The 132,283-nt window shown below is 55.9% G+C and overlaps 15 protein-coding genes and 1 long non-coding RNA gene across 19 annotated transcripts in view; 11 read left to right on the top strand and 5 right to left on the bottom strand.

The window, feature by feature from the left end:
• FRMPD3 (FERM and PDZ domain containing 3) overlaps positions 1–50 on the top strand; it is a 13,789-nt gene extending 13,739 nt beyond the window's left edge. Inside the window, exon 14 of the mRNA XM_088538426.1 lies at positions 1–50. This exon is cut by the window's left edge and continues 2,903 nt beyond it. The gene's annotated coding sequence lies outside the window, so the exon portion shown is untranslated.
• A 7,249-nt stretch (positions 51–7,299) lies between these two features.
• Positions 7,300–18,067, top strand: LOC104576103 (ribose-phosphate pyrophosphokinase 1). The gene is made up of 7 exons (XM_088538505.1): positions 7,300–7,558; positions 10,237–10,420; positions 10,766–10,864; positions 12,163–12,287; positions 13,902–14,075; positions 14,794–14,953; positions 17,110–18,067. The coding sequence occupies exons 1-7, from the start codon at positions 7,437–7,439 to the stop codon at positions 17,200–17,202; spliced, it is 957 nt and encodes a 318-aa protein (XP_088394631.1). The 5' UTR covers positions 7,300–7,436; the 3' UTR covers positions 17,203–18,067.
• A 2,857-nt stretch (positions 18,068–20,924) lies between these two features.
• Positions 20,925–22,505, top strand: LOC148590822 (thymosin beta-15A homolog). Its single transcript, XM_088538433.1, has 3 exons — positions 20,925–21,035; positions 21,444–21,548; positions 22,073–22,505. Exons 2-3 carry the CDS (start codon positions 21,449–21,451, stop codon positions 22,108–22,110), a joined length of 138 nt encoding a protein of 45 aa, XP_088394559.1. The 5' UTR covers positions 20,925–21,035; positions 21,444–21,448; the 3' UTR covers positions 22,111–22,505.
• Positions 22,506–26,218: 3,713 nt separating this feature from the next.
• On the top strand, positions 26,219–28,579 carry LOC148590821 (uncharacterized). Its single transcript, XR_015914242.1, has 3 exons — positions 26,219–26,296; positions 27,401–27,734; positions 28,487–28,579. It is a non-coding gene; the product is annotated as an uncharacterized LOC148590821 (long non-coding RNA).
• A 32-nt stretch (positions 28,580–28,611) lies between these two features.
• On the top strand, positions 28,612–29,319 carry RAB9B (RAB9B, member RAS oncogene family). Its single transcript, XM_010223466.2, has one exon. The coding sequence runs from the start codon at positions 28,632–28,634 to the stop codon at positions 29,235–29,237; it is 606 nt and encodes a 201-aa protein (XP_010221768.1). The 5' UTR covers positions 28,612–28,631; the 3' UTR covers positions 29,238–29,319.
• A 5,423-nt stretch (positions 29,320–34,742) lies between these two features.
• Positions 34,743–37,467, bottom strand: PLP1 (proteolipid protein 1). Of its 2 annotated transcripts, none has more exons than XM_088538551.1 (7): positions 37,429–37,467; positions 36,778–36,964; positions 36,146–36,302; positions 35,424–35,592; positions 35,217–35,290; positions 35,073–35,138; positions 34,743–34,879 (listed from the first exon to the last, which is right to left on the bottom strand). In XM_088538551.1, exons 1-7 carry the CDS (start codon positions 37,430–37,432, stop codon positions 34,808–34,810), a joined length of 729 nt encoding a protein of 242 aa, XP_088394677.1. In that variant the 5' UTR covers positions 37,433–37,467; the 3' UTR covers positions 34,743–34,807. The 2 variants fall into 2 exon arrangements, with proteins under 2 accessions (XP_088394677.1, XP_088394676.1); XM_088538550.1 differs by having other exon boundaries at positions 36,041–36,302; positions 37,429–37,465.
• A 5,670-nt stretch (positions 37,468–43,137) lies between these two features.
• LOC104576118 (glycine receptor subunit alpha-4) lies at positions 43,138–47,445 on the top strand. Its single transcript, XM_088538529.1, has 9 exons — positions 43,138–43,228; positions 44,532–44,665; positions 44,761–44,828; positions 44,905–45,128; positions 45,221–45,303; positions 45,427–45,567; positions 45,650–45,864; positions 46,076–46,228; positions 47,098–47,445. The coding sequence occupies exons 1-9, from the start codon at positions 43,146–43,148 to the stop codon at positions 47,377–47,379; spliced, it is 1,383 nt and encodes a 460-aa protein (XP_088394655.1). The 5' UTR covers positions 43,138–43,145; the 3' UTR covers positions 47,380–47,445.
• A 1,653-nt stretch (positions 47,446–49,098) lies between these two features.
• Positions 49,099–54,613, top strand: GLA (galactosidase alpha). Its single transcript, XM_088538458.1, has 7 exons — positions 49,099–49,265; positions 49,931–50,105; positions 50,489–50,666; positions 52,214–52,305; positions 53,243–53,404; positions 53,900–54,097; positions 54,324–54,613. Exons 1-7 carry the CDS (start codon positions 49,099–49,101, stop codon positions 54,585–54,587), a joined length of 1,236 nt encoding a protein of 411 aa, XP_088394584.1. The 3' UTR covers positions 54,588–54,613.
• Positions 54,614–55,897: 1,284 nt separating this feature from the next.
• RPL36A (ribosomal protein L36a) lies at positions 55,898–61,432 on the bottom strand. The gene is made up of 6 exons (XM_088538471.1): positions 61,329–61,432; positions 57,240–57,327; positions 56,925–57,030; positions 56,757–56,824; positions 56,241–56,363; positions 55,898–55,971 (listed from the first exon to the last, which is right to left on the bottom strand). The coding sequence occupies exons 1-6, from the start codon at positions 61,430–61,432 to the stop codon at positions 55,951–55,953; spliced, it is 510 nt and encodes a 169-aa protein (XP_088394597.1). The 3' UTR covers positions 55,898–55,950.
• Positions 61,382–67,668, top strand: BTK (Bruton tyrosine kinase). Its single transcript, XM_088538509.1, has 18 exons — positions 61,382–61,571; positions 61,652–61,750; positions 61,838–61,906; positions 62,073–62,154; positions 62,339–62,467; positions 62,548–62,624; positions 63,336–63,496; positions 63,681–63,743; positions 63,827–63,881; positions 64,260–64,345; positions 64,425–64,552; positions 64,894–64,968; positions 65,530–65,701; positions 65,952–66,168; positions 66,411–66,475; positions 66,942–67,060; positions 67,338–67,495; positions 67,591–67,668. Exons 1-18 carry the CDS (start codon positions 61,431–61,433, stop codon positions 67,660–67,662), a joined length of 1,968 nt encoding a protein of 655 aa, XP_088394635.1. The 5' UTR covers positions 61,382–61,430; the 3' UTR covers positions 67,663–67,668.
• A 1,329-nt stretch (positions 67,669–68,997) lies between these two features.
• TIMM8A (translocase of inner mitochondrial membrane 8A) lies at positions 68,998–69,923 on the top strand. The gene is made up of 2 exons (XM_088538432.1): positions 68,998–69,163; positions 69,394–69,923. Exons 1-2 carry the CDS (start codon positions 69,041–69,043, stop codon positions 69,553–69,555), a joined length of 285 nt encoding a protein of 94 aa, XP_088394558.1. The 5' UTR covers positions 68,998–69,040; the 3' UTR covers positions 69,556–69,923.
• Positions 69,924–71,708: 1,785 nt separating this feature from the next.
• Positions 71,709–74,509, bottom strand: LOC104576115 (magnesium transporter NIPA2). Its single transcript, XM_088538452.1, has 5 exons — positions 74,350–74,509; positions 74,194–74,250; positions 73,499–73,589; positions 73,215–73,375; positions 71,709–72,334 (listed from the first exon to the last, which is right to left on the bottom strand). The coding sequence occupies exons 1-5, from the start codon at positions 74,486–74,488 to the stop codon at positions 71,718–71,720; spliced, it is 1,065 nt and encodes a 354-aa protein (XP_088394578.1). The 5' UTR covers positions 74,489–74,509; the 3' UTR covers positions 71,709–71,717.
• Positions 74,510–74,593: 84 nt separating this feature from the next.
• TAF7L (TATA-box binding protein associated factor 7 like) lies at positions 74,594–79,789 on the top strand. 2 transcript variants are annotated; one of them, XM_088538455.1, is made up of 11 exons: positions 74,594–74,713; positions 74,944–75,022; positions 75,874–76,007; positions 76,383–76,509; positions 76,634–76,692; positions 77,711–77,783; positions 78,163–78,279; positions 78,513–78,701; positions 78,777–78,889; positions 79,157–79,216; positions 79,621–79,789. In XM_088538455.1, the coding sequence occupies exons 1-11, from the start codon at positions 74,648–74,650 to the stop codon at positions 79,663–79,665; spliced, it is 1,062 nt and encodes a 353-aa protein (XP_088394581.1). In that variant the 5' UTR covers positions 74,594–74,647; the 3' UTR covers positions 79,666–79,789. The 2 variants fall into 2 exon arrangements, with proteins under 2 accessions (XP_088394581.1, XP_088394580.1); XM_088538454.1 differs by having other exon boundaries at positions 78,513–78,889.
• Positions 79,790–80,642: 853 nt separating this feature from the next.
• Positions 80,643–84,660, top strand: LOC104576113 (aryl-hydrocarbon-interacting protein-like 1). Its single transcript, XM_088538470.1, has 7 exons — positions 80,643–80,738; positions 80,903–81,082; positions 81,164–81,352; positions 81,423–81,599; positions 81,744–81,885; positions 82,373–82,608; positions 84,622–84,660. The coding sequence occupies exons 1-7, from the start codon at positions 80,643–80,645 to the stop codon at positions 84,658–84,660; spliced, it is 1,059 nt and encodes a 352-aa protein (XP_088394596.1).
• A 495-nt stretch (positions 84,661–85,155) lies between these two features.
• DRP2 (dystrophin related protein 2) lies at positions 85,156–100,249 on the bottom strand. Of its 2 annotated transcripts, XM_088538502.1 has the most exons (23): positions 100,108–100,249; positions 96,715–96,848; positions 96,024–96,180; positions 95,491–95,611; positions 94,556–94,824; positions 93,929–94,075; positions 93,613–93,691; positions 92,712–92,772; positions 92,324–92,385; positions 91,967–92,041; positions 90,796–90,997; positions 90,527–90,612; positions 89,711–89,868; positions 89,467–89,633; positions 88,995–89,106; positions 88,513–88,649; positions 88,179–88,244; positions 87,731–87,796; positions 87,326–87,469; positions 86,503–86,740; positions 86,281–86,401; positions 86,077–86,163; positions 85,156–85,511 (listed from the first exon to the last, which is right to left on the bottom strand). In XM_088538502.1, the coding sequence occupies exons 1-23, from the start codon at positions 100,213–100,215 to the stop codon at positions 85,492–85,494; spliced, it is 2,817 nt and encodes a 938-aa protein (XP_088394628.1). In that variant the 5' UTR covers positions 100,216–100,249; the 3' UTR covers positions 85,156–85,491. The 2 variants fall into 2 exon arrangements, with proteins under 2 accessions (XP_088394628.1, XP_088394626.1); XM_088538500.1 differs by lacking the exon at positions 85,156–85,511 and having other exon boundaries at positions 86,027–86,163.
• A 15,222-nt stretch (positions 100,250–115,471) lies between these two features.
• CENPI (centromere protein I) lies at positions 115,472–129,480 on the bottom strand. The gene is made up of 20 exons (XM_088538563.1): positions 129,171–129,480; positions 128,785–128,922; positions 127,543–127,661; positions 127,090–127,197; positions 125,884–125,932; positions 125,525–125,571; positions 124,680–124,769; positions 123,851–123,979; positions 123,435–123,590; positions 123,078–123,198; positions 122,783–122,874; positions 122,322–122,439; positions 122,173–122,237; positions 121,577–121,674; positions 120,968–121,103; positions 119,694–119,818; positions 118,552–118,600; positions 118,153–118,386; positions 116,487–116,528; positions 115,472–115,631 (listed from the first exon to the last, which is right to left on the bottom strand). Exons 1-20 carry the CDS (start codon positions 129,367–129,369, stop codon positions 115,506–115,508), a joined length of 2,241 nt encoding a protein of 746 aa, XP_088394689.1. The 5' UTR covers positions 129,370–129,480; the 3' UTR covers positions 115,472–115,505.
• Between the last annotated feature and the right edge of the window lie 2,803 nt (positions 129,481–132,283).

Genomic DNA, 132,283 nt, shown 5'->3' with positions numbered 1-132,283 from the left:
TAGCACGGAGGTCTGATGAGGACGAGTGTCTGGAAAGCCCAGCTCTTGGCCATTCCAATGGTCAAGACCTTCTGGAAAGCCTTCATCTACTGGGGGGTTCCAATGGCCAAGACCTTCTTTCATCTCTACCGAGTGAATGGCAATGTTGGTGGAGCTTCCGAGGGGTCAATCCAGCCACTCCGCTTGCTCTCCCACGCCAGCTTCTCGGTGACTTTCCCAGGGAGACACAGCCACCCTGTCTCCACGCGGCCTTGGGTTCGTGCGGGGCCTCCCTCGTGCAAAGACCAGACACTGTCTCCCGCGGTCGCGGTGTGCCGGGCCGGTGCGTAGGGACTGAGCTGAGACCTCCCAGCTTCACTTGGGTCTAGTTCGGAGCCCAACCAGCGTCTTGCCACGTAAACAGCTCTTCAGCCTCCCCGGGGCCGACCCACAAACGCAGCGGCCGGAGGGCCCCTCCGAGGTGCTCTCCGGAGGCAGATCCCCAAGCCCTTCCCTCTTCCCTCTCCCTTTGCACTGCTAGAGGGGAAGGCGGCTCCGCGCTGCCCGGGGCCACCCGCCACGTCCCGAGGGAGCCGGGAGCTGCCTCTGCTGCAGTGACTGCCATGAGAAGTGTTATTCAGTCCTGTGTGATGGATGTTTATTTGGATTATTTTTTGTTTGTTTTTTTACTTCCAGATGAATGGTAGACTGATTCCTCATTGTTTTTCTTCATACCCTGAGGTTCCTCTCCTCCTCCTTCTCCTCCTCCCCAGTGTAGTTTCTAGACCTCATGATTCAGACCGCCTTAACTGGTGCTTCAGGGCACTTCCCCACCCTGCAGAATGGAGCGAGGAGCAAACGCAAGGTCACACATGCAGCCCGCGCCCCCGGGGACACCCCGTGGCTCCCAACGTCCCTGTGTCCATATGGGACATCACAGCATCCACCCGCGGGGCCGGATATTGGGAAAGAGAAGGGCTGCCCTGCTCGGCCCCGTGGCCGGCAGGCGCATGGAGCTCATGAGGGATCTCCATGGGTCACCTGCCATCTCCCGTATTTTCTTTTTTTTTTTTTAATAGAAAACGCACATTCGGAATCTCTCTCGTTCTTCCGTAAGAGTTATGGAAATGCACAACGTGCTTTTAACGTGCGCATCCTCTTCCGAGTGCAATAACGTGCCCTGGCCCGCGGCCGCCCCGCGCGGGGGGCAGAGCGGATCCGCTCCGTGCACAGAGCACCCTCTTGCCTCCTGCTTTCAAGAACCATGTAGCAAATATCCAGCGGAATAGCCAGGCCGGATTGCAGTCCATGGTGGGAGAAGCCCGTGATGACGGCGAATGCTGACAGGGAGCTGTGTTCTGCTCCCAGGAATTATCTAATCAGAAACTACGAGTTTCCTTGAGCTCCCCATTACGCCTACATCATTCCTCCAAAAATCTCTCAGTCTAGTACAGAGGAAAATTTTTTTATTGTCTGTATATAGTATATATAAATAAAAAGATATATAAATTATATATATATATATATACACAAATTTATGTCTTGTTTTACAAACAAGAAAGATTAAATATATCAATCTTAATATCCAAACTAGCACTTTGTGTGTGTTTTTTTTAACAACTTTGCAGAGGGAGAAGCACGGCCAGAGACAGCAGGACTCCCGCTTCCCCGGGAAGCCCATACACCAGCAGGGACACGTAGGAACAACACAAATCCATTCCTAGCTACAGGTGATGTTTCCAATATCCCCTTTCCTCCGGGGACATGTTTTGCCTGGCACGATGAATTCCCTGTTTATCAGAAGGAAGAGCACCCGTGTGTGTCCTCATCACACCTCGAAGCCTCCAGGAACATTGATGCAACACCAAAATCTGCGGAACGGGGTTGTTTTCTCCACGGGGTCGGATTGCGTCGGAAGCGGAGGCAGCCGCAGCCGAGACCGGCGCTTTCGCTGGGCCTCCGGGCTGGTTATTTTAATCTGCATCACACCATTTCCCGAGCCGAGATAAGTAACGATGCCTGACATCCGAGGCGACCAAACACCTATTTATAAAGCTGGGTGTGGATCAGAAAAACAGCAAAGCCGAGCGTTTCTCTTCCTGACATACAGATCCTGCAAACACTATTGACAGCAAGCAGTTTTATGAGCAATTTCAGCAGATATTTTTATTTTTTGTGAGTTCTCTTAGTACCATCTAGTGGGCAAGCAGCAGTCTGGCAGAAGGAATTAGTCCGTGGCAATACAGTTATTATTTGTATAGCTCCCAAGCCAGGCGGATGCCCCTGTTTGAAAGGAGCAGCTGCATTAGCACCTATCAAAACGTATTCCCTGCTTTATTTTTATTGCACTCATCTTTTAGGCGTTGCCTCTCCGGGCTAGGCACTTGTAAGGTCTGCAGAAGGAAACAGGCCAAGCAAAATTCCCTAGTTTAAAATTTCTGAATGTCAGATTTAAAAAAAAAAAAAAAAGGTTCGTCACAGTTGCACAGTGTAGATAATTATGAATAAACTGTTTTTTTCCCCAGATCCAGGTCCCTTCTCACTGCCCCTTGGTTTATCTACCCGGGAGCAGCATTGCTCTTAGCTGGCATTCACCCTGCTTCAGTTGTCTCCAGAAGGTTACAGCAAAGTATGTGGTGCCCCAGCACCAAAATGCCCTTGCAATGGCCCTCAGGTGGCCTCCTGCCTTCCCTTAATCTTCTCCAAATTAATGTGCATTCCTGGGGAGTCCCAACTAGAGCTCTGTCCCTGGCCATGGATTAAAAAGGGGCAAAAATTGGGCCACTTTCGCTCCCTCTGATGCACATGCAGAAATCGTCAGACCCAAATTAATCCAGGAGGTGAAAATGAGCAAACCCGACGCTGTATTCCTGCTTGGATAAAGCTGCTCCTGTCGCTCCGGAGCATCGCCGGTTGTTCTCAGCCGGAGGGAACAACCGGGCACCATGTTTTTACAGCGTGTCAGCCAGGCGGCCCTAATCCCTGCAGCGGTGGCCGGTGTCCTGCCACCCGGCCGGGGCCAGCCGAATAGCTGGGAGCCACTGATGCTTGCAGCGAGCCCCGGCGAGGTGACATCAAATATAAATGAGTAATGTCTCAGTTTTAGCACACAAAGGGCGCCCGAGTGAAACATCCCGGCAAATCCCCGGCGCGGGCAGCGGCGGCGGAGCTGGCAGCGGCGCCCGGGGCTTTCGGATGCAAAGGCGGCCAGGATAGACGGGCACGCCGGCTTAGTTAGATTTCCTCCCCGCATTCAGCCTGCCCAAAAGCAGACGGGGCGCGTGATGGGGAAGTGATTTCCGAAGGGCGCCTCGTTCCAAAGGCTCATCCCCGTGAAGCCGGACACGCGGCGGAGCAGCCGAGCGGAGCCGTTGCCATCAGCCAGAGCAAGTGTGAACAGAGAGGGGGTTTTGTCCTGCAGCTGGACTATCTCGCTTTATAACCTCATTAAAAAGGGAAAAAAAACTGTTAAAAGTGGTGGAAACCCCAGCAGCACCTTTCTGCTCCACGCGCCAAGCACCTGCACGTGCTAAAGATGGAGGGGGCAAAGATTAACACTGTGCAGAGTGCCGAAAGGCTCTGCAAGACCCCACTTCCCAAAAGCACCTTGGAAATGCTCGGGAATCTGGTGTGATTAAGGAAAAGCCACTAGCGAACAACATTCCCTCCTGCCGGAGGGCCTGAGCAACATGTGCATGGACTGGGCTCTGCAGAAAGGCATGGATGAGCTTCGCTCCTAAATTCAACTCATCTGAAACAAATGGGAGACCTAAAATCAAGCAATTTTTCTCTGCAAAGGAAACAGCAGGTCTCAGTACAGACCTGGAAGCAAGACATTCCTTATTCGATCCTAGCGGCTTTGATAGGAGCAGCGAGCGGGATTTATCTAAAAATAATCCCCATGCAAAACGAGAGCGGCAGAGGGGCTGGCAGGAAAACAGGCGGCCGCCAGAAACGCTCCCGGGCTCCGGGCAAGCGTTTCCCCTGCGGCCACGGGGAATTCTGCAGCTTCCAAAACTGTCGAGCAAGCCCTGGCAAGGGGGTGAGATCCAGAAATGTCACAAGCCCGAGCGGAGCCAGGCCCCGAGCGAGCCGCAACGGCAACGCGTTCGCGCGGTGAATTCGTGCGGCTAAAGGGCAAAAGCGGCAGTTGTGCTACTCACACCCAGCGCCGCTCACCAACAGCTAAGCACAAGGCAAGGAGAAAGGAAAAAATGCTGCACAAGGCAAGGAGAAAGGAAAAAACCCTCTCCGCAACACACTCTCTGCATTAAAACAGGTCCTTGATTAAGCAACTGGCGGTAATGGAGTGGCAACTGTACGGAGGAATGTGCCCGGAGACCAAAAAAGCGCCAGTCTTGACATTACTCTGCAATTTGATAGAGTTAATGTGCTACCTAAACCTTCCTGGAAAATACCTGCTGAGGCCAGGAAACACAAAGGCGGTTCTGATTAAATGAACCCCGTAAATAAAAAGGGAGCTTTGCCGTTCATGTGCTTTCAGGACGTGAATGTCCTTGGGTGGACATTAATTTATTTCTTAATTCCCCAAATGTGTGAGAGCAGCGCTAACTATGGGCTAATTCTGACCAAAATTAACCTGTGCTTGCCCTCGGGCTAATGAAACTGAATTTCTTTATTGCGGGATGTGATTTATCCTGCTTGGCCCACAAGCCAAAGTGAGCAAGGCCCTTTCCTTGTCACCATCCACGCAGGAGAAATGATGTTTGGATCCAGCTTAATATTAACCCTTTAGTTAACCCGCATTCGCTCTCCTGAGCATCCTTGGACAGACAACCCGCATGACAGATGGATGGTTGGAGGAGCCCAGATAAACATCTCCCCGGCCAAAGGTGATTCTCCTTGTCCCCAGTGACACGGTAAATGGAAATACGGGTTGTCAATAGTGACCAAATTGCTGGGGAAGGCGATGGGGAAGCTTTAGGGACATGTTTAACCGAGCCCATGTTGCAAGTTGATTAAAGGCTTTTTCCTCAATAAAACCTGTGCTTATCCCACCGTAAGAGGCTCTCTAACGACAGCAATAAATCATCCGGGTCCACGGACTTTTGTCCCTACACCCGAAGCGTGACCCTGCGAAGACGGTGACAAGCACTGAGGCTGCAAATGGTTCAGAGACAGAAACCAACCTTTCCGGGACCTGCAATGAGACATTTCTCCCCAAATTCTTCCGACTGCTCTCAGCAAGCTGCTGCAAGCCTGTGTTTTGGAGGCAGGAAAAGCCATGAGGTTATTTTTAGTGTATATAGCTTTAATCGGTGAAAAACATAAAGAGAGCAAACAGTCAAAGATCCAAGACATCCACATTTGCAATTTGCAAATTAACACAAACTATCGCTTGAAAAACGTTGCCCACAAATCCCTTCCCTTCGGGAAGCCACCCAGCAAGAGGCGTTTTCCCTGTATTATTGAAATGAGCCATATGTAGAAAGGAAACAGAAATATAGGGATACATCCGTGTTTTCCCAGTCTTTGGATTCACTGTATGTCAGAGCATTTTACAAGGCACTGTGCTAATACCCAAGTGTCGGGAATTACCACTATATGATACTATATTCCATTTCCGTCTCAATTCCAAGTATGGGAATTTGAATCTCTTCTAATCCGCAAGGATCCCGAGTTTAATGAAACCTCCCCAAAGGGTAACCCTGTATCTGTAAGCAGTTTATTAGCCCTTTGGGACAGGAACAGCAGCCTTTGGGGCCCAAATATTTGCAATAAAAGAGAAGGAGAATGTGCGAATCCCGAATGAATCCGACGGACCATTTCTGCTGCTAAAATCCCACAACCTCAAAGTAAAGACTCGTCAATGCCCAATAAGTTGCTAAATTTTGCTATCTAACAGCTAAAAAAAACTTGTACAAATTACAGGATCGCATGCACCTTGTGAGGAAGCTCTTTGTGGCTTTGTTTACTTTGTATAATTAAAAGCCTTTAACCGCAATGTTTATTTTAGCAAAGGCTAAATTAATATACAGAATTTAATCACATACGGACCGAAAGCTCACAGGAAATTACCGAATTAGGTGCAAAAATATCTGATTATACACACAAACAAAACCTTTAGAAATCACATTAAACAGCCTGTTAAAATAATGCCCAAGGTAGATTTTTGACATTGATCCAAAAGACAGGGAAAAAAAAAAAAAAGGAAAAAAGAAAAAAAGTATTTGCAGTGCAGAAGATGCACCACGACTGTAACTGTTCTAACCGCCAGATGCGGCCAACAGGTATTTGCACAAGGAAAATAAACACATTGGCACGGCAAGGTGTTGCTGGTACAGTGTTGCACAGGGGTACAATAGCCCAGTGAGGTGACACTGGTACAGCATTAGAGTGGGGCACTGCGGCCTGGCGAGGTGTTGGTGGTAGAGTGTTATACGGGCACAACCACCCAGCAAGGTGATGCCACTACTGTGTTACATTGACATGGCAAGGTGACACCAGTACAGCATTACACAGGGGTACAACAGCCTGGAGGTGACGCTGGTACAGTGTAACAGAAAGGTCTTGCGAGGTGACACAGGCAGCGTTACACAGGGGTACAGCATTACAGAACAGCTTGGCAAGGTGATGCGGGCGGTGTTATACGGGGGTACAGCGTAACATAACGCCCTGGCGAGGTGACGGGGACACAGTGTTACACAAGGGTACAGCGTAACAGATGGTCTGGCGAGGTGACGCGGGCACAGTGCTACACAGGGCTACAGCATGACAAATGGCACAGCACTACGCAAGCGAGGTGATGTGGGTACAGCATTACACAGGGGTACAGCAGCCCGGTGAGGTGACACCAGCACACGGGGGGAAGCTCCCGGGGGTTCCCCCGGGCATCAGGGGCCATTTTCTGCGCAGGGCCCCGCTCGCCGCCTCGAGCCCCGCGAGCAGGGCAGCCATCATGGCCGCCGTGGGGTGGGGGGGCGCTCAAGCACCCCCACCTCCCCCCCGCGGCCACGTGGGGCAGCTCCGGCTGCGGCCGCTCTAGCCAATAGCGACCCGCCGTCCAGGCGATGGCCAATCGCCACGCTGATGCTGCGTCTCGTCCCGCCCCCTGCAGCGGGTAAGCGGCGCCCCCTGAGCGGCGGGTGTCACGTCCCTGTCCCCTCCCACCAGGGGCTGTTGAGGGCGGGGCAACGGGAGGACCCTTCACGCCATTGGCTAGTCTGTCTGAGCCACGCCCCCTAGGCCCCTCGGAGCCAATGGGGAGCGCGGCCGGGGATGGCCGTGGGGGCGGGGAGTCTATAAAAGGGCCGCGCGGCTGGCGGGAAGGGGTAAGATGGCGGTGTAGGCGTGAGCCGGCGTGTCCTGCGCTCTGCCCTCGCCCCAGGCGCCCGAGTGTCACCTTCCTGCGGAGGCGGCTGGATCCCGACTCTCAAGGCGGCCGCGGTGTGAGGCGGGAGGAGGAGGACAAAGCCTCCGCTGCCGCCCTCGCCGTCATGCCTAACATCAAGATCTTCAGCGGCAGCTCGCACCAGGACCTGTCGCAGAAGATCGCCGACCGCCTCGGCCTGGAGCTGGGCAAGGTGGTGACCAAGAAGTTCAGCAACCAGGAGACGTGGTGAGGCAGCGCGGGGGCGGGGGGGGGGGGGGGCGGAGCCGCGCACTACAACTCCCAGCGGGCAGCGCGGCGCGGCCTCGCTGCTCGCCACGCCAGCACCGCGCGGGGGCTGCTGGGAGTTGTAGTGCGGGGGGGGGGAAGAGCTCGCCGCGGGAGCGGGGCCTCCCTCCCCGCCGCGGCGCGAGGAGCCCCGGGAGGCGGCGGCGGCGGTTGCGCCGGGGGAGCCCCCGGGGAGCGGCCGCCATGTGCGGGGCCCTCCTGCCGCTCCCCTCCCTCTAGCGGCGCGGCCCCGCGGCGCCGCCCGTGCCATATGGCCCCCTCCGGCGGCGGCCCACGGGCTCTCCGTGTTTATGCTGCGTTTGAGGGGGAAAAATCCACACTGGTTCAACGGGATCCCGGAGGGAAGCGGCTGCCACGGCTGCGTGAGCAGAAGCCCCAGCCGGGCCCGGCGCGCATCGCTTGGGTGCGAGGCTGGGGTGCAGCCCCCGTGGGGGCTCCGTGGCCCTCGCCACGTCCCTGCCTTCCCTTCCACGCCGAGCTCCGTGGCCTGAGGCCTCCCGCGTGCCCGGAGCGTGGCCGCCGCCTTCCCATTGCACTGGGTTTTCAAGCGCTTCCTAACGTGGTGCAGGGAAGATCGCCCAGGGCACGGCCAAGCAGCCATGTGTGACCTCAAATGATGGTGCTCTTCTGGAAACAGATTTATTTTCATTAAAATCTAGGCTAGAAACAGGAGCTAGAACACCCCAGATGCTTCCATTGCATGGGAATACATTGAAATTGAAAACCCTAGAGTTACTTCAAAAACATGTGAAGGAAACCAGTCAAAAGACTGTTCACGACTTAGTTGCTGCCATTGCACTGTTCTCATTGCTATTTGTCAATTACTTTTACCTGTTGAATTGGTTTGTCAGGGTCTTAATGTCACCAGATAGTGCAGCTCTTTAAGATCTGTTGCCTCCTGTGTACCCCGATAAGCTGACAGCCAATACCTGCCTGAAAAAGCAAGATTGATCAAAGTCAGTGCTTAAAGCTGGCACATATCTTGTGTAGCAAATACCAGAGAGTGCCCTGGCTGTTAGTAGGTCCAGTTGGTGACCACTGCACGCTGACATATGTTAAGCCTGACTCTTTCATGGTGAAAAGTCCTTATGTTGGTTGCAGTTCTGCTCAAGGGATTGGTTTGTGCTGTTAAGTCCGGGTATAAGATAGCCAAAAGACTGAATCAGCAGCTTGCTGGTGCAGCTTGAGCAGAAAGACTGTAAATGTGTAGAGGTCATCACAAACATGTTGAAGGGAAGTGGGATGAGAGAATGAACTCTTAATATCAAAAATCCACCCTAGGACTCTGTAAAAATGGGGCCATTCGGGTGATGTGTCCCCTTGCTCGGAGATGACTCAGTGACCTGGCAGCAGTCAGTGGGATGGATGGACATCTCCAGGGCAAGAGGAAAGAATCTGTGGGGGAACATCGTGCTCTGGCTTCTGGTTATTTCGAAATCTGGCATGCTCCTCGAGCTCGAAGCGTTGGAAGCAGGAGCAGTTAATTTGTTCCCACAAGAGGCCTTTTGCAGCGCCCGTCTGTGTGGAACCCGGCGCGGCGCCCGCCGCTCGCTCCGCAGCGCTGCTTTGGGTGCAGGTGCCTCGGCACAAGCTCCGAAGCTTTCTGGCCGTTTGCCGCTGGCAAACAGGACCTTTGGCTTGTATTCAGCCTCTTCATCAGCAGGGATTAGTGTGCATTACATCCAGGAGGAAATTAACCCCCAAAGCCTTTCCAAAGTGAAATGCTCGAGGGCCTCTCTGTCCAAGCCACTGAATAGCTGTTATGGTTCTAAATCTAATAATCTGCTGCATGTAGCTTCTGTTAGAAGTTTGGCTCAGCTTTCTCTGCTGACTGGCCATCGTGCCTGCTTCCTTTATGGAAGGGACCTCTAGAGATCACCTAGTCCAACCTCCTGCTCCAGCAGGGACACCCAGAGCACAGGGTGGCATCCAGGCAGGTTGAAGATCTCCACAGAAGGAGCCTCCACAGCCTCTCTGGGCAGCCTGTGCCAGGGCTCTGGCAGCCTCACAGCAAAGAAGTTCTTCCTCACATGGAGGTGGAACTGCCTGGGGTTCAATTTGTACCCATTAGCCCTTGTCCCATCACTGGCCAGCACTGAGAAGAGTTTGTCCCCATCCTCCCTGCATTCTCCCCTCAGCTATTTGTACATGTTGATCAGATCCTCTCAGCCTTCTCTTCTCCAGACCAACCAGGCCCAGCTCACTTAGTCTGTCCTCATACGATAGATGCTCCAGTCCCTTCATCATCATTGTCACCCTATGCTGGACCCTCTCTAGAAGCTCCACGTTCCTCTTGTACTTTTAACTTAGATGGGCATAAATCTCTGGTTTGAGGCAAACAAGGGCTCTCGTGGGGTGTGGACGCGCTCGGGTTGTGCTGAGATGGAAGTGCAGGCTGAGTGCTTTTAGCCTGACTGACCAGACCATTAAGTGAGCTCAAGGAGCACCATAAAATAGTTATGAGCAAATAGGCTCTGCTCAGCACCTGCGGCTCCGTTGTCACCCACAGCCCCTCAGGGCTGCAGTCCCCCGAGCCGTGGCCCCGCTTGCTCTCTGTAATGGTCAGGTTTTAAAGAGTTGTATCCAAATTCAAATTAATTTCCCCCATATCTTCCCAGTGTGGAGATAGGTGAGAGCGTGCGTGGGGAGGATGTCTACATCGTGCAGAGCGGCTGTGGCGAGATCAACGACAATCTCATGGAGCTCCTCATCATGATCAACGCCTGTAAGATCGCCTCAGCCAGCAGGGTCACAGCCGTCATCCCCTGCTTCCCCTACGCTCGCCAGGACAAGAAGGACAAGGTGAGGCTTTGAGAAGGCTTCTGGGGAGAGGAATGCGTGTCCCAAAAGTGCTGGCTGCTGGCTGGCATTTAGATGATGTTGAATATGTAGAAGAAGAGATGATAGGACTTATGTTAACTTTTTAAACCTAGGGGCATTGGACTATAAAATCATCTTTTCATAAAAATCCAGTTGTTCTTGAAAATGGACCAAACTAATCAGCATTGATGAAAAGATGCAATGTTAATGAGTACCCCTTTTAGTAACTCCCTGTGAATCATTGCCTGGAAGCAGAAGGCTGGCATCTTGATGAGGGAGTTGAACTTGTCTCGAATACTCTTTTTTCTTTTTTTTCTTTTGTTCTAGAGTCGAGCCCCAATCTCTGCCAAGCTGGTGGCAAACATGCTGTCTGTGGCAGGTGCAGATCACATCATCACCATGGACCTGCATGCCTCTCAGATTCAGGTAGGAGCCAAAATCAGGAAAGTGAGTATTTATTTACCTGCTCACCTCTGAGCCCGTTCACTGCCTGACAGGTTTGCCAAGGACCTGCAGCAGTCAGGACTTGGGAGCGCAGGACTAGAAGGGACTTATAGGGTCATCAGCAAAGGATTGGGGGATGGATAGTGGTTTCATCCCTAAATGATAGGGGCAGCAAGCTGTTAAACTGCTAATCTTGTCTAGCTGCACCTTGAGTGAGCTCTCAGACCAGGAAAACAACTCAGTGCAACCAGGAGGGGTGGCAGAGGTGGGGATATCTGTTGTATTACTATAAAAATTTATCTAGGGTAGTTGCATATCTATGTCTGAGTGAAGTAGATGGACTCGCTGTCATTTTACAAGTTGAAAATGCAGCCATTCCTCCTTCAGTATAATTTGTTCCAGTATAATTTGTCCAGAAGTACTGTCTCAGATGGAAAATCTCTGGAGGCACAGCAGGGAAGACTTGCAGGAAGCTCATGAAATAGAGAAGAGCCCAAGGGGTACTCGTCTTCCTTAAAATGCTTTTGAAGTTGTGTGTGCCATAGGATCTAGCTTTTTAGCAGCAACACGGGTGAAATTTCAGTTGAATAATTGGTTTTGTGCAGATCTTCTCCAGCATCTGGCTGGTTTCAGCCAGCTGCTTGTACATGCTGGGTTACATGAGCCCAGAAGGAATAATGCTAGGGGAGATCAGTGTTGCCCCTACACCCTGAATGTAAGGCATGACTGGGTTTTTCCAACAACTCCTGTGTACCACCCCTCCTGTTCCTTACTCCCTGTCCAGGGTTAAATTCTGGCTTTTAGTGACCTTTGAGGTTTACCTGCAGGAGCCTGCTGTGTCAGAGTAAAGCTGGAACCAGCTGCTGCATTAGTTTAAAAGCAAATATTGCTGAAGCTTTTTTCATAGGTTTCCAGCTTCCTGTAGGTGCAAACAGTGTAGGTAATGAGCATTAGGGATCAGACTGACTCTGTAAACAAGCAGTTAGCTGCTCAGGAACCAAGCGCAATAGATATTTTCTGCACCTGTTAGGACAGAGCTAGTTTCATGTTGAAAGTGTCAGATATAAAACGTGTTACTTAGGTTACAATGCTCAGATTTTTTTATATTGCAATTCTGTGTACCCCAAAGATTACTGCTGTTCTAAGGAGGGGAAATAAACAAGGAAAACTGAGAATGGTTTAGGAAGGCAGTGGCTTCATGTCTGTCTGGAAGGTTTCTTTCAGTTTCTTGGAATGTGACCTTCAGCTATGTTGATCTCCTAATGTCTGTCTCCTTGCAGGGCTTTTTTGATATCCCTGTTGATAACTTGTATGCTGAGCCTGCTGTCCTGAAGTGGATCAAGGAGAATATTCCTGAGTGGAAGAACTGTACCATTGTTTCACCTGATGCTGGTGGAGCTAAGAGGTAAGTTGTGAGGCAACAGGCAGAGATGGGTCCTCATCTGCTCCGGTTGTTAACACAGTGTAAATGCAGTTGTGATGCCGCTATCAAGATGCGTATTCCTGCTCTGCCAGCCTGCCTTCTGCAAAACAGCTAATGGCAGATAGATGAGAATTGTCAGATATTCTTTCTAGGGAATGTATAGAATATTTCTGGAGCTTAAATGGCTCCTGGATTCACAACTGCGTAGGTAGAATGGAGCAGTCTCCACATCCTTTGCACTAAAGCTATTTTGGGAGAAGCAGAATTATTGGGTTGATGAGGAAGGGTATCATGGTTTGTAACCTTTGCAAAAACAAGGTTAGCCTTGCTGGTTCATGATCATTTTTATCCAAGCTCTTTGTTATATTAAACGGGCTAGCAAGGCTTTCTTTTTGCTTTACTACTCCTACTTGAAATGTTGTGCTGTGACTTAAGCCCACTGCTACTTACTCTTCTCTGTGAGCAAGGAAGTTAGATAGTTCCTTTCTTAGCAGCAACATATGTAAGCACCTTTCTATCTTGTCTGACACAGCAAATACGCTCCTGTCTTTCTGCAGATAAACACATCAGCTTGTGAACAATTCAAAGAGCTTCCGGGTGCTCACAAGGCAGATCTAGGCTTGCTCTTGAGGGCTCTGTAATGGCTACAAATGATAAGCTAAGAGAAACAGATGTATTTTGTAGTGCAAGAGCCTCGCATAAAAATGTTGGTGCGTGCTGCATCTTCTTGCAGTTCTTTTCTTAGTCTGCAGCTTATTATGGCTATAATGAACAAATTTCCAGCTGGCACTTTCTCCTGGAAACCACTCGTCTTTCACATAGGAGTTCAAAATCTAAAAGTAGTGATGAGATGAGGAAATACGCTTGAAGTCAGAGCCAGCACATTGCCTTATGTGATCCAGACAATGTGCCTGTGCAGAACCACAGGTGACCTGTGCTGCAGAACTGTAGAACTGTATTGGTTCCACTCATAGCTGAATGGCAGAAAAAAGGGAAAGTCCTAGAATGTTCCATGGGGTAATAGTGAAATGGCATTTCCAGTAAGCAGCTGCATGGTGGGGAAGAACTGTATCGTTGTTTTGGATTTAGAAATATACAGTTCATTGCTCCTTTTCATTTGATTTTGTTCCTCTTGGTAGTCTGTTTTTAACAACGAAGAATCGGGGAAGTCCAGGGTGGCTGTACCATTCGTACTGCCAGACTAACTCCTCCATGGCACGGTGTAGTTTAAACATTTTCTGTGTCTCTTTACAAAGTTGACAACTTCCCAAGCATTCTGGTCGCTTGAGGTTTGCTGAGCTTGCTAGGTAAGGTTTGTTTTGAGCTTTAAATGCAAATTAATTTGCACCAGTCAGGATGAAAGACTTTCTAATCTAGGAGCTGTCATCAAGAGAGTGGATCGGAGATTTCATGTTAATTGCTTGAAAGGAAATTACACAAAGGTGGCAAAGTCTTCTGTGAATTGCTTGGGAGCGGTTAACAGGAGCGGTGACAGCTTCTCTTGCTCCAGTCTGTGCTTATGGTTTTGGAAGAGGTTGTTCTTCAGCTGAAGTCGCTCTGGAGTTAAGTGTGGTTTGGAAACTGTTCTCTCTTCAGAGTGACCTCCATTGCAGATCGGTTGAACGTAGACTTTGCCCTCATTCACAAGGAGCGCAAGAAGGCCAACGAGGTGGACCGCATGGTGCTGGTGGGTGACGTCAAGGACAGAGTGGCCATTCTGGTAGATGATATGGCAGACACGTGTGGTACCATCTGTCATGCAGCAGACAAGTGAGTACATTGACCCTTTCCTGAATTAGACCAAACATTATGTACTAAATTGATTATTTGCATGTGAATTTTCAAAGTAACCTACAGTTTCTTGATTTTTCTATTTCACACCTCACAAAACAGGCCTAGTTAGACTTCTTTCTGGTAGAAATAACTAGAACACGTTTTTTCTCCTTTGAAGAGTTTGTTGAAAGTATGTGTATTGGATATTATGTATTTGATGGGTGGCCTTAGTGATGCTTGATTGTTCATTTAGTGATAGGTAATAGTGAGACTCAACTGTCCTTCAGATGCTTTCTACTGGTCTGTCACTGACTTAGCCCAGGTAGTGTTAAATGTGGTCTGGTCCAACAAAACATAAGGTCGTGGATCTGAGTTTCTTTGAGAAATAAGCTTTTCAAGGCAGCCTTCTACCCTAGAGAAGGCAGCATATATGTCTTTGTGCATCAAATACCTGTTGCCTTAAGTTGGCAAAAGCACTGGAAGTGGATTTGTATGATCTAGTCCAAATGCCCAAGGAGTGAGAACAGTGCTCTTGGAGTGTGTAGCTTGGATTTTATGATACTGTTTCCTTCTCTGAAATCAGAGATCATCAAAGGTAGTCTGTACCCTAAACATGTGATATCTTCTCTTTTCCTGTCTATCCCTTACCCCATGCCCATGTCACTTAAATACTTACTAAGAGTTTCTTGCCTGTCTCGCTTCTCCTCCCTCCCAGGCTAGTGTCAGCTGGAGCCACCAAAGTTTATGCTATCTTAACTCATGGGATCTTTTCTGGGCCAGCAATTTCCCGAATCAACAATGCCTGCTTTGAAGCAGTTGTTGTCACAAACACAATACCCCAGGAGGACAAGATGAAACATTGCCCTAAAATCCAGGTGAGCATCTCTTTTCCCTACTCTCAACTCCCAGGGCTTATCTGTCTCCCTGTTGCTGAGAATCTATAACGCTGTCCAGTGCTTACTATGGAATTACTGGACATAATGTCACTGATACTGGATTCAGCAGCAGGGCTGACAAGAAGTTCCCTTATTCCTGTTGCAGGGGATAACAGTTTTACTGATAAAATGGAGCTCTTAACCAAGATCATCTCAAACAGTGCATTTAGTCTTTTTTTTTTTTTTTTTTTTTTTTGCAGGGCTTGTCATAAGCTAAATCAAATCACTGATCTAATGGGGCTGTGCTGTAAGCAAGCAGCCCTGTCAGTCCCCTTTGGAGGGTGACATGCTGATGTGTAGCACTGAAGCAGAAATGGGTAGGAACTTCTCAAGCCAGTGTGGAACTATCACCTGGGTGTGCTATGGCCACAGTAGATCGTCTTCCTGCAAAACCCAAAGGCCAAAAAAGCTATCTGGAAGGATTTCTACTTTCTGTTCTAGAAATCTGGCTCTTGCCATTCCTTTTCCTCTTGGAAGATGGGAGATGCTACTGGATCTTGTAACAGCAGATGCCAAGAAATATTATTTGAAAGGATATAACTCCTTGAAACACTGGGATGACTTGTTCTTTCTCCCAAGCTGTCCCTAACCCTTTAACTGGATTTCTTTATCCACATGTCCCTTCTGAAGACCTTTTGTGAAATAAAGCAGCCCTGGTTTGGGAAAAGCAAAGGTTTAATGTCTGATCATAATACCATGAAAATGACCTGGAAGGGGAGCATAGTTCCTTTTCACATGTGTGTCTTGCTGGCTTGACTAAGCAGGTGACACAGCTCCGTAATGCAGTGTTTGGATACTTGCCAGCACTTTAAAAAAAGCTCTGCTCTCTAAATCAAAGCTAAAAACTGGCCTTTTGACCCTCATTCTTTATGGTGGCTTTCCATTTAGGGAAATTGGGCAGGCATTTTGTTCCCTGTGCTGAGGCTAATTTTCCCAGAAGAAAAAAATGCCTGCAGAACTTGAGAAATCTTGAAGTTCTGCCTAGTTCTTGTTAACAGATGTGGAAATAGTAGCTTTGCCTGGGAGTGCAGGCCTAGTAGCTTGTTGAGAAGCTTCAGGTACTGTTAAGGGTAACAGGGCCTGCAGAAGAGGAAGCTCAGCTCGTTGAAGCCAGGGTGGGTTTTCAGCTGCTTTTGGAGGTAAAAATGAGCTGATTACAAAAGGTTACGGGATTGCATTTTGCAGCTTCTGGATGATGCTCCTGTAACTCAGCACATGTAAATGTCTGCTTGTACCATCTGCACACTCCACCCTGCCCTTAACACAGGCAAAAAGGTAAAATGGTAACTAGGACATAAATAGTTGTAGCCAGGGAGTGCAGTGAAAGTTTTTTAGGCTCTCAGTTATACCTCACTCTTACACTAACATCTCATGTTCTGTGTTGGGAAATGCAGAGCTAAAGGATTTGTCATAAGAGTCCAGTGTTGTGTTTTTTGCCTTCCTTAAGGTTTTTCTTTCTGAGGAGGTAAACTACACAGAAGGAAGAAAGGTTAAACATCAGTTTCACTTAATTCACAAGGAGTGAACACGCAGGGCTTTTTTTTTTCCTGAGACTACATTAAATATAAATGCTTCAGCTGCTGGGATTCAAAGCTAGAGTTTTATTGGGACTTTATGTTTTCTTTTGGTCAACTGGATTATACCACCAGGTGGAGCCAGCACAAAAACTGAAAACTAGCACAATAACTTAATCTCAATGCTGGTAGCAGTGAGTGAAGTCCTGTGAATTAAGGGAAGCAACCTGATCTTGACACAGACTTCTTGACTTCTGCATAACCCAGACAGAGCAAACAAAGTAGTTTTAATGAAGAATGTACAGTCGTTAGGGAGTGTCAGGAAAGCAGGATGAGAGCAGATTGTGATCCTTACAAAGATCAGCAGGGAAATATTTCTTGCAGTGCTATGCACAGAACTAAGTATCTGCAGAAGGGTGTGGAATGATCTTTCTGACCCAGAACTCTTTTCTGCATTTAGCATCTTACAAATTTAGGGTGCAGCGTTTGCTCCTGGAAGTCCTTCTGCCGCTTGCCAGCTGTTTTTCCAGGGTTGATGCTTTGTCTTGGTCATGCTGATATATCTTTTTTTCCCCCCTCCAGGTGATTGACATCTCAATGATCCTCGCAGAGGCCATCAGGAGGACTCATAATGGGGAATCTGTCTCCTACCTATTCAGTCATGTCCCTTTATAACAACAGATGCCAGCTGCTGCTTGTATGGCTTTTTTTTTAAAACCAAAAGTTGTTCAGCTTGTTATAAAGTTCAGTAGAAGACTCTGCTTGTTCCAGTGCAGTTCTCCACAGCTGCTCCTGCGTAAGTCAGGCTCACTGACTCCGATCCCAGCACGGGGAGGTTGGCGGGAGGCTCATCTCTGTAACACTCCAACCCCACCAGCAGCCCCGTGCCCTGGGGCTCGTCAGTAGCCTTGACTCAACCGTGCAGATCTGTGGAGAGCAGGACTGACCCATGGCCAATTGCCACGACTATTTTTGGAGGGGGGTAGAGGGAGGGAAGGGGTTTGTGGGCAGGGTTAGGTGACCTGGCATGTGCACCCCGAATTGCTTGGGAAGTAGAGCGCCCTAGGACACGCTGGTCTGGATCTACAGCAAGAGCCCGAGAGACTGCTGACTGTCTTACCACTGCAGGCCTGGCAGAAGCCCTCCGAGAGGGACGGGGAGCCCTGCACCTCGGCCAAGCTTAGCCCTAGGGGACCCCTCAGGATGGGAAGTGGCTCTGCTACAGCCTCTTCCCATGAAAGGAGGGCAGCGTAGCTCGCAAACTTGAGTTAATCTGATTCTTTGAAGAAGTGCTATGCCCTTCAACATGCTACACAGCAATATTAAGGTGAGAGCGTGTAGCATGTTCAGTACCGCTTTGCTGTGTTTCCTTAGTGATGAAAGGTGCATCCTGGACAAGCACTCTTCTTCCTGGCTTGTACATAGAGGCCTCTAGTTCCCAGCATAAGCTAAAACAAACGCCTCATCTTTGCAGTTACTGTTAGCCTTGCTAGAGACTAGAGGTCTGCTGTCATGTACTGTAGCTGCACCTTGATTTGCTGTGCAAAAGTACCCTGATCCTTTTCTTTAACCAGTACATTAGTAAACGAAGCCTCTGGCCTTCATAGCACAGTTGTTGCATCTAGCAAGTGCCTGCTCACTAGGTTGGTGTGGGGTGACCCAATGTGCAGCACCTCTGTCTGCTTCTGAAGGCTGTCTGCAATCCTGTTGTCCTGTAAGCTACAGACACAGCCTCATTGCTTGTCCTGCCCTGCCTTGAACGTGTTGCTCATTCCAATAACAACTTGAAAACTGCTGGAGGATGAGAGGCTGCAGGACTGCACAGCCTGAGGAAGCCTCTGCAGTGAATCTGGTGCAGCAAATAAGAGCTTGTGGCAATGGGTTGAGCAGGCTTGTGGCACATAGTACTGGGAAAGCGTAGATCTAACTCCAACCTGACAGGCAGCAAAGTGCCTGGAAGAGAAATACCAAAACTAGAGCTGGCTGAGGCTCCTGGATATGAAATAAATATCATCCAAAACTTGAACGCATGATACCTGTACCAGACAATCTTAAGGTAAACTGTTAAGTCTCTCATGAACTCTTACAGGGGTTATAGACCAAGCTGTTTTATGCAGTCTGGTTTTTATAAGCACTCCTCTTTGATTTGTTTTTGATACAAGGGAAGGGAAAGAGGGTAGAGAAGGAACTCGAAACTGCTTGCGAGGGTAGTCAGCACAGCTTGGAGAAGCGTGGGGCTGCGGAGTAACTGGAACTGAAAAACCTCGGGTGAGAGCTAGGGAAGTGCTTCTTCAGTTGTGCCTTTCAATGGAGACTTCTCCCCTCTCCCTTCCTAAAACTCCTGTCCTGTGGCAACTTTAACACTTGTATTTTACAGTGTAGGGTTTTTTCTTTTGTATAAGACTCGGTGTTTGTCTGGAACGTGTGTGTGTGCGCGTGTGTCTGTGCTTCCTTGCTTCGCATCCTGCACTGAGCTCCCCTGAGAGTCCGATTCCTGCCTCCTCCGTGGGAGCCCCTGCTGCGCTGCCCATGCCCCGAGAGCCAGGACATCAGCAGCGCTGTGAGGATTTTCAGCAGCCTTTGTGTTAAACTTAAGACCTTGATGAAGGAATTAAACTTTTATTTAAAAACCGCGGCCTCTGTTTATAAATGCTTCCAAAACTCTACCAAGGCGATGGGCGTCCTCTGAGCTGGGCCCCTTGTAAGGTAGGTCAGAGTGGTCTAGTTGGGAGGGAGCCTTGGGAGGGTCTAATCTTAAAGCAGTTGGTTTCACTTGGTGGTTTCACTTTGCTCTGCCCCCTTTGAATGGAAGAAAATGCTCAGGACCAAGCTCTTTTCCTAGGGGCTTTTGTCTCTATCTGATTTCCTGGACCTAATTCTGTTAGGGCTGGTAGTGCAATTCTTCTTGTACGGTTCAGTTACGTGACTGAGCTGATCTATTCAAATAATGTCTGGGTAGAGGAAAACAGTAATAGTTTAGCAAATTTGAATGAAGTGCTGTCAAGAGTCTTGTACAAGACTAGTGATTGGAAGCAGCAGGTTGAGAAGTGCTTGTTTTAACTAAACCAGTGTCTTTTTGCACTGCTGGTGTTGCTTTTTCATTGCAGTGAGGTCTTTAGACTGCAAATATAAATGAGGCCAAGGGGATGAGGTGGACTCTTAGGTCTTTTGTCTTGCAGTTGATTCTGGCATAGTTCAGTCCTTGTTTTGGGAAAAGAGAGTCATGGGCTTAGTTGAGACCTCTTCTTGGGACCATGCGGTTTTCAGAACTGCACCATAAATGCCTCAACTGTGCATCTTTTGTCTCAAACAGCTGGAAAACAGCTGGAGGGGTAGGGAGAAGGGTTGATGTGGGTCTTGGCAGGGCTGTGGAGCAGTCTTGGTCAGTCAGTAGGGCAAAGGGGGAGCACTCGATGCCTGTATGGTAGCACCACGGCTGCTTTAGCAGTGACTGATGCAGAGGGTGGGAGAGTGTTTCTAGGAGGTGAAGCTTCCATGCACCCCTGGCCCCATTCAAAGGGCTGCACTGTTGCTTTCTGCAGAAGTTCATTGGTTAAAGTCAAGTGTCTTTATTCTCCAATTACTGCTTAACCCCTTTGCAGGAAAATTGCAGCCAGCTGCCTACATGTGGCCAGTGTGCAGCTGAAGGGGGATGATTAATGCAGACAGGGAGTGTGCAGCACCAATGCTCTGGTTCTAGCTTCAGCAGCCCCTCTAGTGCTTGGCATCCTCGCAAAGGGGCTTGGTGCCATCGCTGCCCTGGCCATGGTTCGGGCCTGCAGCTCAGCCCCTCTCCCGCCAGCTCCGGTGCCAGCCCGCGTGGGAACGCCGGGAGCCGCGGGGATGTTTGTGCTCCCGGCTGCCTCCGACCTTGCAGGTGGCACGAGCTACCGCTGTGTTTGGCAGTGCCGGAGCAGATAGGGATCACGCTCACGCAGCCTGGCCTGTGAGTGTGCAAGGGGTGTGCAGGGAGCGGGTGTGCAAGGGGGCGTGGGTAGGAGAGGTGTGCAGGCTGGGGGTATCCTTGCGCAGGCTGGATATAGAGGCATGGGCTGTGCGTGTGCCTGTGTGCACAGGGGGTGTGCCGCTGTGTGTATGTGTGTGCGCAGGCAGGCTGTGCGTGCACAGGGAGGGGCGGCTGTGCAGGCTGTGCCTGTAGGGGTGTGCACACCCGCGCCTACAACACACACGCGGTTGTGCACACCCGCGCCTACAGCACACACGCACACGGCTGTGCACACCCGCTCCAGGGCGCGCGCACACACACTCACACCCGCGCCCCCCTCGCTGCTGCCGCGGGGCATGTCGGGAGCGGTAGTTCCCCGAAGGACTCGCGCGGGCGCATTGAGGGGGCGTTAGAACTACAACTCCCAGCAGGCACCGCGCGCAGCCAATGGGAGCTCGCGGGCTGGGCGGCGGCCGGGGTATAAAAGACGCCGCCCCACGCGGCGCGCGCCAGACTCACCTGGGCGAGCAGCGAGAGCGGAGCAGGGCGCGGCGACACCAAGGTGCAGCCCCGGGCTTCCCCCTCCGTAGCCCGACGGGGTCGGACCGGCTCGCGGGCTGCTCGGTGCCGGGCGGGGGCTGTCCCGCTTGCATGCGGTGTGGGGAGCCCCTCGGGTGCGGCGCTGGGAGGTGGCGGGTCCGCGGTGCGCGCGGCGGGTGCGGTGTTGGTGCAAGGCGGCTGCACGGAGGGGAGGGTGGTGCATGCATTCATGCAGCATGCATCCCCCCACACGCCCTGCATGCATGCACTGGGGGTCCCGGGGGTGCCCGCCGCGCCGGTAGCGGCGCCCGGGGCGGCGGCGCGCCCCGCCCTGCGCTATTGTCCGCGGCCGGGGGGTTGCGGGGGGGGGGCGCCTTTGTCTGCGCCGCCGCCGCGGTCCCCCTCATCCCCCGTCCCCCGTTTCCCCCAGGCAAGATGTGCGACAAGCCAGACCTCTCGGAGGTGGAGAAATTCGACAAGAAGAAGCTGAAGAAAACCAACACGGAGGAGAAGAACACGCTGCCCTCCAAGGAGAGTGAGTGCAGCCTGCCCCGGCCCGCGGCGGCCTCCCGGCTCGGGGACCGCAGAGCCAGCGTGTCCATAGTGCAGCCCCCAGCACGCAGGAGAGCAGGGCATGGAGCGCCCGGGAGCTGGCAAGACCCCCGGAGCATCCCCTTCCCATGGGAGGCAGCCATGTGCAGAGCGAGGAATCCAGTGCGGAGGGGCGTTTGGGGACGGTTTTAGCCTGGAGAGGCAGCACTGGTGTCCACATAGAGCATAGATGCTCAGGAGGGCTCTGCTACCCTCTGGGGCACTACCTGGGGTACCTCCTGCCCCAAACCTGTGCTGGGGCTTGGCCGCTGTGAGGAGAGCAGAGTGGGTGTCCATCCCGCTGTCACCCACATCTCTGTCCCCATTGCCCGCTCCCGGGTTATCTACAAGCTTGGGGCCAAATTGAGCCGGGTGCTGAAGCCTGACGTTGCTCTGCAGCCTTCTCCCTTGGGTGTTTCTTTGGAAAATAAAACCCAAAGACTAATGGAGCTGTCTCTTCTCTTTCAGCTATCGAGCAGGAGAAGCAGTGTGTGAAGTCTTCCTAGAGTGAGATGGCCTGGCAGGAAGAGCCACCACTTTTTCTTTTTTTTTTTGGGCTTTGAATTAAATCATCTGTTTTTTTTTAAATTTACATCATGTATGTGTATCGAAAACAGCTGCATCTAACCCACTGTCCCACCGTGCTGGCCGCTTTGGCAGGCAAAGGGCGGCAAAACGTGGTCCCCTCCGGATCCATCGATGGTCTGACAAGAGCTGGCCCCGTCCTTGCTGCCCGGAGGCCCCCGTTTTCAGCACTGATTTCACTCAAGTGCGGTGGGGATCCAAGCAAGGGCTGTGAAGCTCCTGGGGATGGACCCCCCCTGGCATGGGGGAGTGGGGATCCTTTCTGATCCGGCCTGTGGCCTGGGTCTGTCTTGATCACTCTTCACTCATGGTGTCCTGTAGCCCCACTCACAAGTTTTGTCTTCCTCGGGGGAAAAATGAGAAGTTTATTATAAAATAATAAAAAAAATCTAATGACATCACTAAGGCTTGTGGTTTCTTTCTGGGGGAGGTGTGGGCTGGCAGCCTGGCTCGCCCGGTGGGGTGGGAAGGTCCCCTGGTGCTGTGATGATTCCCTGCTTGGTGGCACCCAGCTCCAGCTGGGCTGGGGGTGGCACTGGGGAGCTCGGGGGTTCCTGTGCTCAGAGTGGGAATGGGCTGGTCAGGATTTAGATCTTGGGAGGAAGGATGTGGCCCTGGGGATGCCCAGCATGGCATGGGGTGCAGCCTGCAGGAGAGGCCACCCTGCCCTGTGCTTGGGTGTCCAGTTGTCCTTGATGTCCCTCCTGCTCCCTACTGCTCCAGCGGAGCAGTATCTGTCCCTAACGCACCGTGTGTGGCCCAGGGCTGGATGAGCCCGGAGTTTGGCTGCTGACCAGCCCCTGCTGGTGCTCCGGGCAGAGCCATCTCTTTGCCTGGAGCTACCCTCAGCCGTTGGCTTTTCCGGACCTGCAGGGCTCTGTTTATCACCTTGATCATTTGGAATCTCTCTTGCGGGAGAGCTGGGCTGCAGGAACACCATGGGGAGGTGCTGATGGTGCTGCCTGGACCCAGTGTCCCAGAGAACCCTGCACCCATGGGTGTCAGCACCGCATGGAGATTTCCGCACCCGTCCCAGCCATTCCTGCCACGTCGACGCTGGAAAAATTCAGGGAGGCAAGGGAGGAATTCTCGTCTTCTCCAGGCGCTGTGCAGGCAAACACACCCGGCACAGCGGGTTTATCACCTGAGCCAGGGAGATAAGGAAAGACGCTGCCGCCAGCCTTCCCAGCGGGGCGAACACGGTGGCTCTTGGGATCTTGGAGGATCCTTGGGGAAAAGCGGCAGTGGGAAACGCCGGCGCAGAGGCCCCAGGGTACATGGGCTCCGGCAGCCCCAGCGCCTTCGCCCGAGGTGCGGGAGCAAAGGCTGCTCCCAAAGCAATGCCTGGGAGGCCGGATAAACCGGAGCTCGCTCGTGCGGCGTCTGCAAGGGCTTAGTGTGGGCGATGTCAGGAATTCGCCCGTGTCGAGTTCCCTCCCGTGGCTCCCTCACTGCATCTCCCAGAGGGTTCCTTGCTCTAGGCTCCCCATGCCAGCTCACAGCCGGAGCCTCCAGAGCCCCTCACCACATTCCGGAGATTCCCTGGGGATAGGGAAACCCGCTGGAAATCCTGCAACGAATTCCCAAGCTGAGGTGTGAGCAGCAGGTGCCCATGCCGGCAGACCCGGCACTTGCGGCGGGCCGGGAGCAGCTGCCGTCCAAGGGGGACCGGGTATTTTTGGGAGCAGCTGCCTGACACAGGGGACATTGTCCCCAGCCTGCGGCTGCCCCAGGACTTGGTAACCAGGGATTAGGGCATGAAAAGCGGTTTTGTTGCTTTGCTCGCAGCCCCGATTCCCTCCTCCGGCAGCTGCGGCCCGGCGCTTGCCTGCTCCAGGGAAAAGCGTGCGGGGCAAAGGGCTCCCAAGGCCTCTCCGGGCGGCTTTCCCGGAGGGAAAATCCCTGTTTGCACCCGCTGAGCCCCGAGGTGATTAGGGGAAGGAGCAGGGGCTGCCGGAGGCGCCGGGATGCGGCCTGCGCTTCCCGCTGCTCCACCCCGGCGCCCGCGGCCGGGGCGGCTTGGCTGTTGCTCAGGTGTTTGACAAGGGTGTTGCTCGGGTGTTGTCCGGGTGTTGCTCAGTCGCCGGCTGATAACGGGTCCAGGCAGGACCAGGAGGGTGGTGCGGGGGCAGCGTGCCCAGGGCTTTTTGCCCTTGCCCAAACGCTGTTCATTTTACCTTAAAAATAACACGGATTTGAGCACGGTAATGGAAAGAGGTGCCCTCAGCAACTTGCCCCCTGCTGGGGCAGCTTTCCGTCGTCCTGCCTGGAAAAGCGGCAAAAATCCCTCATTTGGGCTCCTTGCATGGAGGGGGCCACCACAAGGACAAGGAGGGCCACCATGAGGAAGGACATCATGAGGATGAAGGCCAACAAGGGTGAGGGCCACCATGAGGGCAAGCAGGGCCACCATGAGGCGGGGCCACCACAGGAAGGCCCACCAGAAGGGCTAAGGAGGGCCGCCATGAGGAGGCCATCATGAGGAGGGCCACCACAAGGGCAAGGAGGGCCAGCACGGGGAAGGGTACCATGAGGATGAAGGTCAACAAGGGTGAGAGCCACCATGAGGGCGAGGAGAGCCACCATGAGGCAGGCCAGCACAAGAAGAGGCACCACAAGGGTGAGGAGGGCCACCACAAGGGATAAGGAGGGTAACTATGAGGAAGGCCACCATGAGAAGGGCCACCACGAGGTCAAGAAGAGCAATAGGGGCACCTCTCCTGGGACAGCGTGGAGGCAGAAAGGACATTTGTGTGACAGGGAGGCGAAAGGAGTGTAACAGCTGGGCACGGGGGAGGGGGGCATGGGGTGATACGGAGGGCGATGGGGTGACAATAAGGCCCGTGAGGTGACAATAGGGCCCATGAGGCGACAGGGGGCGCCACGGGGGTGACGGGCGGGGGCGCGGCGGGGCGGGGCGCGCCGCAGGGGCGGGGCTGGCGCTGGCCCCGCCCCGCGGGGGGGCGCGCGCGCGCGGCGCATGCGCGGGGCGGCGCTGCCGCCGGCGGTTGAGGCGGGCGCGAGCGGCGGCGCCGCGGGCAGGTAAGGGCGGGAGGCGCCGCCGCCGCCGCCGCCATCGCCGCCGTTTCCCGGTGCACCCCCCTCCGCGCCGCGCTCCGAGCCCCGGCCGTGATCGGGAACCTGCCCTGCTCCAAGCTCCTCGCGGCATCTGGAGGGGGGCCCTCCGTATTCCGCCCCCCCCCCGCCCCGGGCAGCGCCGAGGCGTTTTAGGGCTTCCCTCATCCCCCTGGACTGTTCTGTGGGTGCCCCCCATCCCTCCCTGAAGCCTGGAGGGGCTGTGGGCTGCCCCCCATCGCCCCTGGCAGTCCTGAGGGGATGACGGTGACACCTCCCCCTGCCCCATCCCCATTTCCTTGGATAGGGCTGTGGGGTGTCCCCCATCCCTCCCTGAGGGCTGTGGGCTGCCCCCATCCCAGCCTCCCCCCGAAGCCTTGAGGATTCCCTGCCCACCTCCCATTCCCATCTTCCCTGGGCATCCCTATGGCACCAAGGGCTGCCCCTCCATCCCCATTCCCCTCAGGCAGCCTGGGGGGGGGGTGTCTCCTTGCCCTGCCCCCAGCACCCTCTCTTGCAGGGCATCTCGGTGCTCCTCCACCTCATTCCTCCTTCCTTCTCCTCCTGGAAACATCCCAGGGGCCCCATCCTCCCTGCTCTCCTCTGCTTCCACGGCATGGGGCTACATGGGGGGAGCTGGTCCTGCTGTGGGGTTGGCTGAGCGCCTGGCAGCCCGGGCAGGCTCCTGGGGAAGCTGTTGCAAACAAGGAGCCGAAACCTGGAACCGGGGAGAGCCAGGGCCCTCCGTGCTGCTCCTTGGCACCCGCACTCATCCTCCTTCTGTTTTTATCTCCAAACAGGTGCCGGCGTCCTGCGCGAAGGATGCTCTCGCTTGCCTCTCCTGTGCCCTGCTGGCAGCTGAGGTTGTCCTTATAAACAGCCTGAAAACAGCACAGGCTGCAGAAGGTGTGGTGCCTGGCCCCGTGCCCGTCGGTGTCGCGGCTGTGTCACGGCTCTCGGCGCTCTGCTGACCCGCCAGGCTGTGGAGTAGTCTACAATAACCTATCAGACATTTGGAAAACATCCGTGACTGTTAGTCATTTCTCATCTGCCGTAAACCTTTTCTAGATGGAAACTCTTGTCGGGCTGATGACTTATTTCCCAAGGGACTTTGGCATGGGCGGGGGGGGACAGGGCAAGGACCAGCTTATATTCCCTTCAGCAAGGGTTTGGGAGAGGGAGAGCAATGGATTTGGAAGAGCTTGCCTATGGAGGGGCGAGTTTTCCAATATCATCAGCCCAGAGGGAGAGATGCTGCAGTTCCTGTTTGTCTCTTTTGACATTTGTCATTTTGTTCTTTGCCTTAGAGCTACTTGGTTACACAGATGCTTCTAAAATGTCCCCAGACCCATCAAGGCAGTTCAGTTGCACGATGTGGCTCTGGCTTGGGGTATTTTTGTGCAGGAGAAGTGAAATCAGCAAGCCTTTAGTTAGTTTCTTTGCTGCCCACAGAGCTAAACAGAAGTTACTGATTTTAGCTTTGTGGCAAGTGCTATCTGAAAGAGCTCTGAACAGAGAAAAGAAACCAAGAAGAACAGGACCCACTGGGCTAATGCCAAAAGTGTTTTTTTTTCCCTGAACGGGAAAGGTTCGGATCCCAGCAGAGGCAAAAGGGCTCGTGTTTTTCTCGGAGGTCGGGGTGTTGGCAGCGCCACGTGTCCGCACCCCTGCTAGGAATGCTGCTGGCAGGTGTGAGCAGCAAAATCCCTTGGTCTTCCCGAGCAGGCTCGTGCCAGCTGCCTCGTTCTTCTGGTGAGCAGCTCTGGGGACAAGCTCGGTCCTCCGCTCCGATTCCGGAGCGTGCGGGTAGGCAGGCCGAGCAGCTCCAAGCAGACCACTTCCCGCAGAACCGACTTCCTCAGGGCTGAGGTGAGAAACAGGTTTTGTGGCCTGTGCCTTCAGTTTGTTCCCTTCTTATTCAGGTTCAGCATCCACTGTCTCTGTACTGGTAAGAAATGAGAAGTGTTTTGTCTTACTCAAGGCAAGAGGAACCGTGTCCTCAGCACTTTGTTCTTGGCTGATTTACTCCTGTCATCAGTAGCTGCACTCAGCTTCCCTGCTGCTTAATATTACACATTCAAAGGCGGTGCGTGCAGCCGGCTCTGGCAACCTCACTGACTGGTGTTTGTTTTTTAGAGACTGACATGCCGGAAGAGGGTGTTCCCTGGACAGCTCTGGAGACAGAAGGGCTGTTTTTCTAGAGCAGGTGCTGAGAGACAACAGCAAAACAGATCTCTCCTTCCTTGCAAGGCATCTACCCTGACCTGCACAGCACCCCTGGGAGCCCTTTGTTTGTGACTGCTGACTAAGGAACCTGGGGTTCATGCATCTGAGCCTGCATCTGTTTCCTAGCAGACTGGACTGCAAAAAGCACGGCCAGAAAGAGGAGCAGAGAAGCTGTCTCTGTGCCTGGGAAACCCTTCAGAAGTGTAGGGATCGCACAGGAAACGAGCACAGCTCCACTTGAAAGGTGAGTCAGCGTTTCGGGGCGATTTAAATGGTTTGCTGGATGGCTTAGGTTGGTATTAGGCCTGTACATCTTCTCTATCCCTGCAGTATAGCAAGTCAGACAGAACAAATTAAATAGCTAGTGTCTGTATGATGACAGAGAAGGCCTGGTGGTGGAGATCCCCAGGGATATTTTGCTGTTTCTGAGGGCATAGGCAAGGTAAAATTTTTAACTAATGCTTGTATGCTTGTGAAAACTAGATAAGCTTTCAGGAGCACCAAAATTTCTCTTAGATATTAATCATTTATATGACATTTAACTAAACTTCTCAACTTGCACTTAGGTTGGAGACCTGCTGCTTCCATTTAGTCTTGTGTGCCCGAAAGCTTCTCTAGCTCCTAACTCTACTGGTTGCTCTAGTAAGAGATTTCCTCCTATTTGCAAAACTTTTTGATAAATGCCCTTATTCTGATCAGAGTCTTTCCTGTTCATCCCCAGCAAAATCCCAAGGTTGGAGTTTTGCCCTCCATTTCCCAAAATAATGTAAAGACAGCATAATAGTAGAAAGATCCTGGTAAGACTTGTCTTGAAATCCAGAGTAAACTTCCAGTTATTTCCGGAAACTCCAGGGAATAGCGCTGTAACTGCGAGGAGCACAAAACGTGTGCTCTTTGTTCCAGCTTGCTGTACATCTCGGTGTTGTGAGGCTTCATCTCTGAAGGGGAACTGAAAAATTGAGGGGGTTTCAGGGACTCAGTGTTTCTTTCCATGAGCTGTAATAAGTACATGGGGAGACATCAGTCTGTCAGCACTGAAGCCGGAGCTGAGTGACTCTCTGTGGAATCCATGATCCAGACAGCTGTTTTGTCCCGTTTTCAAACGCTGTAGGTTGCCTCCGTGCCGCTCCGACCTGCTGCAATGAGTGGGAAGTCCCTGCTCCTAAAGGTCATTCTCCTTGGGGATGGTGGAGTCGGGAAGAGCTCCCTCATGAACCGCTACGTCACCAACAAGTTCGACTCGCAGGCTTTCCACACCATCGGGGTGGAGTTCTTGAACCGGGACCTGGAGGTGGACGGGCGCTTCGTGACGCTCCAGATTTGGGACACTGCAGGGCAGGAGAGATTCAAGAGCCTGCGGACCCCCTTTTACCGGGGGGCAGACTGCTGCCTGCTGACCTTCAGCGTGGACGACCGGCAGAGCTTCGAGAACCTCAGCACTTGGCAGCAGGAGTTTGTCTATTACGCCGATGTGAAGGACCCCGAGCACTTCCCGTTTGTGGTTCTTGGCAACAAGATAGACAAACTCGAAAGGCAGGTGAGCACAGAGGAGGCGCAGATCTGGTGCCTGGAAAACGGGAACTATCCGTACCTGGAGACCAGCGCCAAGGATGACACCAATGTGGCCGTGGCCTTCGAGGAAGCCGTGAGGCAAGTGCTGGCAGTAGAGGAGCAGCTGGAGCACTGTATGCTGGGCCATACTGTTGACCTGCACTCCAGCTCCAAATCCGGGTCCTCCTGTTGTTAAGAGCAGCTGCTGCTTGGAGAAATTCCCTCGAACCAGCGGCTGGAGCGGGAAAAGCGCGAGCAGCTCTGGGCACTCTGAGGAGGGCCCCGAGGACAGTCCTGGGTAGCTCCCGGAGGAGCTACAGCTTTTCCAGCCAAATTCCAGCTGGAGTTTTCAGGCACAGGGATATAGCTGCCAGAGGGAGCTGTCAAAGAACACGTCTTGCTTCCATCTCCACCCATTTTGAGCAGGCCTGGGTTGTGCTGAAGAGAGCGAATCTCATCTTTACCAAGACCTGCGTGCAGAACAGAGAGGGCTCGAGACTCCCCTGGCCGTATTCTAATCCCAAAGTGAAAACAGTAGCCCCACTAAACTCATGACCTTCCTGCCAAAGGAGAGTGTGCTCAGCACGCTGAACAAACCCTGCTGCAAGACCTCAGCCCATGCGACTGTGAGAATGCGAACGCTGGAGTGCCTGGGGTGCGTGTATCCTGCTCTGGGTAAGAGCAGCCCGTCCTGAGACCCAACTGTGTCACGAGTTGTTAGTACTGTGGTTTGAAATGGTGTATGAAGGAGAAGGACCCATGTCTGAGCGCTGCAGCAGCAGCTCTTTGTGGCTGCCTATTTCTGGTCTGTTTTTCCCCACTTCTAACTTGGTCTTGTTGTGTGTGTTACTTGGTGGAGAGCCCGGCTGCTTCCTGTTTCATGTCCGTGTGTTTTAGCTGCTCCGGAGGCTCAGCATCACACGTTGCTTCTCCCTGGAAGGAAAGCACCTGTGTGGACACCCTCCTGGTCACGTCAGAGGGTTTAGAGCCACTCAGGAGCTCAGTAGATTGAGAGCATGAGCCCTGACGGGCTGGTGGCTTCTGTCACTAGTGATTTCAGTGCTGCGCAATGAGCTCCAGCCCAGGAGGTGGTGGGATGTGTCCCGGGTGGCCGGGGGAGCTGCTGGAGCCCTCGCTCTGCACGTGGGGCCTGTGACCCCTTCGGTGACCGACGGACGGGCCGGTGCCTGTGGTGGCCTTGGGCTGTTCCTCTGCATGTGGCGCTCGAGGCTGTTCCCGGTCACTGCCCGCAGCGGCCGCCTGGCTCTCCTGGAGCGCAGCCTCCTCTCCAGCTGCTCTGACACTCATTATCCACACGGTTAATTGGCCTTCGTTAACGTCTGCTTTTTCCTGTCTGTTGTGAGGAGCTCTGCGCTCATTCCACCTCTGGCCATGATACGTGAGGGGCAGGAAACCTTGGAGAAAGGAGCCTGGGCTTTGCTCGTCCCGGCTCCTGCCCCTGTGGGTTTCATCCCAAGCTGTCCACGTGCAGCAGAGCTCGGTGCTCGCGGGCTGCCGTTTTCCCATTGTAACCTCATGTCCCGCAACTTCCCGTGCGTGAGTTTGCCCAAGGCTCTGACGCCCTTTTCCGTGAGCGCAGAGGAACCTGTGCTGCCCCGGTGACAAACTGCTGCACGGTGCATCCTGCAGCTCCAACAGCAGCTTCCTTTGCGCTGTGCTTTAGGGCAGGGCCACCTCTGCCTTCACTGCCACCGCGTAGCAGTTCCTGGGACAGCTCAGAGTGATCCTGCCCTTTCCTGCAAAGTAGATGTTGGAGGCATCTAATGTTCCATAGCAGGGCAGGGAGCCTCTGGAAAACTGGGTCCCTTGTGGTGTGAGAGTAGACTCTGCCTCCATAGGTGCAACAGAGTTTTGCAAGTTGTAATTCTGTTTATTTAATATTGTTTATTTAATAATCCCTGACCTCTGCAGGCCTCAGTAGATTATTTTCTTCAGTTCTGATGTTTCCTTCGAGATCCGGAGCACTGTGAGCGGTGGTTCCGGGTGACAGCCCCGAGGCCGCACGTTCCCTGCGCCGCCCTCCAGCCTTGGGAGAGACCCCGGAGGAGAGAGGGCAGAAACTGGAGGAGCGGCGGTGCCGGGGGACACGGGTGCCCCGTGCAGGACCTCGGTGCGTGTCGAGTTGAAGAGCAGACACGTGCCCGGGGGTGGTACCACGTACCTGTTCTTTCCAACCACCGTTGGCTAGTTGATGTCATTTTAAAAACCTATTTTATTAGGCCTGTGTATTTTTAAGCTGTATTAAAAAGAGCATAGTGTTTTGTATTGCATTAAAATTGTTTAATTTATTTTAAACTGCTACACGCACAATTTCCCAAGGAGCCCGGAACCTGGAGACTTCAGCGCCAACAGCCTTCCCTCCTCGTGTCCACTCGTGCTGCTGGAGTCGTTGCTGCTGTTACAGAACTGGAATTGTAAAACTGAGATTCTACCTTTATTTAAGCAAATAAAACGTGGATGTATTCAAGTGAGTTCAAGAAGTGGCTTTTGGGTTTTCACTCAAAGTTCGAGCCAGCTCCTGCTTTCCGGAGGGCTGTGGAGCCCTGTTGGTTTTACCAGCTGGCAGCGGAAAGCAGCCAGGGAATCCAAGCATTTTGTTTCAAACGAAGCGGTTGGTCGTTCCGGATTTCAGCTCCAACAGGAGCTGAGAAAACACAGCTCGTTTACAAGCCGAATGCAGGGAGCAGATTTGTCTCTCCAGGCGTTTATCAGAAAACACTTTCATAACAAATATTTCACATTGCTTCCCTCTGTCACTGCAGTTTAATTTTTAGCCCGGGCTCGCAGCACCAAACCGCTCACACCACCAAATTCCCTCCTGTGATCTTGGAATCGCTTCCTCCATCCCCAGGGGGTCGTAATCGGAGCTGATTTCCGTGGGCTGCTGAGACAGACCCGGGCATATGGGCACTGTTCTGTTCCCTCCCCTGGCTGTGGCCGTGTCGACACTTGTCCCTTGCAGATGGTCACCTATTTTGGGTGGCTTTCCCCGCATTTGCACAGTCCCAGCCGGCTCGTGGCCTTGGCTGAACCTGCTGCTCGTCCTCAGCTTGCCCGTGGGCTCACGCTACCCGAGGGGGGCGCCATGGGCTCTGCATCCTTGGAAAAGTTTGGGAATGCTGCTCGTTAAACGCGCTGCTGCGGGGTGAGCGAGGGCCTCCGGCCTCTGATTTTGGCCGTCCCAAAATGCAGGTGGAAACAGGAGGCCGGAGTCACCCGCAGGGAGACGCTCCAGGCCGGGGGGCAGTGCAGGATGGAGCGGTGCCGGGGCCAGCGAGGACCCGATCTGGGGCCATCGTAACCACAAACACCCTGGATTTGAGACGGACGTGGGAAAGCAGGGGGCAGAAAGTGGGCAAACATCTGGGACGAGGCGCTGGAGGGACGTGGGTTTTATTTTTCCGACGTCTGGCAGCTAGGGTTGTGTCGCTCAGAAGCTCCCGGAGCATCTATGGGAAGAGGTGGGACTTGGGGGTCAGCACGTTGGTGCCGATGGGACCGGCTGGGTTTGTCCTGCTGCCCCTCCTGCCCCAGACCCGTTTCCCCCCGCGCCGCCGCTCCGAGCGGCAGCCGCCCCGCACGGTGCTGCGGGCAGCGGCCACGGGGAGGAGACGGAGGACGGGAAATGCGGCTCCCGCTCCCTCCCCGCCGCAGGGGAGGCCAGGAAGAGCATCAGCCTTGGTGGCCTTCGTCCTTGGAGGCCACCTTGGTGCCATCATCCCTGGAGACCAGGGCTGCGGAGACCTGGGGACCATCCCGTGGTCACCCCTCACACCCGTGTCCTCCCCATGGAGTGCGATCTCCCTCCTCCTCTTCCTCTCCCTCCTTGATTTGAACGGGGTGTCCCTGCTCGCTAGCCCAACGCAGAGGGCTTGGTAGCCCACGGGCCTTGCTGGGACACGGGCCGGGGATGCAGGCTGAGGGGTGGCCAGCGGGGGTCCCCCGCAGCCTCCAAGGGAGGCAGGACCAGCCCCGCAGCATCCTGCATCCCTCGCCGGGATACGGGCGCAGGGGACACTGCGGGTGTCCCCAAGGCCGCGGCAGCGCCGGCCGCCTCCGCGCTGCCTCGCGCGGCCGTCCCCAGCCCTCCCCGCCGCTGCCGCCAGAAGAGACGGCGTTTTGTTCACCGCTGGGACACACAGGGCCCCTTTCAGCGCGGCCAGAGGCGGCCGATGGCATCTGGCGACACGGGGGGGACAAAGCGGCCCATTGAGGGTGGCCGGAGCGCGCGGGGCCACGCGCGGGGTCGGGCCGCGCGGGAGCTGCCCCGGGGGCCGCGAGGCTGGGACCCACCTGGGAGCTGCAGCGGGAGCCGGAACGGGGCCGGGATGCGCCTGGGGGAGGCGGGATCCAGAGCGGGATCCGGACTGGGAGCATCCCCGGCACCCCCCAGTGCCAATGCCCCAAGCGGGAGGCTCCGTCCGCTCCCGGTGGCACCGGGCACCCGAACGGGAGCGTCGGGGCCGCCCGGGATGCTCTCGGCATCGCCCCGGGGCTCCCGGCCCCGCGCGGCCTCGTGCAGGGTCATTGCAGGGGCCCTGTCAGCAGCCACAGTGCAATGGGCTGCCTCGAACCCACCCGTCCTTGGGCAAAAATGGGGATTTTTTTTTTTTTTTTTTTTTTTTTTTAAGGGGTCCCCAGCAGGGAGGAACATTTGGGCACTGGGGTGGGGGGTGCAGACCCCTGTGGGGACATGGACAAGGGTTGGGGGGATCCCACGGGGGGTCCCCCGGCACCTGGAGTGGGCGAGAGGCAGCACGAGGGGCCGGGCGCACAGAAGGATGGACGCGCGTCTGCTTCACAGTGGTCTTAATTTTAATTTATTTTCCTTAACTCTTATAAAATACACCCGGTAAGGTAAAGGCTCTAAAAACGCGCTCCTTGTTTTTGTTTGTTTTTCTCTTTATTGCTTGTTAACGAGGTCTGGAGGAGAGAGGCGGGAAACACTTTCAGTCGATTAACTCTCGTGTGCGTGTGTGCGCGCAGGGCGCAGGGGGGAGGTTATTTGCTGTTAAATTGACACCAGAAAAGAACCAAAAAAAAGGAAATAACCCCCCAGGCAGCCCCGTGGGAGCGGACGAGAGTCCACGCGGCTCCCGGCCCCGTCCTGCTCCAATCTCTGTGCGTCGGAGCCGGCCGCTTGCCCAAACACGAATTTCCCCCATAAAACAATACACTGCAAAGAGGCAAATGGAAGCGGGACGGAGCGCGACGCTGCTCCGGGAATTCCAAGGCAGGCAATGCCAGGAGGTGAAAGCCCTGAGGGTCCCGGAGAGCCCCAGGCTGCGCCCTCCCGGGATCCATGGACATGGGGGTCAGTGCTCTCTTCGCCACGGGAAGATCCTTGCCCTGACACCCCTTTGCTTTGGCTGCAGCGGCCGGAATCCACCTTTCTCGGCATGAGGAAGGGGGAAAATCCTTCTTTCCCTCCTGGTGCGGCAGGAGCTCCCGGAGAGTGTCCGGCAGCGGCACCGGCTCGAGGCCGCCTTCCTGTTCCCTCCTGCGGAGCCTCCGGCCCCACGCGCATCCTCCTGGCTCATCCCGCTGCCGCGGCGGCTCCCGGCCCTTCTCCGGCCACTCGGGAGCCCCCGGAGCAGCGGCGGGAGGAGAGCGCGCGGGGAGGAGGAAGAGGAGGGCGGGCGGCGGCGAAGGCAGCGTTAGGGGGGGACCCGCTGGCCGGCGGCAGTGTTAAAGCCTCGGGGTTAGCAGAGGACGGAGGAGACGGTGACGGGCGCTGGCCGCTCGCTAGAACTTGGTGCCTCGGCCCATGAGCTTGAGGACGGCGAAGTTGTAGGTGGTGGCGATGATGAAGGTGAGCTGGGGTCGGGCACAGAGTGAGCAGGGGGGACGGCACCGGGCACCTCGCCAAGGAGGGGCCCATGGGACCCACGCTGGGAGGTGCCTCCTGAAGCCTCCCCAGATGTGTCCCAGCCTCCACCACCCCCTGCTGGCCCAAAACGACTGTTCTGCCCCAAAATGACCCTCCCAGCCCATCCTCGCGCCCCCTCACCAGCGAGACCAGCGTGGCGGCGGCGCCCACGAAGGCAGCGATGAAGAGGTGGAAAGTCATCTGGAACTGCAAGGAGAGCGCGCGCTGAGCGCCCGGCGCCGCCGCGGGCACCGAGGGGACCCGGGGGGACTGGGGGACACTCACCTCGCTGGTCTTGCACACGGAGAGCAGGTTGGTGCCGCACACCTTGCCGGGGAAGGCGTTCCAGGGCAGGACGCCTGGCGAGACGCGGGGCACCCGTGAGCCGGGGATGCATCCGGGTGCGATGCACATCGAGGGGAAGGGAGGTTTCCCGGTGGGAATTCCCCTCTCATCCCCTCCCCGCTGCGGAGCAGGGCCCGGGGCGCTCACCGTACATCCGCGCGTCGGCGCAGAGCGAGCCGATGGTGGCCGAGGTCTTGCTGGGATTGGCGATGGACTGGCAGGTGGTCCAGGTGCTGAAGTAGATGTAGACGGGCACGGCGGAGCAGGCGAACACCAGCAGCCACAGCACCGTCAGCACGTACGTGATGCCCACGAACTGCAACGGCGGCGCCCGGCGCCCGGCGTCAGCACCGCGGCGGGGACACCGGCGCGGGGACGGGGACGCGGGGACGCCCGGAGCGTCGCGGCACGCGGAGCGGGGCGGGAGGGCTGCGGGGATGGGGATGGAGCCGGGGAGGGATCGTGGAAACGCGGATCGTCTGCCCTCCCTCCCTGCCGGGCCCCGAGGGACGCGCAGCCCCGGGGACGCCGCTCCCGGGGACACCGGGAGGGCGTTTGGGGGGACAGAGCTGCTAATGCAAAACAGGGGCAGCAGCACGGAGCCAGACTGGGGGTGAATTTGCAGTAAAAAACGCCTCATTTGGGGTTTCCTTTCGGCGGGGGGGACCGGGGGGGTGCGCGTCCCTTTGGGCCGTGGCGCTGGGCGGGCGGCCGCGGCGCTCCGGGGGGCGCGCGCAGGGGTGCCGAACCCCGGTTAAGATCACCTTGTCAGGATGTCCCAGCCACTTTCCCAAACACTGGCACACTCGCTGCAGCGAGTGAGCGCGCGGGGGGCCTCGCGCCCCCCTCCCCTTCGGGCCCCCGGTTACCGTTGCGCTGAGCCCCCTGCCGCACAGCGTGGTCTTGTAGTCGCCCAAGATTTGCCGCACGGCGCCCGTGGTGTAGAAGCCTTCGGCCAGCAGCAGGGCTCCATAGAGGAAGAAGAAGGAGGCCGTGCCGTAGATGAAGTACTGAAAGGCGTGGATGCTGCCGGGGGGGACAGGAGGGCGCAAGGGTGATGCACAGGCAACGTGAGGGTGCAAGGGTGATACATGGGTGCAAGGTGATACATGGGGGTGCAAGGGCAATGCATGGGTGCCAGGGCAATGTGTGGGTACAAGGGTGATGTGTGGGTGCAAATACAATGCACAGGGTGCAAGGGCAATTCATGGGTGCAAGGGCAATGCATGGGTGCAAGGGCAATGCATGAGGTGCACGGGTTATGTGTGTTGCAAGGACGATGCACAGGGTGCAAGGGCAATGCATGGCTGCAACGTTGATGCCTGGGTGCAAAGACGATGCACAGGGTGCAAGGGCAATGCACGGGTGCAAGGTTGCTGCATGGAGGGGCAGAGGGGCAATGCACTAGAACCAGGGCAATGCAAGGGTGCTGCGTGGGTGCCATGGTTCCGTGTGGGTGCATGGGTGCTGCCCGGGCGCCGTGTGAGAGCGGGGTACTCACACGTCGATGAGATACTCATAGTCCTGGTAGTTCTTGGAGAAGTAGGTCTCAATGAGCTGCTCAGTGCCCGTGAGGGCCTCGTGGCCACAGCCGCAGAAGAGGGCGACGCCGAAGAAGCAGAGGCCGGTGGCCACGAGCGAGGCGAAGGGCGCCCCGATGAGGCAGCGGGCGCAGCACTCCAGCAAGCCTGGGGGGGCAGAGGACCCGCGCGCTCGTCACACCAGTGGGGCACCCTGCGCTCGTGTCTGGGGAGGGCAGGGGGCTCGTGCAGGGCCCGGGGCTGCGTGTGGGGCAGTGGCTCCTGCACCCCCCCCCTTCAGCCCTGCTGCGGCCTGGGGGTGCCGGCTGGCGATGTCCCCCCCCACTCCACGGGGGCCTGGGGACAATAGCGCATTGTGCGCCCCAGGCAGCGCAAACAGGGGACAAAGGCGGCGCTGTGCCCAGCGGGGACGGGGGGGGGGATGAAGCTCCCCGCAGCTGGCACCGACCCCCCGGAGCTGCAGCATGGCCAGGGCTGGGGTCCCTGCATGAAGCCCCCCCAGTGCCACCAGCAAGACCCCCCCCCCCATCCCCATGGCCCATCGGGGGACACCCGAGGCCCGGCTGCCCCGCCAGCGTCACGAGCTGCGCGCGGTCTCAGCCCGTACTCACCCATGGCGAGCGCGGTGCGCGGCGGCGGCGTGCGGCTGCGACGTGGGCGCCTCGCGCTCCCCTCTGCGCCGCTGCCCGGCGCCCGCCGCAGAAAAGGGCCGCCCGGGTGACAACCGCCCCCCTTAAAGGGAGCGGCCCCCCCCCCGGCCTCCTCCCCCGTCCCGGCCCCCCCGCGCACCCCTTGGCTGCTGGATCCTTCTCCCATGGGAACGCAGCGGGGGGGGGTGGATGTGGGTGCTGCCCCCATCCGTGTCTGCAGCCCCCGATGCGTTTGGCCCATTGGGGTGTAAATGCTCCCCCCAGGGTGGGGGTCCTGGGTGACCGCTCTTCCCACACCCATGGGTGCCCCCATGGGGGTCCCGGCTACCCTGGGTGCTCCCAGACCCGCCGGGTGCATCCAGCTCCTTGGGATGTGCCCAGATCCCATGGGTGCCCCAGCTCCCTTAGGTGCCCCAGATCCCCACGGCCGTCCCCAGCTCCCAGGGACGTTCCCATTGCTTGTGGGTGTCCCTGACCCCCGCCAGAACCAGGGAGTGCCCCCTGTTCTCTGGGTGCTCCCACATCCCTTGGGTGCTCCCAGCTCCTGTGGGTGCTCCCAGCTCTCCAGGATGCCCTGAGCTCCCCGGGATGCTCCAGGTTCTTTGGACGCTCCCAGCTCCCACAGATGCCCCCATCACCAATGGGTGCCCCTGGCTTTTCTGGGGGCTCTCACATCCCTTGGCTGCTCCCGGCTCTTTTAAGCTCCCCCAGCTGCTCCCGTGGGTGCCCCAGCTCCTCTGGAAGCTCCCGGGCTCCCTTGGAAGCCCCAATTCCCCAGGGTGCTCCCAGCTCCTTTGGATGCTCCCAGCTGCTCCCAGCTCCCATGGATGCCCCAACCCCTCAGGACCCCCGGTGCCAGCGCAGGTCCGGGGAAGCCTGCAGAGAGCCCCAGGCCACGGTGGCAGCGCGGGGACAAAGCGCCGCTGTGAGGCCTCAATGCCCCGCGCGGTGCCAGGCGCCGGCAGCCCCGCGGCTGGCACCCCCCGCCGGCCCTGGCACCGGCACCGGCCCATGCGGGGGGGAAAGGAGAGCGACTCCGGAACCGCCGCGGCCTCGGATGCCTCCTGCAGCCCTCGGGGGCCTCGCGGGGGTCCCGGCCCCGAGGGTCCCCATGGAACAATAAACGCTGGCAGCTCGGGATGTGCGGGCACAGGGATGCTCGGCTGCAGGGATGCTCAGTAACAGGGATGCACGGCCATGGGAATGCTTGGCTGCAGGGATGCTCAGTCACAGGGATGCTTGGCTGTAGGGATCCTTGGCCACAGGGATGCTTGGCTGTAGGGATGCGTGGCCGTGGGCATGCTTGGCTACAGGGATGCTCAGCTTTGGGGATGCTCAGGCGCAGGGATGCTCAGCCATAGGGATGTGTGGGCCCAGGGATACACAGCTGCAGGGATGCTGGGCCACGGGAATGCTCGGCTGTAGGGATGTTCAGCTGCAGGGGTGCTTGGCCACAGGGATACACAGCCGTAAGGGTGCTCGGCCATAGGGATGCACAGCTGTAGGGATGCTCAGCCTCAGGAATGCTCAGCCGCAGGGATGCTCAGCCGCAGGGATGCTTGTCTGTAGGGATGCTCTGCCATAGGGATGCCCGGCTGTAGCGCTGCTCCATGCCACTGGCCACAAAGGCATCGCTGCAGCAGGATGGAAAACCCAGACCCACTTTACCACCTCCTGCTGCTCTCGGAGCCTCCCAGACCTGGAAAAGCTTTTAAAAACCATCCCACTAAAGTGCAGCAGGGGCTGCGGCCTCACACACCCTTCAGAAAGTCCTGCTGCTTCCCTCTATTTTTCCCACCCCGCAGTGCATTCTCATTTTGCATTGCAAAGGAGCGACTCCAGGGCCCAGCCATGTTGCAATCCCTGCAAAAACGGGGCATTTTCCCCATTGCCCCCAGGGCTCTGCGGTGGCTCCTTCGCAGCGTGTCGGGCAGCGCCGTCACGCAGCGCCGCTCGCCTCTATTTTTAGGTGGCCGCTTTGCAGCATCAGGCTCCAGTTTGGCTGGTTTTGGCAGTCCTCACTGCCCCTGTCCCGGTGGTAAAAATACCCCAAGGAGGCAGCCCACAGGCACCAAGGACACGCGGGAGCGCCCGGCTCCCCTCGTCACTGCCGGTGCTATTTGTGTGTCCCGATTGCTGCAAGGCTGCAAAAGCTGCTAATAAAAATTGAATTAAAAAAAAAAAAAAAAAAAAAAAAAAAAAAAGAGGGAGAAGAAAGAAAGTTGGCAGAGCATGACGAAGGCCCAGGAGGAGAGCTGAAGGACGGACAGAGGGATGGAAGGACAGGCAGATGTCAAGGGAGGGCAGAGGAAGGGCTGGATGCGCCCAAGCGGAGCTGGCGGTACCGAGCGGGGCGGGGAGGACGGTTTGGAGGCCAAGAAGTGCTTTAGTTTGTCCCCTGTGCCGGGCTGTTTTGCAGCACATTTGCCTTTCACGTGCCCTGACTTTCTCCTTGCTTCTGCTCCGTAGAGCGGGGCAAGACGGCACCCGCTCTCCTGCATGAGCCAGCACCTTCCCATTCCCATGACCATGGGAAAACACTGCTCTGCCCTTTGACTTTTGGGCCACTGCTCACTGGCTGTCCCCTCCCTGGGGCCAAAGGGCTGCAGCCATCACCCTGCATGGAGCATGTGGGCTGCATGGGGCTGCAAGGGTTGTATGTGGGCTGCAGGAGCTGCACATGACCTACAAGGGCTGCATGTGGGCTGCACACGATCGACAAGGCTCTGCATGTGCTCTGCAAGGGTTGCACGTGGGCTGCAAGGGTTGCACGTGGGCTGCGTTTGGTTTACGATGGTCTGCACGTGGTCTACAAGGGTTGCATTTTATCTGCAAGGGCTGTGTGTGGGTGGCAAGGGTTGCACGTGGTCTACAAGGGTTGCGTGTGGGCTGCGAGGGTCTGCACGTGGGCACATGAGCTTGGGGGCCACTGCCCCACGGGCACACGGTGCCGGGCCGGCTGTTGTTATCCGGGTGCGTCGCACTTCCCTGCTGCTGCTTCCCAGGGAGCAGCCCCAGCTGGGATGAGGGCTCTCGAGCTGGGCGAGCAGCACTGGCTGAAGCCCAGGGCCACAATGCTGGGGCAGGTCCTGCAGCCCTGGCCACCGAATGTCGCTGTGGCTGAGAGGTGTCCCTGGTGCAGAAGGGGGTTTCTCTGTGTCCTCAATGATGGCTCAGCCTGATTCCTCCATCTCCATGAGGACACGGATTTGGGGGAGAGGGAGGAGTGGAGAGGAGAAGGAGAAGGAGAAGGAGAAGGAGAAGGAGAAGGAGAAGGAGAAGGGGAGAGGGAAGAAGGGAAGGAGAAAGGGAAGGGAAAGGAGAAGGGCAACGGGAAGAAGGAGAAGGGAGGGGAAGGAGAAGCAGGGGGGACCTGACCTCTCCTGCGAAGCCGCCAGCGTTCAGCTCAGCGCAGCCTGGCAGGGATCACCCGTCCCCGGGGCCCGCGTCTATTTTCGGTCAGGCTGCGAGAAAAAAAGCACCGGCGGCTGCTTCCCCCGAGGGGGGAACTTGCTGCAGGGGGAGATGCCCCGAGCCGGGCGCCCCCGTCCCGCGGTGCCGCTGCCGGCCGGGCAGCCCCGGTGCCCGCGCTCGGAGGCAGCAGCTCGGGGGCTGGAGCGGCCCCCGCTCCGCTCGCTGCGCCGTGACGGGGCCAGCGCCGCGGGGGACGCGCGGCTGGCGGTCCCTGTCAGCCTCGCGCGCGGATCACGGCGCAAAAAACAGCGATGGAGCCTGCGCCGGTGCCCGAGCCCGTCTGGCGCGGGGGGAACCCCGAAACGGGGCCGCGGCTCCCGGGTTTTTCCCCGCTTCCAGGGAGAAGCGGTTTGGGTGGGTGGGAAGCAGGACGGAGAGGCGAACTGGGGCAGGTGGGTTGCAAGGCCAGGAGGCTGGAAAGCGCCCGCTGCTCTCCCGGTTATTTGGATAAGCAGCATCTCCCATGTGAGAGCCAAAGGCTGTGGCCGGCGCAGGGGGCTTCAACGCAGCGTCCAGCTGGGCCAAACCGCCCCCGGACGGGCGAGCGGGAGCCCTTCTATGTGCAAGGCACCCGCAGGGCCGCGGCCACCTCCCGCCCGCTTCGCCCCGTCCCCAAACCTCCCGCCCGTCCCCGGGGCTCAGCCGCGCTCCGGCGCCTTGCGGCGGGCAGGAATGAAAGCACCGCACCAAGGCCGGGCACGGCGCGGAGGAGGCTGCCCCGACCCCCGCGCAGGGCGCTCGGGGTTCCCGCACGGCTCGGCCGTGCCCCGCTCGGGCCGTGCCTCGGTTTCCCCGGGGGCGCCGCTCGCCTCGCGTCACCTCTGCTTAAGCTGCAACGTGTCGGGGCCGGGTGCCGGGGGGCCCCGCGGACACTAATGGCAACGGTAATCGGAGGAGACTTCGCGGAGCTGCCGGTGCCGGGAAGCGGAGCAGCGGCGCGGGGGCCCCCCCGCGCAGGCCGAGGCGCCCGCGGCGCGGGGCCGCAGCCGTCACGTTTCCCGGTGCAGCAGCCTCCGCAGCCAGCGCTCCAAATCCGGCTTTTCCTTTTTTTTTTTTTTTTTTTTTTTTTTTTCCCTTGCGAAGGAGAAGCCAATGCCGAGGCGCCCGCAGCGCCCGGCTCCGCACGACCCGGCCTGCCCGCACCTGAGCCCGCGCGGCCCCCGCGCTCGCCCGTGTGCGTAGCCAAGATGCGAGCGAGGAGCAGGAGGTCTCCGCTCCGAGCTGCTCATTCCGCTCTTCCCTTTTTTTTCCTGCTGATTTTTGTATCTTCATGCGTGAAGCTCAGAGGGGTCGGGGTGTCTCGTGTGCGGAGCCCTCGGGTCATGCAGGCACCCGAGTGACCCAGCCCAGCCGCGCACCCCATGGCCAGCACCCCAGGACAATCCCTTGAGCTGAGGCAGGGCCCCCTGGGCAGGACCCCCAGCCCTGCAGCCCTCGGGCAGGCAGAGGGAGCCAGGAGCCCGGCTGCTCCCCCTGCTCAGCCTGGCAGCACCTTCGGGGGCTTCCAGCCCATCCGTCTGCCTCCCTGCACCCCTCAGCTCTGGTGTCTCCCTGGACCCCCGAGCATCCCTCCTGCTCGGACCAATCCTGGACCCAAACACATCCCTGGATCCCAGAGCACCTCTGGACTCCGGAGCATCCCTTCTCCTCGAACCATCACCGGACCCCCGAATACCCCTGGGTTCCAAAGCATCTCTGCCCCCCAGAGCACCCCTCAAACGTGGAACATCCCTCGATCCCAGAGCATCTCTGGACCGCCGAGCACCCTTTCCCTCCGGAGCCTCCCTCTCCCCCCAGTCCCGCCGCGGAGCCGACCTTCCCCGCAGCCCCGGCCCCGGCATCGAGGCGTCCCGGGGGAGCGGGCAGCCCGGCCGGGGCCTCGGGCCCGCAGCCCCGTCGGGGAGCGGTTCCCCGGGTAGGTGCGGGGGGGAAACTGAGGCAGCCTCGTCGGGGAGGGGGGGCGGCTCTGCGGGCGGCTCCCCGCGCCGTGCCCGCCTCCCGCCGCCGCGGCGGGCGCAGGCTCCTCCCGGCTCCCGGTGGCCGCAGCCGGCGCCCACCCCGCGGCGGGCTCCGCTCGCCCGGACTATGAGGAGAGGGGCCGGGCTGGGGGCTCCGGCACCGGCCCCGGCAGCCGCGCCGGTGCTGCGGGAGCGGGGGCGCCGCCGCCGCCGGCCGGGACATGCCCGTGCGCCCGGGGCGGCGGGATGGGCGCGCTCCGGCCCGCCGCCCTCGCCTTCCTCCTCCTCCTCCTCCTCGGCTGCCTGCTGCCCCGGCGCGGCCCGCCCAGGTGAGCGCTGCGCGCGGAGCGGCCGGGAACGGGAGAGACCACCAGGGACCCGGACCCGGACCCATCCTCGGGACTCTGGTCCTGCTTTGGCATCCCCCGAACCGGACCCTGCCCGGGGGATCTGGACCCTCTCCAGGACACAAATCCTCCTGCTGGACGCTGACCCCCCTGGGGCACCTCCACTCGCACCCCCCGAACACCCCCACCTCACCTCGATCTGCTCCCCCCCAGTCAGATCCTCTTCAGCATCCCGAGCCAGACCTTCCCCCAGGAAGCCAGACCCTGCTCCGGTATCCTGACCATCCGCAGGGACTCGGACCTGCTCCAGCATCCTGATCCAGCCCAGTCCCAGACACCCTCCAGTACCCCGACCCAGACCCTTATCCAGGGATCCAGATCCCCTGATGTCCCCTTTGATCCATCCGCCCCCCCCGCCACTCCCGCATCCTGAGCTGCATCCTCCCTCCGAGACACGGACCCCGCTGGGACTCAGATCCTCACTCAGGACTCGGATCCCGCTCCAGGCTCCCATCTCACCCCAGATCTTGACCCTTCTGGCATCCTGAGCCAGATCCTCCCCTTGGAGACCTGGACCCCCCTCCAACCTCCCTTCCCAGCCTCCCAGGACTTGAGCCCCATCGCCCCAAACAGACTCCCAACCTTCCCTTCCACACACAACCCACCCCCCTTCTCCTGGGGGGCTGCAGCCCCCAGTCTCCCCTCACCCTCCCCATCATCTCCGGCCATGCAGAGCCCAGCTCTGCCACTGCCTGGGGGTCCTGGGGCCCCCGTCCCCAGCTGCCCCGGCCGGGGCGATGAGCCGGGGCTGCCTCCTGCCCTGCACAGAGATGCCCAGAGGTGCCCAGACCCCTTTGTGCTGTGGGGAGCCGGCGAGGACGAGCCCGAGCGCTGAGCAGAGCCAGAGCCAGCGGCTGCATCCGGGGCTGCCTGGCCGAGCCGCAGGCACCTTCGGCTGCAAGGAGCCGGCCCTGGAGCCGTCCTCCCCCGCGCCCCCCGGGAGCATCCTCCTCCTCCTCCTCCTCCTCCTCCTCCCTGCAGCGGGGACGTGCGGCAGGCAGAGTCCTCCTTAACTCCTCACTCCCCCAGCTCCTTCCCTGGGCTCCTGGTTGGAGCAGAGAGCAGCAGCATCCCAGGGCAGCAGCATCCCAGGGACCCGGCCTCGCACTCCTTCCTGCTCCATGGCCAAAGACACAGGGCGTTTGCCCAAACGTCCCCTCTGGGGTCAGCTGGAAGATGCCCCGGTGGCATCGCGGTGGCCGCTGAGCTGTCCCCTCTCCCGCAGGCTGGCAGCGGGGCGGGAGGGGACGGTGCCAGCCGCGCCACGCGCACCCCAGCCCATGTCGCCCTCTGACTTCCTCGACAAGCTCATGGGACGCACGTCGGGCTACGACGCCCGCATCCGGCCCAATTTCAAAGGTGAGAGCCGGGGGCACGCGGGGCTCCCGTGGGCGGCCGTGCCGGGGTCCCCGCGGGCACCCGCTCGGCTTTCACGCCGCCCGCCCGCTCCGCAGGGCCTCCCGTCAACGTGACCTGCAACATCTTCATCAACAGCTTCGGCTCCGTCACCGAGACCACCATGGTGAGGGCGGCGGGCGCGCGGGCGGGCGGCGGGCGCGCGCGGTGCCCCGTGCGACGCGTGGGCTCCTCTCCCGCAGGACTATCGCGTGAACGTCTTCCTGCGGCAGCAGTGGAACGACCCGCGCCTGGCTTACCGCGAGTACCCCGACGACTCCCTCGACCTCGACCCCTCCATGCTCGACTCCATCTGGAAGCCCGACCTGTTCTTCGCCAACGAGAAAGGCGCCAACTTCCACGAGGTCACCACTGACAACAAGCTGCTGCGCATCTTCAAGAACGGCAACGTGCTCTACAGCATCAGGTGGGGCCACCGGGGACCTGCGGGGGGACGGGATGGGCTCTGTCCTCCCTGTGTCCCTCCACAACTCCCTGCTCTCCCGTTGCTCCATCCAGGCTGACGCTGATCCTTTCCTGCCCCATGGACCTCAAGAACTTCCCCATGGATATCCAGACGTGCACCATGCAGCTGGAGAGCTGTGAGTGCCTGGGTGGCTCTGGAGCTGTCCCCACTGCAGGGGGGAGTGGAATGGAGCCAGATTTGGGGTTGGGGGGTGAAAGGGGCCCCCCTTTCCCAGCGTTGCCCCCTCCCTCGCATGCAGTTGGCTACACCATGAACGACCTCATCTTCGAGTGGCTGGAGGAGCAGGAGGCCGTGCAGGTGGCCGAGGGTTTGACGCTGCCGCAGTTCATCCTGCGCGAGGAGAAGGACCTGGGCTACTGCACCAAGCACTACAACACAGGTGAGCCCTTGTGGGGACACGGGGACACCGGGTGCCTCCCGGCCCGGCCAGAGCTCCCCCAGCACCCGCTCCATCCCCGCAGGCCAGTTCACCTGCATCGAAGTGAGGTTCCACCTGGAGCGGCAGATGGGCTACTACCTGATCCAGATGTACATCCCGAGCCTGCTCATCGTCATCCTCTCCTGGGTCTCCTTCTGGATCAACATGGAGGCGGCGCCGGCGCGCGTGGGGCTGGGCATCACCACCGTGCTCACCATGACCACGCAGAGCGCCGGCTCGCGCGCCTCGCTGCCCAAGGTGAGCGCCCGGCGCGTGCACCCACGTACGTGTGCACCCGCCCGCGCCGTGCACAGCGCTGGGACCCGCGCGCTGGGGAAGCCACCGCGCCAGAGCGGCGGCAGCTGCGGCCACCGCGCGGAGCCAGCGCCCCGGGTGGCCACGGCTGCGCTGCCAACCCGGCCTCCCCCTCCTCCGGGAACCCTGCCGAGCTCTGGTGTCCCCCCCGCAGGTCTCCTACGTGAAGGCCATCGACATCTGGATGGCCGTGTGCCTGCTCTTCGTCTTCGCCGCGCTGCTGGAATACGCCGCCGTCAACTTCGTCTCGCGGCAGCACAAGGAGCTCGTGCGGCTGCGGCGGCGGCGGCAGCGGCGGCAGCGCATGGTGAGTGACACCCGCCACTGCTGTCACGATGCACGCCCGGGCTCACGCACCCCGCTCCTCATCCTCTGCTTCCTCCCGGGTGTCTCGCTCTGCTGTAAGGCTCTTTGTGCCGCTGTATCCCTCAGGTTGTCCTCCTGCCAAAAGTGTGTCCTGCACCCCGTGCCTGTAAGGGCCCTGAGCATGCTGAGCTCTGCACTCTCACACATGTGCTCTGCACCCCAGTGCTTCCTGCACCCCTCACTGCCCATGCACCCCAAAGCTCCCTGCACCTCCACGCACCTCACAGCCAACGCATCCTGTATCCCAATGGTCCTTGCACCCCCATGCACCCTGCACCCCCATGGACCCCACAGCCAATGCACCTTGCACCCCAATGCTCCTTGTACCCCCTCATGCATCCTGCACCCCCATGGACCCTGCAGCCAACACATCCTGCACCCCATGCACCCTGCACCCCCATGGACCCCACAGCCAATGCACCTTGCACCCCAATGCTCCTTGCACCCCCCCCAAGCATCCTACACCCCCATGGACTGCACAGCCAACGCGTCCTGCACCCCAATGCTCCTTGCACCCCCATGCACCCTGCACCCCAATGCTCCTTGCACCCCTAAGCATCCTGCACCCCCATGCACCCTGCACACCCATGCATCCTGCACCCCAATGCTCCTTGCACCCCAAGCCGCAGCATCACCCGACCCTGCTCACCCCCTGCGCACACCTAAGCTCACCCTTGGCGCTTCCACACCTATATGTGCCCGCCCCTATAGGCAGACTGTGCATGCACCCGTGGGCACAGACATGCGCGAGCCCTGCGCGACCACCCCGGCTCACGGCCCTGTCCCCGCTGTCCCCACCGTCCCCATCAGGAGGAAGAGCTGGTCCGCGAGAGCCGCTTCTACTTCCGAGGCTACGGGCTGGGCCACTGCCTGCAAGGAGGGCCCAAGGAGGGGACGGCCGGCGAGGCCACCGGCATCTACGGGCCGGCGGCGGGCGGCGGGGACGCGCTGCGGCGGCGCTATGCGGACCGCGCGCGCCGCATCGACACCGTCTCCCGCGCCGTCTTCCCCTTCGCCTTCCTCGTCTTCAACGTGCTCTACTGGCTGGTCTACAAGGTGCTGCGCTCCCAGGACGTGCGCCCGGCGCCCTGAGGAGCCCACGGCCCTCAGAAGGGACCCCCTGGCCTCCCCTGCGGGGCGTTTTGGAGCCCTGTTGTCCCGCTTGCCCCCCGCGCCCCAAGGAGAGCATCTTCCACCGTCGGCACAAACTCGGCAAGTGCTCGGATGTCCCTGGCGCTCAGCAGGGAACAGGAGCGGGCGCCGTTTCCGTAGCTCCTGCGAGATCCGTGTCGACCCCGCCGCTATCCCGCAGCCAACCCCGGTCCGGCCGCTTTGCCAGCCCCGCGGAGCGCCCAGCGGGAGCACGGAGGAGGAGCAGCCCCAGAGGTGCCCTCGTGGCACCAGCGTCTGGAGCGTCCCCATCTGGGTCCCGGCCGGCCAGAGGGGCTCCTGCATGGTCCCCGCAGGTGCTGGGAGCTCTGTCCGCCGCCGCACGCTGGGTTTTTAAAGAGCGTCCGTCTTCTGAGGCGAATAAAGTCTTTCTGGGATTTTCAGGGGCCGGGTGGTGTCTGCAGGATGGGCTCTGCTTGGGGTTTCAGGTAGGATACTCATGGGATGCTCATAGGACCCTCGGGGGATGCTCACGGGATGCTCGTGGGACGCTCACGGGATGCTCGTGGGATGCAGGGAGCGGGCACTGGAGCCCCTGCGCGCTGCTCTGCGCTGCTCCCGCTCGCTACCTCCGCAGTGATTTTTCTGACATAATTGGCGGCGACTGTCACGTTTCATTAGCAGCCGGGCCGTGGAGCCCCTCGTCCCAGCGCGGGAGCTGCCAGCACCGCTCAGAGCCGGCAGCAGCGCAGGAAGGAGGGAGGGTCCCCGCGGATACTCCCCGCGCTCCCTTGCACGGACCCCTCGGTGGGGACACAGCCCCCGAGGGTCCCCAGCCACGGCGGTGGCAGCTGCGCGCGGTGACGCCAGCGAGGCCGTGCCGCCCGGGGCCGGCGCCTCCGCGCACCAACCCTGCTCCGTGCCGCCCGCCTGGGCCTCCTGTCACCGTCACGGAGCCTCGGCCGCGCGGCCGGCGCTCACGTCAGGCCTCCTCTGGCTTTGGGTCCCATGCCAGAGTGGCACCCGGCCCCCAGTTTGCACTGGGAGACATTTGGCTTCAGCCTGTCCCTGCTCCAGTTTGGATGGGAGCAGTTGAAGGGGTGATGCTTGGCCTAAGCTACAGCCTCCTCCTCTCACGCTCTGGACTGGCAGCCCTCAGAGACACCTGGACCCTGGTCACAGCCTCCGCCTCTCCCACTCCAGACTGGGAGCACCGAGTGACACTTGGCTCCAGCCTGCCCCAGTTTGCACGGGGAGACACTTGGTTCTGGCCTCTCTCTGTTCCAGTTTGGATGGGAGCGCTGGGTGGAGGGTGTGTGTGGGGAGGTGATGCTTGTTCTGAGCTACAACCTCCGCCTCTCCCGGTCTGGACTGGGAACACTGGGAGAAGGCCGAACCCTGGTCACAGGCTGGACCCTGATCACAGGCTGGACCCTGGTCTGCCCCGGTCCGGACTGGGAGCCCTGGCACAGGCTCAGGCCAGCCGGAACCTCCCGCTCCTGCAGCCGGGCTCGGAGCGCAGGCGGAGGCCGGGCCCGCCCGCAGCCCCCGCGCGGCCCGAGCCGGGAGCTCCGCTGCGGCCGGAGGGGCACGGAGGGGGCGGGCCGCCGCCCGTCCCGCGGCGCCCATTGGCCGAGAGCGGCGGAGGCCGCGCCGCCATTGGTGGGTCCGTCTGCCCGTCGCGCGCCTGTGCCGGCGGCCATGTCGGCGATGCGGGCGCTGGGGCACTGGGCGCTGGCGGCCATGGCGGCCGCCATGGCGGCGGCGCTGGACAACGGCGCGGCGCGCACGCCGCCCATGGGCTGGCTGCACTGGGAGCGCTTCCTGTGCGCCACCGACTGCGCCGCCGAGCCGCGCCGCTGCGTCAGGTACCGCCGGGCGCCGTGGAGACCCGCACCGGCGGGGGTGTTACCATGGAGACCGGCGGCGGGGGGGAGGTGTTACCATGGAGACCGGGACCGCTGGGGGAGTGCGTGTTACCGGGGACTGGCAACGGGGAGGGGGGTGTTGCCATGGAGACCGCCCGGGGAGACCCCGGACCAGCACCGGCGGGGAGTGTTACCATGGAAACCGGTTACGGTGGGGGGAGTGTTACCGTGGAGACTGGCAACAGGGGGTGGGTGTTACCATGGAGATCTGGGGGGGAGTGCTACCATAGAAACTGGCAACACGGGGAGTGTTACCACGGAGACCCGACAGGGGTAACCCGGGAACAGCCCAGCGGGGCTGGGTAGGGGTTGCGGTATTTCCAGAGACTGACTCGACACTGGTGGGGACTGTTACCATAGAGACCGGGGGGTTACCATGGAAACTGGTACCAGGGGAAGGGGTGGTGTTACCACGGAGACTAGCTGGGGGTACCTGAGACCAGCACCATTGGGTGAGGGGGGTGTTATCGTGGAGACCCATATGGAGAAGGGGACGGTGTTGTTACCCTCGGGGTCCGGCACCGGTACCAGCAGGCGGCCAGGCACGTGTCCCCCGTTACGGCATCGTCCATGGCCCCTTGTTTCGCTCCCCGCATGGTGCCCAGCGAGCGGCTGTTCATGGAGATGGCTGACGCGATGGCTGCGGACGGCTGGCGGGATGTGGGCTACGAGTACGTCTGCATCGACGACTGCTGGATGGCGCCGACGCGGGACGCCTGCGGCCGGCTCCAGCCCGACCCCGAGCGCTTCCCCGGCGGCATCCGCAAGCTCGCGGACTACGTGAGTGCCGCTCCGCGACCCCGGCTCCCGCACACGGCTCCCACCGAGCTCGGGCTGCACGCGGGACCGGGAATCTCCTGTCTGACCTTGGTCCATAAGGATTTTCTAAATTGGCGCACAAGGGGTAACATGACCACCCTTGTGGAAGGAAAGTTTGGTCCTGGTTTTCACATGGCTTTGAGCTGTGAATTTTGTCAGGGTGATGGCAGCGCGTGGGGATGGCTGAGCAGCCGCGCGCTCTCACCCCAGGGAGCAGGGGAGGAGAGGGAACGCTGTGTGGGAGGCTGCTACGTGTTACACCCTGCTTCCCAAATTGTCCCAATCGTCGTCTTCCTGCCCCATGGCTGCTCACTGCCCACTTCTCTTTCTACCCGCAAGCTCAGGTCCATTCCAAGGGGCTGAAGCTGGGAATCTACAGCGATGTCGGGAACAGGACGTGTGCCGGCTTCCCCGGCAGCTACAACCACTACGAGCTGGATGCCCAGACCTTCGCGTCCTGGGGCGTGGACCTGCTCAAGTTTGACGGCTGCAACTCTGGCACGCCGGAGCTGCTGGCAGAAGGTATGTCCTGACTGCAGAGCGTGCCGTGTCGCAAGCTGGGAACATTCCGCAGTCAGCAGGAACTCCAGCGAGGGGCAGGTTCCAGAAAGCTGCTTTTCCCTGACTATGCCATTCAGATATTTGCTTATAAAAGCAGTTACAAGGTTGTGTTCGCGAACCCAAGGCAGTTCTCTCCAAGGTAGCAACTATTCCTAGCCCAAGTGACTTCTATCTACGCACTCAGCTTTCCCCCGCCTGCCTCCCGGAGCTTTCCCCTTGCACGTTCGGCTTCAAAAAGCAGCCTTCTCCCCCCAGAGGCTGCAGCACGCTGAGCAAAGGAACACGGCCGCATACTCCGGGGGATCTCCGTGCGCACTGCTGCATCAGCTCTTAGAACAGCAAAGGCTTTGCCCTTCGAGAGTGCCTTTACTGGAGAGCTCAAAGCACTTCACACAGTTAACCCTTAATCCCTTTGGTAAAGCAGTGTCACAGCGGATCAGCTTTCAGCCAAAGCAGCTTGAATCAGCCACAAAAAGGGCAGTTATCAGGGCTCATAACAGACAGAAGTCAAGAGAATTCTGGCATGAAAAACCTACTGGGATTTTCACTTTAAAGCATGCCAGTGCAAATGCCAATTTGAAACTTATCTATATGCAGGCTGGCAAATCAGGAGCTGAAAGCTCAGTAACTTGCTGTTCTGAGGGGCTACAGCTACAGATCCTCCCTGTAAGCGCCAGCAAACCCCAGTGCGATGTGAGCAGAGTTGTGGGAGGAATCTTGCACCCGGGATAAGGTTTCCTCTTCACTGGGCTTCCCTGCTGGCACAGGCCACACCGCAGGGCTTGGCAGCAGGGAACCTGCACACACAGTCCTGCCTCTGGCAGAGGGAACCTGCCCAAGTGGCAGCGCCATCCAAGTCGGCTGGCCTGGCATACGCTGGCTGCTGTGGCCAGGAGCACAGCTCAGACAGCACCCGAAGCGACAGCTGAGCTGGAGGCTCTTGGTTGAGCGTAGCTGTGAGCTAGATAAAGTCCAGTTGTATCAAAGCAGTTTGAGGAGAGAGAGCAGAGTCTTCATTCTCTCTGTGCTGATTAAAAGGGACTTAACAGGGCTCTCTGGGGACAAGGACAGGATAAAGCCATCGCTTTTGCATTCCTGCCCAGTCCATATGGCACAAATGTCTCACGCATAAGGACATATGTCTGCAACGTTAACCACCAAAGCCATACCCAGCAGCTTAATAAATACCAACTTGTATTTGACAGGTATCTAGAGGGGAAAAAACACCAGACAGCCGATCTGCAGCCTCAACCCGCAGCGGCGTGTGCGGGGAGATCAGCAGTCTCAGAGCAGCAGCGCTGCCCGTGACCTGCAGCGAGGCCGCAGAGGAGCTCGCTTTGATGATAGGCAGGAGCTGGCTGCAGATCACGGGCTCCCCTGTCTTCTCTTTGCTTTTTCGGCTTCAATTTTGCAAAAGCAGAACTCAAACCCAAACCTGCGATATTGGATCAGTTCCCCTCTCTCTGCCCAGGCAGGCTGTGTGACCTCCACCTGTCCTGTTCCTTTAGGTTACCGAAACATGTCCCTGGCCCTGAACAGGACTGGAAGAAGAATCGTGTACTCCTGTGAGTGGCCCTTCTACCTGAGGCCCGTGCAGCAGGTAAGGAAGGCTCTGCAGGGCTCATCCTGGCACTAGCAATGCTCCAAGCGGGAAGAACGCTTCAAAGCAAAGCACTAAAATTGCAAAATAGCCTCTTTGGAATTGTTTTGCTGCTCTCCCATCTGCCCACGGAGGTGAGTGCAAGGTGAAGGGAATCCGCACTTTTCCTCGGGAGTCCTGAGGCAGCCTCGAGGCTGAGCTAGTGCTGTGCTGGAAAGGAAGGAGCTCCCCAGGGATTTAGCAGGAGCCTCCAGCCCAGCTGGAGCTGCTGGAGAGCACAGCAGCATCCATCTGCTCTGCTCTCCCAGGACCTGAGCAACAACACACACCAGCTCGCTGGTAACTCGGGGTCATTCCTGCAGGGCGCTCCGTTGTGCAGAGTGCTGCAGACCCAGGGGCTCAAATACAGCCTTTTAAACACACGGAACAGGCTGTATAGAGGAGTTCTCCCTATTATTTACTGACAAACGCCTGTCAGAAGGGGCCACGATTGACATGTTGCTCCCCACTCACGGCTGGCGTCGCCGTGCCGTCACGTGAGACCCAGCCACCCCCTCCCACAGACATTAATCAGGGCAGGGTGTCCACCCAAGAAATGACAGTAATTACTAGGATGTCTCAGCTTCAGCCCACTCATCCCATTAGACATTCAGTTAAATAGGGTCCAGGAGGATTTTCTGGCAGGTAGGTGCTCACAGCTGTTCTCCCAAGGGAGAGATTGCTCCATTGTCTGGAACGTGACAAGACCAGAGTCATTCGGTGCAAAATTCGTTTTAGGGAAGCAAGATGCACCAGATCATCCAGAGAGCTGCTGGCAGAATGGACTGCCCCTGTTCTCCCCAAAATATCCCTCATCTGGCCTAACTTTGCATGTAGTGTTCTAGCACAGCCAGGCTCTCTGGCTAAGGACACTAATTGTTTTGGCCCAATTACACAGCCCAATTACACAGAGATCAAGCAGTACTGCAACCACTGGAGGAACTTTTTTGATGTCTCCGATTCTTGGAGCAGCATCAAGAGCATCTTGGACTGGACAGCAATCCACCAGGACAGCATTGTGAAGATAGCAGGGCCAGGGGGCTGGAACGACCCTGACATGGCAAGTACTGCAGCACTCAGCTTCATCCAGCTGGGATGGGGAGAAGGAGCCTCAGGGGAGGGACACGGAGGACAAAGGCTCCGATGGGGTCCTGGGACCAAGGACTTTGTAAAGTGAACACAGAGCTGTAGCATCCCCTAAGCACTCGGCACTGGGATGCGGTTCCCGTGGCACCGAGGAAGCCCCCTGGGTAAACGCAGCCTGTGGTGGCAGCGCCAGCCCCAAACATGCCTGGCACCGGGAGCCACCTTCCCATCTACCATCAGATTAGAATCCTTCTCCGCTGCCACCATGGGCTCGTCCTAAATTGTCCCTTTAGTCATCTGCCCCACCCCTCCCCACCAGCTGGTCTCGGTGACAGAGCACGGCCTCTCTAAGGAGGTCCCAGAGGAACTGGGGTGCCACCCTCATCCCGTCCATTCCCGGTGCTCACGTGGGTGGCTCAGTTCCTCCGGGGCAAGCGGTGTCACCCGTGTTCTCCTCGTGTCCCTACAGCTGGTGATTGGAAACTTTGGGCTGAGCTGGGAGCAGGCGGTGACGCAGATGGCCATGTGGGCCATCATGGCAGCTCCCCTCTTCATGTCCAACGACCTGCGGGACATCAGCGCCGAGGCCAAGGGCCTTCTCCAGAACAAGGAGGTCATTGCCATCAACCAGGACCCGCTGGGCAAGCAGGGGTACCGCATCACCAAGGTATGGCGGGGCATGGCACTACGGGCGCTGTGTGGGCCACGGAGGCGGCACCTCCTCAGGGAGGGGACACTGGGGACAAACGGGGTACTCAGAGACCCCAGGATTTGGAAGCACAGTGAGCCCATTTGTTCCCAGAGGCTGCTTAAGCAGAGGGGCATAAAGAGCATTGATTCTATCTCGCCCATCGCAAACCCTGAGTTTTTCTTCTTCTTCTTCTTCTTGGCAGGACAACAACTTTGAGCTGTGGGAGCGGCCGCTGTCGGGCAGAGCGCACGCAGTGGCCGTGCTGAACCGCCAGGAAATCGGGGGCCCCCGGAACTTCACGTTCCCCCTCGCCTTCCTGGGCGACGGGCTGGCCTGCAACCCCACGTGCTCCGTCCAGCAGGTGCTGCCGGCCAGCAGGGACTGGGGACTTCACAACTGGGTGTCCTCCCTGAGTGTGGAGGTGAACCCCATGGGCACCGTGCTGCTCAAAGTGGTGGCCTTATAGGGGGCACGAAGCCCATCGCCCTGGATGGCGTCTCTACAGCGCCTGTCCCAGGACAAGCGTCCCCGAGCGCAGTGGCTTTGTCCTTCCCAGCGCTTCTGTGCACACCCCAAAGCGGGTGCCTTGCACGCCAAAGACCCATCTCTCCTCAGAAGGGATAACAGAGAAAGGGTTGTTGCTTCTCTGCCCTTTACCTTTCCTCTAGCATCACTCCTACCCCCCTTTCCTAAGTTAATAACCAGTTCCCTTAGTTAATAATCAGTGCCACTAAGAAGCAGGGAGGGGCAAAGGGCAGCCCCCTGCAGCTCTTCCCGAGCCTTGCAGGGACACTTCAGGAAACACCCCACTGCCCTGCTCTGGCTTCCCCAGGCTGGGTGACAGTTCTGCTCCCGGCAAAAAAAGACAAGTTTCCCTCTTGGAGAAACCCGGCCCCTCTCAGTGTGGTCACCCCCTTCTGCCTTGTGACAACTCAGGGACAGGACCAGGTCACAGCACAACTACCTTCTTGCCAGCTCTCTACTGAGCATGAACGCGGCCAAAGCACCATGCCGGAAAACCAAGCTTCAAGGATTTCTCCTCCTCACAGGATTCCTGCCCTCAGGAATGAGTTGTCGCTTGCTTTTGGGCAATAATTCCTCTCCCTACCCTTCCTGCAGTCATGGAGGGCACCTCCCTTAGCGAACTCCCTTCCAAGAATGTCTCTGTGCCTTCCAGGGCTGGCAGGAATCTCTGGCTAAAGTTACACGGGTCCTTCTGGCCTAGGAAATGGCTATTTAATCACTTACGCAAACAGCAGGTGCAAAGGGCTTCTCTTCTGGCTACGACACAATCAGGGTATGTTGGTTTGTCCTCACTTTGATTTAAATACTTGAATTAAAATGCCCGGGAAAGGGCTAAGCTTTCTTCACCGTGCTATAGGAGTACAGCTTGGTATTTAAAACAAAGTCTGGTTTTAGAAACAAGACCACTTGTTTGCGACGATGCTGTGCAGGTTTAGAGGGGCCTCCTTTGAGGACAGCCTGCAGCCACCAACATCCCCAACTCACCCGAGAACTGCGACACGGAACCTTGCCCGGAGAAACTACTGCACCAGAGAGCTGTCACAGAGCCTCACAGCCCACGTTTACTGTACGAGACCTCCTGGAAACGCAGCAGGGAGCTTGGTCGCAGTGGTGGGATTTCTCTAAACCTCCCCCAAAAGCAGTCAAGAGCACAAATTATTCATCTATTAAGTAGCTTTACAAAAACTCTCCCTGTCCAGTTGACACACTTGCAAGTCCCAGCCCCCACAAGAGGAGATGCACACAAAAAAATTACTTTACCAAATACTTTAATATGGAGTCCATAGCAGCGAGCAGGATGGAGCCTAGAACTGGATCACCTGGCCCTGTAGGGAGGAAGGCGGAGTGAGTAAATTCACCACTGAACCTCACCTCTCCCGAACCATCGGAGTCTTGTTGTGTCAACCACACTTCGCTACAGCCATCGCAACAACTGCCAGACTGATGCCCCTAGCTCCACACAGCCTCTTTCACCCACAATTTTGGGGTGCTCAACAGCTGCCTGTGTGGGTGGCAGCACCTCTGCCCCACACGCAGCTGCTCTTGTCACCATCCAAACACCCCCTCTGCGAAGGGCTTCGGCACGCAGACCTACCTTCCTCTTCTTGTCCCCTCCCAGCTCGAAGTGCTTGCACCTCTTGATGGCCAGCATGCGCTTGGACCTGCAGTTGGGCTCCACGCACTCCAGCCGCAGCACGATCTTCTTGGTGGTCTTAGCCTGGTGGGGGGAGCGGAGGAGGATCAGGGAGACCAACGCGCTGGGATGGGCAGACAGAGCAGCAGCCCAGAGCACCGGTAGATAAACCTCCCTCCAAACTGCGCTCTCTTGGCTTCCTCTGCAGCCCTGTCATGGCCTCACTACATCAAAAGCCTCGGTGGCTCCATAAGTGTCAAGGATAAACAACTAATGCCTCAAAATTATAATTAAATATTGGGCTTTTCCCCCCTTCAGAGTGTTGCTCCCCTATGACAAGCAGCAAGGACGACACCGCTTGCTCATAAAGTGCTTTTTCCCAATCCCGCCTGCCCCTGAGCCGCCCTGCAGCACCCACGAACCCCCAGGAACGGGCACCAACGCGGGGTAGCCCCGGGGTGCAGGGGCTCCACTCACCTTCTTGCGGAAGATGGGCTTGGTCTGCCCGCCGTAGCCGCTCTGCTTCCTGTCGTAGCGCCTCTTCCCTGCGGGGGGAAGCGGCTCTGGGTGCCCGCGCCGAGCGCCACCCGCCCCCGGCAGCGGCGGCTGCCCCGACCCGCTCCCGCCCGCTGCCCCCGCGCCTACCCTGCGCGTAGAGCGAGTCCTTGCCCTTCTTGTACTGCGTCACCTTGTGCGGCTGGTGCTTGCCGCACTTCTTGCAGTACGTCCGCCGCGTCTTCGGCACGTTCACCTGCAACGGCGGCACCGCTCAGCGCCGGGGCGGCCCGCGCTGCCATTCCCCGCCCGCCCCGGCCCATCGGGGCTCCCTCCCGCCGCCATCCGCGGCCCATCTAGCGGCGCCGCGGCCCCCTGTGGCGGACGGGCCCGCGGGAGGGCGCAGGGCGCCGCAGCCGGGGCGGATGGAGACGGATGGAGACGAAGCCGCACGGCCCCACTCACCATCTTGGCGGCGGCGGCCAGAGAAGGAGCGAGCCGGAAGCGGAAGCGAATGGGAGAGGCGGAACCATAGAGAGGAGGGGGGAACTGTCTGCGTGGCGCAGCGCCGCCCTCCGGCGGCCCCTAGCGGCGGGCGGGGGCGCAGCGCAGGGCTGGGGACCGGTGGGGGGCGTATGGGGGCTATAGGGGATGGGGGCTTGTGGAGGGTATAGGGGTGCAGACCTAGGGGGGGTATAGGGGTATGGGGGGGAGATTTGGAGGTATAGGGGATGGGGGCTTGTGGAGGGTATAGGGGTAGAGGGGTGCAGACCTAGGGGGGGTATAGGGGTATGGGGGGGAGGTTTGGAGGTATAGGGGATGGGGGCTTGTAGAGGGTATAGGGATATAGGGGTGCAGACCTGGAGCGGGGTATAGGCCTATGGGGGGGGAGGTTTGGAGGTATAGGGGATGGGGGCTTGTGGAGGTATGGGGGTGCGGACCTGGGGAAGTTTGGGGGTATAGGGGCTGAGGGCTTGGTGGGAAGTATGGGAATATAGGATGTGGAGACCTGGGGACGGGTATATAGGGGCTGGGGGGTTAGGCGGGGATATGGAGGTATAGGACCTGGGGAGGGGATAGGGGCTTTATAGGGAGCTGGGGGCTTGTAGGGGGCATAGGGGTGGGGAGCTGGGTGGGGGGATAGGGGGTAGAGTGGTCCGGGGGGCTATGGACAGGGGTATGGAGGGAATGGGCCTGGGGCGTGGGGTGTGAGTGAGTGTGTCGGGATGCGGGTGTGCAGGGCTGCAATTGTGCAGGGACACATGCAGGTGTACAGGGCTGCGGGTGTGCAGAGATGCAGATGTGAAGGATGTGTGTGGGTGTGCAGGGACATGTGCAGATGTGCCGGGATGTGGGTGTGCAGGGACTCGTGCGGGTGTGCAGGGATGCGGGTGTGCAGGGATGAGGGTGTGTGAGGATGCGGGTGTGCAGGAATGAGGATGTGCAGAGACATGTGCGGAGGTGCAGGGATGTGAGTGTGCAGGGACACATGTGGGTGTGCAGGGATGTGGGTGTGCTGGATGCGAGTGTGCAGGGATGCAAGTGGGCTGGATCCAGGTGTGCCGGTTCGCGGGTGTGCTGGATGCAAGCGTGCAGGTTGTGTGTGTGTTGGGTGCGGGTGTGCCGGTTCGCGGGTGTGCCGGTTCGCGGCTGTGCAGGCTGCAGGTGTGCTGGGTGCGGGTGTGCTGGGTGCGGGTGTGCCGGTTCGCAGGTGTGCGGGCTGGGCAGGGCTGGATGCGGGTGTGCTGGGTGCAGGTGTGCTGGGTGCGGGTGTGCCAGCTCGTGGGTGTGTGGGTGTGCTGGGTGTGGGTGTGCAGGGCTGTAATTGTGCAGGGACACATGCAGGTGTACAGGGCTGCGGGTGTGCAGAGATGCAGATGTGAAGGATGTGTGTGGGTGTGCAGGGACATGTGCAGATGTGCCGGGATGTGGGTGTGCAGGGACTCGTGCGGGTGTACAGGGATGCGGGTGTGCAGGGATGAGGGTGTGTGAGGATGCAGGTGTGCAGGAATGAGGATGTGCAGAGACATGTGCGGAGGTGCACGGATGTGGGTGTGCAGGGACACATGTGGGTGTGCAGGGATGTGGGTGTGCAGGGACACATGTGGGTGTGCAGGGATGTGGGTGTGCAGGGATGCAAGTGGGCTGGATCCAGGTGTGCCGGTTCACGGGTGTGCAGGCTGCAGGTGTGCTGGGTGCAGGTGTGCTGGGTGTGGGTGTGCTGGGTGCGGGTGTGCCGGTTCGCAGGTGTGCGGGCTGGGCAGGGCTGGATGCGGGTGTGCTGGGTGCAGGTGTGCTGGGTGCGGGTGTGCCAGCTCGAGGGTGTGTGGGTGTGCTGGGTGTGGGTGTGCTGGGCTGTAAGTGTGCAGGGACACATGCAGGTGTACAGGGATGCGGGTGTGCAGAGATGCAGATGTGAAGGATGTGTGTGGGTGTGCAGGGACATGTGCAGATGTGCCGGGATGTGGGTGTGCGGGGACACATGTGGGTGTACAGGGATGCGGGTGTGCAGGGATGAGGGTGTGTGGGCTGTGCAGGGCTGGATGCAGGTGTGCTGGGTGCGGGTGAGCCAGCTCGCGAGTGTGCATGCTGTGGGTGTGCTGGGTGCGGGTGTGCTGGGTCCGGGTGTACCGGCTCGCGGGTGTGCATGCTGTGGGTGTACTGGGTGCAGGTGTGCTGGGTGCGGGTGTGCTGGGTCCAGGTGTGCTGGGTCCGGGTGTGCCAGCTCACGAGTGTGCAAGCTGTGGGTGTGCTGGGTGCAGGTGTGCTGGGTATGGGTGTGCCGACTTGCGGGTGTGTGGGCTGTGCAGGACTGGGTGCGGGTGTGCTGGGTGTGAGTGTGCCGGCTCACGCGTGTGCTGTGTCCGGGTGTGCCGGCTCGCGGGTGTGCAGGCTGTGCAGGGCTGGATGCGGGTGTGCTGGGTGCGGGTGTGCCAGCTCGCGGGTGTGCTGAGTCCGGGTGTGCTGGGTCCGGGTGTGCTGGGTCCGGGTGTACCAGCTCGCGGGTGTGCGGGCTGTGCAGGGCCGGGGTCGCAGCTCTGCGCCCCGCGCCCACCCCGTGCCCAGCTCCGTCCGCCCGGGTGGCCGCGGGCCGGGCCGGGACAGCGGGGGGCACTGTGGAGGTGGCCCGGGAGCCTCCGGGAGGAAACGCGGCCGCTGCTTTGAGTCAGAAGCAGAAAAAGGGGAACCGAAAGGGTGGGCTGGGCCGGGCCGTCCTTCCTGGGGCGCGGGCGGCGCGGGCTGCGCGGCGCGGGGGGCGCCCGGCACCGGTGAGCGGGGCGCGGCGCGGGGGGGACCGCGTGGCACCGCGTGGCGGCGGCGGCGCGCGAGGACACCCCGACGGGGCGGCGTCCCCGCGGGGACGGGACCTGCCGGGCCCTGGGCGAGGTGGGGAGGGAGGGAAGGGGGACGTGGGGCTGTGGGCGGCAGCGGGGCCCGGGATGTCTGTGTGGCCCCCGGTGGGGCCGATGGGGCCCCCGCTGTGGCCAGTGCAGCTCCCGGTGTGGCCAGTGCAGCCCCTTGGCTGGCCCGGCCTCCCTGGTGGCCTCACAGCGCTGAGCCAGCGGTGTGACGAGTTGGGCGGCCTCAGCTCTGCATCCAGACATGCGCGGCCCTAGGGGCACTGCGGGCGGTGGGGATGGGGGCCTGGGGCTGCACTGGAGCGGGGGTCAGGGTGGGAAGTGGATGTTGGGGACAGTGGGGCTGCACCGGAGCAGGGGGTCAGGGTGGGGGGTGGATGTTGGGGACACTGGGGCTGCACCGGAGCAGCGGGTCGGGGTGCTCTGTGCGTGCCGGGGCTGCACCAAGGACCCTGGGCAGGACGGTCACCGCTGGGGACAGGGCACCCGGTGGCCGAGCTTTGGCCCTGGGGACCGTGCAGGGCAGTCGAGCAGCCCCGGGGTCGCTCGGAGCTTCCTGGCGACCCGCAAGGCGCGGGATGTCCCTTCTCCCCATGCCATGTGCCACCGGCCTCGGTGCCCTGGCGGCTCCTCCGCGGGTGCCCGGAGCCGTGTGGGACCCCGGGGTGGCCCCGCGCGGGGGGAGCTCGCTGTGCTGTGGCAGTGGCCGTGTCCCAGCTCGCCTGGCCGAGGTGTGACAGTGGCAGGAAGTCACATTGGCCGGGGTGGAGGGGGGGGGGACGGGGACGGACACTTCCACCCACCCGCTTGTCACCGCCGCCGTCACAGCGAGCGGCGATGTCTGACAGCGGAGGTGAGTCCTGCGGGGCCCCTGGGGACAGCGCGAGGAGAGGGGCAGGAAGGGACATCTTGGGGAGGGCTATGAGACGGGCCGTGCTGGGGACAGGGCAGCCGTTTTGGGGACAGAGTGGCCGTTTTGGGGCCGTCGTGGCCGCGTGCTGCCGGGTCGGCCTCACCGCCCTTCCCTCGCCGGTGGCCGGGTGGCAGCGGACGCGGCGCGGACCTGCCCCGCGTGCCCCTCGCTGCTGGCCACGGCGCAGCCGCTGCGACTCCAGGTGAACGCACGCACCGGGGGTGGACGGAGGCGTTGGGAAAGGCTGGGATCGCCCTGGAATTTTGTCACTGCGGTCATTACCCGCAGCGGGACACCCGGAGCCCCCCGGTGCCGCCGCAGGGCTGAGCGGGCGCCGCGTGGGTGTCGCAGGCGGGCGGTGAGGACGGCGCCGGGGGAGCCGCCATGGCCGGCGTCATCCTGGAGAGCATCTTCCTGAAGCGCTCGCAGCAGAAGAAGAAGACGTCGCCCCTCAACTTCAAGAAGCGCCTGTTCCTGCTCACCGAGAGCAAACTCTCCTACTACGAGTACGACTTCGAGCGCGGGGTGAGCAGCGCGGGACACGCACGGGGGTCCGGCCGGCCCTGCCGCCGGCCGGGGCCCCGACGGTGGCCGTCTTCCCGCAGCGCCGCGGCAGCAAGAAGGGCTCGGTGGACGTTGAGAAGATCACGTGCGTGGAGACCGTGGTGCCCGAGAACAACCCTCCGCCCGAGCGGCAGATCCCGGTGAGGGGGCTCCCCGCGTCCCCGTGCCAGGGAGCCGGCTCGCGCGGGGTGTCCCCAGCGGGGCCCATGTCCGCGTCTCTCCCGCAGAGGAAAGGGGAGGATCACGGCAATGCGGAGCAGATGTTCATCATCGAGCGCTTCCCGTACCCCTTCCAGGTGAGTCCCGCGGGATGCCACCGCGGTGCCGCCGCGGTGCCGCCGCGCAGGCCCCCGGCGCGCCGAAACTCGCAGAAGGAAGCGGAAAGTCTCGAGGGAGGGGGCTTATTTATACCGTGCCCGTCACGGGCGGGCGGGCGCGGGGGCTGAGGCGCGCGGCCCGCAGGTGGTGTACGACGAGGGGCCCCTCTACGTCTTCTCGCCCACCGAGGAGCTGCGCAAGCGCTGGATCCACCAGCTCAAGAGCGGTGAGTGGCGCCGGGCGGCTGCCGGGGCCAGATTAGCCGCCGGAAGGAACGCGCGCGCCGATAAGGGGGAAGCGGGCGCCGGCGCCGCCGGAGCGCCCAGCCGGGGGTGCCGGCTCCCCGCGCGCGGCCCCGGCGGCGCTTCCCGGCGGGAATCGCCCCGCTCACGGCGTCGCCGCCGCCGCAGTGATCCGCTACAACAGCGACCTGGTGCAGAAGTTCCACCCCTGCTTCTGGCTGGACGGGCAGTACCTGTGCTGCTCGCAGAGCGCCAAGAACGCGCTGGGCTGCAAGCTGCTGGAGAGCAGGAACGGCAGTAAGGGCCTGCGCCGCCGCGCGCGCGCGCGCCCGCCGCCACCGCCGCCCCCTTCATCTGCTTTTTTTCCGCCGCTGAAGGCTTAAAGGTCGGGCGGTCGCATCGCAAGACGAAGAAGCCGCTGCCCCCCACGCCCGAGGAGGAGCAGGTAGGACCCGTGGCTGGAGCGAAGGTGCCAGCGTGCCCGGGAAGCGGCCGGGATTTGCAAGGGGAAGGAGCTGGAAGCAGCGGATGGGAGAGCTGGCTCTGAGCGCGGGGTCTCGTGTCCCTGGGGTTCCCCGGGGGGAGCTGGACGCAAGACAGAATCATAGAATCCCAGAATGCTGAAGGTTGGAAGGGACCTCAAGAGCTCATCTAGTCCAACCCCCTGCACACGCAGGGTCACCTAGAGCACGTGGCACAGGGCTGCGTCCAAGCGGGTTTGAAGATCTCCAGAGAAGGAGACTCCACAACCTCTCTGGGCAGCCTGTTCCAGTGCTCTGGCACCCTCACTGGGAAGAAATTTTTCCTTAAGTTCCTGTGGAACTTTTGGTGCTTCAGTTTGTGGCCATTACCTCTAGTTCTGTCAGTGGCCACCACTGAAAAGAGACCAGCACCATCCTCCTCACTGCCTCCCTTGAGGTACTTATAGACACTGAAGAGGCCCTGATATGGGCTGGAGTCACTAGAGCAGTCCCAAGGGCAGGGGACAACGTTTATCTGTAGCGAGGACCCATCTCCGAGGAGGAAACGTGGCAATAAAACACGGCAATAAGCCCCCAGGGTGATGGGGACCAGTGCCCGGGTGCATGGGGAGCAGAGGGGCTGCACGAGGCCCTCGCTCGGGGCCATGTGTCACCGTGTCCCCCTCTCCCTCGCCGCGACGAAGGCCCTGCCCGCGCAGGCGGCCGCGGGCGACGTGAAGAAGGTGGTGGCCCTCTACGACTACGAGCCCATGACGGCGCAGGACCTGCGGCTGCACAAGGGCCACGAGTACCTCGTCGTGGACGAGAGCCACCCGACGTGGTGGAAAGCCCGTGACAAGAGCGGGTGAGAGCCCTGCACCCGTCATCATGCGGCGCGCGAGGAGGATGAGGGAGGCCGAAGCGGGCCGGGGTGTTGCCAAGGGACACCACGCAAGGACCCCGAAGGGGTTTTTGGCCCGTTTGCGCTCAGCTTGCTGGTGCGGGCACCGCTTTTCCATCCGTGCGTGACCGAGCGCTTTTCCCCGCAGGAGGGAAGGCTACATCCCCAGCAACTACGTCACCGAAACCAGCAATTCCCTGGAGACCTTTGAGTGAGTCGTGGGGAGCTCCTGTCCCCGGCTGGGGACGGTGGCGGTGACAGGGACCTTTCCTGATGGCCGTGTCCCCGCCACAGGTGGTACTCCAAGAACATCACCCGGAGCCAGGCGGAGCAGCTGCTGAAGCAGGAGGTGGGCGCTGCTCTCCGGGGCGATAAATCCGCATCTCTCCCTGAAATCCCATTTTTAAGTGCAGCAGGTGTCGGGGTGCAGGGTGGCACAAGGGTGCTCCTTCCTCTGCGGTGGACGGGGAGGAGGGATGAGGTGGACCAAGAGCAGAATGGACTTGGCTCCCTGGGAGCCCCATGAGGTTTGAGCCTCGTTATCTCACAGCGCCTGTGGGCGAGAGGGGACAAACCCTGCGGTCTGCGGCACCCGGTGGCTCCGGGAAACGGTGCCACCCCCAGGGAGGGACGTCCGGGGCAGGAGGAGGGTCCTTGGCACACGCTGTCACCAAGCGCTGCCGACTCCATCCGTGTCTCCTCCCGAATGCCCCGCGTTCCGTTCCAGGGCAAGGAAGGGGGCTTCATCGTGCGGGACTCGACCAGCAAGACGGGCAAATACACGGTGTCCGTCTACGCCAAGTCCGGCTCCGCGTAAGCAGGGGCGCCGCGGGGCGCCGCGGGGCGCGCGGGGCCCTCTGCCCGCGCCGCTCACCCCGCGCCGTCCCCGCAGGGACGCCCAGGGCGCCGTGCGCCACTACGTCGTGTGCCGCACGCCGCACGAGCAGTACTACCTGGCCGAGAAGCACCTCTTCGACAGCATCCCCGAGCTCATCACCTACCACCAGCACAACTCGGCCGGTGAGCGCCCGCCTCGCGCTGCCCCCGCTCCCGGCTCGGAGCCGGGATGCGGGGAGCGATTCCGCTTTATCACTGCCCTTTCTGGGAAGCAAAACGCGCAGCAAGCCGGCCCGCCCAGCGGACGGGCTGCAGGCGCTGCGATGAAATGGGGAATGACCTCTCCAACGGAGTTGGAAGCAGCTCAGGGAAAGCTGGAAGCGGAATGTGCCTTTGCAAGGAGAATCTGGGACAGGCAGAGAGGGGACAGGAGCGCTGGGGGGCGGAGGGAGGTGGCAGGATCGTGACTGCAGGAGCATCCTCCTGGGCGCGGGGTAGCAGCGATGCCTGTTTTTGTGTCGCAGGCCTCATTTCCCGACTGAAGTACCCTGTGTCCCAGCGCCGGAGAAGCGCTCCCTCCACGGCCGGCCTCGGCTACGGTGAGCTGTCCTCGGCCACCCCGTGTCACCGCAGCAGTGACAGGGAGCCCTCGGCCACCCCGTGTCACCACAGCAGTGACAGAGAGCCCTCAGCCACCCCCGTGGTGCCGGAGAGTCCTCGGCCACCCCGTGTCACCGCAGCACTGCCAGGGAGCCCTCGGCTACACCTGTGTCACTGCAGCAGTGCCAGGGAGCCCTCGGCCACCCCGTGTCACCACAGCGGTGCCAGGGAGCCCTCGGCTACACCTGTGTCACCGCAGCAGTGCCAGGGAGCCCTTGGCCACCCTGTGTCACCACAGCGGTGCCAGGGAGCCCTTGGCCCTGGCCCTGCTGCACCAACATGTTGGGACTGCCAGCAACCCCTTCCCAACCCTCCTGGGCCTCTGGTGACATGGGGCCCTGCAGGGTCCCATGCTCCCCATCCCTAAGAGCCCTAGACTTCATGGATTTGGGATGCTCTTTGGAGCAGCACATGCTCAGGAGCCAGGAAAGGGAGGTCGCATGGAAGCGGCTCGTCGGATGCTCCCACGGGACCCACGTCACGCTCGCCCTCTGCCCTAGGCTCGTGGGAGATCGACCCGAAGGATCTGACGTTCCTGAAGGAGCTGGGCACGGGGCAGTTCGGAGTGGTGAAGTACGGGAAGTGGCGAGGCCAGTACGACGTCGCCATCAAGATGATCCGGGAGGGCTCCATGTCCGAGGACGAGTTCATCGATGAAGCCAAAGTCATGATGTAAGCGGGGACCAGCCGCACGTCCGTGCTGGAGAGGCGCCTCCTCAGAGGGGCGGTGGGGACAGCTGGGGACAACCTCATGCTCTGCAAAGCGTGTCCCTGCTGCATCCGTGGTGCTGAGTTCCCCAGCGAGTTTTTCCACTGGCTGCCGGGTCAGGAGCACCCAATTCTCCCCATCCTTAGCCGGAGCTGCTCCTCCTGCTGCTCGGCTGCTGGGTGCTCACGATTCCCCTTCTCGCTCCCCACGCAGGAACCTGTCTCACGAGAAGCTGGTTCAGCTCTACGGGGTGTGCACCAAGCAGCGCCCCATCTTCATCATCACCGAGTACATGGCCAACGGCTGCCTGCTCAGCTTCCTGCGGGAGTCCCGGCAGCGCTTCCAGCCCGCCGAGCTGCTGGAGATGTGCAAGGATGTGTGCGAAGCCATGGAGTACCTGGAATCCAAGCAGTTCCTGCACCGAGACCTGGTAGGGACGTGGCTGGAGGAGACACCTCCAGCTCTGGGACAACCACGGCGCTTTCTAGACGGGGTCCAGCTCGCCCAGCAGCGCGGCACGGCCCGGGTGCCCTTGTGGCTCCTGTCGAGCCCGTGCCCTGCGGCGGGCGCAGTTTTTAGCTGTGAGCGAGCGCAGGGCTTCAAACCCAGCAGCACTGGTGGGTATCGGGGGACAGGCAGGAGCAGTGACCGCCTCCATCTCTCCTCCCGCAGGCTGCTCGCAACTGCTTGGTGAACGACCAGGGAATTGTGAAAGTCTCCGACTTCGGCCTCTCCAGGTCCGCGTCTGTGTCGCTTCTCCCATCCTAATCCCCCATCTCCTCCTTTGGTCTCTTCTGGACTTCAGTCTTCTTCCCCCAGCATCCACCAGCTCCGTTTCTTTCTCTGCCTTCCCCCATCTTTGCTCCTTCCCTTTTGCCTCAGCCTTCTGCCTGCCACTTCCCACCCTCCCGTCTCACTTCCCTCCTCTCTCCCCATCTCCTCTCGCCTTTTGCTTCTTCCTTCCCCCATCTCCGGTCTCCTGACTGCAACTTTTTGCCACGTGCTCCTTTTGCCTCTTGCTCCTTTGCCTCCCTAGCCCCTTTCCCAACACCCAGCCTTGCAAGGAGCGGGTTGTGCCCGTTGATCCACATCTGGAATGCAAACGGACGCCTCTGAAGGCGGTTGCTTCCTTCTGGGCTTGGGTGCACGGAGGGTGAAATGGGAACGCCAGGACAGGCGCCCCGAGCCATCCCTGTGCCGCAGGTACGTTCTGGATGACGAGTACACGAGCTCCATGGGCTCCAAGTTCCCAGTTCGGTGGTCGCCCCCCGAAGTCCTCCTGTACAGCAAGTTCAGCAGCAAGTCGGACGTCTGGGCGTTCGGTGAGAGCACGGAGTGACCTGGGCGTCCGGGCGAGGGGGTGGCCCCGAAACAGCCAAGCGCCCCCATGAACCGGCTCCGGGCAGGGATATTCCCATGCTGTGACCCGATATTCCCATGCTATGACCTGATATTCCCATGCTGTGACCCAATATTCCTGTGCTGTGACCCGATATTCCCATGCTGTGACCCAATATTCCTGTGCTGTGACCCGATATTCCCGTGCTGTGACCCGATATTCTCGTGCTGTGACTCGCGCCCGGCTCTCCCCCTTCGCAGGCGTCCTGATGTGGGAGGTCTATTCCCTGGGGAAGATGCCTTACGAGAGGTTTAACAACAGCGAGACGACGGAGCACGTCATCCAAGGGCTGCGCCTGTACCGGCCGCAGCAGGCCTCGGAGCGCGTCTACGCCATCATGTACAGCTGCTGGCACGAGGTAAGTCCCCCGGGGCCACCCCGGGGCTCCGAGAGGCTCCCAGAGGCTCCGGAGGAGAGTGACAGCCCGGCATGGCCCTGCCTCCCGCCCCGCAGAAAGCCGAGGAGCGGCCGCCGTTCTCCGCGCTGCTGGCCGGCATCCTGGACGTCATGGATGAGGAGCCGTGAGCGCCGGCGCCGCGGGCTGGACCTGCCGGCCGGCAGCGCCTCCCCTGCCCGGCGCCGCGCGGCAGCCCGTGGGACATCCCCGGGATGGAGCCTCCACACCGGGACTGCCCTGGTCACAGGGATGGAGCCTCCACACTGGGACTGCCCTGGTCACTGGGATGGAGCCTTGTCACCCGTCACTGGGACTGCCCTGGTCACCGGGATGGAGCCTCCACACCAGAACTGCCTTGGTCACTGGGATGGAGCCTCATCACCCGTCACCAGGATGGTCCTGGTCACCGGGATGGAGCCTTGTCACCTGTCACCGGGACTGCCCTGGTCATCGGGATGGAGCCTTGTCACCCGTCACCAGGACTGCCCTGGTCCCCGAGATGGAGCCTTGTCACCCATCACCAGGACAGCCCCAGTCACCAGGACAGAGCCTCGTCACTGGGAGAGTCCTGGTCACTGGGATGGAGCCTTGTCACCCATCACTGGGATGGCCTCGGTCACCAGGACAGAGCCTTGTCACTGGGAGGGTCCTGGTCGCTGGGATGGAGCCTTGTCACCCATCACTGGGATGGCCTCGGTCACCAGGACAGAGCCTTGTCACCTGTCACCGGGACAGCCCCAGTTACCAGGACAGCCTCGTCACCCATCACTGGGACAGCCCCAGTCACAGAGCCTCATCACTGGGACAGACCTTGTCACTAGGATGGAGCCTTGTCAACCGTCACCAGGACAGCCCCAGTCACTGGCCTCGTCACCCATCACTGGGACGGCCCCCATCACCAGGATGGCCACAGTGACCAGGATGGAGCCTTGTCACCAGTCACGAGGAGGACTCCGGTCACAGGGACGGCGCATTGTCACCCTTCACCAGGATGGCCCCAGTTTTGTGACAGAGCCTCGTCCCCGGGACAGCCCAGAGCACTGGACACCGCCTCATCCCCATCCCCGGGACCTTCCGCTCCTCGCGGGGAGCCTCGTCCCGCTCCTCGGGATCTCCCGCTCCCCGGGACCTCCAGCTCCTCGCGGGGAGCCTCATCCCCATCCCCGGGACCTTCCGCTCCTCGCGGGGAGCCTCATCCCCATCCCCGGGACACCCTGCTCCTCGCGGGGGCCCCATCCCCATGACATCCCCATCCCCGGGACATCCCGCTCCCCGCAGGGGTCCCCGTCCCGGGGCCTCCCGCTCCGCGCGGTGGCTCCTGCCCCCCCCGCCGGGGCCGCCGTAGCACCGGCCCCGCCCCCCCCGCCCCGCTGGGGGCGTGGCCTGCGGCGCGGGCATGCGCGCTGCGCGCGCGGCGCATGCGCGGGGGGCTGGCGCGGGGCCGCGCGGCGCATGCGCGGCGCGGGGCCGGCGCGGCACGTGAAGGTCGCGGCGGCGGCGGCGGGGATGGAGGCGGCGGGGGGCGGCGGTCTGGGCGCCGCCGACCCGCAGCTGCAGCGCTTCATCGAGGTGGAGACGCAGAAGCAGCGCTTCCAGCAGCTCGTGCACCAGATGACGGAGCTCTGCTGGGTACGGCGGCACCGCGGCGGCCGCGCGGGCCCGGTGACGGGCGGGAGCGGGGTCACCCTGGCCCGGCGCGCGGCGGAGCGGGGGGTTAAACCGGCCCGACACGGAGCCCCCCACCTTGGGACAGCGCAGGGAGGGGGTGCCCGGCGGGAACCCCGGGAGCGGGAGGTACCGGGGGGGGGGGGGGCGGTTCCCGGTGTTGCCGGTGCCGACGGCGGCGCTGCCCGGTGCAGGAGAAGTGCATGGACAAGCCCGGCCCGAAGCTGGACAGCCGCGCCGAGACCTGCTTCGTGAACTGCGTGGAGCGCTTCATCGACACCAGCCAGTTCATCCTGAACCGCCTCGAGCAGACGCAGAAGTCCAAGTCGGCCTTCTCGGAGAGCCTGTCCGACTGAGCGGGCTCCCGCCGCGGCTCCCGGAGCAGAGGCCGCTGCCGCGGACGTTTGGCCGCCCGGCGAGAGCCCCTTCGCTCCTCTTGTGCCGCCCCCATCCCCATCCGCCAGGAAGGACGTCCGCGCCGGGGCTGCACGGGGGACTTCACCGGGGGTGAGCACGCACGGGGCTGGATTCGCTCGCCCCGAGGGGTTGCTCCCGACGCCCGCGTGAATCCAAAACGCGGGCAAAACAAACCCACAAACGCTGCCTTAAAATGGGACCGCACGCGCGGTCGCTGCTCGCAACCGGCCCGGCTCGAGGGAGAGCAGCGGGACTGCAGGGCGCACGCGGCCGCGGCGAGAGGGGCTCGCTGGGCACGGCCGCCATCGTCCCCGCAGCAGCGCCGTGATGGGGAAACACCGTAGGGCTTCCGTACGGTAAAGTCATTCCTGCGGCCAAGGGGCGAATCTTCGACCCGCGGCGCAGCTCTGTTCATACTGATCTGCTCCATTAACGGCTTTCTCCTGGTCATGTAATAAATATCATTTGGGTCAATTTTTAACATGAGATTCTCCTTTGTTCAGGTAGGTTTGGCCGAGTCTGACGTTGCTTTCTTGGCGTTCCCCCTCCTTCCTGGCAGTCCTGATATTGCAGCATCAGGAGGAGAGGGACTCTTTGTGGTGTGGCTAAAAGGACTGCTGCAAATTCTGATTTCTTGCTCTCTGAATTTGGTCTCATGAACAAAATCTTTGTGGCCTTTTCTTCTCCAGTGAGGTACATGCTTTTCTCCAAGGGAACACTTTGTGCAGAAAGACTCTTAAATGCAGGGAAAACAAATGAACCAGCTACCTTATAGCTGGCTCTACCTTTACCTGTGGAGCTCCCTAGAGGGAGGGCAATGTCCGTCCTCTGGGACTTTGCCCCTCGGAATGCGACTGGAGCGCCAAAACTTTGCAGGCCCCTGGGAAAGCACCACTCTGCTGTGCGTGTCCCCTCTGGAAATGGAGCAGAGCTTCCAGGGGTGCCCATGTCACAGCAACCCAGGTAACTAGTGGGGAGCAACTCCGAGCTCTGCGTGGGAAACTGCTAGATGGGTTTGTAAACGGTGAAGCTGGTAAATACCTTTAGACAGGGCAGTCCTTGCCGGATGCACGTGCCATCCCCCAGGCCCCGAGCAGGAGCAGCCTGGCCAGCCCGTTCCTACGGACACGTCTACCTGGGAGCAGGAGGCAGGGAGGTGACTGGCCCAGCTGTCCTGTTCCTGGCTGCTTTCCTAGGGGTAAGGTCAGGCTGTGTTTAAAGGGAGGTCTGCTTCATCTTAAAACCACATAGAGCAATTCCTGTAAGTGAGGATCCCGCTGTCTAGTCACCTTCCGGAAACAGCTCCGTAACCAGCTCTTGGGTCACTCCTACTCCCACAGCAAACGATTCCCCACCCTGCTCCTACCTGGAGTTTCTCTGTTCTGTCTCCCCAATAATCCTTCGTGCCTCTCCGTACCAGCCCAGCTCAGTACAAACGTGTCACTTGGTAACTGATCAAATCCGTTTTAATAGAGTATCATAAGCAGGTGCCTCATCTACCTGCACAGGAGACAAGTTGCATGAAGAGGTTGCTGCCTCCAGAAGAGCCACAGCAGCATGTGGCAGCACCAAGGGGGTTTTCCAGTTTTGGCTGTGTTCTGTTCTTGGCTGTGAATCTGTAAATAAACTCTAGCAAAGTGAGCAGAAGAGTCCTTTACAGAGGATTTTTTTGAATCAATACCCTGGGTATTAAGACCAAGGAACCCATCTTCTCTCCACCTAATCTTAGCACCATGTTAGATTTTGTAAATGTTAATCTAACTATTCAAAGAAAAAAAATGCTTTGGTGCCTCCCTAAACGCTCGGTCTTTACATTCAGTAAGGGTTAGCACTGTGTTAGTGCTGCAGCCCTGTGCAGAGCCCGTGTCCCCACAAGGGCAGGCTGATTCCTGACGTGCAGGAGCAGCGAGGAGGAACCGGCCACCCCGCCACGCTCCTGCCTCGCCGCAGGAAGCCTCTCGGGTGGCGGGAGGTCACGGATCGCGTGCCCGGGCTGGGTGGCAGGGAACTAACTGCCACGGGCACCGCAGGCACCAGCAGCAGGGGTGAAGCTCGCCCAGAAGAGCTACGCAGAGAGCAGGCAGAGAGCTCAGGGGCTTCCTCACACATCTTCCCCTTCCTCCTCCTCGTCCTCCTCGTCGCCTTTGTCCTCCGAGGGCAGGAGAGGCCGGTGCTGGCAGGAGCGGTGCCTGTCCGCGCTCCTCCACGCGTGTGCCCTGCGTGGCTGCAGGAAGAGCGGCAGGAGGTCGGGCGCGAAGGACACGTCGCGGAAGGCGTGCAGGAGGAAGATGCCGCACACGACGGTGAGGAAGCCGCTGATGGTGCCCACCACGTTGTCCAGCACCATGTGCTGCCACTCCTTGAAGAGGATGGCAGAACACGTCATGACCGCAGTGGTGAACAGCACGTAGTAAACGGGAGTCACCACCGACGTGTTGAAGATGTCCAAGGCTTTGTTCAGGTAGTTGATCTGGACGCTGATGCAGACGACGAGGCAGAGCAGGAGCACCCAGCCCAGCGGCTCTTTCAGGACTGGCTTCCCAGCAAACAGTTCTTTCAGGGCAATCCCCAAGCCTTTGACGCAGGACACGGAGAGCGAGCCGATGGCAGAGCACACCAAAACGTAAACCAGGACGTTACTCCGTCCGTAACGGGGGCCAGCCACAAAGATGAGGAGGAGGGAGCTCACCAGCACGCACACGGCAAACACGATGAACCCTTGCAGAAAGGGGAATCAAGAGCTGTATCAGAGCAGTGAACAGCAACTGATGTGACTGAGCAGCGAGCAGGGACAGGCAGAAGTGGCCATTGTCCCATCCGTCTGTCTCTTAATTCTCCATCCTTAGGGCCTGGGCTCTGGAGACAGTCTCCAGGCTGCCCAAAGCTGCAGAGATGGCGGCGCTTTACGGAGCCGAGCGCAGCTCCACGCCACGAGTCAGTCTGCGCGGGACACGCGTGGAAGCAGCAGCTGGGCCAGGGGCTTCGTAAGGACCAGCAGAACTGGCAGGTTGAGGTAGGAATAAGGGGGAAGGGGGACCTCACAGGAGGGAGACCCTGCCAGAGCACTCTGAGGGAACAGCAGCACTTACCCATCACTCTGCTTTTCTCTTCTCCCTGTTCTTTCCTAATCTCCTGTTGGTTACTCTGCTGTTAATGCTGTTGCCCAATTCATATCCTTGCCCTCTGATTCATCCTCTGATAAAAATATCAGGGCTGACCTGATCTTGGGCTTAACTCCCTGCACCTCATTCATCTTCACCCTCTCTGACCTGACGTTCCTCCTGTGACCTCCCTCAGCCACCTGCACGTCCTGACAAGTCCCTTTCCTACCCCAGCACTGCCTCAGGCCAGTCCTGCCTGTTGATGGGTAGCTGGGATGTTCTTGATGCCTGTTCCTCGGGGATGCACAGTACAAAAAACATGTCAAATAACTGTGAATGCTACATTTGACCACCAGCAATCCATCACACTGTGAGATCCCACAGAGGCCTCCCTGCAACCCTGGAGAAGGGGACGTGTCCCCTCCACCGTGGTGCAGATTCCTACCTGCCACTGTCATCTCCAAGTGTGACGCTTGGACCCAACTTCATTTGAGTACCTGGATCTTTCAGCTTCTCTGCCATGGACTCCAGGCTGGAAACCTCCTCCTCCTGCGGGGCGTGGATAACCATCACCGTGGAGCCCAGAATACTCAGCACGCAGCCCATCTTCCCGTGGACGTTCAGCTGCTCGCTCAGGAAGATGGAAGACAACACCGCACTGCAAGGCATAAAGCAAAAAGACCTAAAATCCAGTTAGGGAAGAGGGAAGGAAGGGGTGGGAGAGAGGAGAGGAGCTCCTTCACCTTGCAGGGGCAGCAGACGGGGCTCGGACGTTTCTTACCTCACCAGAACGCTCAGCGCGCCCAGTGGCGTCACCAGCGTCGCAGGTGCAAACACGTAGGCAGCAAAATTCGCTGCTTCCCCGACTCCCACTGCAAGAGAGGCTCTGTCAGGACCCGGAGAGCGTCAGGGCAGGAGCCACCGGCCCCGGGCGAGCCCGAGGGTGGTCAGAAAAGCAGCCTGGTCTCCATCCGAGCGCACTCCGTTTCTCTGGGGTGTTTTGTGCACCCCAGGGCTGTGCTAATGAGAACAAACAAAACTCGGGTGTCGCTTCTCTTGGAAAGAGAAGGCTCTTGGCTCCACATCTACCCCACTGAGCGGCGGCAACAGGAAAAAAATCCATGTTGTCCTCAAGGCTGAGGGAAGTTTTGGCCTGATATGTATTTCTAAATCGTGCCCTCCTCTTATACAGCTCCCACAAGGGGTAAAAGCAGATACAAACGGTCGTTAACAGCCTGTTTGAGGAATGTCAGTAAGGGCTGTAACAAGGTGGGTGTCACCTGAGCGCTGCGGCCAGGGCAGCCCATTCAGGCCCTCCTCGAGCCTCTTGGCAACACAGGAGCCTTTAAGAGTATCTTGGAATTAAGACCAGGCTGGCAGCCCTCCGAGGGCTCCCGGGGCGCAAACCCGAGTGGCCAAAGTCGCCGACGGCCCCGACAGCCGGCGACAACGGCTCTCCCCCCCGCGAGCACTTACTGCACAGCAGCCCGGCCCACCAGAGCCACTCCCGCAGGTACGCGTGGCCTCCCTGCCCTGCAGAGGCGACAGCGACAAGAAACGCGGGCTGAGCTTATAGAGAAGAGCGACTTTTTTTTGGGGGGGGAGCAAAACCGCGGGGCTGGCGGGCGCTACCTGCGCGGACGCGGCCGCGGCGCGCCAGGCGCAGCAGCCCCTTCTTCTTGAGCACGAAGCTGGCGCCGATGAAGGCGCTCGAGGCCAGCGCCAGCGCCAGCCCCGCCGGGAAGCCCCGGCGCCCGCCCGCGGCGCCCATGGCGGCGGCCCGCCCCGCCGCCGCTTCCGGTGCGCCGCCGAAACCCTCCCGGGCGGCGCGGGGCCCGCGGCAGCCGCTGTCGGTTCCGCCCGCTGCGAGGGGGGAGCCGCCGCCGCTGCTGCCGCCGCCGTTTGCCCGGGCGCTCCGTGAGGCGGCGGGATGAGCAAGAGCAAGGACGACGCCCCGCACGAGCTCGAGAGCCAGTTCGTGCTGCGGCTGCCGCCGGTGAGGCCCGCGCGGCGCGGCGGGAGGCCCCGGGGCAGGCCGCGGCCCGGCTGCTCCAGGCAACCGGCGGCTCCAGCGCCGGCTTTGAGGCTCCGGGAGGCAGCGGGAAGCGCCAGGGGGGAGTTACGGGACGGGGGGAGCGGGGTCACCGCGCGGCGGCGGCGGCGGCTCCGGCGCCGTTTGCAGGGGTTGGCGGTTGTTTTTGCGCTGATGTCTCGTCCCGTCCGCAGGAATACGCGTCCAGCGTGCGCAGGGCCGTGCAGTCCGGCAGCGTCAACCTCAAGGACCGGCTCACCATCGAGCTGCACGGTGAGCCCCCGGGCACGGGGCTGGAACCGGAGGCCTCTCCGGTCGCGGCTGTTCCGCGGCTCCTCAGGCCGTGCCGGCACCGGCTTTGCTGGACGCAGCTGCCCGCGAGGAGGCCGCGCAGCCTCGGCGGCAGGAATGTGCCCGAGGAAAAGCGGCTCTGGTTTGTGCAGCCGCCTCTGCTGTGGAAGGGCCTGTTGACCCTACACGCTCCCCAAAGTGCGATGGAGCCTCCCGGCCATGCTGAGCCGCCCATCTCCTCCCCATGAGGCCACCCAGCCTCAGCAAACCCCTGTTGGCCCCGTCCTGCCGATTTCTGCAGCCTCAGAAATGGGTGTTTTTATCTCCACTTCCCGCTCCCCATTGAAAAGGCTCGTGATTCTGAGGCGAAAATGTTAGATCAGGTGAAACATCAGCCGTAAAAACCCTGGAAGTTATTCAGAGCCCAAATGGGCAGCATTCTGGGCTGCCTGCTCTGCTCGACCTGCTTGAGCAGGGGGCTTGGGCCAGGCCATCTCCAGGGCTGCTTTCCAATCCCAGCTATTCCGTGATCCAGTGAGTGAGGGGCCCCAGGAGAGGGTTCTCCTCGCTCATTCCCAGGCATGAGACGGCTCTAGTTCCATCTGTAGGTGCAAAACCCACCAGTCTGCCCCCCTGTTCTGACTAGGGACCACATTCCTAGAAGTATTTTAAACCTTTGATTGCCCACAAGTGAAACTGCACAGACCTCGCATTTTCCTAATTCCTCCCTGTAAATTATTCTCCTGTGTTTCTTTTTTTCCTGGGAATATAAGGCTCTGTTTGGCTGCTAGCGAGCCCTCTACAGCACTGACTTCTCCTTTGGCTTCCCACAGCGGATGGGCGCCATGGGATTGTCCGTGTGGATCGGGTTCCGCTGGCAGCCAAGCTGGTGGATCTGCCCTGCATCATTGAGAGCTTGAAAACCATCGATAAGAAAACCTTCTATAAGACAGCGGATATTTGCCAGGTACGAGCTGTCCTTCATAGCTGCCGTTTGTCAGGAATGACCCTTCTCCAGGAAAATCCCAGGATGCTTTGACAGTGCTAATTTCATAACAAGGCTTGTTTCTGTATTCTCACAATATTGCCTGTTTAAAATTCCTGCCTGGTATTTGGGAGTCTCCCTTTTCCGAAGCATGAAATTCTACTGTCCTTGTAACAGCTTAGCAGCAGCTGTGCTTAGCCACGAGCCAAGCTGGCTGGAAAACATTGTTTTTCTCATCCCCTCATGCGTGTCAATCCTAACTGCATGGAAAGTCACTGTTCATTTTCCTGAGAAGCTTTCGCATCCTTTGGCCCTTGCGTGGCCGTAGCAAGTTTTGTGTTTATGGGGGGCTTCCAGATGCTTGTCTGCACCGTGGATGGTGACCTCTACCCGCCTCTGGAAGAGCAAACCGTGAGCACCGACCCCAAGGCAAACAAGAAGAAGGACAAGGACAGAGAGAAGAAGTTCATCTGGAACCACGGCAGTGAGTAGAGGCTCGGCCCACGCCAGCACCCCGCGGCTGGGCAGGGTGCTCCTCGGGCCTGCCAGACCCAACTCTCCCCTCACACCAGCTTCCTGACACGCACAATCTGTTTCCTCTGTTGCAGTTACTCTTCCCCTGAAAAATGTGAGGAAGAGACGATTCCGGAAAACAGCTAAGAAGAAGGTGAGTTGTTGTTCTCTCGTGCTGATAGAGGTGCATTTGCAGTAACAAAAGAGCGGAAAAGTGGAGGCATTAGAGCTCCAGCCGTCCATCGGTCTGGAAAAACGTGGAATTTCTTAACACTGCTTTACATGTTTCCTTGCCAGAAATGGGGGAGAAGGGAGACTAGTACCTTTGAACAATTCCTTGGTTGCTTCCTCCCTGTTTTCCAAGATGCCCCTGAGGTGAGGAAATTCCCTGGCGGAGGATGGGTAGACTCCTCTCCTGTGGTGGCCTTGCCACCCTATGTCCCTTCATGCCCATACAGAAGAAAGGAGGAGTCACCTGCAAATGAGTCTTCACTCACTGCTGCTTTTCCAGCTGAAATCCCCATCACTTTCCCAGCAAGTAACCCTACAAATAGAATAACTGTCATTTCAGCTGGGGGAGTGGGAACAGATGGAGCTCGGAGACTGTCTCTGGGCAAATACACAAGCCAGGGAAGGTGTTGGGAAGATGCAGTGCCATGAGGCCTGGAAGACTTCAGTCTTCTTGCTTTGCAGTTTCTTTCTGAGAACACAATGCATGACACTTGGGAAAAAAATCACTGCAGAAATAGCCCACAAAAAAGAGGTGCTGTCACTCATTAAGATCCCTGGCTAATTTAAATGTGAAGAATGAAACCTTCTTTAGATGGAGAAGGGAAGGACTTGAGTTGACGACTCTCCATCAGTGAGTTGCACCTTGAGCGTTTTCAGTGTACACAGAATGTCTGATTTCATAAGCAGTGTTGACGGCTGCCAGAGTGGAAGGAAGGTGACAATATGCAGCCCACTGTGGAGCTCTCTACAGAAAAAAAGATGAAGCTGTTTCTAGAGATGCAAAAATAACTTCTTGGGTGGAGCATGAGTGAAGGCCAAGCAAAAAGAGAGGCTCAAAATAAGGCTTTGTCCAGCAGCGGAGGCTGGGAGCCGAGCAGCGTTCAGGAACCTGCACAAGGTATTTAACAGTGTCTCTGTTGCCTTTCTCCTCTTTGGTCCAGTACATTGAGTCTCCTGACGTGGAAAAAGAGGTGAAGCGTCTCCTGAGCACCGACGCTGAAGCCGTCAGTGTCCGTATCCTTTTAGGAGGAAAAAAATGCTCAAGGAGGGGGCAGTAGGTGTGATCTGGAGCTGTGCGAAGGAGAGACGAGTTTGGCTTTGCGTGTGGGTGTGAGAGATTGGGAGAGGCGCTCACAAGTGGCACGGAGAGCAGAACTTGGGCTTGTTCAAAGCCTGTTTCCCCACGGTGACCTTCCTTGGGGACTGTACGTGTGCTGATCTGGACTTAAGTAACAGCAGAGGACAGACCTTAGAGAGCCAACACCAGGGTGTCTCTGTATGGGTGTCCATAGCAAAACCTGGGGGGACAGTGACCTGCAGACTGTAGCTTTCCCTTGTACTCCATCTCCCACGATTGTCTCTTTCCCTTGACTCCTCCTGTTGCTGCTGCCAGGCTGGGAAGTCATTGCTGAAGATGAAACTAAAGAAGTGGATAACCACGGCTCCCTCACGAGCCTGGACATCTCCTCCCCAGGGATGTCCGGGCACAAACAGGGCCATGGCTCCTCAGGTACAGTGGGAAGGTTATTGATTTGTTCCTAGCCATAAATGAATCCATTGGCCCCATTCCCCCTGGGATAAGCATGGGGCAAACACAGGTGAGATGAGGATGGATGACGGTCGAGGTCAGGTGTGCCCCAAGCCTGTAGTGGCTGGAACAGGTCCCCGTTTGCTGTAGCAGTAGGTGAGGGGTGCTGGGCTGTTGCCAGCTGTGGGTTTTTCTTCTCCCTTGGCACCATCTAGAGCACGACGAACTGCGGGAGATATTTAACGACATCAGCAGCAGCAGCGAAGATGAGGATGAGAGGGATCATCATGATGATGAGGACCTGAACATCATGGACACGGAGGAGGACTTGGAGAGGCAGCTGCAGGACAAGCTGAATGAGTCGGATGGGCAGCAGCAGGAGAACGAGGGGTCCAACCAGATCGGTGAGCCCCGGGCAGAGCGGGATCGTGTGCCCGGCTCTGCCGCCGCTGCGGGGCTGAGCTCGCTCCCTCTTCTAGTCATGGGCATCCAGAAACAGATCGACAACCTCAAGAGCAAACTCCAGGAGACCCAGGACAGGCGGAAGCGCCAGGAGGATCTCATCATGAAGGTGGAGAACCTGGCCCTCAAGGTGAGAGCCCTCCTGGGGCCTCTTCTTCTAGGCTTGTGTTCTGCTCAGAAGCAGCTTAGCCTCGGACCCGGCCAACTGCCTCAGCTGTTGCCCTGGGAATGTCAGAGACATTTGTGGGTGAGGTAAAAATCCCTGCAGTGTGGCCACACGCTGCAGCTTTCCCCACGGAGCCAGGCGAGCCGGGAGCCCTGCGGGACGTGGGGTGGCTGGCAGGGAGCACAGTTTGGGCCTGGCGCCGCTCAGGCTCTGCTGTGTTTGCTTCTGCAGACCCGCCTGCAGGCCGTGCTGGACGAGTTCAAGCAGCAGGAGGAGCGAGAGAAGCAGCAGGTGAGAAAACTCCCTGATGGAGCGGGAAGTCCTGGGGAAGGAGGTTCCGCTGAAAGTCACAGCTCTACGTTTGGCCTCATGGAGTTTCCTAAATTTTGTACCACGTCGCCTGCTTTTGAGCTCCAGTGCTGCAAGCCAGGCTGGGTTCCACCTCACCCGGAGCTGTGTGTGTGAGCACACCCAGCTGTACACCCAGGGGTGCTGGCATTGCTCCTGAGCTAAAACCCCACGCCAAGAGCACGTCGGGCAGCAGCAGTTTGGTGCCAGCCGGGTTCTCCAGAGCAGCCCCTGCTGCAGCAGCCCTGCTCGCTGCGCTGTGGGGCAGGGCAGGCTCTGCAGAGGGGGAAAGTCCATGCGAGCATGGACGGGCAGTGCCTTGCTCTGACACCTCTCCCTCTTCCCAGATGACCTCTCTGCAGGAGCAGCTGGAATCTCTCATGGAGAAGTGAGGAGCAGTCCTGGCGGAGCAGCAGGTCTTTGTGCCTCGGAGCAGAGCTGGTGCCACACTGGAAGTGCCCTTCGTCGCCTGCCTCTGCTCTGGTCCTACCCCTCTGCTGCCAGGCGCGCGCCAGGGCACTGCCAACAGCTCTGGGACCAGAGCTGCTCACGTGGCTGCTCCTGCATCCAGCTGCTGGGGCTGGAGGAGACAACGAGACTGGTCCTATGAGAGCAGCAGAATGATGGGGACTTACTGTAAACATTGAGGACCATTTTCCCGAGGCTGTGGGGTGCTGGGGCTGCTGGGCCCCTGGGATGCAGCTTTCTGCATCTCATCGACCTCAGACTTGGGCTCTCGCCTGGTGGGAGGTTGTTCCTGCGCTCGGGGTGGGTTTGTGTCTGCAAAGTGGGCTCAATAAAGGACCGTTTACTGCCCCATCCTGTTCCTTCGTGTTCCCTGGGGGCAGGTGAGCGATGCCCCTGCTCAGCTTGTGCCTGACCCGCCAGGCCCCAAGTTCCTCTTTGCACCAGCCCTGCTGGGCTCCTGCCAGGGAGAGGCTGCTCCCGCGATGGCATCAAAGGGCAACTGCGTGTGAAGGGGACCCACCCGCGCTCAAGCTGATGAAGAAACCAACTCCTCCTGATTAGGGAGTTTCTTTAATTCCTCATCGCCGAGGCAGGCAAATCCCAGATTAACCTGGCAGGGTGGGAAGAGGATTAGAGAAGCGGTTCCAGGCGGCAGCTGGCAGCAACGGAGGGTCTTGGGCTTCAGCAAGGGGGTGCTCCAGGGTGCCAAGGGGGATAAGGAGGAGAAGAGGCTGCTGCAAGTTGCCTCCAGGCCCCTCCCCAGCGAGCACAGGGCGGAGGCAGCTCCAGGAGGTGGCACCGGGGGACATAGAGTCAAGGAAAGGAGATGCCCTGAGGCAGAGGCTCAGCGGGGACAGGGCCAGCGCGTGTGCCCCATACCCGGGGGTGTCCGTAGCTGGCCATGGAGGAAACCTACCTGCTGAACGTGGAGGGCGTCAAGAAGAAGATCCTACACGGAGGCCGAGGGGAGCTGCCCAAGTTCCAGGATGGCAGCAAGGTAAACGGGTCCTTGCCTCAAAGGCTGGAGGGGAAGGGGGGAGGTTGGACCCCTCCATCCCTGCCCCTGACCCCAGGGTTGGGTTCCCAGCGGCCGTACCCTGCTCGCAAGCCGATGTGATGGGGGGACACGTGTGGCAGCGCCCGTCGCTCTCTCCGGGGCAGATCACCTTCCACTTCCAGACGCTGAAGGACGACTTTGAGCGGACGGTGATCGACGACAGCCGGGAGGCCGGCATGCCCATGGAGATCATCGTGGGCAAGATGTTCAAGCTGGAGATCTGGGAGACGCTGCTCAGCTCCATGCGGCCCGGGGAGGTGGCCGAGTTCTGGTGCGACGCCATCGTGAGTGCGGGGCCGGCGGGCGGCCGTGGCGGTGGCCGAGCCGCGGCCGGCGTGGGGACGAGCGGAGCCTCCTCCCCGCAGCACACGGGCATGTACGCGCTGGTGTCCAAGGGCATGCGGCGCATCGTGGAGGGCCGCGACCCCCTCGAGGGGCAGAAGCACCGCTGCGGCATGGGCAACATGTTCGACTACCACAGCACGGGCTACGCCGACCTGGACGAGCTGCAGCGCACGCCGCAGCCCCTCATCTTCATCATGGAGCTGTTCCGGGTAAGGCGAGCGGGGCGGCGCGGGCTCGGGTGGCCGGAGCGCCCGGCTGAGCCCCGTGGCCCCGGCGCAGGTGGAGGAGCCCTGGGCCTACAAGCGGGACACGTGGGCCATGAGCAAGGAGGAGAAGCTGGCGGCGGTGCCTGTGCTGCACAGCGAGGGCAACCGCTTGGTCCTCCGCAAGGAGTTCCGCCAAGCGGCCGAGAAGTACCAGGAGGCCGTCATCTGCCTGAGGAACCTGCAGGCCAAGGTGAGCGGTGCCCACCGACCAACCTGGGGATGCCATGAGTGTCCCCTGCCTTCCCCAGGGGGCCAGACTCTGCCCCACTCCACATCTCCTCGGCAAATTGGGGTCCTGCCCGTCTGCGTCCTCCTCACCTTCTTGTTGGGGCAGGAGAAGCCGTGGGAGGAGGCCTGGCTGAAGCTGGAGAGCCTGGTCACGCCGCTGGTGCTCAACTACTGCCAGTGCCAGCTGGAGCTGGGCGAGTACTACGAGGTGCTGGAGCACACCACGGAGCTGCTGCAGAAGCACCACGGTACCGTGCCCACCACGCTGCTCCCACCACGGCCCACGGGTGCTCTGGTTCCCGCTGCTCATGGTGAAGCTAGTGGCTCCTTCCCCATGATGGTGCTGGTGGCCCCTTCCCCATGATGGGGTTGGTGGCCCCATTGCCCTGCCCATGATGGTGCTGGTGGCCCCTTCCCCATGTTGGTCCTGCTGTCCCTATTCCCACCGCCCATGGTGGCACCTCTGGCTCCCCTCCCTTGCATGTGAAGGTGCCACATCTCCAATCCCCTTGCCCTCACCATGCTGATGTCCCCATCCTTCTGCTCATGACAGTACCAGTGTCCACAACCCACAATGGTGCCAGTGTCCCAGGGCCCCTGCCAAGGGTGGTGTTGGTGTCCCCATCCCACAACAGCACCTGTGTCCCTGCCCATGATGGTGCCCATTCTCTATGTCCCCGGGGTGGCTCCTGGCCCCGCTCCGGGACACCAGCGCGTGCTGCGCTCCCGCCGCAGGCAACGCCAAGGCCTATTTCAAGCGGGCAAAGGCGCACGCGGCCGTGTGGAACGAGCGGGAGGCGCGCGAGGACTTCGCTCGCGCGGCCCACCTGGACCCCGCCATGGCGGCCGCCGTGAAGAAGGAGCTGAAGCTGCTGGGCGAGAGGATGCGCAAGAAGCACGTGGAGGAGCGCAAGCGCTACCGGGGGCTCTTCCAGGCGCCCGGGACCACGGAGACGGCGCCCGCGGGGGCTGTGGCATCAGAGCAGCCGGCCAGGGCCCATGGAGCAGAGCTGGGGAGCCCCGGGCAGCCAGGAGCAGCACTGGGAGGCGACGTGGAGCGAGGAGAGGCAGCAGGGAGGAATGGGATGGGGATAGGGGCAGGTGTTAATGGAGGTGACAGCGGGGTGGGGATGGGGCAGGAGGACAGTGCGGCCACGGGCCTGGGAAAGGGGGACGGGGATCGAGGAGGGCAGGAGGCAGCCGGGCTCGGAGGAGCGGTGGAGGCTGCTGAGATCAGAGAGGCACCGGAGGAGGCCAAGTTCGGAGGGGCTCCGCAGGCAGCCAGGCTTGGAGAGGCTCTGAAGGAGGAAGGGCTCAGGGGAACTCCAGCAGAGGCTGGGCCTGGAGAGGCTCAGGAGGAAGCTGTGCCTGAAGAGGCTCAGGAGGAGACCAGGCCTGGAGAGGCTCATGAGGAAGCTGGGCTCAGAAGGGCTCCAGAGGAAGGGCTCAGGGGAGCTCTAGAAGACACCAAGCTTGGAGAGGCTCAGGAGGAGGCTGGGAAGGGAGAGGCTCAGGAGGAGGCTGGGCTTGGAGGTGCTCAGGAGGAGGAAGGGCTCAAGGGAACTCCAGTGGAGGCCGGGCTTGGAGAGGCTCAGGAGGAGGCTGGGTTGGGAGAGGCACAGGAGGCTGCACTCAGAGATGCTCAGGAGGAGGAAGGGCTCAAGGGAACTCCAGCGGAGGCCGGGCTTGGAGAGGCTCCGGAGCAGGCTGGGCTCAGGAGGGGGCTGGAGGAGGAAAGGCTCAAGGGACCTCCAGCGGGGGCTGGTTTCAGAAAGGTTCTGCAGGAGGCCGGGCTCAGAGAAGCAGCAGGGGAGGCCGGGCTCAGGGTGGTGCCCGAGGGGCCTGGGCTGGGACGAGCATTGGCAGAGGCCGGGTTCGGAGCGGCACCAGCGCAGGGAGCCCCCAGAGCCGAGCAAGGCACCGTGGGGGCAGCACATGGCCAAGCCCCTGGGCCCGGCTCCCCCCGCGCAGACGGAGACTGCCCCAAGGGTTCCCTGGAGCCAGGGGCAGAGCCTGGCCCTGGGGGGCTGGATGCAGGGAGCGTCACAGGAGGAGGTGGCGAAGGGGAAACCCCTCCAGAACCGCTGGCTGGTGCCACCAGGATGTCCCTGCGGCCCGAGGAGACGCTCCAGGCTGGGCGGGTGGAAGATCCTTGTCCTGAAGCAGCTGGGGAAGGGGCCAAGGAAGAAGAGGCCCTCACGGGCAGCGCTGGGGCCTCAGGGCCAGCACAGGGCCATGAGCAGGGGCAGGACCCCAGCCCCAGTGCCCCGCAGCCGCGCGGAGCTTCTCTGGTTGGGAAATAAAAGCTCTTTGGTGGCAGCACATGTTGGCTCTGTCCCTGCACGCGCCTGGAGCTCCAGCCTGTCCCTGGAGGCCGCACATGGGCTGGGGCCCCTCAGGGCAGTGGGGGCTGCCCATGGCCCCAGTTTTGCCCCCCGGGCGAGCGCTGGGCCCCGAGTCCTGCCGCAGCCCGGAGCTGCGGGAGCTGCAGTATGGATAACAACACCAAGGGAGCCGGGGAAGGGTGCGGAGTCCCTTGCGGGAAGAGGAAGGGGAGGCCGGGGCCTCCCCAGGGCAGGGAGCTAGCAGCAAGGCTGGAGCCAGGGAGGACCACGCACAAAGAAGAGCCCAAGGCAGCTCTCGGTAGAAATACAAATTTATTCTCTTTCCAGAGCAGACATGGAGAGAAGCAGCGAGGAGAGCGGCGCCGCAGCCCCTGGGTCCCCGCACACCAGCCCGCTCGCCCCTGCCCCAATGCTCCTTCCCGAGCGCCCACGGACCCCGCGGAGCCGGCCTGGTTCCCACACCAGAGCCCAGCACCTCTGTCCCCACCAGCCCCACGGGGACTGGCATCTTGGCCCTCTCGACCCTATAGCACCTGACTCTGCAGCTTTCTCGACATAACGCAGCCCTACTCGGCAGCCTGGGGGTCCGGGAGCCACCAAGGCCCGGACCCGTCCCCTCTGCTCCGCTCCTGCATCCAGCTCAACATCGGAGGAGCGGGGCACATAAAGCCGGGATAAGAGGGGCTCCAGGGGGGATGGAGCAGGGAGGACAGGCTCTCTGTGCCCTGCTCCCCGCAAAACCCAGCGGGACCAAGACCCCCTCCGGCATCCCTGCTCCGAGCGGGGACGGCGCTCGCAGGAGCGCGCGTTGGGCTGGACTGAAACAGCCAAGTGCAAGTGCCGCTTCACACGGTGTTAGAATTTAATGCAGTGAGTCCATGAGAATATTTAAGTACAGAATATATATATATATATGTATATATATATAATATAGAAATATATGCAAATTAAATGGTAAGGCTCCGTTATAAAGCTCCTCTCCAGATAAGGCTACTAGCTGGGCTGAAGCTCAGAGGGGGACTCCTCCCAACCCCGTATCCCTCGGAAACGCTCCCCGCTGCACGGCCTGAACAGCCCTGAGCCCTGGGGTCCATAAAGCCGGTAGTTGGATGGTGTTAAAAAGAGTTTAAAGCCCGTGGAGCTGTTGGGGGGCTGCAGGAGTGTTATGGTGCCCACGAACCTGGGCGGCACCAGGCAGAACCCGAGCAGAGGAGGGTGCCTAGATCTGTGTCCCCCACAAGAGCGGAGCAGGACGGGGGCTTCCACAGCCGTTTACTTTCTTGCCAACCGTTTTGGGCAGCCCAGGGGAGTCCAAGCCTGGATGCTCCCTATGGCAGAGCGCAGAGGAGCCCACAGTCCCGCTCCCACGCGGCCGACGTTGCCCTGAGACCTCCTGGCGCTGGCAGGGGTGGCGCGGGGCCGGCCCCAGGAGCATGGCATGGCATTAGGAGGGAGGACGGGGAGCAGCCAGGCAGCTGGTTAGAGAAAGGCTCTGGCTGGCGGAAGGTGTTAGATAAGGGAGGTCATACCTGGAAGAGAAACGGAGAGGTCGGGAGAGGGATACGTGGGGCCGTCGGGTTAGAAAAGGCACGTTAAGGGATGCGGAAAGTGGGCAAGGATGGATGCACGGGCAGGGAAGCTTTGGCACCGTGGTAGTGCAAGGTCTCCCTCGTGCATGCACGGGTCAGGGAGAGGCAAGCAGAGAGCTCTGCCCTGCGGGTGCGGAAAGCAAACCCCATGCAGGAAGCATGGGGCTGTTCACACGAGCATCCCCCAGGCATATTCCTGCTGGGAAGAGCCATCCAGGAGCAGCGAGGAGGGCTTGCACCAGTCCTGCATATCTTGGCCAGGGATCTGCTGCCTTCACCTTCCTGCAGGAACAGGATCCAGGCAGGATGACAGTCCAGTCTGGGTAGCTCTTGGCTTCTCACAGCGGGAGAAGCCCTCGTCCTCTCCGCACCCGGCCCGGACACCGGAGCTCGGGGCCGTGGGCGCCATCACAGGGCAGCAGGGATCGGGGCTGGGATCTGCAGAGGGGACAACCTCACCGGAGGGAGCAGTAGGAGGCCAGCGAGGGGGACTTCACTCGAGTACCTCGGGAGTTGGGGAAGGCGCTGCGCAGCTTCTCCATGATATCCTCCAGGCACACGCTGACGTCCTGGGCCTTGGCCTCCACCTCGTCTGCAGCAGGGAGAGAGGGCAGAGCTGGAGGTAGCAGCTCTCCGGGCACGCGGAGCTGCTGGGGTCCCCCTGGAGCAGCCGGACTAAGGGAGCGAGGCGGAGAGCTCCAGGTCTCACCTGCAGCCTCCGTGTCGGGGGTGTTGTGCTCCTGCTCCTTCACCTGGCTGCCCTCCGACTGCTGCGGGGACGAAGCCAAGGAGGAAGGTGCCGAACCGTTGCCTTCCGACTCTGCTGGAGGCTGCAAAGAGAAGAGGGTTGACACCGTCTTCTTGTCCCGGGCCATCCCATGGTAAAGCCCACGCCAGGGACGTGCTCTGTCCCATCCGTGCTCTGCGGTACCTGCAGCAGCAGCTCCCGCAGCCGGTGCAGCTGGGACTCCAGCTGCTTGTTGTGGTCCTCCAGGATCTGCATGCGGGTCTCCAGGCGGCTCTTGTGCTGCCGGAGGATTCGCGCTTCCGCCAGGAGCTCGTCGTTATGCAGATCTTGTGCTGATTCAGGGGAGCCCGCGGCCAAGCTCGGGCACTCCACGGCCTCATCGTGCTGCCATTTCAAACGCCTCAGCTCTCCCTGGAGAATCCTGCAAGACCAATGCTCAGGTCAGTGCCACCACCCTGGAACCTCCCATGTCCTGGGAATGGCCAGTGGCTCAGAGATTTACCTCAAAGTGTGGGGGAACCTACACCCTCCTAGACTCTGTCCTGCACTGTAGGGTGGTCTGCATCTGTACCCCATTTGGGTATGTGAAACACATGCAAATTACCCACTAATGGACTGGAAAGAAGGACAAGGAGAGCAGGAACCTACTGCTGCCTCACTCCACATAGTCCACAGTAGCACTACCACTGTGTGTGAGGGAGCCTGGGCATCCAGGAGATGGAAACACCTTGGGTTCAGTTCAGCCAGCTTTGGGTTTAAGAGGGGAACACATTCTGGGAAGGGGACAGAAACATTTTGGGCAATTAGAGTCTACTCCCTTCCTTGAAGAACATGCCCTCACTGAGCCTCATGCTCTCACACAGGTTTATTAGGGTTCAGCCTAGATATACCGCTCAGCTCTTCCCATCTGTGCCTTGGAGCTCTGCCCTTTTGGCTAAGCCCAGGTTTCTCCATCTCCTTCTCCTTAGACCCAAGACCCCACTTTGAGAGTTGCCCATGTTCCTACCTGTTTTCATCCTCTAAGTGGGCCAGGATCCGCTCCAGTTCACCCTTGTCCTCCGTGCTGAGGCTGCCCGGGACGTGCTGGCCGCTCGCGGGCTCCCTGTCCGTGATGGGGCTGGAGTGACGTAGCAGGAACTGCTCCTCATCCCTGGCACAGCGGGCAGAGCAACGCGTTAGGAGCATCGCTCACAGCTCTTGGGGAAGGGCAGCCCAGGGGCAGGTGGATTTTTATAGCTATTCATTCTGGCTGCCCCATATAGAGCTCAGAAGCCACTCAGCACCCCTGGCGTGCTGGGGGTGCCCATGAGCATCACCCCCAAAGTGAAGGATAGGGGAGTATGGCTGTGCCCTGGGCAGGGAGGAGGGAGCCACAGAGGCACCGCAGAGCAGGGAAGGAGGCAGGACTCACAGGCTGTCATCAGGGGACAGGCTGTCATTAAAGAAGGAACAGTTCTGGCTTTCCATCTCCGCAAGCCTGGAGGAAATAAAAACAGGTTAAGACACGTTCAGAGACACCCTAAGTGTCTGCCCAACACACGCTGGCCGGGGCAGTCCCTGCGAGGGCCATCCTGGGAGACCTCTCCCTGCTGCCCGCATTACTCTGTCCATCTTTACAGATCCTTACAGAGTTTTGTCCTTTCAGAAAATAAAAATACTGCTGATCCCAAGCAAGTGTGAGGAACGAAGACTGCCATGCAGTGGTTTCTCCATCTCTGTAGGTGGATACTGCCCTTTTCCCAAGCTGCTGGGTCCAGCAGTGCTAGGGGAAGCTTGGCAGGGGCTGCACGCAGCAGCAGGGGGTCCCTGTGTAGCCTCCCAGCACGCTTGGAGCCGTGTCCCCAGCCCGGCAGTGATACCTGCTTGCAAAGTGCTCGATCCGGGAGTGGGTGTCAGCGTGTGGCAGCATCGGGGACGAGGCTGGTCTGGAAGAGACGCACACAGGTGAGCAAGGCTTTGCAGTCCTCGCTTAAAGCTAGGGGCTGGAGAGGCTGCCTGGGTCCCACCTGGGCTGAGAAGAGCCAGGGACAGGCTGGAGAAGGAGACGGAAACATCCTCCAAGACGAGGATGCTGCATTAGCTCCCAGGGCAAGGTACCCTCTCGAGCCTTCCCCATGGGAGCCCTGTTTGCATCCGAGACACTGTCCCCTCCTGTGGAGCCCACGTCAGGCACGGGGCCCAGCCAGCACTCACGTCTCTGAGAAGTCGGCCTCCAGCACGGACTGGACGGGCAGGTAGCCCCTCTGCGGGTGCTTGCTGAAGTACTGCTTGGATCGAAACTTGTTCTTCAGCGTCGTGGCAAAGTCCCTCATGTTCTCACTGGATGTGGTCTGCAGGGAAACACATACACATGGTTGACAAAAAGCAAGGGACCACGAGCCAGTATCCCCCAAAAAGAGATTCCTTGAGCTGGCTGCAAGCTGAGCAGAGGAAGAGGCAGTTCCCCCAAGCAGACTCAAACAGGCAAGGGGAGCAGATGGCACGGGCTGAGTGCTTGAGGGATCAGGGCATCCCGCTCACCACGAGCCCTAAAGTGATTCCCTGCATGCAGAGAGGAGTGGAAAGCACAAGGGAGCCACTTCCATGGATGCACCAGCCTGAGCTCTGCGAGGCTGGAGGTATCCGATGGGCCCTGCCTAGAACCAAGGCCATTCTGGGCCGGCCCGGTTCCTCACCGGGGTGTAGTACTCCATGATGGGGTAGTGCAGCTTGTTGCCCTTGCTGGCTCGTCCCGTGAGGAAGCAGGTCTGGCAGATATCCACGTTGAACTGCTTCAGGCTCCGATACCTGGGGAGATGGAGAGGCTGTTGGTAGGCGACGGGAGTCAGCAAAGATGTCACTGCAGAGCCCAGGAGAGCTCAGTGCTGGGGATGGGGGTGACATGGGGGATATCGTGTCCCACTGAACCCACAGAGATGATTACTGATGATTCCAGAAGAGCACGAGGCTCCTTCCCTTCTCCCTGCACCACCAGGAGAGCGGCTCTGCCCTGCCTGCAATGCTGCTGCAGAGCTCAAGGCTTCTCCAGCCGCACGGTGCAAACCCCGTTCCCTTCCAGGCTGTGACGAGGAGCCGTTTCTGCACCCCCACGGCCTCCATGGGCACAGCAGAGTCACCCCGGCACCAGCTCCACGTCCCCTCCCCTACCTGAAGCCCTTGATGGGGCACTGCCGGCACACGGAGCACTTGGTCTGGTGCTTCACCTGCTCCGCCACGGTCACGCGGTGCAGCACGGCCAGCCACACCATGGACTGGGGCTCCAGGTTGGCCCATTCCAGGAACTGGGACGCCTCGATGGCGGCCTTGCCGTTGCTCTGGGGAGGCGAGAGCGCCGCTCGGAGCCCGGCCCGACGGGCCGCGCGCCGCCGCGAGCGCCGGCCGCGGTACTCACGAAGCGGAAGCAGCTGCGGATGCTGGGCTCCACGTTGCTGCCCCCGAACGCCGCCACCTCCCCCAGCTGCCGCGGCACCTGTATGGCCTCGTGGAGCAGGACGCCGAGGTGCCGCTGGTCACACAGGCCCCCAGGGTTGGCCACTTGGCTGAAGAGATCTGCCAGCCAGATGGACACGGAGACCCCACGTGAGGACGGGGATGTGGGAGAGCTCGGCACGGCTCGGACAGAGGTCCAGCTCCATCGGGAACTGGCATTAAATGACCTTTGCCAGCGCCTTTCCAGCTCCCAACCATCTAGAAGTTTGGAGTACTTGAAACACGTTACATTTACATCACTTCTTCCATAGCCTCAGCTGGCCTGTCCTCTGCAAATCAGCCCGAGCCCTTTATTACACCCCTCAGCATTTTGGGCCTCCACAGTATTCCGCAGCAGTGAATCCCATGGTTAAACACAAGGAAGAAAGGTGCTTCCTTTAATTTGTCTGAAAACTGCCGCCCAGCTATGTGTGCCCAGGTTTTTCCTTATGAGGAGCACAGCATAACTGGTGTCTGTTCCCTGCAATGTTCCCTGTAGTGCCATGCAAGCGAGATCACTGCAGCACCAGTCAATGTGCAAAAAACACCTTCTAAATTAGGCGGCGTAGGCTTGGGAAGGGAGGGAGGGGAGGCAATGCAAGCAGATTAGTCACCGCAGGAAAGCTGCTTCTCCGCTCCTTCTGGGCAGAGAAGGTTCCAGCCAGAAAACCTCACTCCTGCTCTTGTTAAATTATTTCAGGGAGCATTGGGCCTAAGGGAAGGAGAGCAGGGGACTCACACTGAAACTTCTCCTTGACCTCCGTCCCGCACAGACATGCAATGCCGGTCTTGAAGGAGAGGGCCCTCATCTTCCCACTGCGACCACTGCAAGGCGAGACACGGCGGGGGTTTGCGAGTGGGTTTTGGTGCTGGGAGATGAGCAAGGCAAGCCCGTGCCAGCCAGCCCTGCCAGGAAGGGCCTCTCTGCGATGCCATGAGCTGGCATTGCATCACCGAGGACACCCTCCAAGCAGGGCAGCTCCGTAGATGGGCTCTGAGTTCAGCTACCTGTCGAAGACGTTGAGCAGCCAGTTGAGGCTCATGTCCACGCAGAGCGGCACGTTGACCAGGATGCCCCGCTCCTCCTCGAGCCTCTCGTAGAGGGCAGTGAGGCAGTGGATGACTTCGACCACGTCCATCGCCCGGTCGCTGGGCTGCAGGTCGTGCTCGTTGAAGACTTCCAGGGCGGTGGTCAGGGTCACCATGTCCACTGAGAGGGATGGGGGATGAGGAGGGAAAAACATGAGGCGAAGAGGTGAGAACTGAGGAGAGGGAGATGCAGCCCTGACCTGACCCAGGGCAGCCCCAGCCCCGCTGCAGGAGAGAAGCGAACACCCAGGGTGCGGGGAGGACCGGCACTGCTCCCAGAACTGGTCCCCCGCTTGTAGACTCCACTGAAAATACCCACGTCACCACGTGGATTTGACTCCAAGACACCTTTCTGTGCTACTGTCCTTCCCTGTCGCCGTGGCCACAATCGGATCCACAGAAATGCTGTCCACAAAAGGCTCCTGCCAGCACGTCTAGGGCTGTGCAGAGACATAGATGCCTGGGCCCAGCCCCTGTGCAAACAGGGACCCCAAATTCACCCACTGGCGGGCATCATTCCCACTCACCCTCACACCCTGCTGCCCGTGGCCTCACACCCTGGCTCCACAGGGCGCCCATCACCTCTTCTCCATGCAACAGGCTCACACCTCCCCTCAGAGCCGAACCTCCAGTGTGTGACAGCCTGGTGACAAGACCCAACCTTGCTGAGCACTGACCCTCCCTCTTGCTTTCTCTCCACCTTCCTGGCTTCTCACCACACCAGCCCTCTGCAAGCAAAGCTGCTTTCAGCTCCTGGTTGCATCTAGTGCTTCTCTTAGAGCTCCTGGGCAAGCTCCTGTCTGATCAAAAAAAATGGTTACTCTGCATTTCATCTTTTTATTCTCAATCCCTTCTGCTAACACCTGCTCTTGAGACATTTCCACTCTTTTCCTGCAAAGGGAAGCTCTGACACAGAATGCCAGTGAATGTGCTTAGCTTTCCAGTTCCAGTCACATCTTCCTGGAGCTTCTCTCCTTAGCCACCTGCTCCCCGGCAGCCTCCTGCCCTTGCTGTGCTGCTGAAAGGCTGTATTAGTTTAACACCCCTCTCAAAGGAGGCCCAGCACCAGGGAAATGCCTCTCCCACTCACGTCGCAAGGCTTTCTGCACCCGCCGCAGCTTCATGGCTGTCCGATACGCTGAGAACTTGATGTTGTTGAGATCCGCTGCCAAAACACAGGAAAAGAAAAATGAAACCACAGCTCAGTATCTTTATCTCCAGGGCAGGAAACAGTACTTGCCACTTCCAGACACTGTCCCCCAGCAGCACAAGCCCAGGCTGGAGCAGGAGGAAGAGGGGCAGTGTCTGGCAGGACATTACACCCCATTGCACTGGGATGCATTTGGAAGCATGAGCATGGAGATCCTGGGCTCAGGGGACCTTGCACAGCACCTCACACAGAGAAAAGGCAGATGCTGCACAAGCGATTTGGTGGCAGCTTCCTTACCTAGTGTTTGGTAGAGCTCTGTCATCTTCGGGTGGTCCCAGCAAGTTGTCTGGGCCTGGTGGCTGGAGAGAGAATAGAAATGAATCAAGAACCGGGCTGGGGATTAAGTAGCTGCCACGGGGAGAGACAAAGGACTGTCCCTTGTTCCATGGGGCTCTGTCCCCTGCTTGCTTCCAGCCCTCCCTGCCTTGAGGAGCCCTGGTGCACCCCTCATGTTGGCCATCATAGCGGGCAGCGAAAATCTGCTCCTGATGGGCTTGCACCTCCATGGAAGTCAGTGCTCAAACCAGTCTGCTGGTCCCTCCACCCATCAAATCAACCCACAACTTCTGCTTCTGCCAGAGCAAAACCCAGGCAATGGCTAAGCTGCCTCTTGGGGAGCACTCACTTGATGTAGTATGGCACTTTATTGGGGGAAATGGCTCGTTCCCAAGGGACTTGAACAGAGGCTACAAGGAAAGAGATGCAGATGTTAGACAAACACCTTCATGTTGAGGCCCTTAACTCAAATTCTGTGCAACAGCTGAAGGATCCCCGGCAGATGAGGAGCCAGCCTGTAACTGCACTGGCTGTCCGCAAGCTTATCTTCATTATCTAGAGGACGGAAGCCCTATTATTACCCTCAGTTATTTTTGCTCGTCACAGGCAGCTTATCAAACCCACCATTTGAAAACTCTGCCCTTCCTTTTAGATGGCAGCACTTGATTTGCAAAGAAACCAGGGCCAACAAACCCCACCAACCTCCAGAAACCCCATGGGGATTGGCATTTCTGAGGCTGGACCCCAATCTCCAGAGCCCGAATCTGCTGCGTGGGCTCCATAGGAATGGCATCCCTCTGCCCCAGGGAACACAAACCTCCTGAACATGCACATTCATGACACCTGAATGACTAACGTGCATGTGGGGAACTGCCATCTGTTGTCTTACCCACACAACCTCCGAGACTGGCACGGTCCCATGATCACCGGGGAGCTGCCGCTGCAATTGTCACCTCTCTGCACTTGCAAAGGGATGTTTATGTCCCCGGCCAACCCTAGAAGGCTGGCAGGGCAGCACTACCTTTGGGAGATGCCACCTACTCCATACCTGGCACCATAGGCAAGGCACACGCGACACAAGACTTGCCCAGGCCCTTTTCTAGCCATATCTACGGCTTTGGGAGCTGCTGGGCTACAGCCAGGCACAGCTCCAGCAACAGGGCTCTGCGGCCTCTTGTGTCCCAGCCCGTGACAAACTGTCCTGCAGAGACACCCGTCAGCAGGGAAGCTGGGACAACCTGCTCACGTACAGGAGAGGAAGTGCTGGGAGCCCGGTCCAAAGTCCCGGTGGGCATCTTGGAGCTGCTTCAGGCGTTCATTTATGGAGGCCTGGAAAAAGGGATAACGGAATTTAATGGGAACCTGTCAGTCATTTCAGATCAAAGCCCATTTCAGGAGGGGATGTGGTTACACTCAGACATGCCCAATCACCCAGGTCGTCTTCCTTCCTTGCCTGCCTCGGTACCTGCATACCCCAGGCAACTCAGCCCTCTGCACCTCACTCCAAAGGCTGGAGTTCCCCCATCCGTGGGGCATTTGTGCTGCTTGGCCTTGGCCCTTGCCCACCTGCAGCTGTTTCCATCGCGTGTTGATGTGCTCCAGGGTGCGGGAGTTCTCCATGGACAGGTGGACGTCCGAGATGGCGAGCTGGTGTGCAAGGTCATTGACCACTTTCACCCCGTCCTTCATGGGGGAGAGCTCCTCTTTGAACAGCTGGAGCCCCCATGCCCGGGGAAGGAGGCAGGAATGAAAGGAAAAGCAGCAAATGGTCAGACTTGGGGGTCTGATCCCTCTGCTATGAGCTAGGGTGGGCTCGGGGCTGCCCCGATGCAAGACCCGCTGCCTAACCCTCCTGCAGGCCAAGCTTAGTGGAAAGAAATGGGTAAAAGCAGTAGCCAGGATGGAGATGACTCAATTCTCCCAAGAATTCAACTGTGGAGAGGAATATCCCACCCACACTGAGCCACTGTGCTGGTGTAAAGGTACAATGTGCTCGAACGAGGCAATTCCTCGAGTCACTGCAAGTCAAATCCACCCTCACAAGCTGGGGAGCCAACCGAAGTATGATCGGCCCTTGGGAGTAGCAAGGCCAGGTCAGACCGAGCAGTCAGGAGGAAAAGCATTGCCCCAATGGAAATCTGCATCCCAGCACCCGCGGGACCAAAGCCAGAGCATTCCCAGAGTCCGATGTACCTTGGTCGACTGGATGTGCTCCGGCAGGGAGTCAATGAAGAGGTCCCCAATGGGCTCCCAGGTTTCACGCACACTTTCGGCCTGGTCCAGTGTTACGCTGAGCTCCTCCATGGCCCCCTTAATCTCCAGGAGCTGCTCGAGGGTGCGCTCGATGTGACGGTGCTGGTCCACGCAGCGGGCCGTGAGCTTCTCCCACAGCTCGCTGGCCACGTTCGCCTGCTTCCACACGAAGCGGCTGATGTTCTGGATGCGGTGCCGGGGAGACACATCTGCCAAGGCAAAGCAGCAGGGGAATGGAGAGCAAAAGTGACAGCCCAGCCCAGAAGGAAGCAGGAAGACATATGAAGGGATGGCAGGGAAAAGGGAGAGAAAGAATCTAGGGAAAATGGGAAAGAAGGAGCAAAACCAAGCAAGAAAAGTATCTGTGTCTGCACCAGCTTCTCTCAGGCTCCAGCCTGCCCACAGATCTCTGTATTTGCCAGCAGAAGCTCTGCTCCCCTTTGCAAGCACGCTGCAGAGCACACCTCTGATAGCCTCTCACAGGATGTACCCATCATGGGCTGCCCAAGCAGCTTCTGCCTTCACCTGGGACAAAAGCACAGGGCTGCACTGATCCGACAGATCAGAAACAGGGCAGAGCCCTCAGATCTTCCCCCAGACACATCCTTGTGGGTCAGGTATAGAACCACTAACGAAGTCCACACCAGGATGCACCAGGCAGAGAGGAGACCCCAAAGAGGAGGGTTGGTCAGAAAATTCCTGAAGACCCAAAGTTCGCTCTGTGTCAGGCTCCCTGACCAACAGGAGAGTGAGGAGAGGCCACCTGGCACCTCGGAAAAGCCACCGGGTGCCAACATCAGCCACCTGGACTCTGTCCTCCCCATCTGGGAACTGTGCTTTGCTGTGGGAGGACAAGGAAGGGGAGCTCCACAGACCTTTGCTTTCTGCAGTTGGTTCTTCCAGTTCCTCAAACGGATGCTGGGACAGGAAAGCTTGTGCTGACTCCAGGACGGAGTAAATGTACGGCCCCCGAGACTTCACTTCTTCCATGAAAGCCTGGAGAGGAAAAGCAGAGCACAGGAATGAGACAGCAGACTGAGCCAGAGAATTACCCCCTTAGCCAAGGGCTGCAGTGATTACTCACCCCGGTGCCCAATTCAGCTACCAGCACACACTGGTAAGCAACATCCTAAGGAAATGCTACCAGAAAAAAAAAGCACCCAAGCCTCACTGGAAACACAGAGGGAAGTTAACAGAAATATTTTTGCATTTGAGGGAAAGAATGAGCTCCTGCAGTGCGTGCGAAGCCTGGGTCCTGCTGGAGGGGACGGCTGAGCAGCCAGCTCCGAACAGGGACGCGAGGAGGGAGCGCCGCGCAGCAGGGACTGCTCTGCATCCACGGGCCTCCCAAGCAGCTGCTCCAGCGGCTGTTCAGCAACCGGAGACACGAGAGCCCGGGGGGACCCACCGCATGCGTCTCCTTCTCCTGCTGCACCAGGAGGACGTCTCCCCGGAGCGGGAGCTGCGCCGAGAGCTCCTCATCCTTCTGCCCAAGCCAGTCGATGATCTCCTGGAGAGGGACCTGCAGCTTCCCGCTGTGGTCAGAAAAAGCCTCCAGCCGAGCCCTGGAGACAGAGAGGGGAAAAGAAAATCCAGAGCTACCCTCAACCCTGAAGCTGGGAGCGGAGGATGGAGCCGCTCCGGGTTCGCCACGCACCGTGGTCTGCGCTCTGGTGAGCGTGGGGCTTGGCCGGCTCCCAGGAGCCTCATGTTAAGGCAAAGACAATTAGCACGCCCCAATTAAGCTCTCCATCACGCTGGCTGTGGAGCTGCCACCTCGGAGGCCTGGGGAAGGGCTGTTCAGATGGAGACTGTTCCCAGCAAAGGGACGAGCGCAGAGGAGGTGGTGGGAACACGAGACTAAGCGCAGAGATGCGGTGGGGAAGGATGGAGAGAGGCAGAGGGTGGAATGAGGGAGGAGAGGGAGAGAGAAGGAAGGAATGAGTGAAAATCGAAAAGGATGTTCTTCAGGTGGAGGGAGAGAGTTGGAGGCTCTGATTTCTGCCAAGAGGGGAACCCAAGGCAAGGTCACTGTGCACTGGGGCAGAGGGAAGCGGCTCCAAGGCCTCCTGACAGGTATCTGCAGCAGGGGCTCTTACCGAAGGCTGTGGGATTTCTTTTTGATCTCATTCCAACAAAGATTCATCTCCGGGGGGGCCTGGGGCCCGGTAGCACTGCTGGGAGCCCGGGGGGTTATGCACGAAGGTCCTGCACCATCCCGGGAGGCTCTAACCTAGGCAGAAACAGACCCAGCTGACGCACCGCGCGCGACGAGCAGGGCCAAGACCCAGCGCCGGCCTCCGTCCAACCCCTCCACCTCGACTCTGCTTCTCTTTTCCAGCTCTCGAGGGGACCATCCTGCTCCAGAGGGACTGTTAGCTGCGCTGGTGAAACACACGGCCTCATCCAGGGAGAGGATTTCGTGCCAGGAAAGAGCAAAGCGGCGTTTCCAGGGAGAAGAGGCTTACAGCACATCTGCTCCGCAGGATCCCTGCCCTCCCCAGCTATTCCACGGTGACCTGGCTGAGCTTTATCACTGCTATTTATTAAATCGGAGCGGGTGCTGGGTGTCATCACTGCTGCAGGACCGATGACCATTTCTTTCCATGCCACTCAAGGGGCTCAAGCGCTTTGGGAAGGGGTGGCACAGCAGGGTCTGTTGTCCCTGGTGCCCAAGGGGACCTGCCAACCTCGTTTATGCCACTTGCAAAACTCTAAGGTGCCACCAGCTTCTCTATGGGACAGCGAGGCCATTTGCCACCTGCAGAGCAAGTCTTGGGGTCGCTGCTTCCCTCCAGCACGAGCAGTGGTGGGAAGGATGCTCTGAGCAGGAAGGATGGCTGGGAATGATGCTCTGAGAAGCACTGGAGCAGCCAGCAGCAAAACCCCAAGGCAGCTGCACCAGGGAAGCGGGCTGTGCACTGCAATCCCTTCAGAGCCCAACCAGACGTGGTCCATGTGCCCACCAGGAATTCCCATGGGGAAGGAATCCTGCCCGGAGTGCTGTACCGCGCTCCTCGCAGGGACAGCGAGGACATCCTCGCACTCCTGGTGACACCAACACGTGCTGGCAGCACTGGAAGCATCTCAGTGAGCGAGGGGGCATCTCCTCTCTCCAAAAATCATTTGTTGCCCAAAACACAAATGAGCTGTTTTCACTGTGCTATATTGGGGAAATGGCAGCATTTCACTCCAGTTCCACTCTGATATTAGAGCTCATTTGTGATAATCAGCCCCAGGTGATTAATCAACCATAATTAACCGCATTAGAGCTTTCTAAGCAGTGCATCCAACAGGCTCCCCCTTTGCCAGACAGCATCCTCCTCTGGGGAAAGCGACAGCTCTTCCCAAGGGAATGCGCCCGTCTCCGTTGCTCAGCCTGCCAAAGGGCTCCCAGAGTTTCCTGGAGCCAAGGCAGGAGCAAAATGTTGAAAAGGAGATTGACCAGGAGAGAAAACAGCACCCTCTGTGCTGGCTCTCGGGGAGAAACAAATGATCACTGGGGCTGGTATTAAGTTTCTTGATCTAAAAGCATCTAACGCCAAGCTGTTCCCTGCCTCCCCATCCTGCCACTCTAGAAGCATCATAAAAAAAGGGGAAAAAAAAGCAAACTGTCACCCACGGAGTTCACAGGAATCTTAGGACCATGAATAATAAATCACTCGAGCTAAATCTGCTGCTTGCATGTAGAAAATCAATACCCTGCCCGCGCACATCCTCCTGACAGCGAAGTAGGTTACCCCAGAGCACTGCTGGGGAACACCCCAGCCCGCTCCGAGGACACCGGCTCCGTCTGGGCACAACCACGGCACGGCTCCATGGAAAACGCGGTTCTCAGCCTTGCTCCAGAAGAGGTTAGAAGCCCGCAAAGCCTGCGACTCGATGGCCACAACCTGCAGATGAGCCCAAGTGACGGCGGCCAAGCGCTGGCCAGATGCTGAGCAGCTGCTGCCCTGGTATAAACCCCTGCAAGTGGCAGCAAAGTGGAAATGCAGCAAACCGGGAAAACCAGGTTCCCCACGAGCATCCCTTGAGCATCCCTTCCCGAGAGCCACAGCAGCGGCACCCGTGTCCCCCCAGCCCAGAGCTTTGTGTTTCAACCCGCAGCGCCCAGGGGGGCTCCCGAGGTGCCCCTACCTGCGCCGAGCGCCGGTCGCGCCGCAGGGCCGCCCCGCTCCGCCGCCGGAGCCGGCATCGCCGCCGGGAGCAGGGAGAGCGCCGTGTGCGGGGCAGAGCGGGGCCGCGGCTGCACTGACCCCCCAGGAATCTGGAGGGGGGCGGCTGTGCCGCCCGCTGAATCCCAGCTTTGTCCGGAGGAATTCCAGCGGCCTCCGACCTGCCTTAACCCCAGGGGTGCCGCCTGCGACACAGGGATGTCGCTACCGCAAGGTTCCCGAGCCGGGAAAACCCCATGGGAGCAGCTGCCCACAGCAAAGGATCAGCTCCAGCCCCGGGGAACCTCCGGCTCTGGGAGGGCACGGCCAAGGTGACGCTGCTCTGGGCTGGGGGACCGGGATGGCAGCAGAGCCCCCTTAGCCCCCTGCACATGGGGCAGTGGGTGTTTGCCAGGGAAGGGGTTGGTCCCTGCAAGTTTTGGCTACCAGCAAAGGAGCCAGCCAGGTCCTCAAAACCTGTCCCCAAAGACACTCGTGCCCCACACGGATGTCCTGGACCCCCTGGTGCCATCCTGGGCACTCCAGGCCACTGGTCCTGCCCGCCTGGGTGCAAACAGCTTGTTTTTGCCAGCAGGCTCCGGGCGGGCTCCTCGCGTCCCCCACAGCGTTCCCGGCACCCGGCATTGTTCCCGTGCTCTCCTCCACCTACAGCGAAGGAATGAAAAGCTCCCTGTATCTCTCCCCCCGTTCCCTGCCTGCACATCTGGCTTGGGTCTTTCCCTCCCGCCGGCCTCGTCCCATCTCACGTCTCTCATCTCGGCTTGTTGGCCGATCGGAGGAAGGGGTTTCAGCAAGGCCGGGATGCAGTTAAATGCGGGATATCCGCAGCCTTTCAGGACAAGGGGGGCAGCAGAGGCGGCTGCTCCCTTGGAGGGGAATTGCCCAGCCTGTCCATCCAGCACCCACTGATCACCCAGGAGTCTTGAGCCTCGCTGCTGGCTCCGTCCCTGGGGGAAGGCAAGGAGAGCCCTATGGCATGAGCACAGTGCTGCATTCCCTGAGGAAACTACACCGGGAAAGGTCAGAGTCCTCTGCCCTCTGGGATCTTAGCCCATGGTGTGTGCTGGAGGCAAAGCTCCGAGCTCTGCCCTGCAACCAAGACGCAGAAGGAGGCTTAAAATCCAGCTCTGCCAGCTGCCCCTCCTGCTCTTTTTACCTCTCCTCAGGGGTTACAGCTGCAAAGTTCTTACTAAATTCAAGGTGAAGGGGTCCAGAGCCAGCCCTTCCCTGCCAGCAGGAGCAGGGGACGTCCCGCTCGCTCCGCATCCCGATGTCTGGAAGCTGCTGGGAGGAAGACGCGGAGCCCCAGTCTCTTACCTGACACAGAGGGCGGGCAGCGCCGCCGGGCTGCGCCTGGCCTGCGAGCCGCCACTCAGGACACCGCGCGGGGACATAGGGCCATTCCTGCATGACCAGGGGCTGCATCAGCGCCGACGATCATGGGGATGGCCACGGCTCCGGGCACGAGCACCTGAAACACAACACGAGAGCCCCGCGTCAGCTCCGCTCCTCGTGGAGGTGGAGGTGACCGCCTGGCACTGCTTCCTGCCCAGGCCTGGACACCAGGAGGTACAATATATATATATATATATATATATTTCAATTTTAGTGCTAAAATCACATTTTTTTCTTCATATAAACACCCAACACCTTTTTGCACCTCGCTATATAATTTGCTTTAACAACACCCCGTGTTAGCGAGTTCCACAGATAATGTTGTGTCCTGAAAAGGACTGGGATTTTTCAACTACAGGAGATGCCCAACAGAGTTTACAAGGCGAAAGATCTCACTGCCCTCAGGGCACTGTCATGACCATTTATATTTAAACAACTTTGGACACGTTATTTTTCCCTTTTTGCTTCACAAGGAACATTTTCTAGAGCTCCAGTCACCCATACATGCATCTCCCATGATCTGCTACCTTGTTACGAGTTCTTACTCATATGAGTCTTTAAATTTACGCTTTTTATTCAGTTTTTAAAACCGTATGAGCCATAAAGCCAGTAAACAGGGGTCCCTTGTGTGCTCTACAGCCCTGAAACAACCTCTAGCCCGTGCTGCCTCTTGGTTTACACCGTAAGGGAGCTAAAGCAGTGAGCTATCCCGGTGCCAGCACCAGCTCAGCTTTATGGAAAATAGAAAACAGAGCCCAGAGACCAGGGTGCCAGGTGCTGAGCACCAAGAAGGGCTAAGAGCAGCACTGAGGACTCGGCGGCTGCTTTCGGAAGGGACCGTCACCTGGCTGCATCCCCCAGACTCACAGCAAAGCCGCCGATCACAGGCAGAGTGATGCTGTCTTATCCTGTTATGTTTTTTTTTTTTTTTTTAATCCCTTAGCAGTTTCTAGAGCCGTAATTCTCTCCTCCTTCCAACAGAACAGCCTGTGCTGAGCTCTCCAAATGTGCCGATAATCCCAAGGTCCCGTCCTCCAGCCTTCCTGCCCATTTGCACAAATGGGAATTACAGTCTGCGCGCCCCGGCAGCCCCTGTCCTGTCCCCAGCACTCCAGGCTTATCAGGATACATTAACGATTACGAATTCCAGGGGCTTCAGAGCCCCACAACGTTAATGGGACAAATTCGTGTATCTCCAAGGGAGTCATGGATGATTTCCGCCTTTGGCATAAGACGCTACCAAGCCCTACATATGCCTTATTCCCCCAACACTTACCCAATTACGAGGCCTGAGCTGCTGCTGAATATCTAACTAACCTGGAAGAGCTTGTCCAACACGTTCAATCTAGAAGGGATAAAACTCTCAGAGCACAGAGCGCTCTTTTGTCTCAAACATGCTGCCAGGAATCCCACAGTTCTAATGCACGGCTAAAAATTCAAGGCATTTGGCTCATGAGATTCTGCAACATCTCACAGTAGCCACCACGCCAAAGCCCTCGGTTTTGCTCAGGACAAGCCTCCAAGAGCAGCGTAGTTGGGGCCCTGAAAAAGAAGGGACTACCGAGTCCTATAGGTACCTGCATGTAGGATATGGTGGGTGTCCATGTCCCTTCCACTCTTATGGAGCCTTTGGGCATCTGGGTGCTGGGCTCCTGAGTTCCTTGAATGATGACAAAGTTTGGGAGGATACAAAGCCATGGCACAAACACCCGTATGAGGCAGCAGGTCCAGGACAAGGCTTGGAAAGCCCAGTGCAGGCCAAGGCTTTTGCCCCTACCTCAAGCATCTCCTGTGCAACACCTTGCTCCTGCAGGAACCTTCCTTGCAGGTTTGGTGGCATGAGCTGAGCTGCTCTTTGCCGCTCTGAAACAGCAAAGTCAAGCTACCAAGAACGCAAAACAACTTGGAAGCAACTAAATACAAAGAAAGATGCTTGGTGGGAGAGACAAGCCATCGACGAGGCACAACTGTGAGCAAATCAACTACATGTGACTGCTTGCCAAGGTCTCTGCTATTGCAGGAGCAAGGAAGGAGAAACTTTCTTGATCTCTGCTCCTTTGCTGCAGCTCACAAATCAGCTCTGCCCCTCGCACTTTTATTTTCCAGCTTCTGTGTGGTGCCACGGCCACGTGCAGGGCAGATGCTCTGTGGATGCTTCTGGACGAGCTGCCTGTCGCTTGCTGCCCACGCTCGGTCAGGACCCCTCGCCTGTCCTCACCCCTGCGCACGCTGCGTCCCGGTGGTGCCGCACACCCGGCGGCTGCTGCTGGGGACAAGGTCAGCGAAATGAATTTGAACACTGGCAATTAAAATGGCCTGGCTAAAAACCCTCACTGAATGATTACAGACCTCTAAAGCTTGTTAACTTTGAGGGATGGAAGGGAGACAGCAGCCAATACAGAGAGGTGTAATTAAAAAAACCATCAAACTGTCAGTGGAGGCTCTAGGCAGTGACACCCACCATACAAGCACCCCAAATCCGCTTCTGCTCTTGGTGCACCTGAGGATACACAGTTCTGTGTTTTGGCCACCCTGCCAGGAGGCAGCACTCGGGTGCACACACTGTGTCCCATCTTCTGCAGCATCTTCTCCATCCCGTGCAGGAGAAAGAACAGTTTAGCACAAACCCACGTGCTGCACAAGACTAAATCTTCCTTCGCTTTTCTAGGTACTACCATCCAGGAGCATTTCACTGTCATGGTTAAACATAGCCGTGATACAAGCCCAGTCCCAAAGTCTCCTAAACTTCAAGGGGATTCATGTTGCAGGCTGACCCGTATCTCTATAGTTCACTCGCAGCATCAGGTACCTTTCATGGAAACCAGGATCTGATGCCAGATTTGGCTTTTGCAGCTCTCTGCCCCCTATAACAACAGCAAATACCTCCAAGAAGGCCTTACAGCCACAAGGCTTAATGCTGCAAACTGCTGATTTCCTCCAAAATGTTCCTTCTAGACCGAAACTTTCCACTTCAGTTCTTGGCCCATAAGGAAAAAAAATATGGCAACATTAGAGGCAAGGCAGCTCAGCCTTTATCCCACGGGGGGAATGGAAACACAAACACATTCCCTGCTGCTGGAAATGTTAACGACTTTGTTGTTGTTGAACTTACTGAACAAAAGGAGCACTAGCATTTTAGCTCAGCATGCTCCGGGTCCTCCAAGGGGAAAGGTGGGAGGCTCATGGATACTTCAAAGCTGGGCTCCCAAGTACACACTAACAACGGGAGCATTCCCAAGCTGGCCGAGACATCCGGACTCCCTCCATAGGGTGATAGCACATCCTGTTCCAGAATAAATTGCCTTCTGCGCTTATAAATAAATAATTTAAGCTTGGGCCAGCAGACCTACTTCCCAAGACCCCACTAGGTCAAGGTTTGGGGAAAGAAGGAAGAGGTTTTGTCTCACGGGAACCAAGCCTACAAATAACCCACTTCTCCCTCCTGCATCGTGGGTTCTTAGTCCCCACCTCTTTAAAAACCACGAACATTCCCAAAACCACCTCCAGTCCCCCAAATCTCACTTGCTCTTTCGTACAATGAAAGGGGACAGGGGACTAATAAAGAAGAGTCCCTTCCACTTACTCATTCTCAATTTTCCCAGGCAAAAGAATATATACACACAAAAACACAATGCCTTCTGCAAAACTCAGGCTGAAATATTCCACCAGTTGCATTCTCACACCAGGAAATAGGGAAGTTGATGTCCCCAGCTGACCAGATGAGTGTGGGTGCCTGCCCACAGCATGGCCATGCAGAACTGAGTGTTCCTCTCGCTGCTTAAAAATAACTTATGGCAATTGATTTAGGAGGACTGAAATCTAGAATTCTTTCACAGGCTCCTCCAGCTCCACAACTGGGTTTTAAGCCGCTCTCTCCAAAAGTCACTTTGCATAGGAATTCTTCCCATTTCTTCTCCTTCTATTAGGTGAGGAATACAAATAATTCTCCCAGCACCTCGAGGATCCGGCTGCAAACGCAGCCGCTCTGTCAGCCCGGGAGAAGTTGCAGCCGAACAGAGCAGGGGAAGGTGGGAGCATCCTGCCCTCCTCATCCCGGCACTGCAGGGGAGCCATAACCTGCCTAATGAGGGGAAGGAGGAAGCAACAGCCCTAAAAATTGGACTCTTCAGAGACCTGTTCATGTTCTGCAGCCTCGCAAACAGCCTATTATCCCACTAAAAATCCTGGATCTCATCTTCGCTTTTCTCCTCTAACAGCGGGAGCACGTCCCTGCTGTCAGGGATGGGAATCGAGCCTTGCTGCTTTGTGAAAAATGCATCATGCATTTGCCACACTATATAAATAATTAGTGATGGGGAGAGCACGCCAACCACCCAGCACAAACCAGGGCAGCGCTGTGTTAACTTTGGGCTTCCTTGGTGCTTTGTTTCCCATTCCCAGCGTTGAATTAACACGTGCTGATTAATTTGCCCCTCACCAGAGCAGGGCTTTTTTTTAAACTCCCAGCAGCAGGTTCTTTGGCCTGGGGATACATCACGTTTTCCAAAGGGATCGCGTGCTGCATGAAGTCCCATCTCCTTTCCTTTCGTTTGCCAGGATGTGTAAAGTCTACCTTATTCTTAGGCTAGGAAAAACAGGAAAGGAAAAGGGATGGAGCTATTTCGGTTCAAGTCTTAAGAACTCAGTTTGATCCTGTGAAAATGAGGCCGTTTGAAGAGTGAATTCTGTCTGCTCGGTATGTCCTGCTACATGAGATTTACAATTCCACTTTCGTGCTTTTATCATCAGCTCCTCACCTAAAGTGGAAGTCTCAAATGTATTTGTCAAAATAGTATTATAGCCAGAAATTCACCATTCATCTCAAGAACTCAGGGCTTTTGCCTGAATCCTTTTACCTAATCCCTTCACTAACCCATTTTGTTTAGTTTTAAGCAACAAAGTCAATCTGAACCACTCCATTCATGGCTGCAGTCCTGGCCATTTTTAGTGAGTGTGATTTACTTGTCCCAGGTATTAACTTGCAGAGAGACCGTCCTCAGCTTAATTTCTTTAATTAATAAAGGAAACTTGGGCACAGCCCTATAGAGCATCACCCCACTGCCCTCCTACACCAATGCTCAAGGCACGTGTGCGCCCAGGCCCAGCACTGCAGAACAAGAGTTTGCAATTCCCTGGCTATTCAACATTCCCTTTCCAGAGTCCCATTCCATGCTTGCACTCAGCAGAGTCCTGCCCGGCAATTCCCATAGGGAATCTCTGTCGGGGCAGGTAGCCACATGGAACCAGACCCAGGCCTGGAGCACGTTTGTGCAGATTCGTCATGAAAAAGGCACCTACAGCAGGGACTTTGCATGGGAGATTCAGGCTGAGCACCTCCACTGAGCATTAAAACCCATTAAAAACACTAATAAAACAACATTTCTCGTGGCTCCAGGGAGATCGGTGTGGCAGGAGGGAAGGTGTGCAGGACCTACACAATAAAACACAGACTTACCAAGCTGGGATTTTTCCAGTGATGACCAGAACGTGGTTGCCAGCCACGAGCTCGCCCGCAGCCAGGTTTGGAAGCGCGAGCGCAAATGCTTCGCACCCCGGCCACGGCGCGTGAGCGGCCTCCGCAAGGGCCCCGTTAACAAAACGCTGCTGATTTCACCCCAAAACTCCCTGCCTGCCACACTGTGCAGAGGGGCAGGCGTAAAGGAAGGGACGGGAGCGCGGGCTGGCGATAACCTGGTGCGCCCAGCAGTGTTAAATCTTCATCTGCTGCTCCCCAGCCTGACCTGTGGGGAAGGAGAGGGATGCAGAGCGTCCAGCCTCGGAGCAAGGATCCAGCTCCCATGGATGCTCGTGCAGCGGTTCCGGGATGCCCTGCTCGATGGAGGGTCAGGGCAACATAAGGTCTTGGGAGAGGAGGGGGAATGAGCAGGACTGGGAAGAAGCTGGGGAGAGGGAGGGCGGAAACGCAAAGGGAACAAGGCTGGACCGGGCAAGGAAGTGAATGGGAAGGGACTGCTGCCGGATCCCAGCTTGCTGCTCAGCAGATACCTTGGGCTCTGCCTCGCCCGTGCTCTGATCCCTCCAGGAGAGGGGAAGGCCACCCGGCCCCCTGCTTTAAGCAGCCCTTCAGCCCAGCCACAGCCTCTGCCGGGATGAACAACCCTCCAGCGTGCGCAGCAGCGGAGCCAGCGGCAGCCGGGATGCTGCCTGCCGGCGCCAGCCTCGGGAATTCGCATCGCCGGCCGCTTCTTGGCCTCTCCCCCGGGGAATCGCTTCCTCCCTCCTGCTGTGTCCCCCCCACACCTTTTTTCCCCCTGCCCTGCAAGTTTCCTTACCCGGATACACGGCCGCGAAGGGACACGGGCGCAGGCACCGAGCGCCTTCCCGACGTCCAACCGCCCCGGCCCTTCTCCCCCGGCGCCGGGCGGGAAGCGGCTCCCGGCAGGGCCTACCTTGGGAGCGCGCCGGGCCGGAGGCTCCGGGCTGCGGGCGACGTCGGGGCTGTCCCTGTGATTCAGCAGGGAGGTGGCAGTGCCGGGGCCGCATGCTGGGGCTCCCGCCGCCTCCTCCTCCTCCTCCTCCTGTGTTGCTACGCGATCACATCGCCAGCAGGAACAGCCTCGCTCCGGCCGCAGAGATACCCTTGAGTCGGCAAAGGCGGGAGGGAAGAAGGACAATCCCGCAAAGCGCCCGGACCTTTCCCGTCCGGAGGTCCCTCGGCTCAGGATCAAGGCGAAGGAGGGGAAGGAGAGGAGCGGAGATGCAGACACACGCATCCGAGGAGGAGGAGACAAAATACACATGGAGAGAGGGATGGGAGCCTGGGAGAGAGGAAGGGAGGGGGGACAGACAGGGACACGCGCGGAGGCGCCGCGCTGCGACCCGCGGAGCGCCGGGCACTGCCCGCCGGGCCCTTCCACGCGCTCGGCGCTGCCTGCTCTCATTTTGTGCTCCGTTCGGCCATGTGCAGCCTGGAAAATGCCAGGCACTTTCCCCTCGTTTCTCCATGGCAATTTGGATGTCTGGCACGAGATTTAGTAACTTCACATTTTAAAATGGGTTTGTTTTTGGTTAAGGAGAAAGAATGGGATAATCTCATTTGAGATATGCTTCCTGTTCACTTAAAAAAAAGAAACGTAAGTAAAAGAACCAACTGTCCAAGCTGGGGAGAAATCCTGATCCAAGATCTCTCTTTTTTTTTTTAAATGTCAGGGTATTTTGTGTCAGCTCACCAGAATCAGAAGGATTTGAGCTGCTGACTTGGCTGAGGACACAAGCAGACCTAGAGTTCGGATTCCAGTTCATCCATAACAAGCAGTTTGCAGTACTTTAGCTCCTGCCATCCAAGGATTTCAAACCGCTTCAGACACCACTGATATCGTTCCCACACTACATGAAAGAAAACAAAAAGTAACTTGGTCAAGACAAGTCAGGAAGAGGAGATAGAGCTGAATCCCAGTCCCGTGCTTTAGCCACTAGTTTGTCCCTGCCTTTCCCTGGGAAAATTAAAACTTGGGAAACATTATGTTCCTCTTCAGAATGGCTTTTGGGGCACCCTAGCCCCGCTGCCTTCATAGGGTTCACAAAATAAGGATGTCAGCCTTTGGAGGTCAGCAGTTTAAATGTCGAGAGGGCAGTCAAAATATATCGATATTCAGCAGTTCTCAAGAAACCAACTCAGCGGAGTGGTGCCAGCTAGAAACTCCAGCATGGGAATTGCCATCCCCAAGGAACCTTTCCTGTCTTTCCAGGTAAGTGTGGAAAGAGTCAGGAGCAGAGTCCATCGGCACAGAGGGAGGCAAGGCATGAAGAACCCTCACAAATAATGTGTTTTGAAATGAGACTTGAGTACCAACCAAGACGTGCATGCTCCGCACCTTCTGCTTCCAAAAGCTGCTTCAATAGCTTCTGTTTCAGCAACGGTTGTATTGATGCAACAAACTGCTTGGGCTCAAAAGCCACATTTAGACAAAAGACAACAAGGTAGGGATAGAAAGAACAGAACCAAGCCCTGCGTTAACTAAGGAGAGTGGAGGAAAAAGTCAAAAAGATAAAGCAGGCCCTGTAGTAGCGGAGTTATCCAAGCGATTCCACACACACCGTTCAGCAGAGACAACCACATCAAAGTGCTCTGTACATCTGTCAGCAACGGTTTCTATAAGAAACATGACAACACGGATAAGGGGAGGACGTATCAAGCCTAGTTACACTTGCACATGAGACAGACCACAGCACAGAGACATTAATAGACTGCACAGACCACAAAAAATAAGGTACTTTGCAGTACATGCACCCTAAATTATTGATAGTTTAGGGACAGAAAAAGAAGGAGGAAAAAAAAATCTCATGTCAGTTTAGTTTAAATTTTGAGACAAAAGAGAATCTCTCGCGAACGAGTTGCTTTCGTGGCTGGGGGCATCATCCTTGTCCCCCCGGTACCTCGTGTTTCAAGACTCTAAGTAGGACAAAGAGCCCAGCAATTCAGAACTCAAAGGACATCAGGGGGATGAAGTCAGATTTGTCACAAACGCACCCTGCCATGTAAACACCGCAGTTGGGTGCAGCACGTAGAAAGTTAGGAGAAGAGATGCTAAGTTTTATGTGCTTTGACTTCTGAAGATAACTTAATCTCACAAGGAGCTCCAAAAAGCCACGCGCACGTCTTCACCCGCCATCCATTTTGGATTGTGTGGGTTTTGCTAAGCAGCAAAGACGTGCTTGCTAGCAGAACCAAGAGTCTCCATGTGCTCAAAGGAGACGTTGCAGCATGCACAATGCTGAGCACAGTGTGCAAATACACCATAGGCAAAGTTGAGCCAGGTTTTATATGACCTGAGTGCAGCAGAAGGCAGAGTCTGATTTGCATCCGTGCAACTGCATTGAAAACGATGGAGTTTAAGGCAATTTGAATCACCAAACGGACTCCAGTTTACACTTGTGAAATTAAAATCAGCAACGCATACAAAACATGGAAAGCTACAAATCACAAACGCATATGCTCTGAAAATGATTGGTGAAAACTGCACTATATGGAGACATATTAACACAACTTTAGTATGAAAATGAAAAAAAAAAAAAACCCATAACTTATCTCTATGGCCTGACCTCAGAGTCTTTATTACTCCCCTTTGTTCAAAGCCAATATTAATTTTGGCCGAATGGCTCTTAAGATGGAATATCCATAATGCTAAATATCTTGTATTACTAGCCAATAAAAACATTATCTCTAGCTTTCCCATCTGGAACACACCACCTTTAGCTGTCGATGCAGTTAAAGGCTATTATTACCTTTGACTGTTTCGCTTCCTGTATCTCCCGTGTGCTAAAATAGTCTTTGCCCTGGAGAATTGCTTTCTGAAACACAATCTCCCTCTCTCCTCACACGCTGCAACTTCTTTCTTTTGAAATCTCATGTCTCCTGAAAGATGAGGACCATCATTTTATTTATACTGAACAAGTGGAAATGTGGCCACCCTTTGGAAGCTGCACCAGATTCTTTCCCTTATTAATTTCAGTGCAGAATCCTCCCTTCTTCCCCCAATTACTGTTCAAACCTCTTTCAAAACAAACCTTCCCTTTAAAAATAATATCTTCAAAGTGGATATCTCCATGGAAAAGCAGAAATAGGAACGATGGGAAGCTGAACTCTCTCTTTTTTGTTGTTTTGTAGCTACTGAGATGCTAAGACTCTCTTCACAACTTACGTCTTCTTTCTTAGCTCCCACTTGCTTTAATGCAATACCAGGCTCGTGGGACCTGCTGCTGAAAGCACTGGGCAAGAGAGGTGATATTATTACTACTACTACTTCAATATATAATTATCATTTTTCTTTGTTCAAATAACCTGAGACTATTCACAAAATATGCTAAATTACCACAACAACATACCCCTGAGTTAAAGCCAAGGAACCAACCTCGGAACCAACTGTTCGACAGCCTGGTCTAGAGAGGCCCAGCATCCGCACAAGGCAGTCATGCTGGAGCAGTTTGCCTGCCTAAAAATGAGCAGATTTGGAACAGAAGAAAGGGAAAAAGACATTTGGGAATGCATTTTTTTTTCCAGTTAAAGTGTTTTAAAAGAAGATACTGTATTCTTGGGAAAAGACTGTGACAGAAAGAAGATTATGATTTACTAGTGCCAAGTACATCCTCAAAAATCCCTCACACAGGGATTTTTGCACTGCTCCGAACACAGGAATGCAGAGTGGGGAGGCTGCAGCGAGGCCGTACAGCACAGAGAGGAGGGCAGCAGTTTAGAAATCGATCCTGGACTTGTACACGAAGGGCTGTACCGTGTTGTGGAGTGACCTTTGATGAAGAGCTCACACGACATCGCGAGCGGAGGAGCAGCTGGTGGAGCCGGATGGGTTTAATTCCCAAGCTAGGGCTGGAGAAGCTGCGGGAGATCATAAAGTTCCTATATACAGGAACAAGCCATTGCTATCCTAGCAGCCTCCAAATCTCAGATTGAATGCACAGGGCTTCTGCTAAAGCAGACAGAGCTAAATATTGCCTGAGAATAAATGTTTAAGCGCTGAAAACAGAATACAGGAACAGACAAAGAATAATCCTTCCCTAGAGCCGTGCACTTGCAGTGTCCTTGCTTCCAGCTGCTGGAGGACACTTGGGTGAGAGGCTTGTGAGCAAGGGAAATGCCTGACAGCCTGAAGGAATCCTGTTTCTCCCCAGGATACAACGTTCTGCTTCCTGGAGACGCGGCTCCAGCATCGGGGGCTCCTCCTGACTGAGGTGATAGACGGGACTCTGGATTCCAGCACAGCCGTCCACGTCAAAACAAGTTTTCCATGTGGGATCGCTGATTGCTTTGGTTATGCTGTGCCTACCTGCACGCATGGAGCTGGAAGGAACAGGTCACTCCAAAGGGACAACCCTGCCTGGCCTTTCCAGGACAGCAGGGAAGAAAAGGCGCTCACGAGTGGAGCACAAGGAACCCTTTTCCCACAAGAAAAAGCTGGAATTAGAGGATCATCTTGCAGAGAACCCCAGTCATCACCCCATACTGTTCCTTCATTTGCTTCAGTAACTGTTGTCAAGGGCATCTCCTCTGCAGGCTCCAAAAGCACAAGGCTCTTCCAAGCACGGGTTCCACCCTGTCTACAGTTAGGATCAAAGTGCTTTGGAAAACAGCAGGAGACTCCCTAAAAACGCCCTACCTGGGGTGAGGAGGAAGAATAGCTGGGAAACTGATATAAGCAGTTCACAAGGATTCAGAAATACAACGAATCAACCTATTCATTTGCTGCTGCATAAAGATGAAAACAGATATCCCTGACTGAGAAATGAGGAAGACCGTGGGAAAGAGGAAACCTTTCCAGAGCGAGGCACGCCAACAAACAGGGGTGGATGTGAAGAGCGTTACAGAATTTGGGCAAGGGCAAAGATTATTAAAAAAAAAAAACAATAGAAAGGAAAAAATGGTAAAAAGGAAAGATATGCAGGAGAAAAGGGGAGGGAAGATGACTTTCACAGAGCTTTTTGTGCTTTAAAGGCTGGCAGTGTGTTTATGCCATGCCTTTCCACCCCCTCCCTTGGCTGAGCCTTGCACACAAAGGAGCAGGGAGGCGACGGCAGAGGAGCTGCCGAAGATTCACTTGGACACGGAGCAGAGGTGCCCGGAGAGAAAGGAACCTGCTCAGTGATCCGTGGACAGCGAACGCGACGGGAAGGGCTCGGGCTGCCGGAGTCTAAGGAGAGGGTTGGGAAAAGCTGCACAGAGACGCTCTTCCTGGCGGGATCGCGCTGGAGACCCGCGGGCAGGGGACATCCGAGGAAGGCAGGTCGCACGGCCCAAGGATACAGCCTGCATATAAAACATATATATATATATTTATTTATTTAGCCAAGAAATCTAACCCTGTGTATTCACTGTATTAAGGGAAGAGCCCAAATGATTTAGGCGGAGAGGAAGATTTTGCAACCCGAACATAGTGCCCCAGGCTCAGGACAGCTCATGTCACCAAACCTGGGCCAGAACAGGCCATTTTGTGACACACTTCTGACAGGTACCAGTGTCTGGCAGGTGTACATTGCTTGTTAAAGCTGCAAGAGTGGGATCACACATCCGAGCTCCAGATTTCTAAATGCTGCCAAGGCTAAAAGCATGTTTAGAGCCTGTGTCAAGTACTTGAAACTTTTTTTTTTTTTGAGACTACTTAAACTATAAACTTTTATAAGACTCTTCTCAGTCTGAAAATGGAATTTAGACACTAAAGGAATTAAAGCATTTAAGAAAAATCTTGCCCTCTGCTACGGAGGCTTGCTAGGTGAACAAGACAGGAAGCTGCAAAGCAGAGGAATGAAGGGTCATGCAATAAGCACCTTGCTCGAGACACCGAGGTGCCTGTGCACTTCAGTACCTGCCTTGTCTATGGTGAATGCTTGAAATTACTGGCACAGGCCTAGGAACCGAGCACCTCAAGAATCCTGCACCTAACACCATGTCAGCACCACATGCCTTTAGCATCCTTTTAAAAAGTCAGTTTTAAAAGTCAAAAGCAAAATTCAGCAAAATCAAGTCAGGATCAGATCAGAACTACGGCATTTTTTCTGAGAAGCAGAGCTCTAACGAGGGGCAGACATTGCTGCAACAGAAATCATCTTTCCTAGAAGAAAATATCTCAAGACCTCGCTCTTTTGAGACCTGCATCCTCCAGAGCAAGCCCATTACTTGTCCCCTGGACTAGCTGTCTCCTCTGGTGAGAGCTGAGGACTCTCCTTTGCCCGCTCCTGGGAGCTGCTGCATATTATCAATAACACATTAGCAGAGCATCTCCCACGGCAGCCAGAGCAGAGCTTCCCGGCTGGAGATGCGCAGAGAAAATGAACTCTTAGCCAGGTCAGAGTTCTCAGCCTTCCCCATTTGTGTCTCCTGTGTACAAAGAGGTGTGATAAAAACATTTCGTCACCGTGGCCAGGAGGTGACTGCCCACCCCAGGGCTTTAACTCAACGACAAAGCGGGTGAGGGAGGAGACAGAGGCACAAGAGTCTAAACCTCACTGCTAACAGCTACTGAAGTGAATTTTACTTTGGTGCAAGTTAAATGCTGTTAGCAGAGCACAGCACCCGTATTGGCAGTTGCTAGAGCTGCAATACAAGTCTCTGAGGTTCAATTTTCTGAGTGGCTACAGCTGTACCACCTTCTAAATCCTTGGGTCCTGATTTATTCATGGCATTAGGAATGCAAAATGCAAGCAGAGGGAAGTAGGCCAACAAGAGAATAGAAAGCAGGGACACAGAGGAACTAGTTTCTTCATTCCAGCTGAAAACAGGTTGAAATTGTTAACTCTTTCAGCGCAGGCTCTCTCTGAAAGGACAACACTGCCTGATGAATGAAGATGCACAAATGATTCTCTCCCACAAAATAAAAATCTTGAGTAGCAGAAATACAAAGCAAGTATGGCTTCAGAAAAAGAATTCAGCTTAACTCCAGACTGAGGCGTCTGCAGTTAGAGATGCATCATGTCCAGGTCAGGGTGTCTGCAGGGGAGGAGGCACCAGCTTTGGTTCTGGGAGCTGCGGACCAAAGTTCCAGCGGTGCCACTCAAGGCAGCTCCTTCAGAGAGCAGCAGAGCTGTGGCCGTTCACCCCAGACAAGGGTCTAACCCTAACACCGACTCTGAGATCTTCCTAAAGCAAAAGGCCTCGCAGGCTGGAGGCAGCTCATCAGACCACTAGAAAAGTTGCAGAATAATGCACAGCCAAACAACTGCTGCTCTGTCATTAACACCTCTTGTCACCTACCAGAAAGCAGATGGGGCTTCACAGTCCCCATTCCAGTCCTTGGAGCAGATGCTGTAGTCAGCCGAGTCTTTGAGCACGTGCTGGTAAGAGAAAATGGTCTACAAAGTTTGCCATGATGGTTAGATGGTAAAAAAAAGAGCTAAGGAAAGAAACAGCAGCACTCTTCTCCCTAACAAAACACCTCATTCTTCCACTTAAATGAAACATTAATAGAAAAAAACAATTAAAGAAAAAAGGGAGGGGTGGGAAGGATGGGAAAGAGGAGAATCACCAGGGCACACAGACAAGCTGCACCTCAATGCTCTAAGCTAGTCCAAAAGAACTCCACTAGCCTTTAAAAGAGATAACTGGGGATGCTAGGGACTCACCCATCCTACAGATATAAAATATATATATTTAAATTTATATATATACACACACAAATATACATATATATGTCTGCATATATTTATCAGATCTTGAGTTGAAAAGTTTGACAGTCTATAAAAGCTGGAGCCAGTGTGATTTTAAGATGAAGAAGTCATCGAGATCTTTCACATCTCTAGTGGCTCTGAAGTAACTGTCTGGAACTGAAGTAATTCATTTTATTTGATCAAAGTACAAATTCACAATGCAAACTTCAGCATTCTCTGCCCATCTTCTGAGTGGTAATGACCTAATTTTACAGCAGTGAAATAAAGTTCATCCCAATTCTGGAGTCCTGAGCTCATCTTCTCCTGACTTCTACCATGTGCTAAAATGAAATCACATGAGGAAATATATTTTGTAGTAGAATGTCTTCAAAATGGCAAATAGGAAGCATTTTACACAATATAAATTATACATATGTACACATATAATACACAATATGTACAGAGCTTAAAAAAATTTAAAAGGGAAGTTATATTTGAGCTTATCAAAGAAAATGGTGACCTGCTGGCTACACTGGCACTCAAAGCATCAATAAACCATCATTTGAGCACCAACTCTTCCTGATGCATTACAGGAACATTCCAAGCAACGTTAGCAAAAAGTATATTTTGGAAGTTTCATACAGAAACAAACATTTTAGAAGGGCAGTCTGGCCAGCCTCATACAGAGACTCAGACCCAGAATATGCATCATGCAAGAGGGGGTTCAGGAAGCTGGTAGTCCTCCCATCCAGTACATACAAAGTATCCCTGAAAGGATGATTAAATTGTTCCTTGTTACCTACTGTTGAGAGAAGCAAAGCAGGTCTGATAGCAGACATTGCTTCTAAATGAAGCAGCACTGCTCATTGCACTTTAAAGATGGAAAATACTTGTTCCTCAGTCAAAATAGCTGTTCCTTATAAGAAAAATGATTAAAAACATGGATGTTACAAAGCACATGAATTCAGCAGCTTCAGATCAAAAACGTTTAGCAGGGACAGAGGGGTTCAGGGTTAGTGAACCAAGCGAGCCCGATCATTCCTTCTGCGTCTTCACTTTTCTAAAATAAAAGTCAGTATCAAAATACAAACGAGTCTAATTGCTCTGTTTCTTTCCTTCATGAAAGAAAGGATTAGAGATACAGTCCATTATATTCTGCTTTCTGGTTTCAGGCGGTCCAAAGGCTCCAGTGAGTCCCAGGGTTACACTTACATATTGCCTTCTTTACTTTGAGAGACCAAAGAAACGCGGCTTATGCTGCTTTCAATAAAGAGTTTCAGGCCTTTTAAGCCTTGTGCATAGAGATATTCCAGATACCAGTTCCACTTCCTTCCCTATAAAAACAGAGAAAATAGTTAGACGTGCAGGACATGGCTTTGTCCCTTACTTGAGCTCATCAGAAAGTGTCTGCAAATATCACCTATCACAATCCAATATCCATCCCACTCCACTAATATCTACCAGGATACAGAGGTCACATCCTTTTCCCTGATACTCAAACTCCTTATTCATATATTGCATGTTCTTAGCTTGAACTTATGAGTATTTCCAGCATGAAAAAATACCATGATTTTTCCAATACTGAAAATGCACAAAAATCCTAATCCTAAGAGTGCAAAGGCTACTGAGTCACCAGGGAAGAAGTTGAGGACCAACGGAACATGGATATGGAAGTCCTCCTTCCATCCATCCTTCCAACAGCAATTCCTCCAGAGCAGGTTTGAGGTACCCTCTAGATACAGGAAGCCCTATACCTGATTACTCAGTGAAGGGCTCCAGCTTAAAGCTAAAACAAAGTAACATTAAGCTGTGCTTACTATTAATAATTGAAATTCTGCTTTAGTTGCACAAAAAAAATAAACAAAACCCCACAACTTCTGGCAGAATCTGCACAGGAAAAAAAAAAGAGTCTCTTTGTCCTGGACTGACTCTTGAAGGGAATACATAAAAATCTCGGATCACTTATGGTAGATGGATAGATACATAGCTTAGATTTTCCAGTGTTGATGTACTTTTGTTTGGCCATGTTGGGAGACGAAATCTACCTCTGCAGCCAGAATTTGTGTCTCAAAATTTCTACAGAGCATTTCTGAAGTCAATGAATATATCACCTCATCCTCTTCTGATAAGCAGTTGCTGATAATAGCCTGTTTCTATATCATGCACACACACACACAGAACCACCTTACCTTAATTAAACTAAAGTTGAAGGTGTTATCATCTGGCCAGGCCTTAAAGAGAAGGGAAAAAAAACAATGTCAAGTTAGAAAAAAACATGTCCATAATTGCCTGGTTCCCCTTGTATCATGAATTCCAGATATGCCAGGAAATTCAGGGATTTTTAATCATGCATGAGAACAGACCTCCAGCATTATACTTAAAGCATTCCACCAGAGCAAGACAGCACGGAGACCCTCTTGTCCCTCTGCTGCAACATTTCTGGATAGCAACACAGAACATTTATAGATATCTCTAACCACTGTCTCTATGGTGTACAAGCCACTGCTTCAAAACATTAGGTAGACAATTCCCAACAGTGACACTGAGGAAAAAACCTGCCGACATTCAGCTTATTGCTTCTGCTCTCAGTGTGCTGCAGAGCAGTGCCCTCTGGTGCTCAGCAATCAAGTTTTTAAGAGAAGACAGGACTGCAGTTACTATTTTTTCCTATGTTAACACCTCTCTGTCATCACTACGAAGTGAAATCTTTCTTGCTCCTAGAGTAGGAAGAAGGCAACAATTCTCTACCAATAGTTTTCTGCTTACTGAAGCTACAGGAGGAATTAGAAAGTCTCAGGAAGAAAAGTGAATTAGAAAAAAAAAAAAAAAAAGACATGAAAGGCTAACCCTGCTGCAATAGCAGAAAGGGCAAAAGAACTTAACTCTACAATTTAAGGATATATTTAACAAAAATAAAACATCATCGTGCTATGACAAACCTTGGGTTTAGATTAGCAGTAGCAGACAGATTACCTGGATTCACAGTCCTGAGCATAGAAGACAACTCAAATTTGTGACATACCCCTAACCAGGATTACACTGCTTCAACTTTTTGACCTCAGGTTTCCTGACTTCATTACAGGAAGCCCACACCTGCACATACCTTAAGTTTGCCATCATTCCTCACAACAAAGAAGATGGTTTGTACACCCCTTTAACAGTCTATTTCTGAGACTGCCTGATTTCTGAGAGCAACATGCACCTCTCAGCACAGTAATAGTTGCTGCAAGCTGCTTCCTTCGCTATTTAGGAGCTGCATTGACTGCACAGCGGCACTTGGAATTCCAGGAGCTGAGTCGCAGAACTCAAATACACCAGGCAATACAAAGCAGCACCACATTATCCCACTTGTCTTTATACTTGAAATTGGCTCAGTAAAAAAGATATTGAAGGCACCTTTCTCAAAAGCTACTGCAAGAATCAGGAAGCAGTGCTGAAAGCTCTACTGTGGACATCTGCACACAGCATAACCCTATAGTTCTCTATTTTCAGGAGTTTACATTGTAAAGTTTACGGTGCACTTCGTATTTTGTAGGGCAGGATGCACATTGGGAAGAGTGCACTTAATTATCTATTTTTTCATTATTAATCTATTTTAGTTCTATCCTCAGAGTGATCAGAAGCACAAATTTACACCCTAGAACTGCAACATTGGTACTTTCACACCACGCAAACAAAAACTATTCAGACTGTGCCCCTGATCTGACATTCCCACAGAATGCCATACCAGCTGTTGAAAGCTCTGTTGACTCCAAAAGTGCCAATTACTCAGTCACTGTACAGGGACTCTAGAGAAACTGCCAAGTTAGAACATCTGGTGCTGCCAAAGGGCCGAGCATTGGCCTCCATCATTACCTGCTGCAGGAAGAGGAGAGCATAACCCATCAGGGCTGGATGGTAGACAATGTTAAAGCTGTTTTTGAAGTCCTTCACTCTGGTTTTCTTTAGCACTTCTTCATCCAGACGAAGACCTTCAGGATGAATGTCCTTCTGGAAGGCATTGGATGTCCACAGACACCCCACCATGGCTATTAGATACTGGTTGTATTCTTGGTAGGTCTGGCTGCTGAACTGGAATTGCAGTACTTTCTGAGGAATGAGAAAATAAATCAGAAAACTGCATCCTCAAAGCAGTTGAGTATTCTCTCTAGTTCTTAAAAAGGTGGCTGTTAGAACACCTCCTTTCTATTCACCCCAACTCCTTATTGAGGTCCATTCTAGCACATTTGTGCTAGCCAGATTTGCCCACAATACCTTTTTAATCATCTCATTTTCTTTTGCAGCTACCAAGTTGGTTCGGTACCTGAGAAAACCGAAAAGAGAATATTAGAAGCCTGTAAATTTTAATATAGATTAGGGTTGAAAAAAAAGAGTTGGAGAAATGCTTACAGAGAAGTAAAAATTGTTTTTCCTCCAAAGAGACCATCCAGAAGAAAAAAAAGCAGGAGGTGCTTTATCTCTTGGCATAGACCAAGCCTCTCCTGGGGGAGCAGGAAGACACCTGATCACAGCCACCTCTTGGATTAGCAATATGTGACTTGCTAAAGCCACCTTTATAAGGGCTAGATAAGTCACCTTTATAAGGGCAGGGAGTGACATGGAGCCCTGAAAGCAGCAAAAACACGGAGTGTATCTTTAAATGGGGAGACCTCCATTCACCAAGTAGAGAAAGGGAAGCCGCTGGAAGTAATGCAACTTGACAGTTGTTCTATATAATAAGCACTAGCTCTTCTTATTTCCCAGAGACCATCCTGTCATGTTAATTACCCTGCAGTCTCCTTAGAGAAAAAGGCACATGGAGAGCCCTACGCCAGCTGTCAGCAATTGGCTACTCTTCCTAGATGCAACCACTGGAACTAACAAGGCCAACAGCAGCAGCCCTGTTCATGGATCCTGCAGAGAGCTGAACAGTGCCATCTTCAGACCTGCAGGCAGCACAAACAGCCCCAAATTCCCCACAAGGTTTAGGGATGGCAGAAGGCACTTTGTATTTAGCACGTTACAGATTTCAGAGCAAAAGCCTAAGTCTAGTGATCAGAGCAAGAAATGAGAAGTTTTATGGGTAGCTACTAACTATTCCAGCTCTTTGTTGCTGGTCAATTGAAGTTTTCTTAAAACGTGGGAACTTCTTCCCTCGCTTGTCAAAGATACAGAAATAATACGAAGCAATAGGTCAGAATCCTCCTACTTGAGATAGCAGATTGAAAAAAAAAAAAGAAAAAAGGTAGAAACTGCAGCTGTAAAAGACCATCATGAGAGCTGGGCACAGCCTGAACGTTTCACCTTTGCCTTGCATAGTGGGAAAAAGCAGATCTAAGATTTTGATTTTACACCAAAGTGATGTTATTTCCAAAAGAACAAAAGAGGAGTCCCTGCAGCTCGCACAACTGTAGTACCTGTACATGATGTAGCAGAGCTGATTCAAGCTGACAGAGTCCATGCTGAGCAGTGCTGGGTAGAAGACTCCAGCAGGAGGCATTATCAGCAAAGGCAGGTTGTACCGAAGATAAATGTCACACACCTGCAGGAAGGAAGTAAACCTCATCAGTTGTTACTGCCATTAACAAACTCCCAAAACACACAGCGAACAAAAGAGAGCACGAAACCCACTTCTCTGTCAGCTCCATCAACCTCACCTTGGAAGCACAGCAGGGTGAAGCAATTCCATTTGTTCCTTTCTCAACAGGAGACAAATTCAGCAGTATATGTCTAAGTGTTTGCTTTAACCATCTAAATACACCTTATGTTTAGACATAAGGTTATTTGCTGGGTTAAATCTATCCAAATCCTTGTAAAAAAAACGAAACAACCAGCGGCCACTTTTTTCCCCCTTGATATTTTATATTGTTTTTATATAGGAGGCTTGGATTGTAGTCGACCAGACCTGTCTCCTAGCCTTAGTTTGTTGGTACCAACAGTCAAGCAACGGATAATATGACTCTTCCCTGCAGGAAATTAAAGTAATCTATTTGACCTTGCCAGAATTGCATGACCACACAGTAAAATTTTGCTCTAAGAAAGGACACAAAAAAAGGCCACAAAACAGAGTTTTTTGATTAGACTCAGGCTTAGAATTTAAGGTTCAGTTACAAGAAATAGGAGCATTTTATAATTTATGCAAATTCAACAAGCAGATGCCAGCACTCGATAAACTTGCATTGCTTTGTTAAACCTGCAAATTCATCCATGGATGGAATTCTTGGGGCAGTGAGCACACATCCATAGAGGAATATGGAAAGCCACAGCAGGCTTAAGCCTATATGAAGCTGCTTGGTTTGTCTACAGAGTAAACTGGGAGATAAACAACTCATTTTTAAAAGGAACTTTTAAGTAGCAAATTATGGTATGTGGTTTTAATTTGAAACGAATGTTATTCTTTGTGTAAATTACTACTAAAAAGTCTGGATCTGTTCACATTATGCCAAGTTTTACTTTCTCTTCTTCAACACACCTCCGAAGTAAACAGAGCCACTCTCTGGTAGCAATCCTGAGATCAGCCTATTGATGCAACAGAGATCATCTGAAGATCTACCAGGTATTTGCAAAGTTCTGACATTTAATCAGAACAGAAATTCTATAAACTCAAGAAGAGTTTCATGCTCTAGCTTAAAAATAGAAACAGCCTCCAGGGAAAAGGAATTTTGAATGCCAAAATAAATGGGATACATACCGTCTCATAGAAATCCAGAATGAAATACAGCAAGAAAGTAACGTTGCTTTCCAACTGCAGTGCGATGGCAGAGATCCGTCCAACAAAGTGGATCAGCTCAGCCACCACGTTCACCAGCCCAGACAGAGTGGTATTCCTGGGGCAGTAGTGTGACATACAACATTAGCACATGCACCTCTTCACAAACAGTACAAAACAGAAGTGGAAAAGGAAGCTGAAGGACATCCTTCCACCCCGTCACTCCCAACACCATTCAGCAACAGTTGTTTTCCCCTCAAATATTTCCAGTGACACTTTGTTATCCAAATTGTTTTAAATGTGGCCCAGCTGCCAATGTTAACAGGATTCTAACTTCTGACATTTCAATTTTCAGGATCAGTTGAAGAATACTTTTATAGAAAAAGCAAGCAATAAGATTGACAAGATATCTTACAATAAAGCAGAAACATTGCAGCATTACTGGCCTTTTAGCCTGTCTTTATATTAGTTACTATAGGTAAATTATGTACCCATGCATGCATACATACATAATGTATGTATGTATATATAAAAGTACATTTGTGAACAACACACAAAACATGGTTTTGCATTTATTTCAGGTAAACTTACAAAGAATGATTTTGAGAATCAGACTCTGAACCCAGCTCAATCATATGCCAATTTAACCAGTTCTGCAACAGCTCTTTCAGGCTCTCAAGAACACTGCACTGCAAGGGGCAAAAAGAAAACAGGCTGATGACAACTTACATGAGGGAATAATAAGCAGAAACATGTCCTCAGAACTGCAGCCTACAAGGAAACTACAAATAGTTTCTCCAGGCCACAAAGAAGTGAGCTAATTGTGATGCCCATATGAACTGAATATGTGTGGGTTACTTAAATTTTCCTGGAGAACAGGAAATTTTTCCTGGAGTTTCAAATGCTAGGTTAAAATTACAGTAAAACAAAGCAACTAATGTCTCACATACTGTGAGTGTTATTTTTATTTCCAATGCCCTGGTTTAATCCCAGTCAAAAAAGAAAATACCTTAAAGGCACTCATATTCCCAAACAAGTTACATCTCAAGTATATATTTAACCTTTTTATAGACACAAATTTCCCCCAGAGAAGTCCATTATAGAATCCCTTGGACTGTTATACCATATACAGGTGGAGACATCTATACTACCTAGAAGTTAATAGCCTGTGGGGTCACTTGAATTACCTTAAAATAAAGGGAAGATGTGAAAAAGAGCTGTGCCAGGGGACCATAGAGATACGACTTCATTTCTGAAATAAATGAGAGAAATATGAAAAGAAACCCCCCAAGACCAGACACTGTTCAGCCTCACCCAAAGGATCTGTATCACGCACCAGAGAAGCTGCTGAGTGGGATCCAAGTCATGAGTCTGAGGACTTGTGATCGGCAGCAGAAGCCATCCCAGAAAGGAAGGCTTCTATACAGGAACTCTTCACAGGAAGAAAATCCCTCCTACAAAGAGGAGGAATATTCAGGAGTTCATCTGATATGCCTAAACTTCACAATATTAACTGACACAATTCAGCCTAAAGGAGGGAAGAGATTTACATCTCCTTCCTGCCATGCAATTCATCCAGACACTAGTTGATGAAATACATTTTCTCATATCACTCCTGCAGTAAGTAGACCCATCTCGAGAATATGGGCTCACTACAGGAATACATATTTTTATTGCTTTTTTGGTGACTTGAGGGACCGTCACTTCTCAGAGATGCTACAGAAAACAGGCAAGTCCCAGACCCATTTTAAGGGATGACTTCATGAAACCCCTCGCTTACGCAGAATAGGCACTTACCTGCAAGAAACACTCCGCCTTGTGGACTATTTCCAGGAAGTCCTTGAATTCTTCCTCATATTGACTACTATCAACCACACACCAAGTGCATTCTAAACAGGAAAGAATACTGTATTTGAGCATAGGTACAGCAAGAATAAGAACAATCAGAAACAAAATACAAATCACTTCAAGATTCATTTAACTGCTATATAAATATCCCTGTAAATCTGCATGGTTACGTATCATTATTGAAAAATGAAAAGAGTCAAATATCCTCTAATTCCCTACGTACAAGGTGGTGTTAAGTTCCTACCTTCCTGAAGAGTCTGGCCCATCCAATAGTGGAGCCTCAGGTAAATAGATTCATCTTTGATGCAATTCATGTAGTGAAGCAACAAGGGATGTGTTAGCACAGAACCCATCTGGGAAGGAAGCTGCAAAAGAAATCAAGACAACTAGTTATTCTGTGGTTACTTCTGCAACTTGCTAGTGAAGCTCATGCTATTACAGCTGTCCAGTCATTTTGCCAGTGGACACAGGAGGCCTCTAATGAGCAACAGCTCTCTAGCCCTGGGCTAGCTGCTCTGTCAGAGCTAGGTAACACATGCACTACTTGCACTACTACTCAGCAATACTCAGTAAGCTTCCCAAGAGCTTCCCTGACACTCACCTCTAGATGGTGGATATTTTGTAGGAGCTGAGAAAAGGTCTGCAGCTGTTCCACCGGGAAAGATTTGCTGATATTGTATAAATCACTGTTCTTGACATCTGCTAAATTACTTGTGCTGGCACTGCTTGCAGGTAAAATCAGCTGGGTATTCCATTTCTGTAAAGATAAAACCCCATCAATGAATAGCAATAACTCTGTTTCCAATTCAGTGAAGTACACAGTGCATATACCTGTGGCCAGTGCTCCCATAAACACCCTTACTATTTTATCAAAAAGGCATCTAAACTACCACTATATCAGGAATCTTATATTTCCACAGAGCTATCCCAGCTTTTCCAGTGCTGAACTAAAGCCTGACTTGCATTACTGGACAGAATTCAGCAATGCTTGGCACCTCCTAAATTCCCATAACCTACTCTCTTCCGGGACTGATGTTGAGTTGTGCCTAAAAGCAGTGGCTGGAAAACTGGCGATTTTTTCTGGTTCCTTCGCCTTATTGCGCTGATTGCTGCCTTCCACGGTCCCTCTGAATTCTTGAAGTAGGTCTGAAAAGCAAAAATTGAGTATCAATGCAAGAGGCTGAACTAAGAAAAAGTGACAAAGGACAGTTTCTATTTGATACGTATTACTGCAGAGCTGTATATACACTCAATTGTCCATGCTTAACAGACCAAGAGGAGGGTAGACTTTGGCAGAACAAAACTATATTCATTCCTCAGTTTTACTACCTTTTAACTAATGATTAGAAGAAATATAAAAGTGTAGCTGTTGAAATGATTTCCCATTTTTCAGAAGTCAGATATCTCCAGCACTTTTGATTTATAACCCTCTTTAAGATTATTTTTCCATTCAGTGAATAAACTCATGTATGTGTTAAAATAAGACCTGACCAAGGCTGGTTTTGGCTTAGGTATAGAAACTTTTAATAAATTGTGTTAACTGAAGTAATTGAAGATGAATGAAGATGAACCCAAGTTTTAGTTTTAGGTCTTATCTACTGCTGTTTTCTTTGTTATACGCTCCGTTTCTATTACCTATATTCTGCTTGGGCTGAATGAGTTGGCATACACGTGCATATAAGCCTCTGTATCTAGTCATAATTAAGCCTTATTAAGTCATAATTGATTTTATTCACTGAAAAGAGAAACAGAATGAACCTTCACTACTAAATGACATTATAGCTTAAATAGAAAGGTCAGTACAAATAATGTCATTGCTGCAAATACAGTAAACCTCATTCCTTACCTTCATCCTCCCAGAAAGGGTTATGGAGACCAGCTCTGGACAAAAGTGCTTGTAAAGCGATAGCAGAGCCTGCAGATGAGGCTGCATTCCCTGTCAAGTAACAGAACAAGAGTAAAAGTGCATGGGATGTTTTTATTATAGAAGCTGAATATTGCATTCAAGAGCAAAAAAAAATCCCTGGGATTACTAAAAGGTACTTGCCACAAAGAAACCACAGATGAACAACAGAAAAGGAAATGAAAAGAACAGAAACTTTGTTAATGAAATACCATAGGAAGGAGATCAGGAAAAGAACTTTCTGTCATAACTCCAACTGAAAGGAATTAAACAATTAAAACTATGAGAAACACATTCTATCTGTGCTGCCTACATGCTCCAAAAAAGCATTACTCAAAGCTTGCTACATAATATTACTTATATTTTTCTGTCAACATATTTAGAAGTACAGTGATTTTTGTCCTACAGAAAAGGGAGGAAGAATCTATATGATCTTGTATTTCTCACCCACAGGTTTGATACTGCTTGAAAAAGGAAGGGGAACCGAAAACAAAAGGAGGAAATAAGTATGTAGAAAGGAACTGCTTTTAAGTTTACGTATTCTGCCTTACCTATCTGTAAAACATATAGCTTAGTGCATGTCATTGCATGTGCTCACAAAGAATATATAAGAATTAAGGATGCACATGCAGAGGAACTTCTGATGCTACAGAGGTTAGAACCTACTCTTCTGGGCCTAACACCATCCTAAGATGCCAAATACTCTTCTCCATCCTATAAGGGCATTAGTATTAACAACTGCAAGCTTAACTACAGTTCAAACTCTACAAGATTTGAAATAAACTCACCATTTTTGCTTGGAGGTCCAGGAGTTTCCTAATGCGAAAAGGCTTGACTGGAAAAACAGTTAAGGGCATTATGAGTAAAAACGCTATATCAGGCATTTAGGTAAAAGTGAGAAATCACTTTTATTATAGGAAGTCATGGCAAAGCAAGCAGAATCTGTCAGTCTTATTTCTGGGCAGATAGGTTTCTGACTCAGAAACTACTACACAGGTCAGACTGAACTACCAGTCAAGCTTCCTTGCCTTAAAAGCAACAAATTGCCCAGCCACTGTATTAACTCTGTTGGGAAAAAAAAGCCAGGGCAAGCAAACAAAACAGCAAAGAAAATGGCCTTCCATCTCGCACAACTGGATACACTCACCACTTTCTCTCCTGGTCAGCAGGTAAAGCAGGTGACAGACATAGGGACACTGCAAAGAGAAGGCACAATTAGCTATCCTGCTGATGAAGACTGCTATCCTCATTAACTAAAGAGCAACATGTTTTTACATGATCCCATGTTATCTGGATGCCAGGTCACACATTGCAAAGCAGTATTAAAAAGGATGGTACACGCCAATTTTATTTAGAACGAATACCTTCCATTTGAGTTGTTCCTATAGTAATAATGCTATACAAAGAGGCTGGGGCATGTTTTTTTCAATGTGGGATGGATATTTCAGGAATAAACAGCAAAAGGACAAAGGCATCCTTGAATCAAAATAATTTATCAGAACTTGTAACTACAGTTTAGGCTGTAAGGGTCTTTAATTAATTTCACACCAGTTCTGCTCCACTTCCCAATTGCTCCATTATGTCTGAAAATTATATATTAAATAATTAGAAATTAAATTCTAAGAACACAAAATTAAGCTGCACCCACTAGAAACATTACAGGAATTATAACCCAGAACTTTTAGGAACTTTAAAAGTCTTAACCACGAGAAAAACATAAATAGAAAGATATTAACAATTTCCTGTCTAAAACAACTGCTAAGATCTGAAGCTGATCTGAATGTAAACACTTCAGTTTTACAGTATCTGAATTTTTATACAGTTGCCATTAGCAGAAATCCCCTAACTGCTTGTTCCCATTTAAACTACATCAAATCATTTAAATAGAACAGCATTTAATTTCCCATCATTAAATAAACATTGATTTAAAAATGTCGGTTTTATTTTTTCTTCTTGCCCTAAGTATGCAAGTCTGTTTCTCCCCAGGAGCAGAAGTCTTCTCCTGCTGATGTCTGACATCAAAGGCAATCCAGTGTCACAGTGACCCTTGAAAATTCAGGCAGAATATACTGTCACTCTGTTCTTGTTACAGAAAATCTTCTCTTGGAAATATGTTTAAACAATCTGAATGCAGTTTTTAGACTAAGATAATCCTATGCTACTTCCCTGCTTCTGGATCTAAATTACCCAGCAAACCGAGAAATCCTAAGCGAAAGGAAAAATAAGTTCTAGCTTTATAAAAAGGATTTCTAACCCATTGCAACCACTGTCTATTTCTAACCTTAATATGTATGTTATCAACTACCACTTAGGCTTATTTTGTCAGTTCCATTTATTTTTCAGCCCTTCTTACCATCTTCTCATCTTGCAGGAAGGAAAAGAAGAAACCATAGAGGGCATGAAGTTGGTCCTTGTGATCAATGAAGTCGAACATTGAGATCACCCATCTTATAAAAAGCAGCTGCAGAAGAGAGAGCCAGGAGACAGTAAGTGAGGGAAGGAACAAGACAGACCAGTTGTGTCTCCCAACAACAGCGGTATTCCATGGAAATGTTCATGCAGACTGCATCCCTCAGGAATTCAGAGACGCAAAACAAGCAGGAATCGCACAATTTTACGCTCAGATTTCTGTTTCTCAGCTTCGACTCCGGTTCCAATAACAGTGTCTCCATCAGACTTTCTACATGACAGCAACTTCTATAGGAACTATTTACATTAAAACCATAGCATTTCTGATTCCTAAAAATAATCTGTCCAACCACCCCCCAGCAGAAACAAATACTATTGCAAACATTTATGAAGTTACCTGGATGCTGCCTGAGCATTTGCTGACACAGAGCCAAGATACAGATGAAACCAAAGAACTTTCTGGTATTACTGAAGCTGGAATTAGGCTCTTCAATAACCGAGTATTCACTGCATCAGCTGAAAAACAAACAAATTTAAACAAAGTTCTTGCTGGACAACATTATTTAGAGCTTTAATACTTACAGTAATGATGCATAAGAATCCACACTATGGATTCATCTTTCTGTCAAAAATCAGGGGATTTTTTTTCTTTCCAGATTGAGGAATGAAAATGGACAATCTTGCTTTCTTTAGATTCTTAGAAAGTCATCCAAAAGTAACACAAATTTGTGGTGCTATTAAGTGAGCAGTTCTTCAGTAAAAACAGGACACAACATTTACAGTAATGTATTTCACTATACTGTCCACGTTAATAATTTCCTGCTGTTCAAGGTAATTTTGCTTCTAATTCCACACAATATATGAAGTACCAAAAGCAGAGTCTAAATCTAGTCTGATAAAATGCCTGAGGAATATAAACATAAAGTGACTAGGGGTTATTCAAGCCAAGACTCAAATAAAGAGTCAGAAGCATAAGAGAAAACCACAGTATGTTTTCTAAATATATATATATACACATACATATATATATTTCTAACCTAGTGTAGTATGACTTAACACCACCCCCTCTCCATTATTTTAAGATGTTAAAAGAGTATATGATTGTGAGTTTAATCTCAGCAATTTAGTTCTTGGAGATAAGATAATAATTTTAAGTCAGAAAAGTAATAAGCTAATTACATAATGGGGGAAAAGTATCCTGTGTGCATCTCTGAGTTGACGGAAAGAAAAGTTTAATTCTTTTTTAATTGAATAGGTCATTAATTTAGAAGTATAAATGGTAGTCATCAATTCTAAAAAAGTAACATCAAGTCTGCCTTGACACTACTGAACTGTCAGCATTACTTACTGTTTAATTTTGGCACTTACATTTACACAACCATGCCAGTTTGTTCAGAACAAAGGAAATAGCAGGCTTCTTCATAAATATTTATAACAAACCATATCGCATTATTAATCTGGGCATCACTTACTTAGCAATAGCTAAGGTTATTTTTGATGCGAGTGCTAGAAATCCTGATTTTACATTAAGGTCCCCTACAATACAGTCCCCGTAAACACATTTCCTGAAAGCAGGTCTGATTAGAGGGAAGAGGTACATGTTCTCAGGCAACACACTAGCAGTATATAAACATCTTACCAAATTTGCCGCTGAGTGCCACATTCAGCAACACATCAAATGCTTCAGGGGGTAATCCTTTTTCCAGGGCAGTGCTTTCCACTGTGGCCAAGTGTTTCTGCAGAACTTCATTCTTTCTCAGCGAAACCGGACTTTGAACTAGAAAAAGACAAACCAAGGATAAAACAATTTCTGAGCTGTAACTGAACTACCTGAAACTTCTCTGAAGGTCCCTATATGCATTCCTCTACACATGGCAACAGAAAGGGGGTATTCTGAGACATTAAACATCGTTTAATGTCTCAGAAACTAGGAGAAACTAGTGGAGGGGAGATTTGTTTGTGTTTTAAGAAATCAGTGATGGTCTTTCTAGTAAGAGATACCTATTTTTAAAACCACTCTCTTACCTTTCTCAAAGTAGCTCACAGCTTGCTCAAAGGAGTCTTGCTTGCTTTCATTCACCTGACTGTTATGAGATGTAGGATTCTGAAGGCTTTTCTCAGGGTCAGGTTTCCCTCCTTTCCGCCACGCAGAGAGGTCAGTTTGATTACTGTGGTGAACTTGCAGAGGCTGCTTTGAATTCTTAGAACTCTGCTTTCGTTGCATCTTTTCAGACTCCCAGCTGGGACTGGAGAAGGTTACTCATTTGTCATAGGGTTTCCAATCCTTCAACACAAAGAGGGAAGAAAAGAGATGAACCTCAGAAAGCTGGAGAACAACAGAGAGCCAAATCATGCAGGAAAGTTGTTTTTCCTGATAGACCCCAGAGGGAACCTCTGTAAGGTAATAGAGTAGCTGCACTAGAAACAATTTAGATCAGGCTGACTCCTGGAAGCTCAAACAATGTGCTCAGAAGATGCACAAACAACATCAAATCTCAATTCTCTCATGTGTTAAAAGGATGAAAAAAATAACAAGTAAAGATTAACACAGACTCCTTTCAACCTGAAAATGTTCTAGTAAAGTTTTATGCAGTGCTTCAATTCAGAATTAAGACAACCATAAAGTTGGCAAAACACAATTAACACTTGTTTTCTTGGGTTATTAACTTGCAGTGTTTATATAAGCGTAATCAGCCAACGGGTCGCAATATCCTGAAAGGGAGCATGCAGATTTTAGAGAATAACAACACTCTTCCCATTTTACGGGATTTTAAACAGAAGCATGCTTCCAGTCTGGGTAAGGAAATAATTTTTTGCATATGCCTCACCTGAACAGCTTTACACAGAACTTCACATAACAGTTTCCATGTACATAAACAGGCCCAATTACAGAAATAAATAAATAAAATAAACAAGACTTTGCTTCCAAACTTTTAGGAAGTGCTGTATTCCCAACCTTTTCAAGCTTTTGTTTTAGAATAACCTCCCTAAAAAACAAGTTAGCATCCGCCAACAATCTTTCAATCCAGCAGCTAGAATTTATTAAAAAAAAAAAATCATAACTTCCGGGGGAATGACAAGAGCTATCAACACAGCAGGCCTGCCTAGCTCAGGCTGAGAGGCAACCACAAAAACACAGCGTTTCTTCCCAAAACAGAGCCTTTGCCCAGGGAACTCGAAATTCGCTGCAAGCTCCCGGGTTTGCCGGGCACGTGAGCGTGGCCCTGCAGAGTTGGGGGGCACAAGGAAACGGGGCGGGTTTGAGGCCGCTCGGCAGAACCGCCCCCCTCCTCTCTATTTCCCTGGGGGTTTGTTACCCCCGGACCCCCGTGCACAGCCTGGGGGGACCAAAACCCCGTTCCCAAGCCGGTCCCCGCCCACTGCCCGTGGGGAAGCGCGGACGGCAGCCCCCAGGCCCGGCCGCCCCCGACTGAGACCGGGTGGACACGTTGCCCCCCTCACGAGTGAACCCCCCGGGCCGTTGCCATGGCTACAGCCCCCCACCGCCGCCATTACCTGGTGCCGGGCTCGCCCCAACCGCCCCGCGGTTCAAACCTTCCCGCCACGCCCCGCGCATGCGCGGCACCACCACCGTTGGCGCGCCCCCTCCCTACGTGCGCATGCGCGGCACCACCACCGTTGGCGCGCCCCCTCCCTACGTGCGCATGCGCGGCGAGACAAAGCGCCGAGGATGGGGCGCTCTCCGTGCGCATGCGCCCTGGCTCTCCGCTCCCCCTCCCCCCCCCCGAGCCGCGCGTGCGCGCTGAGGCACTCGCCTTCCCCTCGCGGCTGGGGGCGGGACGGATGTGTGAAGGGGGAAAGGGCCGCGCTTTTAGGGTGTAAAACGTTAAAAATGGTCAGATTCCAATGGGAAACGTTGTTTCCAGCCTCCCTCGGTGAGAGGAGAGGTGCTGGAGCCTGCCTCAGTATGACAGGGGCTTGGCTGCAGGGGCGGGAATGCAGCGAGCTCAAAGAGAAGAGCTGATAAGTAATTAAAGAAATAAAAGGAAAGTGAACATAATGTGGTGTTGCCAAGAGGCTAAATTAGTTCCTCAGTGCCTTATCGCTTCCACACAGCAAAGATGACGGGTAGTGTCCCAAAATAGCCGCCTAATGCTGGGGGGCAAGGAGGGAGGTCAATCCAATATAGATAAACACGGAGCTCCTGCCACGAGCCCGGGCCTTGGAGCAGCCGGGTGCTCCTTTGTGGCTGCATCTAGTTATCGAGGTGTTTTTATCCCATTTGTGAATTAAGAAGTGGCTATTAACTTCATTCTGGTCTTTCAGGGAGCGCAGGAAATAGCGTATGGGTTTGGGGTGACCTTGAGGTGGTCTGTAAAGGCGAGAGAGCGGCTCGCAGCGGCAGCTTCCCGAGGTTCCTCCAGTCTGGATGGGGAGAACCAACGTTTGGGGAATTTTGCAGGATATTTGGGCATCTGTTTCAGCAGCAACCTTGTGTTGAGTGAAACTGGAAGATCAGGTCTGAATATGATGCATGTGAATATCAATTTAATAGAAATATATCAATATTTGGGGGGCAGTTCTTTTATTCACTGACACATTGTACTGAATAAGACATTTATGTCTTTTTACATCTCAAACATCTCTCTTACATGTCTGCAGCTAATGCTCGGTCCAGCAATGTTCATGTGGTTTCCACCCTGCATTACCTTGTCCTCCTCAGTGGATTTCCCCTAAACCATTCCGTCCATTTTAGATGCATTTTTAAGCCCATGTAAACTATTTTCAGACACACCTCTCTCTCTCTCTCTCTCAAAAAAAAAAAAAAATGCTACGGTGGAAACATTTTCCTCCAAATTTCAAAAAGTTTATTCTCGTGAATAATTAAGAAAATAAGGAAAAAAATGAAAACAGACAAGCATCGAGAAAACAAACAGAACTTAAAACACACTTCTCATGACACTCGGTAATATTTCAGATACAGCACACAGGGATTCGGGCTCTTGCAGCAGGACTTCCCCCAGCTCGCCCGAGCTGCGGGTGGGATGTTCGACGCGGTACCCGGGCAGGTTCAGCCCCTTATCTATCAGCAATAACCGACAAGATTATAAAGTTGCAGTAGTGAAAAGGGGGATTTTTTTCCACCCCCTGTAAGGAAATAGGGAACATGATGCTTT

The sequence above is a fragment of the Tinamus guttatus genome, unplaced genomic scaffold (assembly GCF_059628265.1).
Source record: "Tinamus guttatus ecotype Peru unplaced genomic scaffold, ASM5962826v1 Tinamus_guttatus_pri_ptg001087l, whole genome shotgun sequence".
NCBI classification, from domain to species: Eukaryota; Metazoa; Chordata; class Aves; order Tinamiformes; family Tinamidae; genus Tinamus; species Tinamus guttatus.
Note: the sequence above shows the minus strand (reverse complement) of the source record. Positions and strands in the feature narration are given on the sequence as shown.

Bases quoted from the DNA above. Each gene is read 5' to 3' on its own strand.
- RAB9B (XM_010223466.2), top strand. From the start codon at position 28,632: ATGAGTGGGAAGTCCCTGCTCCTAAAGGTCATTCTCCTTGGGGATGGT.
- TAF7L (XM_088538454.1), top strand. From the start codon at position 74,648: ATGAGCAAGAGCAAGGACGACGCCCCGCACGAGCTCGAGAGCCAGTTC. The intron at 75,023-75,873 runs GTGAGCCCCCGG...GGCTTCCCACAG, and splicing joins GCTCACCATCGAGCTGCACG to CGGATGGGCGCCATGGGATT. The intron at 78,280-78,512 runs GTACAGTGGGAA...GGCACCATCTAG, and splicing joins ACAGGGCCATGGCTCCTCAG to AGCACGACGAACTGCGGGAG.
- CENPI (XM_088538563.1), bottom strand. From the start codon at position 129,369: ATGCAACGAAAGCAGAGTTCTAAGAATTCAAAGCAGCCTCTGCAAGTT. The intron at 121,104-121,576 runs GTAAGTTTACCT...CTACTGCCCCAG, and splicing joins GATTCTCAAAATCATTCTTT to GAATACCACTCTGTCTGGGC. The intron at 118,387-118,551 runs GTATTGTGGGCA...CTCATTCCTCAG, and splicing joins AAAATGAGATGATTAAAAAG to AAAGTACTGCAATTCCAGTT.
- RPL36A (XM_088538471.1), bottom strand. From the start codon at position 61,432: ATGGCGGCTCCCCCGGCGCCGTCCTCACCGCCCGCCTGCGACACCCAC. The intron at 56,825-56,924 runs GTAGGCGCGGGG...TTCCCCCCGCAG, and splicing joins GGACTCGCTCTACGCGCAGG to GGAAGAGGCGCTACGACAGG. The intron at 56,364-56,756 runs GTGAGTGGAGCC...TCCCCCCACCAG, and splicing joins AGCCCATCTTCCGCAAGAAG to GCTAAGACCACCAAGAAGAT.
- LOC104576103 (XM_088538505.1), top strand. From the start codon at position 7,437: ATGCCTAACATCAAGATCTTCAGCGGCAGCTCGCACCAGGACCTGTCG. The intron at 7,559-10,236 runs GTGAGGCAGCGC...ATATCTTCCCAG, and splicing joins TTCAGCAACCAGGAGACGTG to TGTGGAGATAGGTGAGAGCG. The intron at 14,954-17,109 runs GTGAGCATCTCT...TCCCCCCTCCAG, and splicing joins AACATTGCCCTAAAATCCAG to GTGATTGACATCTCAATGAT.
- LOC104576113 (XM_088538470.1), top strand. From the start codon at position 80,643: ATGGAGGAAACCTACCTGCTGAACGTGGAGGGCGTCAAGAAGAAGATC. The intron at 81,353-81,422 runs GTAAGGCGAGCG...GCCCCGGCGCAG, and splicing joins TCATCATGGAGCTGTTCCGG to GTGGAGGAGCCCTGGGCCTA. The intron at 81,886-82,372 runs GTACCGTGCCCA...CTCCCGCCGCAG, and splicing joins GCTGCTGCAGAAGCACCACG to GCAACGCCAAGGCCTATTTC.
- DRP2 (XM_088538500.1), bottom strand. From the start codon at position 100,215: ATGCAGCCCCTGGTCATGCAGGAATGGCCCTATGTCCCCGCGCGGTGT. The intron at 96,181-96,714 runs GTAAGAGCCCCT...CTCTGTCTCCAG, and splicing joins AAGAAATCCCACAGCCTTCG to GGCTCGGCTGGAGGCTTTTT. The intron at 90,613-90,795 runs GTAGCTGAACTC...CTCGCCTTGCAG, and splicing joins CTGCTCAACGTCTTCGACAG to TGGTCGCAGTGGGAAGATGA.
- LOC104576115 (XM_088538452.1), bottom strand. From the start codon at position 74,488: ATGGGCGCCGCGGGCGGGCGCCGGGGCTTCCCGGCGGGGCTGGCGCTG. The intron at 73,590-74,193 runs GTAAGTGCTCGC...CCTCTCTTGCAG, and splicing joins GTGGGCCGGGCTGCTGTGCA to TGGGAGTCGGGGAAGCAGCG. The intron at 72,335-73,214 runs GTACTCAAATGA...CCTTTCTGCAAG, and splicing joins AGAGAAGCTGAAAGATCCAG to GGTTCATCGTGTTTGCCGTG.
- GLA (XM_088538458.1), top strand. From the start codon at position 49,099: ATGTCGGCGATGCGGGCGCTGGGGCACTGGGCGCTGGCGGCCATGGCG. The intron at 49,266-49,930 runs GTACCGCCGGGC...CATGGTGCCCAG, and splicing joins GAGCCGCGCCGCTGCGTCAG to CGAGCGGCTGTTCATGGAGA. The intron at 50,106-50,488 runs GTGAGTGCCGCT...CCGCAAGCTCAG, and splicing joins TCCGCAAGCTCGCGGACTAC to GTCCATTCCAAGGGGCTGAA.
- PLP1 (XM_088538550.1), bottom strand. The intron at 36,303-36,777 runs GTGAGTACCCCG...CCCCCCCGGCAG, and splicing joins TATGAGTATCTCATCGACGT to CATCCACGCCTTTCAGTACT. The intron at 34,880-35,072 runs GTGAGGGGGCGC...GCCCGACCCCAG, and splicing joins CCGCCACGCTGGTCTCGCTG to CTCACCTTCATCATCGCCAC.
- LOC104576118 (XM_088538529.1), top strand. From the start codon at position 43,146: ATGGGCGCGCTCCGGCCCGCCGCCCTCGCCTTCCTCCTCCTCCTCCTC. The intron at 43,229-44,531 runs GTGAGCGCTGCG...CCTCTCCCGCAG, and splicing joins CCCCGGCGCGGCCCGCCCAG to GCTGGCAGCGGGGCGGGAGG. The intron at 45,865-46,075 runs GTGAGCGCCCGG...TCCCCCCCGCAG, and splicing joins CGCGCGCCTCGCTGCCCAAG to GTCTCCTACGTGAAGGCCAT.
- BTK (XM_088538509.1), top strand. From the start codon at position 61,431: ATGGCCGGCGTCATCCTGGAGAGCATCTTCCTGAAGCGCTCGCAGCAG. The intron at 61,572-61,651 runs GTGAGCAGCGCG...GTCTTCCCGCAG, and splicing joins AGTACGACTTCGAGCGCGGG to CGCCGCGGCAGCAAGAAGGG. The intron at 66,476-66,941 runs GTCCGCGTCTGT...CCTGTGCCGCAG, and splicing joins TCCGACTTCGGCCTCTCCAG to GTACGTTCTGGATGACGAGT.
- LOC148590822 (XM_088538433.1), top strand. From the start codon at position 21,449: ATGTGCGACAAGCCAGACCTCTCGGAGGTGGAGAAATTCGACAAGAAG. The intron at 21,549-22,072 runs GTGAGTGCAGCC...CTTCTCTTTCAG, and splicing joins CACGCTGCCCTCCAAGGAGA to CTATCGAGCAGGAGAAGCAG.
- TIMM8A (XM_088538432.1), top strand. From the start codon at position 69,041: ATGGAGGCGGCGGGGGGCGGCGGTCTGGGCGCCGCCGACCCGCAGCTG. The intron at 69,164-69,393 runs GTACGGCGGCAC...TGCCCGGTGCAG, and splicing joins AGATGACGGAGCTCTGCTGG to GAGAAGTGCATGGACAAGCC.